At 43.4% G+C, this 144,179-nt stretch overlaps 1 protein-coding gene across 4 annotated transcripts; it reads right to left on the reverse strand.

The window, feature by feature from the left end:
- Positions 1–21,498: 21,498 nt before the first annotated feature.
- CYRIA (CYFIP related Rac1 interactor A) lies at positions 21,499–119,385 on the reverse strand. Of its 4 annotated transcripts, none has more exons than XM_074331711.1 (13): positions 119,264–119,385; positions 78,677–78,718; positions 76,890–77,044; positions 49,435–49,514; positions 36,455–36,576; positions 35,149–35,254; positions 33,185–33,321; positions 32,636–32,713; positions 32,344–32,460; positions 32,174–32,253; positions 30,601–30,727; positions 26,226–26,296; positions 21,499–24,184 (listed from the first exon to the last, which is right to left on the reverse strand). In XM_074331711.1, exons 4-13 carry the CDS (start codon positions 49,502–49,504, stop codon positions 24,121–24,123), a joined length of 972 nt encoding a protein of 323 aa, XP_074187812.1. In that variant the 5' UTR covers positions 49,505–49,514; positions 76,890–77,044; positions 78,677–78,718; positions 119,264–119,385; the 3' UTR covers positions 21,499–24,120. The 4 variants fall into 4 exon arrangements, with proteins under 4 accessions (XP_074187812.1, XP_074187811.1, XP_074187813.1 ...); XM_074331710.1 differs by having other exon boundaries at positions 76,890–77,047; XM_074331712.1 differs by lacking the exon at positions 78,677–78,718 and having other exon boundaries at positions 76,890–77,047; positions 119,264–119,339.
- Between the last annotated feature and the right edge of the window lie 24,794 nt (positions 119,386–144,179).

A 144,179-nucleotide genomic window follows, 5' to 3' on the forward strand; every position in this document is an offset into this window, starting at 1 on the left:
GGACATAGGCATTTCCATAAAACAAAATGATGGGAACACAAATTGGTACACACTTTCTGGAGGGCGATTTATCAATACGTATCAGGCTCTTTAAAATTAGTCTTACTTGTCAAGCAACTGATTCGAATTCAGTCAGCTAATTTTGTTCGTGGCGATTCATGCTACCTAAAGAATCCCAAATAGTGAAAAGACTGTTATATTTGTAGATGTCAAAATCACATTCTTTCCAATAGCTTACATATTAATGAATATATGCATAATTAAGGATTTCAGTTATCCTACCTCCTGTTCAGACAACGTGGTATGTAGATCCTAAGAGGCAATTTTCTAATGTTTCTTCACCACGTCGCCTCACTAGAATGCCCCAGACCAATTGCTAGGCTCAGGCATCTGTATTTTTTTCAAGTTACTAAGTGATTCTCATTGTGTCGCCAGGGTTAAGAGCTATTTTTCTAGAAGCTTATAGTCATCAAAATCGCTAGTTAAAATGGATCTAACTCATGTCTTTTAAGGGAGGCAGGCGATAAGCATGCCACCTGCTCCTACAGGCCTCTGTGCAAAGGAATAACTGTTTGGCACTGGTACCCCTGTGGCTGAGGGGTTCAGTGCTAGGATCTTCCCATTACGTCATTTTCACACTCAGCCACCCCGTGTTCCCTCATTAGCCCCTCAGTGAGATGTGTCTGCTGGCCCTGCTGGGATATCCAGAAGACTCTGAAGAGAGGAAGCTGGGGTGTGACTGGCAAGCTGGTCTCTCTAACTTGCTACAGCATCCTGTATACGTCACTTCCAAACCCTGGGCCTCCGTTTCTTTTGTAATAAAGAATTATTCTAAAGGTAATACTTCCTGCCTCACCAGGTGCTGCAAGGCTTGAAGTGGAGTATGTGGATGGAGCCACTCTGCGATCTGTACTGGATAAAATGCCCACACCCACTGGAAGTGAGCTGTGTGGGGGAGGAGCGAGAACATGTCACACCACACCACAGGACAGACTGAGGAGCCCAGGACGTGTCACGCTAACCTGGGTGGGCTGTACTGAGACCTGCCCCTAATCCCCTCTACCTGTGAGAGCCCAGTGCCTGCGCGTTTCCTCCAGATGGAGGCTGACCACATGGCAGCCTCCCTCTTGAGCTCTCTGTGCCAGTCAGCCAGACTTCCTGCTCCCTCAGCTGCCATCCGCATTTCTTTCAGGTATTAGCCTCTCTCTTACATTTCATTCAGGGGAATCAAAATTCCCACTTTTATGCTCTCTGGTGATTTCTCCTGCACAAATTAGAAAAAGCGCCAAAAAATGAAATCGACCAGTGCGCTCTCTCTCTCTCTCTCTCTCTCTCTCTCTCTCTCTCTTTCCTTTAAAAACCAGTTCTTGTCCCACACCACAACTAGGGACATAATTCAGTTTATTTTAGTTTCTATGTCCCTCACAGTGGCAGGTTACAGCCAAAGTGAGATATCTGGGAATGTGTTTCTGAGAACCAGCATCTAAATCCTCCAGATCTGGTGCCTCTGTTCATTCATTCACTCACTCATTCATTTATTCATTCATAATGGAAAGTATTGCTGACCTACTGTGCAGTTTCAGACATATAGCAGCATTCTTGGATGGGCCATTGCTTGGAGTCAGACAATTGGGATGAAGGCAAAATCCATCCAGGATCCCAACTGTTTCTCAGAGCTCCCACCGTGCCCACCTGGGTCCAAGCCACCCCTCTCCTCTGGATGACTGTGGTGGTCTCCTAACTCCTCCCTTCATTTCCCTTTTTTTCTCCTGGGCAGCTCACAGGCTACAGTCTCAACAAAGAAGTCATAGTGTTCTTTTAAAAATGCAATGTGTATTATGTCCCTCCTCTACTGAAAACTCTGCAGTGACTCACTGTGGGGACAGAGCCAGGAGTGCAGTTTCCAGGCTCTCGGCCTCACGTGGAAAGGTGCTGGCTCAGGTAGTAAATGGCCATCAACTGTGATTGGATGGCCATCAGCTGTGGCTAGTTGGCCGTCAGCTGTAACCAGTGAGCCATTGGCCACTAATATAACTGCCGTGGCTACACTAGCAGCAAATGGGGGCTAGCAAGAAGATGGTGGAGGAGCTAGCAAGAGCGGATTGCAGTTAGCATGGCGGATTGCAGCTAGCAAGTGGGGTTGGTTGGCAGAGAGAAGTGGACGGCAGGTTGCGGATCGTGTGGCTCCTGCTTCCTGTGTCTCCAACCCAGCTGCCAGCAAGACTATAGTGGTATGACTCCCCTATCTATGGCTCCGTGGGTGTTCCTTTTTGGCCTCACCATATCCTATGTGGGGAGCGCGACCAGAGACCGCGCATGACACCTGCATTACACTCACCATTTCACTCAGGGTGGAAGCCCAAATCCTTACTATGACCTAGAAGGCCACTGACATTCCTCTGCCCCGGATCTGGCTCTCAGCTCTCTGATCACCTCATTTTCACCCACTGCAGCCACATGGCTCCCAGTCACCCTCCAACAGGCCGGCACAATCCTTCCGGGGTGGGGATGAGGGTGGGGTGGGGCTGTGTACTGCCTCTGCTCTCCCTCCGGCACTCTTTCCTTGCATTCCCAATCCAGGGCGCTTGTTTGTGTAGCCCATTTAAGAATGCTGAATTCCCTGCAGCCTCGCACAGGAGACAGTGGGGCGGTCTGGAGGTTGGACATGTTAAGAAACACTAGTCTGTTCATTAAGGATTTCCTAGTCTGCTTCTACCTGAAGCCAAACATCTGGATGGAATATGCAAAAGCCAGACCACATAGTTGGGTGTTCTTCACATGTGAGTGTTTGCCAGCAGAACGCAGACCATCTGGTGACTGTTGTTGTTTCGCTCTTTATCCTTGGGTTCAGGTTCAGTTACTTTAAATTCAACAAACATTTGTTTACACCAACTTTTTGCTAGACCCCCTCGTGGCAGGGGCTGTAGAGATGAATGGAAGAACTGACAGGTTGGAGGAATGGGTGACAAGGTCACAGTTAACTTGACCCGAAGCAAAAAGGACCACAGGAAGGTTCCAGATTCGGATCCACCCGCTGCTTTATGCAGGGGTTCCTGACAGCCAAATTACAGACAATCAGTGAACTGGGACTTTGGAAGTTATAGTCTGTCAATGCCATGAGATACAGCCTGAAGCTCAGTTGTTTAATCTGTAGAATGGGCAGAACATTCAGGGCTGTCCAAGGTTAGGGTGGAGAGTGAGGAAATGAATTTGAGGTCTATAGTGTAGGGGCACTGCTATCCTTATCAGCAAATGGGGGTGTGTGCATGTAATTTAAAAAAAAATAAACTTCTCTGTGTTTGAAAATTGATGCACAGGCTAATCAAATATAGGAGTTTTGTCTCTTTGAAAATAAATCCTTCCACTGCTCTCTTTACTGGGTAAACATTTCCTCAGCACTTGAGACACAGCGTAACTGCCCCCACCCTCTTGGAGAAGTCTTTTCTGACTGTGAGTCCACTAGCAACTTCTGTCTGTCTGCATCCACCTCTCACCGGGCTAAGCTCTGCTATAGTTTCTATCTCACCATGTTCTCATTGTCTGTATCCAGGACCTGACAAGCAAGGACCTGAAGTGTCCTCCTCCCTGGACACTTCAGAGCTCATCATCCTTCACACACTAGTGTGGTGTCTTCTGCAGACACTCTAGAGAGCAAGTCCTGAAGGGACCATGGGGAAGGGACATAAGGACCCTGGATGGCTGGGATGGGGAATGGGGGAGAAAAGAAGCACTGCCTAGAGACACATAGTGTCACATCCCTTAGCTTTCTTTCAGCAAGGGACACAGAGGACATTATGTGACATACACCATTCTGCCATGAGTAGATGTGTCTTGAAGCCAAGTCTCAGGGTGCAAAGGAGACCCGTCTACTTGCCCCCTTCTATTTCCTCCACGTTGCCTTTTGTTTTTCTTCTCCCTTATTCCTCATTTACGGTCACCCTGCCTTTCTTTTCCTTTTCCTTTCTACCTACCCATTGCATGCCTACGTCTTAGGAAGGCCTGGGCTCCTACAGCTGAGGGCCTGAGTAGGCAGAGGGAGCGGCACTTGTGAGCTTCCTGTGGGCTCAGCGTACACTGTCTGATTGAATGCCCAGTACCACAGCGTCAGGTAGATTTTCTAGTTCCCACTTTGCATATGAGAAACATAAGGCTGGAGAGAGCAAAGGATGTTTCCAAAATCACATGTCTCGTAAGAGATCATCAGGCCATTCTTTGAGTGCCAACTGCATACTAGGTCCTGTGCAAGCCTGGAGTGCAAGATAAATATGACCTCTACTGTCAGGGGCTATAGTCCGGCGGCAGCAGCAGCGGACCTGTGATGCCGCTGAGATTCTGTTGTTGCACGCTGCTCGGCACAATCAAATCACGATGTGGGGAGAGACATGCCAAGCCAAAGTGTATGGAGAGTTACAAAAATGTCAGTAATTGTTAGACTTGAGTGGAGGGAACCTGGAGATTTACTGTACTGCTTCTCCTACCTGGTTAATATTTGAAAAACCCATGTCAAGTGGCTTCTAACTGTGTCTTCTCAGAAACAGAGACTCCCAAGTTCAAAATGGAACATTCCTCCTTAGCAATGAACACTCCTAGAAACACAGACCCCTCCAAGAGTGTTTTGTTCTTATAAGCCCTGTTTTTTTCTCTCTGGTTTACAGAGGGTCCTATGGGTAAACGGGGCCCTGAGAAAGGGGACAAAGCATGACGAGCAACATATCCCCTCTGTCTGTAGTCACAGACAGGAGAGCCACACGGAATGTGAAGGCTCGTATCCAACTGGGACACTGGGGGTATTCCATCCTCTGTTTTCCAAGTCTTCCATGATATATGCATTATTTGTGATGACTGTTTTAGAAGACACTAGATAAAATTGTGATACTACCAAACGCATAAACTGTTGTTCTTTGGTCTTGCGGGAAAGCATTCTAACATGGGAGTCTCCATTTCTGAGAAAGCAACAGAGTAATCCATTTCCTACAAGGATGCTTTGTACAGGAAAGAGTTTGACTGAAAACCAAAGCAGCTGACTCTACCCCTTATCTGTTCCTTCCTGGCCCTTTGAACTCTTTGGACATGAAGGCTTGTCGACAACATGGACCCATCTCTAAACTGTGAATGGCAAAAGGCAGAGTCCTGTGCTAATGCCAGATCTCTTCCCACCCAAGATACAGCCATGTAACAATCTCAGTAAGCTGTCCCTCTGGTTCTGTTTGGATTTAGAAACTGGTTTCCGCTGCTGGCGTGGTGCTTGCACTGCCTGTGTAATCAAGACGCTGAGTACAGTCAAGCCCAGCTCTGTTGGTAGGTCAAGTCTGTTAGGCCACAGGGAATGGGGTGATTGTACCAATCTGTCATTCCAGTGCTTTTCCATGAGTACATTCTACATGCTGAGGCTTGTGTTAGGAACCTGGGGAAACAGAGAAACATGATGGAGTCCATCCAAGCAGGCCCGAGGCTACAGAAATAACGTAACTCAGGCTGAATATGTTCAAAAGCGAGTCACTATTTTGCTCACAAACTCACTTCTATTTCTGTGAATGATCCCCACCCCACCTCCCGACCCCCTCTACACCCACCTCCAGCTCCAATCACTTGTACCAGAGACATGGGATTCATCCTGATTGTTCCCCCCCATCACGCACCCCAAACCCCTAACACCACATCACAATCTATCACCAAGTCTTCTAGATTATTTTCCTGCTTCTCCTTCCCCATCCCGGGAGCTCTGTCCCCATCCAGCCATCTCTCCCGATCTCCCTCCCTGAGTTTCCAATGATAGCCCTTCTCAGATGATAGCTCATAACACTTGACTTTTTAAACTTGACAATGACTCTCCATCTCCTTCCAGATCAAGCCTGCCAATCATCTGAAGATCAGGTACTCTCCACGGTGCAGGTTCTTGAGACATTTCTCATCTCATTTCCCGCTCTTCTCCTTGGGGAGTCAACACAGGTTCTTCGCTTCTTCCAGGATTCAGTTCATATTTCCTTGATGCCTCCCCTGTCTTCCTTTGTTCTGTCTGGAGTACATCTCCCTTTGTCCACATGCTACCTGTCCTTCATACTTAGCTCAAATGCCACCTCCTATGTGAAGCCTTCCCTGATCTTCCAGTCTGAAGTCATCTTTCTTTTCTCAAAATCCCCTGAAGATTTCTGTTTGTAGAATCACTGTTGTCATGCAGGGCGTCATGTGGGGTCTCTGCTCCCGCTCCCCACATAAGAACACAGGACATGATGAGGCCAAAAAGGAACACCCACGGAGCCATAGATAGGGGAGTCATACCACTATAGTCTCGCTGGCGGCTGGTTGGAGACACAGGAAGCAGGAGCCACATGATCCACAATCCACACTCCGCTTCTCTGCCAACCAACTAACCCCATTTGCTAGCTGCAATCCGCCGTGTTAACTGCAATCTGCTCTTGCTAGCCCAGCCACCATCTTCTTGCTAGCCCCCATTTTCTGCTAGCGTAGCCACAGCAGTTACATTAGTGGCCAATGGCTCACTGGTTACAGCTGACGGCCAACTAGCCACAGCTGAGGGCCATCCAATCACAGTTGATGGCCATTTACTACTTGAGTCAGCACCTTTCTATGTGAGGCCGAGAGCCTGGAAACTGCCCTCCTGGCTCTGTCCCCACAATTGTGGTTAGAGAACAAGCTTAAGACAGAACAAGCTTAAGATAAAACAGGCTTGGCCTTGAAATTTGATGAAGCCACTGAATAACCAGGTGCTCTTAGGGAGTGAGCCTCTCTAAGCCTCAGTTTTTCCATCCATGAAATGGAGAATAATCATACTTCATACATTTGTCTTGAAGATGAGAAATAACATACAAAAGCAAAGCGCTTAGCACAATGCCCACTGTATGTGTTTGATAAAGGGTATGTATCATTATTATTCATGCACGTTATTATGCATTATCTTTAAGTTACGGGTATTGTCAAAGTCTCCTGCCTGTAAGACTTGAGTTTACCTACCTCACAGGGTGGTTGCCCCAGGGCCTGGCCCTGGTGGGTGATGGCTGATGGCTGCATTTACTACAGGGGGGTGGGGGCAGCCGAGGGCACAGCGAGGTCACAGAGCAGGAGCCCCGGGGCCCATACTATCAAAGGCTTGTGGCCCCGCAAGGACCAGCTTATTTCATGAAAACAAAGGGAAAGGTTTCCTTGAAAATCCCACTTTTTCCCAGATTTCCCTGTTGGCTGCTTCTGTGGCCACACATGTTTCAGATGAATCCACATTCAAATGAATTTCGGCCGACAAATAACTCGATACAGCTCTTTGGTGGGAGAGAATTCCTTCGGGATGAGGTCATGGTTTGGCTACAGTAAAATTAAAAATAACCCAGAACCCCCTGCCGCCCAGCCTGGCATCCACCCAGGACAGTGCATTTGGGAACCATTATCGGGTTTATCGGGGTAACGTATCGCAGAAAACCTGCTTCTGTTTATAGACCATTTTATTATTCCGTTTTGACATTTCCCTTTTTTCTTCAACCTTTTTTCCCCCTTAAGCAAATATCTATTAGACTGAGTTGAAATGTGATCCAACCAAATATACTCTTTTTCAACTTCAGGCTAAAGCAGGTCTGACTAGAAGCAGAAATGCTTAAGTGAGAAGTTATGATTTACTTTCTTTCTAAAGGGAAACAGTGTCAGAAGGAGAGTTTTATGTGACAAGGGAACTTTTGGAGCACAGAGCAGGGGCTGGCAGCTAACACAGACCTTGCCTGGTACTTAGAAGCCTGGGCATGGCGTTGCCCAGCACCCCCCATCCCCCACCCCCACCTCTACACACAAGGCAAACCCTACACAGTTCACAGGTAGAATCAGAGTCAGTTGCAAAACAGCCAAGTCCCAGATTGGACTGTAGGCATATGGATGGTGAGATCAGGAAAAGAATTTAGAGACAATGTACTCCCTTCCATTCCCATTTTCTTACTATTGGGTAAACTGAGGCTCACAAGGCTACAGTGACTTGCTCAAGCTAACTATCCAAGGATATGGTGTTAGACGGGGTGGGCCTTAGACTGGAGCTCAGAAGGTATGCATTTGAGAGCCAACTGTGCCGTGTGATCTTAAGCAACAGACTTGGCTTTATTGTATCTAGTCCATCTATAAAATGGGATAATAATTTGTGCCTTGCCTATTCATACAGTTACAAGAGGATTCGATGAAAAAAACAGCTAATATAGCAAATATTTACTGATTGCTCTCTATGTGTTACGTACTGTTCTGAGCCTTCACGTGACCCATCTGATACAGAAACCCTACCAATTAGATGCCAAAATGACCCCATCCTGAAGATGGGGAGCTAAGTGAGGCTCAAAGAGGTTCAGCAACACAACCAGTTACATAGATGGAGGATGGTAAAGGCTTGAACTGAACCTCGACTGCCGGATGCCAGAACCTGTGCTCTTAACGAGGACATGATTGGGTCTCTGTGACCAACTAAATCCGAACCCAAATGCGAAGGTGAAAGGTGAGATCTGGGCTGAGCCAGAATGGAGACCGAGCTCTCCCGACTCCTGTTCCTGGAGCTTTTTCCAGAACCTCAAACTACCCCAACTGCTGGAGGGGAGACGGTCAGGCTGCTTTTGTGCCCTTTGTGTCAGGCCTGGAGCAACAGATTCAATTATGAAATGGAAAGATGGTTTGAATTCTCTTTAAATGCATCAAAGTACAGACCAGAAAGGAATGTGTGCTGGCGAGGGCTGGGGGTTTCAGAGGCCGGCGGCCTTCCCTGAAGATTGACACACCTAACAGCATTTCACAGGCATAGCTGTAAGGTTGTGAGGTCCCTGTGGTCGCTGAACGAGGCTCTACCCTTGTATTTGCTCCCCTTTTCTCCTGCTCCTTCCCTTCCACTTCTGATTGGTCCCAGGCATGGCTACCTCCTGGCTCACCTCTTCACAAGCCCCTGGATGATCTGACGACATGGCTCCTAACTTCCTCTAACTCCCATGTTCCCCTCCCGATTGTTCTCCATGCTCCAGCTCCAGTGCTCTGTGTGTGTGTGTGTGTGTGTGTGTGTGTGTGTGTGTGTGATGTGTGTTGTTGTTATTGTTGTTGTGTTTTGAGCACTTCTTGAATGCACCACATTCTTGTTCTCTTAGGGGCCGTTTCCTCCCTCTGCCCAGAATGCTCTGTCCTCCACTGTTTGCCCATCTAACAACTCGCCCTTCAGGTCCTGGTCCAAATGTCCTTCCACAGACATAATTGCCCTGACCCTGAGTCCTCATTCATCTCTTCCCTATATCTTCCTTCTTCCTCCATTGAGCTTTTCTTTGCGTCTTTGCCCTTCTTACACTTGCAGTGTATTCATTTTTCATCTATCTTTTTATCTAGACTAGAGATCTATTACTGTAATAAACTGTTTATTGCAACCTGCATAGCTTATGAGTTTAAATGATTTTTACCTTGTAAATGGCTATATAAGCATCTTCGTAATGCTCTTGACTTTGCTTCTTCACCCTACAAAATCTGAAATATTATTTTTATGTTTATATTTTAAGATAAAGTTTGCCAACCCTATTCTAGACTGTAAGCTCCGTGAGAGCAGAGACCACGTCCCTTTTATCTACTTGGCATACCCAGTACTTGATTCAGCGCCTGGCACATAGTCAGCGTTCCATAAATGGTAGCACACTGAAGTTGCAATGGATTCTCCCTTTCTTCTGGTCGTCCCAGAGGAAGGCAGTAAGTTCAGTGGAATTCACTTGCATCCAGAAATCTCATCAGAACTTCAATTCTGTTGTTTCCTAGCTCTGAGACTCTGATAAGTCAACATTTCTGAAATTCCAGTTCCTTATCCTTCAAGTGAAGTTAATAATTGGAGAGATAACATAAGTAAGGTAGTAAATATAAAGGTGATTTGATATAATGTAAAGACTACATAAAATGTTGATTATTATCATACTAATTGATGCCATTGTACCAAATGTCAACTTGCTGCCTCTCAGCTCCCAATCCACCTTTCATTGCTTGCTCTGTGATGATGGACATGGACCCTGTAAGTATTTTCCCTTTGCCAGCCTCTGGGTCAAGGGGTAAACATGCTCTGTTTGGCTCCAGTTTATATCCATTGCAGAGCTTAGAATGTAATGGAGAGTGAATAAATGTTTGAATAAATGAATGAAGAGTGGATCCAAAAATGTAGATCTAGAATCAAATGAATGTAACATTAAAAACAAGACATATTTTAGCTGAAGAGAAATAATATATTAAAAATCAGTGTTTAGTAGTTCACTGATCAGTGTTTCTTTAGAGGTAGGAGCTCCCTGCGACTGGCCTGTGCAGACATCAGCAGAATGACCTTCCCCTAAGAGCGTCATAGAAAGGCCATTCTGAATGGCATAGAACCCGGGGAACACTTGCCAAACTTTCACTGTCTGGATTTATGCTGATTAAGCTGATATATATATATATACACATATATATAGTGTGTGTGTGCTGGTCACTTGGGGTCACCTTTCCCAAATATCCTGGCAGGGAAATGAGGACTTCCTTTGCTCATGGGTGTATCTCATGGATTTTCATGGAGATTACAACTCTGACATATCAGTACTTCAAGCTTTTTTCTTAAGTAAAGCACAGACTTGTAAAAAGAAATAAGAGAAGACACAGAAATCCGGGTGACTGCCACAGGGCTAAATTGGATATGTCATGAATAATAAAATAAAGATGAACTAGGCCTTATTATTTGCAAATTTTAACTAAATCTATTAAAAATATTTAATTATAGCTATAAAAGTTGTCATCAAAATGGCCTACCCTAATATGAACATTAAAGGAGGAGACAATGAAATCTTCATTAGTTAATTAAAATTTCTTAATTTAATAAAGTGTCATTCTGATAGATGAAGCTAAATAAATGATATGCCCTGTAGTTTGCAAATGAAACCCTGAAATAAAAATGGTTGCAAAGAAAAACATTTTGTCTTTGTTTCATTCATTCATTCATTCATTCATTCATTCATTCATTCAATGCCCCCACTATAGTTTAATATAACTCGTATGTTATCCAAATCTCAGAGTTGGAAGGATCCAGGGCAATGCATGGCACTCAGTAAACATTTCTGCATGCACAGATGACCATCTACTCCAGCGCTCAACCAGGACACACTCAGAGGGAGAAACACTCGGTGCCAAAGCACTTGCATTTTACTAAGGATAACAGATGTCATTTCCAAGGTTACGGCTATAATGGAGGCATTAGAGACATTATCTAACATCTGTGAATGGACTGCTCGGTGTAGATGCCAATGATTGTGTTAGGCGAAGGCTGGGATAAAAGAATGAGGATGACGGGATGCTTGTCTACCCCTCTGCCGCATGGCAGTCGTCCTTTACAGATCGTAAAGTGAGTTTAGAAATTTCATTAACTGATAAAATTCCCAGCATGGGGCTTGCTCCAGGTGAATGCAGTGACACCGGCTCTTGTGGGAAAGTGGGCCAACCCCAGGAACCCAGCAGGAGGTGTTATTCTGCCCTGGGCTGTGGGTCACGTTAACCAGCTAGTGTGTCCAGATCCACTTGGTAACGGGTTCCCTTTCCCCTCTCACACACACCTGTGCTTTGACTGAATGATAGTTATACACACCACCTGAGCTGAAATCTACAATGGATCCATCTCCCAATAACCAGAGAATGACTGAAGTTACCGTTTTCCAAACCTTTATTTGTACCTCCTTACCACCTCATGAAGCCATCTCTTCTCTTGCTCTGTGACATATCAGTCCCTAGGCTATGGAAGCCCCAAACCCCAAGATCCATCCAACCCTGAGGTTACTTAGGGCTACAGCACCTGCCCAAAACTAGCTTGTTGAGAAGAACTCCAGGAGATGTGTGATGGGAACCATGCAGGCTAAGAGAGAAGTAGTATGACCCAATCCCTCACTTCCAATCAACACCAGGGTGATTTGTCACTGAGCCTGGCTTACTGATGGCCACTTCAATATTTAAACCTTCATGCATATTAGTTGTGCAAAAACCCATGTTCAAAATATTACCCATGTTCCCAGGCCCAGTTTATGGATCATACGCCCTAGGGAGATGGCCCCAATTACTCCATTTTCACGTCATCTACCTTCCCATTCTTTAGGGAGTTAGAACCTCGGAGATGCTGAGAAGATGCCATAACCTCTGGATCAGTTGTTTTCAAAAGGTGAAGTTCAATATCTTTGTTTTTCAGTGTTCCATGGAGAGCAGGCCGTGAGCAGGTAGGAATCCAGACCCCTCATGCCATGCTCCAATCAGCTCCACTTGTCTTTGTGTCACCTGCTGGGATTCTACATAAGCTTTTGTTTGACCAAAGGGTTTTTTTAAGGCAAAAATATTGAAAGCCGAAGGTCTAAACCAATGTTTCTTAAAAGAAACAATGTAGGCGCATATAAAGAGTGAAGATTCCTTGGCTCCCTGCAAAGAAATTCTAATTCAGCAAATGTGGACTAGGACTCAGAAAATTGCTTTGTTGAAAGCGGTCTGGGGGTGGGAAGGGTTCACAGACATTTCAAGGCCTGGGGAACATGCAAGCTTTCTCCTAGAGAACTTCCTGCCACGATTGAAGTGCTTGCTCTCTGTGTTGTCCACTAGAGTGGTCATTACAGGTGGTTACTGAGGATTTAAAATGCGGCTGGTAAGACTGAGAAATTGATTTTAAAATTTTACTTATTTTTACCAAATTGAAGTAGCCACATGTGGTTAGTGGATACCATCTTGGTGGTGTAATACTGATATTTTCCCCATGAAAGAATCTGCCCTGTATCATCCTTAACAGGCAGACAAACCTCCTTTGTGTGTTCAAAGACATTTTTGCCTATGCTGGAACATTCCCAAGTTGACTAGCATTAATTCATTTGCCTATGTCCCATTTATTATGTATCTGGGAATATATGGATAAACAAATTAGAGTATGTTTCTTCATAAAGCTCAGGATTGAGTAAGGAAGATTTCAGTCAAGGAAATGGACAAGTCCAGTCATATCAAAGGAGGCAAAGAGATCGCGATCTTGGCAGAGTTGGTTTAATTCATTCTGGATCTTTCAGTTTCTGACCTCCATGGTGCCTTTATGTCAGGTAAGGTTTTGCTTCAATAGTTAGAATCACTGTTGAATTATAGCAATCTCTTCCTGTGGGGAAACTGTCATGATGGAAGCACAAGCTCTGGAATGACACAGCCTGGGTCCTATTCCTCTGTCTGGCCTTTATTAGCTGTGTGCCCTTGGGAAACTTATCCAAACGTTCTGTGCCTCAGTTTCCTCATGTGTAAAGTAGGGATAAATACTCTTACCTACCTACAGCCATTGTTGTTTAGAGAAATGGGATAACATATTCTAAGTGCTTAACACACTACCTAAGTGCAGTTAGTGCCAATAAATATTCAAGTTTTACAAGTTTCTCTAGCACAGTGATTGAGCGCGTGAGGTCTGGAGCTCAGCTGTTTGGTCCAGAATCCTAGGCCTGCCACTTACAGCCCTGACAACTTGAAGCATTTCCTTAACATCTTTTGTGCCTCAGTTTTCTCCTCTGTAAAATGTTGTTGTTGTTTTTTTTAAACAGTAGGGATCACATAGAAAGTTTAATACACATAATTCACTTAATTGGCCTCGCTCCTGGTAAGTGCTTTATTAGCATTTATACTTACTGGTACCTACTACAAATTGCTGGGTTCCTCTCTTCAGCCTATTTTTTCCAAGTCATCCTCCTGCCCAGGGGTCAGAATAATCTCTGAAGACATAAATTTGACCATGCCACTTCTTAAAGTCTTTCCATATGTTCCTATCGCCCTCATATCCTTTCACCTTGTCGTCCAGCCTCACCGCTCACTGGGCTCTCATCTTTTATTTCCCCCCTCTGCCCCTCAAAAGCCCATGTGCTCCACGCATATAATGCCCTGATGGTGTCATGCCTTCTTGCCTTTGCACAGGCTGCTGCTTCTAACCGAAAGAGGCACCCTTTCATCCTTGCCCCTTTAAATGTCTCCCTCCAGTCTTCAAAGCTCAGCTGCATCATGAGGACAAACTCTTTGTCATGTTCCATCTCGACCAGGCTAGCTTAGATTTTCCATGTCCCTCACCACAGGCCGTTGTGTTTATCTCTATCTTAGTAATTATCGAATCGAATCAAATGTTATAACACCCCCCACCAGAATGAGAATTCTCTGACTTCCATAACTACATTCTTGGTAATTAGCACATGGTCTCATTCCCAGTATAAATAACTCAGTAACTGAGAAATGAAAAAAAAAAAAGACAAGTGATTGAGTTCCATAGAAGAAATAAAAGACGTTTTCACTGAGAACTTCCTCCCTTCGTCCTTAGGTCAGTGATCTTCACTTATCACTGGGGGAATTTAGAAAGGCTAATTTGACAACCCTTTGAAAAAATCATGCAAGGGAAACTATAATTCCATAGGTGCAGTCTAGTTATCTTGAGGCGACAAAACAAGTTAATAACAGGTAGTTTATGTCAACATGCCAAGCATGGCTGCTTCTCAAACAACCCAGCTCTGTCTAAGGCTAGAATGGGACATTTATTAAAAACACTAGCAAAGTCTGTCAAAGTGAGACTTTCATATCCATAATTCCTACCATCTGTAACATCTTATGTTACATAAGATCCCCAATTACCAGTAGCAGTGTTAATCCATCATCTGTCCTGAATATTTTTAGATGTTCCTTATGCATTTTTACTTAGCTCCCCTTTCTGTTTTTGTAAGTGTATGTTCTTCACTTGACATAATTAATTTTATGCTGACCTTATCATATCAAGGGACTATCCAAAATCCTTTGGGAATAATTTTTCAGAAGTAGTATAGGATATCATAACAAGTTATATTGAAACCAAAGAAAAAATTACAAGTCTCTCAATTAAGGAGAGGAAATCCAGTTTTACTCTCCCATCATATAATATTACAAATATAATTTCTTACAGGGTTATTAATTCTACTTAGATAAGAAGTCACTCTGTAAGTCTGTGGTATTATTTTTAATAATGGAAAGAAAACAGTATATTTTCAGGGAGTTGCTAATGCTCATGGTTTCAGAATGCATCTATTCTATCGATTCTTAATAAGTACTAGAGAGTTATTTATTCTTCAAGTTCCAGTTGGACATAAAACAAAAACCAAAAAACTCTGAGTCAAATAAATATGAGCAATTACTTACCATTGTTAAATAAGAAGGCATAGAACTATACCTGTTTCTTGTGAAATGGTAATAATATCACATGTCCCTAAAGAGAATTGTGTGCCTTGTGAGGTATGAGCTTTTCCTTGATACAAATTTAAAAGCAAAGACTAGATAGTGTACTGCAAAGAGCTTTAAAAGATGAAACTTATTGTTGGCACACTTTACAAATGGAGATGCTTTTATGTGTAACATACAGTACAAGTCCCCAAACCAGACCCCCCAGGCCTACCTGTAATGTCACCAGCGGTTGTGGTGCTCAGTCAGCATGTGCATTGTCAGGGGTCTACCCAGGGGCCAAATCTCTCCACTCTTCTGTTTCCTGGCATCCATGCTTCCAGGCACACATACCCAAACAGACAAATCATATATTTGTCTAATCAAGTATAAAAAGAAGAAATATAAATTCAAAACAATTAATTCAAAGTAAATGGATATATCCACAGGTAAAAAGAAAATACTGAAAATTAAAAGACAATAATTTGTAAAAGTTTTTGCTAAGTATTTCTAAATGTGGATAAAATGCATTATTTTCTATGAACACATACACTACTAAAAACCAAAAGAAATGTATAATGTACATGAACAAGGATCACAAGAAATCAAGAATATTGACAGGCAATGCCTCCCGAAACATGTGGATTGAAATAGTTTCTTAAGCAATTTGTTTTAGATCTTCAAACAACATATAGTTCTCTGCTTTTTTTTAAAGTTTGAGTCTCCTCTCACCACTTTTATTTAACATTGTGCTAAAGGCTTTAAGTAGTGTTATAGGGCAAGAAAAAGAAATAAAAGGGATTCAGAATGATAATGAAAAAGTAAAATTGCCTTTATTCTCAGATAGTCTCTGTTAAACATTTTATAAAATCAAAGAAGACCTAACTAAATGAGGACACTTACAATATTCATGGATCGTAAGACTCAATACTGTTACTATGTTCCTTCTTCTAAGTTAATGTGTAGATTCAAAGAAATCCCAAGGAAATCCCAGCACGATTTTTTTTCAGTAGAAATCAACAAGCTGATTCTAATATTCCAATGGAAATGAAAGGACTAGAATAGCCAAAATTAATTTGAAAGAGAACAAAATTGATTTGTTTTGTTTTGTTTTTCTGCTTTTTTGTTTATGGAACACCAATTAACACATCTGAGAATATATTTCAGGAAACTTGCTAAAAACAGTAGCATGGTACAGACATTGTCAGATATATGGCACAGAAAGCTGCGTGTGGGTTGTGCAGAGAGTTGATTAGAGGAGTGAGGGAATAAAGTCTGAGTGATCTAAGGAAGAGATAATGAAGCTTGGAGTAAATAAAGCAAAACGAGCTGGGAAGAAATTTATAGTTTTTGAGAGATACTTAGAATATTTGTTAGGTCTCAGTGAGCAGCTGGGGGTGGGGGGTAGGGATAAAGAAAAAGGAAGAGTTGTTCCTATGAGTTTGTCTTGATTCTAAAGACATTTTGAGAATGAAAATGCAAGACGATACCTGGGCCTTTCAAAACTGTTTTCTGCCCATGTTATGCGATCTTTAGAAATCTCGAGCCAAAAAAAAAAAAAAAAAAAAAAGCTTTTCCACCTACCTAGCAACTTTATTTTTGGAATGAACATATTACTTTTGATAAGCAGAGTTCTAGAGACAACATTGAACCAACTAACAGGGCGTATAGATTCCAGAACAAAGGATTGTGGACTGTTAGGGCAACACGCCTAGGTTGCTATCCAAGGTGCTGAATTGATGGCTAGTTATCGGAAACTCTGCTTTTGTTGCTCTTCTGCTTCTGATGGAGTAGCAGACTTGTCCCAGACTGAGCAAGACTTCATCTGACTGGCATGGCTGCCCTTGCTAGGATTGGCTGACTCAGGCTTTGATCAAGACAACAGTCTGCTTTCTCAGCTGGACTCCTGGCAGATCAGCTGCAAGCTGCAAGCTCTGCGTCCATGAGGGCTAAAAATATCCTGATAACCTCACTAATCATTAGAGAAATGCAAATAAAAACCACAATGAGATCCCACCTCACTCCGTTCAGAATGGCTATGATCAATAAATCAACAAACAAGTGCTGGTGAGGTTGTGGAGAAAAGGGAACCCTGCTGCACTCTTGGTGAGATTGCAGATGGGTGCAGCCACTATGGAAATCAGTATGGAGATATCTCAAAAAACTGGAAATGGAACTACCTTATGACCCAGCAATTCCACTCTTAGGTATCAATCCAGAGAAATCCAAGATGCTAATTCAAAAAACATATGCACCCCTATGTTTAATGCAGCATTATTTACAATAGCCAAAACTTGGAAACAACCGAAATGCCCATCTGCAGACGACTGGATTAAGAAACTGTGGTACATTTATACAATGGAGTATTACTCGGCTATAAAGAATAAAATCTTACCATTTGTAACGATATGGATGGACCTAGAGAACATTATGCTAAGTGAAATAAGTCAGTTGGAGAAAGACAAATACCATATGATCTCACTTATATGTGGAATTTAAAGAACTGAACAAATGAGCAAAGTAATCAGAAATAGTCTCAGAGATACAGAGAAAAAACTGATGATTGTTAGGAATGAGGGGGATAGGGAGGAGGGAGAAGGGGAAGGGATTAGACAGCATAAATTGGTAACTACAATATTGCCACGGGGATATGAAAGACAGTTTGGGGAATACAATCAATAATGTAAAGATTTTGTAAAGAGGTCTTATTAGGGAGACCTCTTCATGGACGGTGTAGATGCTTGACCACTGCACTGTACACCTGAAGCTGAAGATGAATAACATTGTATGCCAACTATAATTTAATACATGTGTACATATAGTCACGGGATATGGAGTATAACATGGGTAATAGAGTGAATGGAGTTGTAATAGATATGTACGATGCCAGAGGGGCAATAGATTGGAGGAGGGGGGTTATCACTTTATGAGGGGTAAAATGTCTGTTACATTGCTTTGTACACCTGAAATTAATAAAAAAAAATATCTTGACAGGTAGGTAACTATTTCCTCCAGGAATAAAACCGAGCAGCCAGAAGAGTAGAAAATTTGTTACTGTAGATGGTTGTGAGCTGTAAAAATTAATTCTCAGGGATTCATTTGAGCACCCTGAAATTTCCACTTTGCAGGCAGCTTCTATTGGCTACTAGCATATGTTGAACTGGGTCCTCTAAGGGACACGTTTTCTGCTCGCAGGAACTTAGTCTAGTGAAAAAAGCAAACACATGATTTAAAGTACTGCACAGTGGCTTATATTTAGCATCAAATAAATTAAGTGCAGTAGGGACCAAGAAGAGAGAGGATTAACATGGACGGCGATAGTTAGGGAAAGCTTCATAGAGGAAGTAGAGTAAGATCTGGGCATTGATGTATAGGTAGTTCAGATGGACAGTGAGGAAGAGTGTGCGTTAATGACAACATCGTGGGAGTGGAAATGCCCATGGTACCTAATGGAGGTAGTAAATACTTACCTGGTTCAACCTAGAGCTCTCTATTCTCTCATCCTCCCACCTACATGCACATGTAACATCACCACCTTCACACCCCGCCCACAGAGATTACATTATTTCTTTCATACAAAAGGAACAGACTTCTTTTAAATATTTCTTACAAACATTTGGAAGGAAATTCCATAGCTATCACCAAGTACTTTGGTATTTTCTAGAGGCATGCTTCTTCAAGGTGTAAGGAACCTTTGAAAACTAATGGTCCTCAAGTCACGATGTTGAAGACATCAGCTCTTTGGTGGCTTAGGAATGGTTAATAAAATACAACTCCTTACTTGAAACAAAACCTGTCATGGTGCAAACAAGGACAATTAAAAAATGAACAGAGAGTGCAGGCAGAGAAAAGGACGAATCTGGAAATGTGCTATTTGATAGGAAAAACTGGAAGACTTCATAGAGAACAGGCTTGAAGTGAGTTTACAAGAATTTTCAGCATAAAAGACTCTTTTTCCCTAAATTCTGGGACTCAGCTATCATCTCACTTATCATAATTTCAGAGGTATTCTGATGGAGGCATTTTTCAGAAGGTAATTTCAGAACATCCATCTCTAACACTTCCAGGATTCCTAAACTTTGCATAAGAGAAAACAGGCAAGAGAAGAGCTACAGAATAAAAATACACTCTCATATATCTATTGGCCATTTGTATGTCCTCTTTGGAGAAATGTCTATTCAGGTCCTCTGCCCATTTTTTAATTAGATTGTTTGTTTTTTGTTGTTGAGCTGTATGAGTTCCTCATATATTTTGGATATTAGCCTCTTATCGGAGGCAGAGTTTGCAAAAATCTTCTCCCATTTGGTTGGTCGTCTCTTTATTTTGTCGATGGTTTCTTTTGCTGTGAAAAGTTTTTTAATTTCCAATAAACTTTAATTAAAAAAAAATACAGTCTCAGGAATTTGATGTGACCAGGACAGAAAAGCTCCTTCTTTGCAGTTTGACTTTTGAGCTGAAGCAGACAGAATGGCCAAGACGTCTCATTATTTACTAAGAGGTACCAAGTAGGTGTGATCAGCAGAAGTTTTCTACTAATAGAGATCAGGATTTTGGCATTGGATAGACTAATGTACTTAATGAATATGACTAGTTTAAGTAAATTGATCAATATTATTTAGTATTACCTAATCAGTCATTTAATTTATGATGAGTAAATATACTACAGACCTTTCAAACAGCAAACCCCTGAGAATTCTATCTACTCATTGATAACCCAAAGCAGGAAATCAGATGTGAATAGAAATTACAATATTCACCAGGTTTCACGAATGTGGCCAGCTGAACTCCTAATTCCCATCCTTCTAAGAGACCTCTGATTAACAATAAACTTTGTGGCTGGTATGAAGGCTATTCAATACTTCAGTAGCTGTATTCCAATTACATATATATTTCACTCATTTATTTCCTGTCTTTGACTTTCAACACTCCTCTCTCTCTCTCTCTCTCTCTCTCTCTCTCGCTCTCTCGCTCTCTCGCTCTCTCCCTTTCCTTCCCCTCTCCTTCCAGCTCTTGTCCACTTATAATTTGTCCATATGTCAATTTATAGAAACTTTTCTATTCCTATTCATTTCTCTTTATCTTTTGTCTAGGGCATCACTCTTGGGGACTTGGACCCATTGAGAATATACACAATTAGGCCTCAGATGATCAGCTTAAAAGGTGTAGGCATTAAAAGTCATGCTCTAGAACAGTTAGTTTCAATGTCCAATAGTTAAGAGATTTGTGTTAGACCTAAAGTTCCCTGGAAAATGTACTTATATGAAATAGGTTCTTTGCTGATTTTGTCAAATCCTTAAAGTACTACTGTACTCAAACGAATGGTTGAAAGAGCATTTATTAGGGTTTCTTAGCCTCTGTGGACAAGTAAGCCTCATGTATTTCTAGATATCAGTCATGTCTGTTTATTTTATGCTTTTTTTTTCCCTAATGAAGAGTCTTTGCTGAAGTAAATAAGATATAGCTGATACAAAGAGCAGTACATTTTGGGTATTTCACGTTGTGTATAAAGAAACTGAGGCATAGAAAAGTCCAGGAGAGACGGTATGATTTCCTGGTCCCCAGAACAGTTTAGCAAATATCGATGTTTGGCATGTTTCATGACCACGTGCTTATCACCCACTCGACCTTGAACGTCATATAAAATAGACGTGTATTTTTAAATATATGTACCAAACTTTAATTTTCATTTCACACCCAAAACTTCTGTACAAAAAGAGGCAAAGCAGGCAAAAAAAAAATTACAATGACTTTAGCAAAAAACATATGACAGCTTTAAAACAGTGTTGTGTATGCAACAGCCTTTATAAGTGTAGTGGGGCAATTGAGATCCAAAATGTTTGTTTCTTTAAGATAAAATTCCAATATTTATTATTAACATCTAGAAAAACTCACAGCTGTCTAGGATGCAAGATTGAATGAGAAGTCTCTGAATTCTATTGGACAAGAATCCAAAAATTGAGTAGGCTTCATTTTTCTTTTGAGGAAGCATGAAATTGTTTTTACTTAAATGTGATGATGTATCAAAAATTTCAGTTCCCCATTAATATCTTGATATCACGGTGATGACTAGGGGCAAACGTTGATGAAGCGTGATAGGAACTAAAGTTATAATCCAGTATCCAGGAATCTTTTTGGTTGTGAATGACTACCCCAGCCAGAATGAGTCACCCAATTCAAACCTTCATGGCTATTTGTTTTTTCACTTCTCATTCCTGGTGCCCCATGAAAGGTTTCTAAGAACAAAGTTATAATGCCAAAACAGCAGTGCATCAGAGAAATGTAATGTCCAGCTTGTTGCTTGCCCAACAATAAGTATCCGAGTAATGGAAAACACTGTTTATTTGAAAACTATGAGACATCGAATATGAAATATAATTAACATTGACATGGATGCTGCTGCTAGCACTTTCTCTTCTGAACCACTCACGGGTCTTGGATACATGTACATGCAGCACAAAGGACGTGATCGTTCACGACTCCAGGTGCCTAGAGGACAGTCTGTTGAAAGAATGTGTCTCCCACAACAGCTTTGGAGTGGACCCAAGGTCCCTCACCTGTTCTTGATCACAGACAGCCAGTTAACCTGTCCTGCTGATAATCAGAGGCAACAGTTCAGACCCTGGGCTTTTGAGAATCCATGTCCTGGTGAGGCGGCTTTGAGACAAGGTGACCTGGCTAAAATCGGGCAGGCCAGCAGCCCCGCCGTTATGTTTGGTCCCATTTGATAGAAAGTGTCATTAACAGTTATAAATGTGCTCAACTATTTACTCTGCAAGTCTATTCCTCTATGCAAGACTTAATCTCCTCACCTGATAAAGGAGGAGAATGGACCCAATGAGAACCATTCAGTGCCTCTGTATTTCTAGTCTTGACAGTTGTTGCCCAAGAATAACAAGTGGATGCCGAATAGAAGAATGTTTCTTACGATGAATAGTTAATGAATGTGTTCACCCAGTGTTAATCCTGTTTTCTGACTTCCTCTGGGATTTTAGAATCCCTAGGTTTGAAAAGGTCTTGACGGCCATCTAGTGCATTTCTGTTCTGATGAGAGAAACCCCATCCAAGCAGCTATACTGGTTCAGCTTGAAAAGCTTTAAGGAAAAGGGTCTTTCCTTTCTCCGTTGACTGACATTTAGACAGAGACCATGGAATCTGTTCTGCCACTTGACTGGATTTCTTTGTTAGAAACAAAACAAAACAAATGTATGTCTCCCCTTTTCTTGCAGGACTCAAGGGAATGCCAGCTGGACACTAAGGTCTGGAAAGCAATGGTGTGACAGCTCACGTCTTGGGACACTGTGAATGATGCCTAACTCTGATGTACCCAGACCCAACTTCTGGAATTATCATTCACTGGGTAACTCTTCCGGTCTATCAGAAATAGGAAAAAATTATATAGGCCAGACTGAGAATTTATTTTAAAGTATCCAGTCACATCCCATAATATGTATGCATAGGCCACATGGTGAAAAAGAAAGAGCTTGGCGTCAGGAGTGAGGTATCCTGGGTTCTAGTCCTGTATTGGGGTGGATGAAGTGTGAAGGGGCCTGTGTGACTTCATCCTCTGTCTCATTTTCCCATTGGAGATTAGATTTGCAAGATTCCATTTTGAGCTCTGATCTGCAGACAGAATGACTCTAGGCTTTGTCATATCATTATTCCTGATGATAAAGTGGGGGTGATGCTTACTGGACTCGCTAAGGAAGAATGTAGGAGTCAGTTATTCTAATGACTCATAGTCTTATAGGGCTCTTGGAGATTATCTGTTCTCACTGTCCAGTTTATGGATGAGAAAGGTGAGACACAGAGCGCTTAGGTGAAGGTACCAAGATCACGCTGTGCATCAGTGGGGCTAGGACTAAATTCGGGAACCTGGACTAGGCTTTACGCATTGCAACAAGCTAGCAATGCGGTCAGAGAGGAGCTGCCTTTTAAATACCAGATAACCAGAAAACACAGATGTTTTTCTCCCTCCAAACCTGTCCCCTGCCCCCACTTTTCTGGTCATCAATGAAGTGCCCTAGACCTCTGTTGTCACATGAATGGTCCACTGAAAACAAGGCTCCTATTGGGAGGGGCTGTGTGCCCAGCACTCTGCAAATAATTGCACTCTCAGCAAACTTACCCACCATTTCAAAGCCAGAGCCCCATCCCTTGCTCCTGTGGACAGAGAATGAAGCAGAGAGATGACTGTCCTGTTGCCTGTCCCCCCCAACTTGTCCCCCACTTCCAACACAACCACCTTCATCAGCCCACCTATGACAGCACACCTATTTTTGCTTCTCTCCCACTAACTAACTCAAACACAGGTGACTTTCCTCTTGCAAAACTGAAAGCAAACTTAAGAGGAATATACATCTAGACAGAAAGGGAATATGCTGATGAATAAAATACGTGCCAACAGAAAGGTTGCACGTGTGGCTTGCAATCTGAGGAAAGAGAGGGGGTGTGCTGAATTCAAAACACTTGGGTCGGAGTCTCCACATGCATTTGTCTTTTCTTAGATTCCTCTCTCTCCCTCTGTCAGGATAACAGTTGTGTTTCTTGTAGCTGAGCCGACACAGGAAGTCAAATACTTTGTGTTTCTATAACTATACTTCCCAGAGAGATTACACATCTAGAAGTAAAACAATACCACAAACTATTAGCAATTTCTGACTGTTACAGGTGTAGTTAAAGGACTCCAGTAGCGAATTTCAAAGTCTCCAAATTTTGCCTTTGGAGAAGGCAGTTTTGTTTTAGACATCAAAGGTAAGGCTCGCAAGTCAATTTATGCAGCGCTGGGTTGAGTCAGTCAAGATACAAATTAAGGTCCATATATTTCAGTGACAAGAAGGAAACGGTTATGTAAATACACAAGTATTAACATCAATCTGTATTAAATTATGTAAACATATACATCTTCTGAGGTCAGTACATAGATCCTCTTCTTTGAGCAGAGCTTTACTGAAGCATTGCTCGAATCTGTTTGGAAGTTGATTCATCATTCAAGTGCTTTGTAGTGAACCTGGATGGAGAGAAAATTATGGAGTTCGGTGTGTAAATAGTGCTCTGTGAAAGCTTCGATAATGATGTAGCAGCCCATCTTGGGAGACACAGTTAATATTTATAAATCAACCTTAGTCTTGGTTTTTTAGACAGAGAGCCACATTTCAATGCCTAGAGTATTCTCAGACAGATTGAATATTTGATTCTTCCTTCCAAAGGAATTTTGTATTATGGTTATTAAACAAGTGGATCAAATAATCAAATAATGACACAGAAGAAATACAAGCAATCTCATTTTCCAGGGCGGTAGACTTCACATGATGGAGCGCAGAATCTTCTCCATTTAAGCTACCCCTGCTAAGTCATGACTTTAAAAATATGGGTTTGCACAGCAATATTACCCAACATCTAAATATTTATGGTCTTCCGTTTTCCTGGAAGCGCTTATCCTTATTGCCACCACAAGGGGGCACAAATGCAGGTGAACAAACCAAAAAGAAGTGATGCAATCTGCATCCTCTTATTAACCTCGTGTAGAAATAGTTTACGAAAAGGAAGAAAGCAGAATCAACATGTAATACCATCTTGACTGTGTCCTAGGCTCTCTTTCACTTTACTCACACTACCTCTTTGCAGGAGAGGTTATTCGCCTCTATTTTACAGATGACAGAACAGATTCAGAGGGTAAATGACCCATTCCAGATCACAAAGATGGCAACGCACGATTTGTGAACAACCTGTGGTTTCTGACTTGGGTCCAGGTCTGGCTTCCCCAAAGCCTGTGCTCTCTCACTTTATCACAGAGCCTACAGAAACACAAATGCCAGCACTCACAGGGGACCCACAGCCTACCACAGTGCCCTGCTCTCGAAGTCTTGCTTCATGAAATAAAGCCGGAGAGTTCAAAAACTTCAGTAGCTAAAGTCTTCTTACTGAGTATGGAAAGCCAGCTGTCTGAGAAATGGCACCGTTGGAGAAAACCTTGGTTGACCCACAGATTCCGGAAGGCTCTAATACTAATGCTACATCTGTTCTGAAGAATGATGACTTAGAAGCACCACAAAACGGATCAATCTCAGTGTCTAGTTTATTTATCTCATGTGCAGCTCAGTTTCTTCACTTATTAAACGGGGATAATAGATCAGCCTTACTTCTTTGAGTTGTGATAATTAAATGAGACAATGTGACTGGGAGTGGAGTGTAAAACATAAGTGTTGTACATAGGTAGAAGATTATTGATCCATTCCACTTATTTTCATTGAACGCTTACTGCATGCACTACACTGAGGGGAACCAAAGATGAATGAGGCAGCAGGGAAGATAAAGCTTTCAAATTGCAATCCCGTATTGGAATGGCTTATGCACTGGTATGATTTGGCAGATTCCTATAGATGCATCACCGCTAAAAAATGAGGAGCCCTTGCCTGAAGTGGAGTAAGCACATGTATTCTTGGGAAGAGAGGCACACTTGGGGATTTACACAATGTGGAACAGGGTTCTCAGGTTGGCAGCTGCATAGGTGAGTGGCCAGGGAGCTTCTGAACCAACACACACACACATAATGGGTGCCTGAACCCCCAACCCAGAGATTCTAATTCATTTGGTCTGGGTTGGACCCTGAGCAGCAGTGTTTTCATAAACTACCCACATAATTCTCAAGTGCAGCCAGGTTTGGAAACCTCTGGTGAAGGGGGTAAGTGAGACCTGGGAAGCTGCTTCATCTGATGAGTCCCTGCTAACCACAAAGCAGTGTGGCCGGGCCTTAAGCCCATGACCTGCGGGGTCACCCAGGCCCAGGTTTAGGTCTGAGTTTGGCCACCTGCTGTGTGATTTTTGGCAAGTTATTTAAAATCTCTATATCTCAGTCTTCCATCTGTAAAAAGGTGATGGTAAAAGTGATGCTGACCTCAACAGGTTGTTGGGAAGACTAAATGTGTTAAAACGCACAAGGAGTTAAGCCTGGGGTTCCAGCCCTCAATCCCTGTCAGGACAGCATCTAAATTTGCAATGGATCTGAAGGGTTGACTCCCCTGGCAGGTTTACCATGGGGTGGGGCTCACCTGAGGGCATTCAGCAGCCCCTCCACACTGTCCGGGGCCTGTTCCTTCAAAACTTTTATGCAGCCTTTCATCTAGGAGGAGAAAGCACAACATTTTATTAATATCCTAGTAATTCTGTCCGATGACATCTATCCATTGTAACATCTGTCCATAATAATATCACATTATTTTTTCCCACAGAAAGCCAACGTAGAAATGACCAATAGACCTTCCTACCCCATCGGGCCAGTGAGTTGCTCCTCTGGGCTTCTAGAAGCTTCTATGTCAGTTTGTATAGTATACTACAGTTGAATATGTTCCAATTCAATAATTGCAATTAAATATGCAATTGAATATGTTCCATATCTTGAGCCTTTGATCTTCTTGTTTTATACTCTAGAGCCAAGTGCAGGGTTTTCCCTCCAGTTTTATTTAAACTAATTATCATTATTCAGTTCATTGTAACCCTTTTTGAGACCCCACACACACACCATAGTGATATGGTGAGTATAGTTTCCAGGTTGTTGGTTGTGCTCAGTGGAAACTGACGGAATGAATTACAAACCTGATCATTTTCTGCCATCCCACTGCCCAGAATGCTTTTCCTCGTTTAGCTGTTTGATTGGCAAACTCTAAACAAGTTTTTTCAGGCTGAGCTGAAAATCTCCAGTACCAAAAAGCCTTTTCTGACTGCATTACCTTCACAAAGTAGAAAAAAACAAAACTTCTCTGTATTCCTAATAGTACACTGGCATTTATCAGAGAACCTTGGAGATTGCAGTACCCAGATAATTTGTCTTTCTCACTAGACCAGCAGAGGATTGGTAAAGAACAGTGGTGATGAATGTGAAACATGTGGAGGCAGGAGTGGGTTTCATCCATGCTTGTTTGTTTAATGTCCTCATGAACTTAGGCAAGTTTCTTAGCTTTTTGTGCCCCTGGACTATAATTTATTCATAATTTGGGAACAGCATGAAAGCTAAATTTATACAGATCACAATATATTCATAATATGCCCATTTAGACTTGTGTGTGTGTGTGTGTGTGTGTGTGTGTGTGTGTGTGTAAAGGAAGAACCTTTCTGTAAAGAATAAAATCACTCATTTGAAACTCAGATGTTCATACACTATATTAGATTTGGGAACACTAAGGGCCTCTTTTATAGTGGTCACTTATAAACATTTCTGTGGGTATACTTCTGGTATATCAAAAGTTTTTCTTAAAGACCTGACAAACTCTGACTGATGAAGGCAGCCAAAGCACAGAGTTGAGAATCATTTGGGGGTCATGTATAGGCTCATCATGAAAGAATGTCATGGTCAAACAGAGATGTCTATCATGAGTACAGGATGGGATCAAGCTCAGGGATGCAGAGATTTGGACCCTGTCCCAATGGAGCTCATAGTCTAGGGGGAGAAGAGAGACAAATAGCTCATTATTATAGTTCGATATCTATTCTTGTAAAAAAAACATATCAAAGGAGCAATGGGAACATGGATTAGAAAAGGGGTACCCTTTGGGAATTTTTAGTTCTATTTCAGGTTGATTAAAGTCTTGGGTGTGAATAATAAAATGTGGTCAGGGATGTAGTCAGGGATGTATATTTAATGTCGGTTTAACAACATGTTAGGGAGTTAGGGGCCTTTAGCTACAGACAACACACTGGATAGGTGTTAAACACCTAGCAACGTTACTATATGGAAATGGCTCAGAGGAAGCAAAATTGGAGATAGGAGGACCAGTGCGGGCCCTGGAGGGTGTGGAGTGTGAGAGCAGCAGTGGGCATGGAGAATCAGGGAGATGTGCGTCGATTAATCTGAGGCCCCATCCATAAGACTTGGTGACGTGAGAAGATATGGGGGTGAAAAAGAGAGAAAAAGACAATTTCTCAGTCCTGAGAGACAATTCCAGGTGTCTGCCTTTGACACTGGGTTGGAAGAAGGTGAAATACCGGAGACAAGAACCCAAGATGAGGAACAGCTTTGTGGGCAAAAGATTACCTTTGATTTGAGGATGGCCATGTTTCAGGTGGCCAGAGGAGGTGAGGTCTGGAATTCTGGGGATAGTTGGGGCTAGAGACCGGGGTTATGGAGTGACTCCTTATTGGATCGTTCCATAGGATTCTAAGGAAATTAGATGAAAGTGCCATCTAACTCCAGCCTGTTTTTCCTGGCACCCAAGAATAGAATCTATTCTCTCAGTGACACACACCCAGCCTGGGCTTTGGTGATGTTGCTCTGCTTATTCCTTCTGCCTGAGAATTTTCCTTCTTTCTGTCCATTTGGTAAAATCCTATCCCTTCTTCAAAGTCCACCATCACTGTCTGTCTCTGCCTCTAAGCAGCGTGAGTGTCTCCCTCACCTGGATTTCTAGAGCTCACTGTATATCCGTTTTATACTCCAGTGTATGCTCTTCCTCCAAGTGCATGTAACAGTACCCATTTCAGGGCCTTACAGATAAATATTTGTCTTTTCACAGTGGATGCCGATACCCTAAAGATTTATAAACCCAGTGTGTGTCACTGCTGGCTTAGAAGCAGACTGGAAGGAGACACTTATGTCATCAAAGAAGATGGCCCATCAAATGCATGTTGTGTTTGGTAAACCCCAAACTTTCTTAGAGATACGTGCAAACTTCAATATGAATAAGGCTTCCTTAGAGGCCTGCATGAACAAATGAACTTCATCAAGAAGATGTATCATTAGATTTAACATTATGTAATGTTTACGACCTCAACAGAAAGACTCAGTAAATGATAAGCAAGGACAAACTTTTTAAAGGTAACAGCTATAAGAAACAATGGTACCTAGTGCATTTTTAAGTATTGACTCTGTGACAAGTTAACAAATGCTCATGGTAAATGAGAATGACCTATGAGTACCAGGTAATAAACTCAATCCATATTCAAACGATATTCATGGAGTTGTTAATAGAGTTATTTATACTCAGTCTATAATATTAAAGCTAAATACTACAGTTAAAGCCTCACAAAGAGCACAGTAAAAGTATTTATTGGTATGCAAAATTTCCATAATATACTGCTATAAAAATTAAATATCTTTTAAAAATAAAATTTAGAGCAAGGTGTTAATTTGTTAAATATATACACATATAGACACTAACATGAATATAAATAGAAAGGACACATATATGCTAATATATTGACAGTGGTCATCTGTCTATGGTGAGGTGACTTTATTTTGTATCCTATACTTTGTAAAATTTTTCATATTAATATGTATTTTCTTGATAAACAGAAATAATTATATTAAAAATAACAAAGAGTCTGTGAAGAACCATGGCTAGATGTGCTAGGAAGCCAGAACCTCAAAATGAGTAATCCAGGTTGCATTTTTAATTGACAAAATTTCTTACATTCTGCAGACTCGTGGCCCCTCTGGGCATGTAGGCTTTCTGTCTACACAGGACTAAAGCATCAAAGATGCTGTTCTGTACAGACAAATGAGCATAGAGTGGGCAGCACAAACTTATTCATCTCAGATAAGTTAGTGCCAAGAGGTCCTATTCTGTACTTCAGAGGCTTTCAATTACTACATGGGATACGCTACTGGAATGCTACAGGCAAGTGCTGGGCTGACAGGAAGCCTCCCACTATCAACCGGAAATCACTGGCACACCAAAATCATTTGTTTGCGAATCATATTCATTCACGCATTCAGCAAATACTCTATGGAACATTTATTTATTTATAATAGTACCATGCTGTATGTCCCAAGGACACTGCTAGGCACTAAATTAGATGTTAGGTATATAGATAATGGTCTCTGCTCTTGCCGCCACACTAAGTCTGTGAGAGACCTGGAAAATCCAATATGGCAGGTGCTCTGAGGGCCAGAGGAGAAGGAAGGCCCTGATCTGTGCAGGGAACAGGATGAAGGGACACTTGAGGAGTGTCTTAAAGGAATCCACCAATCAGAGAAGAGCAAGGGATCTCTGGGCAGGGAAAAAGGGCTCAAGAGAAGGCATGGGAATCAGGTGAAGCAACTAGTAAGGGTGGTAGCAGAGGAAGTTGGAACGTTGACCATGGTGCCTTGTAATCCAGTGTTTCTCAATGCTTTTCACATTAAGACTCACACAACATTAAAATATATTTATATGGCACTAAGTAAACTGAAGGGGTAGACCGTTCATGTGTTCAGCTCCTCGACAGGCTGAGGGGATCAGCACCTCATGTTCCTGCTAAGCTTTTGAGGTTGGACGTTCTTTTATAAGTGCATGAAAACACTTGACTTCTTGCTATAAGGAGAGCTGCCATCTTGGAGAGATCTCCCAGTGCATGAAAGTGGGAGATGGAGGAGAGGGAAGGAAAAGCAAGGTCTGTTTGGCAACGTTGGTGAACTCTTACTTGGAAAGCACATTTTATGAGTATTCTTACATCAATTTTGGACGTCTTGCAGAAAGCTCCCACAGGGTGGACGTGGTCGTAGAGGATGATGACCCCAACCATCACCCTCATGCAAAACATCAATGTTTCTTCACTCGTGAACCTGCTCCTGTATTCCCTGGAAGAGATGAAATGGCAGCACTGTTACTTCCTGGCCCGAGCACATTCGTTTCTGGCTCCACAGCTGGCTACTTTAGACTCCTCCAATCCTCTCTTGAGAACAATCCCAGACCTGCAACCACTGGGTTAATATGCTCTTATTGAAACCCATGATGATAATTCTCCTTGAATCTATCCAACTAGCAATTCAGTGTGAAAATAAGGTAAATTAGAGGGCAGTAAATTCTCGTCTCTTCTGCCCTTCAGTGAGCCAGCTCATCATGTACATCACACCCCCACCCATCAATCTTGAATATTTTATAGCAGGTCCCTCTGGCTGTCCAAGATTATCGAGAATAATGGCTTCATTATGGAGAAAAAGAATCAAGCTCATTTCCACAGAGCAGCTATCGTGTCTCCAGTCAGGGTAACTTCCTTTGTTAAGATACAGGCTGCAGATTGAATTAAACTGGCAAAGATACCTAAAAGAAATGATGTACCATTTATTGGGCTGAGAGTATTTGTGAAGTCTGAATTTTGTTCACGTACCTTGACAGGGTCTCTGATGATTCAGATAATTCAGGCCAGTACTAGAGGCTTTCCTAATCTTTATTTCATCATGAATTGGCCCCACAATGAAGATGATTACTGTTTTTGTCATGGAATAAATCTTAACTTTGGTATAAGTGAAATGTTTGAAATTAATGCCATCTTATACTCGAACGGGACATCAAATTTTACAAGGCATTCTTGATGCCTTTGGGCCTCCCAACACTACAACTTGGATGGCATTATGGGAACATCATCATATAAGGAAAGCAAGGTCCAGGCTGTTCGGACTTGTCTATGGGCCCAGAAGGGGCTACAGCATAAGCGGAACCCTGACTTTTGAATGTGGACTTCCTCATTACCATGCTGCCTCACCCTCAACAACATCAACCATTTTTAAAATCTAGCAATTAGTTTAAATACAAAGAAACTGTGCGTGTGTGTGTGTGTGTGTGTGTGTGTGTGAGAGAGAGAGAGAGAGAGAGAGAGAGAGAGAGAGAGAGAGAAATTCATCATCATTCTTGCAACAATCTTACCACTTGTACTCTTGGTTCTAAACCTTCTCTCAAATCCTTTCTCCAATATATTTATAATAACACCCAGTCGTTTTACTCAATCCTCCATTTGGTTCTTATATAATTTGTATAGCATCTTTGATTCAAGTTTTGGTCCTGCCATCTAACAAGCTGTTCAATCTTTGGGAAGTCAGTTCACCAGTTTGGACCTCAGCTTCTTCAGCTCTAAAATGGGGCTAACTACACACTCATCACCCAGCGTTCTTTATGAAATTAACTTAGTTAATATATGTGCAAATATTAACGTGCTGACCAATGGTTAGATGTCTTCATCATCATTATATTGACAGGCCCTGCCTAGGTAAACTCTCAACCACAAATACATGTCTGATGTAACTTACGGCGTCTCCAGCATGACTTTACAGACACTTGTCATCGTACTGAGGCAGTCTGTGGTGTTCTCTATTGGCAGGGTTTTGTTCTAAATGACAGACAGAAATGGGTGTTAGCCCTGCTAGCAGCTTTTACGTGCAATCAAGTAAAAAGCACCTTGGTGTTCAACCTCACTTACTTCGGAGACAAAGTGCATTGTGGCATTGCTCAGGGTTTTCAGCATGGGCGTGGCTTCTGCATAGAAGAGGGACATACGGTTGGCCATCTCATTGTTGACTTCGTTCTCAATGTCTAGCTGATGAAAATAAGAAGAGAAGATGCAATTGTTCAAAAGATGGTCAAAATCCCCAGACAATGTCCTCTGGAAATGGAATTACAGACAAGGATTGTCTCGTCCCTGTGCCTTGCCCGACACAAAATTCAAAGGCATGGAGATGGGGTGCCTAGACCCAGGAGCCCCAGGGACTCACATGCATGTTGTTGATGCGATTGCGACTTATTGTCCTTCTGTAGTAGCTGAAATCATTCTGAATAGCCGGGTTCCTCATCTGAAATCCAGAAGGGGAGAAAGAAAGTCAGCTCTCAGCATCAGATGGGGAACACCCATTAGGAGCCCAGACACTAGATTTTGTAAATACACCAGGACTTCCCGTTGTTACACGAGTCAAAGCAATTCCTGCTTAAACATGACCACTCAGAGCTTCATTATTTAAAAATATGCTGTTTTTTTACTGTAGGGTTGACTTCGGGAAAGAGTATATTTGTTCTCAGTGAGGAATGACACTCGAAAAGGTTTTCTCTAATTGCATTAGGCAGATTTTGAATTTCCACATAAAAACTACCATCTTAAGTCACTTCTACCACAATGAGTACAAACTGTCACCGCCTTATAGGTCTCTCTAGGGAGTGAGCTATGTCTCACTCATCTCTATTCCCCCACCCCACAGCACTGGGGAGAATCTGTATGAGTGGGCACACAGTACAAGTTTCTTAAACTGTCAAAGCATATGTGGCCTAACCTTCAGCTCATCGAATCGAAGAGTGAAATGCAGAATTTCCGCGAACTCCTTAGCCAGGGCTTGCTCCCGCTCCAGGTGTTGGGTTGGCGTGTAGGGTGGACAGGTCAGAGATTCTAATAAACTCTGAAGAGCTTTTTCTGAAAGTCAGAGGGATAAGTACATATTTGAGGGGGCCCACAGAGATCCTTCAAAAAGCACAACTTGGCAGCCCCAGTTGATATTCTCAGAGGTAACCTGCACGGGTCTTTCCCCTTAACTGTGTGAAATGTGATGTGTGTGGCTGAAAAAGAGAAGGCGCCTCACATATGAGCTACTGCCCCCACTGCAGAGTCCCCCATGGCCACACAGTTTTATAAATGTTCCTCAAAGCTCAGGGAGACCCTCTCCTGTTCGGTAGTCCCAATTCCTAACACTGTTGGAAACCACACATACTTGTTTTTGGATCATGTGTATGCGACAGACACTCATGATCCAGGATGAGATGAGGTGGCCCTGAGCACAGGGGTTAGAAACCTGCTTTGCAGGGAGAAACATCAGGTCTCGTTCCAGCTCTTCTCTTCATATACACTCTAACCTAAACCCAGGAATATTTTTCCTACAAAACCCATTACCATATCTACCTCCATTATTGTCCTTGAAATAGTATCATTATTCCTACTTGACATTCCTTTGCAGTTTTTTCTTCAATATATTTCTAACAGCATCAAGTCATTTAACCAACCCTATATCACAGGGTTTGGCAAAATATGGCCACAGGCCAAATGTGGGCCACTGTCAATTTTTGCAAATAAAGCTTTATTGAAACATAGCTGCACTCACCCCTTTATGCATTGACTATGGCTACGTTTGTGCTACAATGGCAGTTCCAACAAACAGAGAATGGCCCATGAGCCTAAAATATTTACTGTCTGTCTCTTTATAGAAAAGTTTGCCAGCACCTGCTTGATAGTCTTTAAATGTCTTTCATAGTCTCTTTACAAGGGCATTTCTAGCCTCTCCCATCTAGGGGAATGCACTGTCTTCTAAGGCAGCTAGCTCTAACTTGGCCTGCTCGGAAAGGGGGATCTTTTCCCTCCTGTTCAGCTGAAACATGGTTCCTTGGGGTTTCAGTTCATTGAGTCTAGACATGGACTTTAAGAAAACAGAGAAGTCAATCCCTCATCAACCTGAGAGTCTTCAGAAGCTCTCGTTTCCTGAAAAACCGGTTCAGTTTCATTCAATTACTCCCTTTGGGTCTCAGCTTCAAGTTCTCTTGACATCATGGCTGTCATTCTCCCCAAACATTTCAATCTCTCTGTTTTCCTCCTAAAATGTAGTATTTGTTTATGGCAAAAGTAGAGTAGAATGTGACTACCCTATTCCTCATTCTAGATATATTATATTAACTAATGAAACCTCAGATAGTTTTACTGTTGGGGAAAGTGGTTATATCACATCGGTGGTCAAACTGTGTGTGTTGTCAAGCAGACTTGACTTTACTCTTGCTTCTATAAAGCCATCCTGTACGAGTACAGAATTTTTTTTGTTTTGTTTTGCTTGTTTTTGTTCTAAAGCTTAAGGGCAAAACATTATGTTTGTTTTTCTTGTATTTTACTATATTAAATTCATCACATGACTCCAGCTAACCAAGTTCTTCTTAGATTAGTAGACATCCTGTATCTTCCAACTTCTCTACCATCCAGAAATGTATGACAACATTGTTAAGAGCTGGATTTAGCTGAGAACAAGACCAAAGAGACACCCACCAATAGAGACACTCTAAATATGCCAAGGACTTCAGGAGATGTGATGTCGAGGTGAATTGAAAGAAATGAAAATGACAGGAGTTGGCGTCTACGGCTTCTGATGGGACATAGTAAATGATGGGAGACATTTCCTAAGGCCCTGAGATCTTCATGCTACTTTCTCAAATACCATAACAGAACTTCACACGTGGGACACAAAAACTATGAACACACACTCACCTAGCCTTATGGAAAACTCATAAAATCTCTTTAGCCTCACGACCAGAGGACACACTGCGTTCCAAGCTGTCTCTTGAAGCTGAATGTCATTGGGATTTTGAATTGCCTATAAAAAAAAATCATAGAATTGTTTAAAAAGAAGCAATAAGCTCCACATCAAAATGACTTAAGACTGAGAAAGGATTTTGGTTCTAAAATATACAATTCCTAGTGTACTTTGCTAATGTGTGTTTCTTAAATTGACAGCAGTTCGTCGGACTGTCCTCCAAGATGCTCCATTAGAATGGCGATTTCAGCACTTGAACATAATGCAAATGACTCTACAATTAGATCCTCTGTCAACTTACTTTTTTCCCATTATCTTTAATGTAAAAAAAATGCACATCTAATTGGAAGCAATTCAGCCCTCCTCCATCACCATTTATTCTTTTAAAGTAGAAGTGCAGGCTCCGTAGATATTTTCCTTTCCTGACAGTCTATGATGTTACCTAAATTACCTACATTAATGGTGACCCCCAAAGTAGGAAAAACAACCTTTTAACAGGCTGTTAGTTTCTGAGAAATGCTGTTTTGCCTGGGTTTCAGCAGCTTGAGAACTGTGATGTTAGCGGTATTTTTTTCCAGAATGATGATGGCAGCGGCAGTAAGGTGTGTGTGTGTGCGTGTGGGCACGCGTGTGTGTATGACACTTCCACAAAACAAATATATCAAATAATAGGAGTGTGAAGTTTCTTGCCTTTAAGGCATTAAGAAGTCTCAAAAGTCACATTGAAATTTTCCTTTTTTGTTTTGGTGGTTGTTTTGTTTTTCACGGATTTATTTTTTTAATCTCGCAAGTCAGTTCAAAATGACAGACCTGCAGGCTACTTAAAGTGAGCTAGTTTATGACTGTTGTTTGCAATGCTGGTGGAACCTGCCAAACTTATTACAAAATGTTGGAAAGTTCATGTAAACCCAGACTCACATTTCAACTGTTGTTCACAGACTTTATGTATACGTTTCCCTCAAATGAAGTAATAGACTGACAAATTATTATTTAAATGTGAGTTCTGCAATATCACATGTATGTCTAAGAAGAGAATGGCTAATATTTTACATGGTCTACAGCACCGTGTGCTCAGATTAATGTACTAGAATAAAAGGGGCCATTCATACATTTTTTTTTTTAAAGACACATTACCCTTCTTGTTATTCCTACTACGCTAGGAAATACTAGGTCTATTACTTAATCTTGCTGTGTGTGTGCGTGTGTGGGTTTCCCTTCTCCTCCAAGGGTGTTGTCAGCTCAGTATTATCATTGGCATACGTCTCGGATCTCTGGCCCCGCGCCCTTGTAAGCCTGCAGGTCTGCGAGGATGCTCTCGGAATCCTGGAGGACGGCACTGATCTGGTTCCAGATTTCCCTCTCTCCTTCTGTGGGCTGGGCATCTAGGCAGAAGGGGAACCAAAAGACAGAGGGCTTGTGTTTACAAACAGCTGGGGAAGAAGGTCAGTGTTCCGTTCCACCTGCTACACAATCCTAGTTTATTCCTGCAGGTTTGCTATTTACTCTTTGATAAGCTGCTGGGAAGGGAAAACTAACACAATTTCTGCCCGTTACTCAGTTCAAAATAGTCATCAGTCTTTCTGCACACATCACATCGAGCATGACAGAATCGTTGTAGGCATTCTGTTACTTATTTGTGTAGAACACATTATTTTGCACACCTACTATGTGCCAAGCAGTGCACTGGGTGATAGAAGGTATAAACATTGTCTTGTTGAGCCTACTTTTAATAGGAGAAGCTACTGAATATTTTCAGTTAGGATTGAAAATCTATGACTTTTAGTGTAGATGGGACCCCCCCCCCTTATTTCCATATAAAAACATAAGCTTAAAAGATTAGATAATTATCCTTTAGAATCATGACAAAGATGTATCTTTCCAGAGCACAGTGCAGTGTAGAAAGCATTATTTCTCACTGAACATGAGCTCAAGAAGTGCAGGGAGTTCATTATAAACATCCATATTGTTCATCTTTGGTCTTGACCGTGAACACTACTCACAAAAATAAGCGACAGGCAAGCTTACATAACCAAAAGACATATCCTAACAATCACAGAAGCACCCCCGTAGTTACTCAGTGAATTCCCACTTGACTACATCCTTGTGGACAATATGTATTTTTGTCCCAGGAGTATTTTATAGGGGCTGGTGGGTGGCAGTTGAGTGTGGTAATGATTGGGTTTTATTTATCTCACAACACCTATAGACTAGATTATTTGTCTGGCCTAATAAGAAAATTAATCTCCCTCTAAAACAAAGGCACTGCTAATGGAGAAAGGGGATAGATGTCATCTACAATTCTGGTTTCAAAAATCCAAGTCGCAAGGGACTACATTCTCTCAGCGGACCTCACCAGTAAAAGGGAAAGATAGAGGTATGCCTAGTCTAACACTCCCCAGCTCAAATCCCAGTTTTGACCAATCTCGCTGGGAGCACAAAAGGTGGAGCCTGCAACATATAATAATTCCCAATGTTAGCCTGGGGTTGTAAAGACAGAATTCACAAGACAGGGGACACCTAAGGGAGGTGCGGCCCAAGCTGACCAGGCCTTCAAAAGGCTGAGTATAGCAGCACCCCTACTAGAAGGCCAGATACGGTTGCCCAAGTTCTGTACTCATGGGCCAGACCTACACTAATCCAAGGCCTTGAGAAGTGATGCCCACTGGGATTTTTAGAACATTTTCCTTACCAGGTTCCGCTACAACCTAAGAATTGGTAGAGTTACCTGGTGTATTTTTTTTTTTTTAGAAAAACAACAACATAGATCCTATAGATTATCCAGAAAAATTGCAAACTATCCGTGCTGGGAATGAGATAAAAATTCAGCTAGGAATGAGAAGGGACCAAAGTATGTGCACACCAGGGTTCCGAGAAGAAAGAAATGAGTGGGCTGGGAGGGGTGGAATCCGCTTAATGTAAGGGATGCGACTTGAGCTGGGCAGACAGGTGATGGGAGTGCATCCATGAAGAGCATGAAGACAGTTCGGCAGTGGGCAGAAGCAAAGCTGGGCCTAGAGGAGGAGAGAGACCTGCCAGTTTAGAGGACAGGACCCAGCCTGAGAAACAGAAGTGGAAGAGAAACACATTGCTCTGTTATGTTTGCGACCTTCCAGCGTTTCCCATAAGCACTTGGCAAGTTGTCTCAGGTACAGTAGCATTCACAATATTAACCACTTTATATTTTATCTTTTCCTGCTCTTCCAAACTTTTCGCAAAGTGATATGTGTGTCTTCAGCAGAAAGCTAAAAACCCACAAGCTACAATACAGAAAGCCTGCAACTGAGGAAAGCATTTGAGTGGAACAGAATTCCAGGGTAGCACTGGCAATTTTCAAGGAAGAAGAAAGTCGGGGAACAGAACATATGACAAAAAAATGCAAAGCAAAGGTCCTAGAAAACAAATGAAAATCAAACACTGATTAACTCAAATCCTTTCCCCTTTTGATGAATGTTATCAAAAAAAATCACAAGCTAAACAAAGACAATTTCCCAAAGAGATATATATTTGAAGCACAGAAAAAGGAAAATAGAACCAGTGACCAAGATTCGGAGGTGTAAGTCTGAATGTAATTATAAAGTAGCGTGTAAAAGCAGAAGGCACTTGGAGACCAGAAAAGGAAGCCTTCTAATCTTAGCTGTCACTTGGCTCTACCTTAGCAAGGCACCACTCCATACATTTTAAACAAAAACGGAATGAAAGCTGAAATCTAGAGGACTGCTGGAAAAACAACAATGAAAAACCCCATCCTTTTGATGATGACTTACACACAAAAGGAGAAAGATTTCAGTCAGTTTTTAAAAATAGAAGTTTTTCTTACGTACTTCAAAAATATGACAGTTTCTGATAGAGAAGCCTAAAAGTGGTACTGGGTATAGAGAAAGGAGCCTCTCTCTCCATCCCAGGTGAAGTGACACTTTGTGATACAAATCGACACTGACATTTATGAGACCACAAAGGATTGGACAAGGAACACGAGGGGTGGTGTCACTTCTCTCCCAGGGGTGGCAGAGTTGGCGGTGGGGCGGTGGGGGGGGGGGAGGCTGTGGTGAACACCTTCCGTCATACAGTAACTCTCTCCTGGCAACTGGCATGATCTGTGAAACAGGACCCTACGTCCCCAGCCTCCCTCTCTGGGAAAATGTTTCTTTTGGCAGATATCCTAGTGTCTTATTTGAAATGTTTCTCATGTGGCCCTGTTTAGCAGGGGTGAGGTGGGAGAAATCCAATCCATCATTCCTTCTTTCATCCCGACTTAGAAAGGAGTTGGCTCATTTTCTTCCATAATTTGTTAGTTTTATTACATGTCCTATTTTTTTTCCTCTTTCCCCTGCCATGGAACTGAAATCACCTCTTCTTCCAGCTAATAAGTAGGCCCTTGACGCCAGCAGCATGGTCCCTGCCTTCTGGGCCAGGGAGCTATAAGATTCTCAGGGGACTAAAATCCCAAGTGGCCTCAATTTTCAAGGTAGAGTGCTGACTGGAAGAAGCTTGATTCTGTCTGTCTGTTTCTCCTTTCAAATGGGAAATGGACTGTGTAACCCTAAGGGACGCTTGGCAGTGGCCCATATCCCTGTGGAAGTCCATAATTCATCCTATTTTTATCCTCCAGCTAAATGATCAGTCAGGACTAATTAATGAGAATCGGATGCATTAGAATGTAGGACTCTGGCCTTATTTGTTTCATCTGACGTTGTATCTCCAGGACCTAGCAAGTGCCTGACACATAGTAGATGCTCAAGAAAAACTTGCTGAATGAATAGTTGAATGAATGTATAGTTGAACATCACTCTGTTTTGTGATGACTTTCCTACCAGTCTTTGACTTCTGAGGTTTTTGGAGACAGAATCTCTATGCCTGCCCTCAGTGCCCCATGCGCTGGACTGATTGGAGACACTCAGTAAACATGTCATGAATCAATGAATAAAGAGGAAAATGACCAGGTGGCAGAGATTGCAGGTGTAGGAAGCCGTGAATAAAATGAAGATCCGATTACTTCTAGATGCTCTGCTCTGTGTCTTCTCCAATGACTATTATGCCTCTCACTCTAGCATGAAGACAACAGTTTAGTGGTTACCAGAGGGTAAGAGGGGGAGGGGGTGGTAGTTGAGGGTAAAGGGGATCCAACATACGGTGATGGAAAGAGAACTGACTCTGGGTGGTGAACACACAATGACATATAGATGATGTATTACAGACTTGTACATCTGAAATCTATGTAACTTTACTAACAATTGTCACCCCAATAAACTATAATTAAAAAAAAAAGATATGTATTTGCCTACAATCAAATTGGCTATTCACACTTTCATTAATATGTGTGTTTTTAAATCATCCGTCCTTTATCTATGGCCACAATGTCTCCTCAGTGTGGTTAACACACTAATAGGTTATTTGATGGGTGAAAAATTGCACTTATGTTTACTCTCGCAATCCTAAGGCTGCTATCATTTTGCTTTGGGGAATATTTCAAGAGACTTTGGGGTCTATACTTTCGGGGTTCTCCATATTCAGATTCAATTTATTGTGTCTCCAGAGGTCAAGGGGAGACATCTTGAAAAAGACCTGGACGAATTAGTGATCGAAAAAGGTTACTATGTTTAACCTACCAGCGATCTCCTAAAACATTTGCTGAGTCAACAGAAACTCTGAATTATGGGTTTTGTTTTTCTGTTTTAACACAAAGATTGACCTTTAGTCAAAGGTGCACACACACACACACACACACACACACACACACACACTAATATTATTGATAGAAATGGGTCCTTATTTCCTGTTGTAGCCAGTGAATTCTTTGGTGATGTTTCTTCTAAGAATCACATTCTAAACCTCTAATCGTCACCAATGATTCCATTGAAATTGAGGAGAATGGTTACATAAAGCTGGGTCGCTCCTATCTAACAATGAAGCTGTTAAAAATCCCTTTGATTTATACAGGTAATTTCAGAAACCAATACTTCTAGGAGCCCTGGAACAAGCCCATCCAGGCTATTCCCCAGGCGATGATTTAAACCCCTGTTCTGTACTTGCCATTGTGGAAAATGCGAAAATGTATCATGTGCACTGTGATCTTGAATAGATACATTCATTGTCAAGACCTCAATGAATTCCCAGTGCCTTGAATTTTTAATGGAAACAAATTCCTTCATCAATGAAGAGAGTGTAACGCTGCTGTTCGTTCTGTTTGCAGGGGATCTATTTATCCTCCTTTGGCTCAATCTGCTATGACAGTGGATAGTAACTGTCAGCATTTTGGTGTCACCGGGGTCAGGTGGAGGGTTCACTGTGGAGGACTACGATATTTACTGAAAGCAGAATGCTTGGCATTCCACTGTGGGGATGGAGAGGAAGGTGGCTATGTGTTTTGTTTGTCAGGAATGAACATCTTCTGGTGAACATACCCCAGGGCGTGACAGCAGGGCTCAAACCAGAGCAGGGCTGTCACATCAAAGGGCTCTTATCTTTGTACATCAGCCAAGGATGTACTGTGTCTTCACAAGCAGCAGGAACACACACACCTTCTCCTAACAACCTGTGTGGGACTGTATGGAAAATCTGACAGAGAATCAAACAAATGAACCTAAGATAACACGAGGAGAAGGCACAATTTATTTGGAGATGTCTTTGGCTTTGAAGGAAGCTCTGGCATTTCATCAATAGGATATATCGCTATCTCTTCCCCCCACCAGCTGTTGTATAAACACTAAGAAAGGTACAGCAAAAGGGATTTGCCAAAGCCATAAATTAAATCTATAGCTCTTCTTCCCAACCCACTTCCTCACTCCACCCCTCTCCCTTTCAGGATAAACTAAGAAACATAAGTAACTATCTATTATTAACATTGGGGGAAACAAAATGGCAATGATTTATATAGCACAATACTAACTGCTTACAGAAACAACATAAAATTGCAAAGGTCCATTGGAAAATATAAGTGTGACTGAGATGACATATTTATTGGTACAGAAACATTAGTCAGCCCACACCAGCGGCAAGAGCCCTTTCCCATGGAACAACCAATGAGGGATTGCAAAGAGCAGCGAGGGTTGAAGTGCTTGAAGGCTTGTTTATTTCATTCACATGCAGTGTGATGTCATGGGGGGGAGGGGAACTCCAAGGATAGAGTTTTTGAGACTCAGCTCCTACGGCCACTTTTGCCACTCACTGATGTTTAGACACCAGCGCAAACCAATTCATCTCTCTGAGCCTTCGATTAATTCTTGGTAGAGAGAGGGAAGCTAACAGGAGCCCAGTCTCCTCGGTGTATGGTCCTGCAGGGACGATGACCTGTAGGGTCATAATAAAGATACTGACATAGATGAAAAGCACCTAAAGAGCAAAAGCACTAGAAGTTTAAGGAGTCACGGTGAGTAAATCCCTGTGTTGGCATTCATAAATTGCTTCCGAGGACTGTTCTCTTCTGCGGTTTATTTGTTTTTGCTTGTAAAGTGACCAAAATATCTCTTATTTCCCCCCTTTCCTCTCCCAAGATTATCTGGTGTCCTCTGCACAACCTTAGCAGATGTGAGGGTACCAGAGAGGGACAGATGAAAGAAGAAATGAGGAGTGGCAAGAAGCGGACTGGGTCAGCAACAACAAAATCCCAGATGATCAGCTCAGCTGACACCCTCTTTGGTTTAAAGAGTAGGAGCCTGTAGTCCTAACAGGGCACAATATTCAGAGCCTTTCTCAGAGCACAATGGCCTGGAGGTTTTAGAATTTCCTTCTTAACACTCCCTCCACCCACACACCAGGATTGTTCTTGGAACTCCTATTATGCTCATAAAGGTTTGTTTGGCTTCTGAGAAAATCATTTCTCAGTGACTGTCTTCTAAGGAACATGTCTTCAGCCCAGCCTAGAATCTGTACTTCTGGCTAGTCCATCTCTACTCTGTTCTATTACAGACTTCTCTACTGCCTGCACTATTATCTCTTCAATGTACTTGCATCTTAACTCTGCAATAAAATTATATATTCCTGGAAGAAGAGATCATGTTCTTCTAATGTTCCTATATTCATGTGTCCATGTCATCCCTCCATGCTTCCCTGCCCCACCCCCACCCCGCTGCTCCTACTGCAATGCAGGAGATGCTCTGCATACAGGTACTGAATTAGCATCAATCAAAAAATTAAAGTTTCTAAACCTATGCTTCATACACAGTCCTATGCTGGACACTAGACAAGGAATTTAATGACAAAAGCATACGGCGCCATCCAAATCCTCTCCTCAGGGAGGTTCTTTAAACTGCAATGAAATGATACCAAGGAAACCTAGTTAGATAAGAGGGAATGAAGAACAGAACAAGTAAATATAAAAGATCTATTAGAAGTACAGACACACACACACACACACACACACACACACACACACTTAAAAGATTATTGACAGTTCTAAGTAAAGAGAAAAAAACATTGCAAGGAGGAATTTGTAGCATATGACAAAACATATGACAAGCACACAAAAGGTGGAAGGATGGTGATTGGAAGTAGACTGTGATAAGGGTCTTAGCTTTTTCATGAAGTAAAGAATACATTTTGAAGATAGATTGCAATAAATTAAAGACACATATTATAATACCTAAAAGAAGCACTAAGAGGCATATGTAAAAGGTCAACAGAAGAGACAGAATACCAAACATTATTTGATTTAATCAAAAGACAGAAAAACATTAAGAAACAAAGAGCAACTATAACAAATGGAAATTAACACCAAGATAGAATACAAACAGCAGTTAAATGTACATACACTAATTAAATGCAAATTGACTAAACACTGCAATTAAACAGTAGATATTACCAGTTAGGATGAAAATCTAGGGCTATGTGTTGATTCCAAGAACACTATAAAGATAAAAGGGACAGATAGGACGGGGAAACATATACTACGCAAACACTAAGCAAAAAAACCTGTATGATCAAATTATTAACTGCTTACAGGTATATTTAACAAAAGCTGTCCAAGACCTCTAAAAACTATAAAACTTTGCTGAGTGAAATTAAAGAATATCTAAACAAATGGAAAGATATACCATATCCACAGGTAGGAAGAGTCAATATAGTTTAGATGCCAATTCTCCATAAATCAATCTATAGATTAAATGTAATTATAATCAATATCCCAGCATGACTTTTTTTGTAGAGATTGAAAGCTAATTATAAAATTTATTTAGAAAAATAAAGGAGCTAGCATAGTCAAACCAATCTTGAAAAAGAAAAACACCAAAGTTGAAGGATTTATTCTTCCTGACTTTAAAACTTATCATTTGTTATATTTTGGTATTAATTGGTGAAAGGATCAATAAAGCAATGGGAGAGAATAGAAGAACCAGAGGTAGCCCCCACACGTTGTAGTTAACTAATTTCTGATAAGAGTATTAAAGCAATCTACCAAATAATGTTTTATCACATAAAAAATAAACAAACCCAACACTTCTCTCACAACATATACAAAAATTAGCTCAGGATTTGTCACTGACCTAAATATAAAGCTTAAAATTCTATAACTTCCAGAAGGAGAAATAATAGAATATCTTTATGACCTTGGGGTAGGCCATGATTTCTTAAAGAGAATATAGCATGTACTCAATATAAAAGAAAAAAAGTGATAAATTACATTTCAGCAAAATTTAAAACTTCTGTTCATGAAAAGACATTATTAAGAAAATAAACAGGCAAACTACTGACTAAGTGAAAATATTCGCAAGCTATCTCTCACAAGACAGCTATCAGAACACAGTAAGGAACTACAACTTAGCAATACAAAGAAAAATAACATAAACAAAAATGGGTAAAAGACTTGAGTAGACAACATTTCTTAAAAATGATAAGCAAATAACAAACAAGCACATGAAAAAGTGTCCAACATTATCAGTTGCAAATTAAAACCACAATAAGATACCATCCCATAATGTACTACCATAGATTAAAAAAAAAAAAAAGACCGACAATAGTAAATACTGGAAAAGATGTGGAATAAGCACCCAAGTTCCCTATCTTGCTGGTAGGAATGGAAAATAGTACATCCGATTTGGGAAACTATTTAACAGCTTCTTGCAAAGTTGCAAAAAACCGACCCAGCAATTCCACTCCTAAGCATTTATCCAAGAGAAACGATGCCCACAAAGATTCTACACGAATGTTCATAGCAGGTTTACACATAACAGCCAAAAAACTGGAAACAGCCTAGGTGTTCATCAACAGGAGAATGAATACACACACTGTCATACAACGGAAGAGTACTCGGCCAAATAAAAAGGAACAAGCTACTGATACACGTAATAACATGCAGATTGTAATCTACTTGAACTTCTTCCTACCTTCCACTCCAAGACAGACACTGTGTGAAGGACTGAGGATGTATGTCACTCTAGAGCCATACCTCTGATTGACAGCTAGCTCTATACTTCCTGCTTGGCAAGCGGAAATGGGGAAACAAGAACTAAAAAGGGCTCTCTGCGACCAGTTCTGGAGAGCTCAGCTCCGGATCTTGGAACGCCCAAGGAAAGGTTGCTTGGCTAGCTCCCCTGTCTCAAACGCTATGGTGGGCTCATGCCTCTTTTGGATACATTAGTTAAATGTGGTTTCCAAACTGGATGGTGTTCAGAAGTACCTGGGGAACGTGCACAAAAGTGGATTCTTGGGAGTAGACCATTGAATCAGAATTGGGGGACGAGGCTCACACAACTGCACAAAAATGAGGTATACCAGATGTTGCTAATGATCATTTCAGTCTGGGAGTCGCTGGAAGGCTAATGCCTGCTGCCCACTCTGGGTGCTATAAGGGTAGATTAGATTGAACAATTATCAGCAGACCTCCAGGCACAGATCTTCCCCTACACTGTCCCCAAAACCATCACTCATGGAAGATTAGGTTGCATTTTATTCCCCTCTGTCTCCCAGCCTTCAAAGAGGAAAAGTAGACATGACAAGGAAGTAGAGAGAGAAAAACAAAAAAAGTAGTGGGATGAAAAAAAAACCAACAATGAAAAAGATAATTAAGTGGCTGTGCAGAAATGTGAGCATAAAGTGTAGAACTTACAGCAAAGGTCAAACAAGAATTTAAATTCAGACCTACACAACTGGAAAACCGAAGGACAGATGTGTCTAATTTTGTATTATATTTTGACCCAGCTTAATTATATCTATTTGACCCAGTTCAATTATATTCCATCACTGACTTCAAAAAGAATATTCAACACTCAAAGCAGAGGTGCCAAAACCATTTAAGCTGTTGTTATATGCTGTTCAGGCTTCCTTCCTCCCGCCACTGCTTACCCCTTAACTCTTTGCAATCCAGCCTCTGCTCTCAAAGTAATCAGTCTGAAATCTGTTCTCTCCGTGGCTACCAGTAGTTGGGGAGCTCACTTACCAACGTTCATTCCCTTTTCAAGCCTATCTTTCTTGACCACTCTGCAGCATGTGAATCCATTTACACTCCCTTCTTGAACGTCTGTGCTCTCCAGACTCCTGGATCCAGCCTGTTCTGTTCTGTTCTTGCACATCGCCCGTATCTGGTACAAAGTCTCTGTGATCAATGCTCAACATGAGCTAAGTTCTGGGTCACAAAACTGAGTGGAGACCAGGCTCCACCATCAAGAATCTCAATTTAGTAAGATATTCTCCTTCCTTTACAATCTAGCCCCTTTCTTGGATCCTCTAATCAACCTCTCTTTAAGCATAAACACACCCAAAGTTCCCTTTTGTTCTGCTCTCTAGTTTTCCCACAGTGATTTGATCTATTCTTTTCAGAGATGAACCCCAGTTATGGACCTCCAGTCCTGATCTTCTCTACCTTTCATGGTCTATCCCAAGCCAGCCTTTCCTTTTGGTCCCCATTTTCTTTCAACAAGCATTTGGGGCTCGGTCTAAATTGGGCCTCTTGCTATTCTTCAAACATGCCCTTTCTATTCCTACTTCCATCTGTTGGAAAACTCTCCCCATCTATACGTATAGAAAAACCACTCATTCTTAAAGCCCATTCCAAATGCCACCTCTTGCTAGAAGACTTCTCTGATTCCTTCACTGGTCTTCCATTTCCTGAAACGAGACATGCGTTCTTTCTCCCTCTTTCTTCCCAGGCCACCCTGTGCATCTCTAAGGCCCTTTACTTTATCTTATGTTGAACCGTTTGCCTATAAATCTTCTACACTAGCCTGAGACTTCATTAGGCAATGAATGTCCTTGTGTAGCTCTGTCTCCCTAATGTTGCCTCGCTCACACGGATGCTCCGAACCATACTCAACATACTGTTATTGTATTGAACTGAAATCTATACACTCAGGGAAAGACCATGACCACAGCCTTCCTTCCCTACCTGTCCATCCCTCATCACTCTCTCTTGAAAACCACTCTTAGGAAATAAGATTTGCAGAATCAAAAAAAACATTCTTTTTCCCGTAAGACATCTTACTTTGTAGATGGCTAAAACTTCCCTCTAGTCAGGAATAGAATAATGGTTATAGGCATAACTTCAGAACTCTGATGTTCCAAAGAACACTACTGAAAACCACCACTGCTTCAAATCCCTGAAGATTTTACTTTTATCACTTTAAAGGCTCTTAAAATTAGACTTGACAAAGAACTCAACACTACTCTTTGTGGAAGCATGGAAAGCCAAGAATCCAAGAACAGCTAAATAGGCATATGGGGGCCACCAAATCTGGTAGGCATTTGCAAGTGCATGCACAGGTGCATGTGAAATTTAAAGCTTCCAAAAAAGAACAGGCATGTACTCCCATAGGTGTTTATATACTCCAGTTTTGAGTGAATGGGGTATTTGGCCTTTGTACGTACCAGATGCAACAGTGTAAAATGCATATAGCAAGAAGGGGAAAGAACCAATTAAAAATGCAAGTAGTAAAATTACGGTGGTGGCATAATAGATAATTTGCTTTGTAAAAAATTCTTAAAGTTATTCATAAATCTTCGTTTTGAGAACATCCAAGATACGCATATTCTAGAGTAGCACAAGTTACACCAGTAAAAAGCTCATTCATTTTGAAGTACAAGTCAATCTGATCTTGAGCTTCTAGATGCACCCTTACCAAACCCAACCAAACATAACCAAACCCAGCCAAAACCAACCAAACCCATTCAAACCCAATCCAATCCAAGCCAACACAGCCAAACACAGCCAAACAAGAACAACAACAACATAGCAGCAAAATGAGTTAAATCAGAAGTGAGATATAATCTAGATCAATAGTTTTTTTCAGAACACATACATGAGCTTTGGGGTCACTTTTCCTTTTCAAGTAGCTATTTTAGACCTACCAAAGATTCTGAAAAGATACATCTAGGGAACTTTCACCTTTTGGTTTACTGCACCTTGAAAGGGTCTTCTAGCATTTACTTAGAAAATCTGTTAGGAACTTTAATCTATATGTAAGAAGGTTCCAACTTATTTTTAATATAGATAAAATACTTGAAAAATTAAAGTTTTAAAGCAGATTATAGCCTGCAACAGATGGTGAATACCAGGAAAAATGTCATTTACCTGTGCCCACTATTGTAGAATTGTAATTAAAAAAGGGGGGGGGGGTGGAACACTGCAGTGAAGATGAAATGAAACATGAGCTTAGTCAATTTAAAATGAATGTCACTCATCTGTAAATATATTTAATCAGGAAAATAAATAAGATAAGAAAGAATCTCTGTGTTTATTTAGTCATGATTGATAAGCTATTTTATCTTAGAAAAGTATTTAAAATTTTTGATAAAAGAAATATAACCTTTTAGATAAAAGGAGTATGTCTCAAAATCCTGAAATAGTTTTATATTATCAAATAATATATAAAGAACAGATAGCGGTGCCTCAAAAATAAGTTACCCATAAGTCTTATTTCTGGTATTGATCATTTTTTTCTTTCATGTCTAGTGATAATTTGTTTTATATTAATCTGTGGAAATTACTATGTATACTATTTTTATTTGTAATGACATAGAAATTCATGAAAATTATTAGGAAAAATACATGACAATGATGATTTATGCTAGGTTTACAAAAGCTGATCACTTCTAAAATCAAAGAAAACAATAGACATATTAAAACAGATGTTCGATTGAGATTTTTAAAAAATAGTAAAAGAAAGAAGGAAAATGGTCTTCGAAGACTCAGAAAGAAATTCATAGTGACATTTGAATGTTTAAGTATCATATAAAATTTTCATAACTTTCCTATCAGCAAGCTATAAAAAAAAATAAAACGTTTTCATCATTACATTTTAATTTTTGGAACTTACTTTCAAAATCCAGGAAAAAATGTGGATAGTTTTCAATTTCCCTGGTAAGGACTTTGAGCAAGTTTCCCATGCCAGCAAACCTAGAAGAGACAACACAAAACCATAATATTGTTAGCAGTATACAAAATCAATAAAAGGGTTAAACACATCTGACTAACTTGCATAAATACCACTGGATCCCCATAGCTATGTCTGAAGTCCCAGTATCTTCATACCGGGAGATGAGTAAAAACTCAGCAAGAATTTCCATGAAAAGAATCAGGCATTTTAGTTACAGGAGGTACAGTTTAGGTATATTCTGCAAAATGATCCCTTTCCCTGAATCTTACAGTTAATATTTCAGTTTTGCTTTGTTTCCGTTCCACTGATGTGAAACATACTATGTCAATGGACAAGCACAAGAGAGAGGGTATTATTAAAACATCTGTCAAGAAAGGTAAGTTTCTTTAAGTTCCCAAGGAAGAGAGTTTTTTAAAAACGCCAATTTACAGCCTCAGGGACCCCTCTTGGCCTGTATAGGAGTCCACATTCCCCAGAGGTGAAACCCCTAGGCAAGCAGAGGCATCCATAACTTGACATTTCACTGGTAAAGGGATTGGGTACATCATGAAGTGTCAAAATAAAAAGGTATAATGTCCAAAAGGTTATTCTCAATGAAGCCGCAGCCTAAGGCATTTGCAAGAGTGAATCAAATCTACAGAGAAATAACAAATTGGTTACATTTTCTGCAATCTCAACCTAATAAAAAAGAATAGAGAACACGTATTTATTATTTAAGTAAACAGCAAAACTCTACTGCTCTCAGCTCTAGGTTAAATTATCTTCCTCAGGAGGCCACAGGTCCATTCATTCATCAGGACACACTGTGGAGTTGCAATTCGATGCTGGGTGCTGTGTGCTCTCTGGAAGGAATTCCTCTCACTCGTGACTTAGATAGCTCAGCTTGTGAAGGATCAACTTGAAACACCACTGGACCAGTAAAAGGGAACTGCAGGGCTGCTATTTTTGATGCACGCGGCTTCCTACAGTGTTTATGTTGCTACAGAAATTTATATATATGTGTATATATATATATATATATATATATATATATATATATATATATATATATGCCACTGGAAGAAAGATGTGATGAGAGAAGAACCCACTAAAAGGATCACTTTGTGCCTGAAAACACATAACAAGCAGTTCCCATGGGTGCAGAAGGTGGTATAATCTAGTCTCCATAACCTTCCTCAGAGAAAAACACTGGAGCACTCACAGATGCCATCTGTGCGGTAAGTCAGCTAGAAAAGGGACCCTTCAGGAGGCCTGCGTGCAGTTCTAGTTGTGTTTCCTGCTAGCTCTTACCCAGGGCAAGCTAGTTCACTCTCTGAGCCTCAGTTTTCTCATCTGTAAAATGAATTTGTGAAATGTATGTGTTTCATCAAGTTGTGAGGATTAATGAGAAAAACATAAAATGCTTAGCACAGTCCTTATGGAAAGTGCTCAAGAAATGTTAGGTGCTATTATATTATTATATTACTATTGATGAAGACGATGATAGATACCACTACCACCACCATTATCACAACAGCCTTGGAATACTTAGGATTCTCCTGTGAAAGATGCATTAGATAGGTTGTATGCAGCTCTAGGGAAGAGAACTAGGACCAATGAGAAAATAATGAGGAAGATCTTCATTCATTGCTATGTAAACAATTTCTAACCATTAGAATTGTCTGAACATTGTATAATTTGCCTTGTGAAAAAGTGACCTTCCTGTCCCTGGTGGTGTTTTAGTACAAATATGCTATATCAGCCCTTACAAATTTTGTAAAAATGGATCATGTGTTGGGCAGAAGATTGGATTGGATACTTCTTAGACCTGTCTCATCTTGAATTATATAACTATTTGGGCATGTATGCACATGTTCACACACACACACACACACACACACGCACAGTGAGAGGCAAACACCATGCTTCTGTCTTCCAAAAGAATCTTCCCTATTCTTTCTGTCATTCTTCTTTTCCTCCTTTGCTTTTTATGTACACCTCCTTTGAAGATACTTTTGAGCAAAGCCTTGTATGGGGTAGGTTCTACCAAATTAAAATTTGGAACTGAGATAGTCCATCCCTGCCACGGAGCAACTTTCGTAAACCCTCCCGTGTCTCTAAGAATCTGTTTTCAAGTTAATGAACAATTTCAATTCAGACCTGGAGGCACTTCTTGTAGGAAGACGACTCTACTGTTTAGTAACGACCCTGAATTTCAGATAAAATGCCTTAATGGAAGTTAAATATTCTTAATTTCCCTAGTTTTGTGCTATTAATGTGTCACAAGAAACCCGAGTAGATTTAGCTTCCTCCTAAAACTCTGTCTTGTGCATGATTTTACTGTCAGAAGACGTAGGTGGGAAATATGTCAACCCTTTAAAATTAGTAACAGAGTGGAAGCAACACATGTGGAAGTACCTTCAAATATTAGTTGGCTGAAGAATTCTATCTGCTCAGAGGTTATTTAAGCTGGTTGGCTGATATGGTCAAATATTTCGAACCATGATTCTAACATCGACCGAAGTCAATTAAGGAACTCCCAGTATGCAAGACATTTTATATCCCAAATAAGAACTGTCTGGAACAATGACTGTGGGACATTATGCAGTATTAGGGGTCAAGTCCAGCCCTATGGAACCTAGAAAACATGCATTTCAACACAAGCTCCTTGAATCACTACAGCAATATTTCATCTCCTTCATGGCAAATGATTTGATGCATCCTGCTTCCCCCCAAAGTCGCCAAGAATTCACGCACATATATACTGGTTTAAACTCTGCAAAGTCAGTTAACATCACACAGATGGTCACTGAGTAGAGACCATGGTTGTTTTTAATTGGACCCAGGGCTCCACTTGGAAAGCCCCCTCACCCATGGGGCTTCCATCACAGCCCCAGCCATAGTCCTCACGACACAGCCTCTAATCTTGCCAACAGCTCAGTGCTTGTAGAATCCATTGCTATGTACCGTGTTACTACTGAGATGGCTTCGTTAATTCACATCAAGATGATTTTTAATATTTCATCTTATTCAATAAAAGAATTTACGAGAAGTTAATATGTACTAGTAGGATATGTGAACACTTACATAATGAAAATGGGAGAAAGAGAAGAACAAAAGCAGAACAAGAAGATGAAGGTAGAGAGGCAAGTGGTACATGAATCATGTCATCCAGACCATAAGGTCATCACATTTGCTGGAGATGGCTTATCAGTTTGGACCTGAGCTTCTTCTGACAGCCAAAACAAAGGAGAAAAAGGGATCTCTTTCCAGATTTGGAGTTTGGAAAATAAAACAAATGGGTTACACTGAGCAAGTACAGCTTTTAGTGATTAAAAAGAAAAGGAAAAAGTGATCACGGCTCAGATAGTGGAGAAAAGATAAATCTCCAGGTAAGAGGAGACTTTCACAGAGGAGGTGGAGTAATACCGTGTTTCCCTGAAAATAAGACCTAGCCGGACAATCAGTTCTAATGCATCTTTTGCAGCAAAAATTAATATAAGACCGGGTATTATATTATATTACATATTATATTTATTATATATTATATTATACTATATAATATTATATATTATTATGTTATTATATTATACCTGGTTTTATAGTAAAATAAGACCAAGTCTTGTATTAATTTTTTGCTCCAAAGGATGCATTAGAGCTGATTGTCCGGCAAGTCTTATTTTCGGGGAAACACGTTAGTATGTAGAGCATGCTTATTCTTTAAAACTAGTATGTTGTCTATATCGTAAAGTTTAGGTTTACTTTAAACACACACACACACACACACACACACACACACACGCACATGCGCACATACATGCACACGCCTCCCGTGGCATCTCCAGACAGCAGTAAATTGACGCATCCCTGGGACGTGACAGAGCTACAGTGTTGCAGGTGAGAGTTGCGACATCTGAATTCATTCCTGTGGGGAAGGTCTGGCAGGGGCACAGCGAGGGCGAGTACAAGGTCATGGCTACCAGATGAAGAGCCAGGAAAGGAGTTAGCAGCTGGGTCAGTGCTCATGAAGGCATGGGCCCCGCAGATGCCCCGTTCAGGCAGCTATAATCATCTTCACGTTTCCCAGAAGAAAAAGAGGTTCGGGTGGTTAAGGGGCCTGCTCCACACTAGTACTGCACCTTAGGGAGGGCAGTACTCGCAGTTACAGGGAGGGACATATTTCTTTAGGGATTCAAAGAAGAGAGAAAAGCATGTGGACCGAGTCTTTCAGCAAAGTTTGCTTATGGAAGAAGTGAGCTGCCACCCAGGCATGGCGGACGCTGGGAATCTGGATCGGCCGAGAGAAGCCCTCCAGCTGGGGGGCTGAGGGAATTAAGAGTGAGAAGGGAACAAAAGGCACAAGTTGAGTGACTCGACAAGTCTTCCAAAAACAGAAGCCTTATTCCTCAAGGTTTCTTTATGGCAATCTAATTTTGAAAAGGGTCCTTTCACATTTTTTCCCAAGTAGTCTAGAAGGAGGGCAATTCTCTGGTCCTTGTAGGAGGGCTGACGGAGCCTGTAAAGATTGCCCGAATGTCCCTGCCAAAGGAGGCACTTCATCCCCCAGGGGTGACAATTTGGGATGTACACATGGTATTTTCTATGACTACTTTCTTGGCTCTGTACTCAAAACCACTTCCAGGGGAGTTGGCTCTAAAGCTGCTCAGTGGAAAACAATTCTCTTAAAGAAATAGTTCTCTGCTAACATTTCCAGTTCCAAAAAAAGAGGAGAGAATTAAAGTGCAAGAGGGCACACACATACATTGTTTTTTTGGAGTTTTTTGTTGTTGTAGTTATTGTTGTTTTTTTCCCCATTTGGAACTCTGTTTTTGTTTGGGAGAAAAAAAATTAAATAATAGCATTAGCTGCATCCCCGTAATGTAAAACCAAATAAGATCAGCCAGAGCTTGTGTTAAACGGATGTGGCCATAGTGTGTGAGGAAATTTGTGTGTTTTCTATAAATAGGACTTAACAAAGGACTCACGCGTAGGGGGTAGGCACTGGGGGTGGTGGCCTTGCCTGTGTACCCCAGAATTTCAATGCCCAATTTTCATGACTAGAGAACAAGCACTAAAAAGACTTTTTCTATAGCTATGGCTATTTGAAGGGACAATTCCTAAGCCAACACCACCTTTTGCCAATACAGAACAGAAGGTGAGAAAAAAATAAATAAAACAGCAGCTCCACGGTTTTATTTTGTAATATTTTCCTTACGGTCTAAGATGATAAGTATTAAATGCCTCTATCCGAAGGGATAGACTTTGTTAGCACTTTGAATGAGCCAATGCCTCCGGAAATCTACAGTATTTAGCATCTCTGGTGCAAAGGCTCTAAGGAATTAAGGTTTAGATGCTAGATCCATAAATCAGCATTTTGGGGATTGAGAACTCCTGGCACATCCAAATATTTTTGGCAACATAGTTAGTAAAGAAACTACAGACCAATCAGGTATTTATCAGCAATAATGTATTTATATGACATCCCATCTTTGTCAAAGGTGTGTCTGGCTGCATTTATCCTCAACATGAGCATGTATCAAAGGCAGGCAAGGTCTTATTGAACCCATTTTACAGATCAGAACTGGTGGGTCAGGCATAGTAAGTGTCCTTCCCAAAGTCTTCCAGATGGATTCTGGACTTCCTGATCTGAAGTCCCACTGTATCCTCCCCCACCACAATGCCATCAGAATACCTGCTGTATTAGAACTGGGATCATCTTTTAAAAATTCTTATGTTACAAAAAAAGCACTTGCCCAGAGGCCCACAATGCATGAGGCCACAGAAAGAACCAGAATGGGGATGTCCTGACTCTTAATCTTATGCTCTGTCTACTAACACAAAATATAAGTGGGACATCAAACCCATCTTGTAAGACCTGAAAATCTAAGGTACAGTGTGTTGCTGTTTCTTGAGACTTTCTGCTCCACGTTGGTAGCGTGTCATCAGAACATGCGAAACAGCTACATAACATCCGCACTGGTGGTTCATAAAATTGTGTGCACGTGGGTGTGTGCACGTCTCTCCATCCGTACCTGGATTATCCCAATTCAGACCCTCAGCAGAGCTTGCCTGTGTCCTGAAAACAGCCTCCAAACAGCTCTTCCTGACTCCAGCCTTGTCTCCTTCCCATTCATTTCCATATTGCTGGCAGAGTCATCTTTCTAAACACCCATCTGATTATGTTACTTCCTTGCTTAATACACTTCTGTGGCTCCCCAGTGCCTGCAGGATATAATGTATCCAAATGCATGCACTGTGCACGGAAAACCTGGCCTCTGCTCGCCTCCTCCGTTCCCTCTCTTCCTCCACACCCCTGCCCCCTACCTTCCTTACGTGCTGCACTTCTCTAAAGGAGCCCTGCTCCTCACTGACCCAGAGCCTTTGCATATGTTGCTCCTTCTGTTTACAATTATAAGGACAGCTAACATTTTTTAATGATCAGCAGGTCATAGTGATGAGAGCTTTTCCTATATCGCATTTTAATTTTTACAACTGGATGAGGTTGGAACTCTTATTATCCCAATTTGAGAGCTAAAGAAATAATCTTAGAGATTTAGAAACCTGCTCAAGCCCACAATGGCTGAGCAGGGACCATCTGGAATCCGGTTCCATCTGACCTCAAAGGAAACTGCTTCCCCAGAATTCCCTTTCAAGTGTGAGTTTGGAAGTCAGGGCCTTCAGAAGGAACCCTGAGTCTTCCTTAGTCTTTGGCTCCACCTCAAATAAAACAAAACCCATTCCCTTGAGTGAGCTCTGCTTCTCTCTGCCCACCTAACATGCTTTGTGCACCTCGTCACAGCGCTTATCAGTGTGGACCCTAATTACACGCTTTCTCTCATAGCTCTCTGAATACGGTCTTCTTGGCAGGGCTGCCCTTATGCCCCAATGTATCCCCAGCAGTTAGCACAGGGCCTACCATTCAGTTACCATTGGAAAAGAAATCCTTAAGATTCCTCTGTCCAGTGGTTCCAAAACATTGATCAGTCCATGGCAAAATGAGAAAGAAAAAAAAAAAAGGCTATGCTGTGACATGTCTCGCTGAAAGCTAAAGTTATTCAAACATTTTTAATGCTGCAGTGATTTTATTTATTTTTCAAAATGATAGCAGATAGGTGCATCCTAAATCACTCAAGTTTATTTTGAAACTGTACTGGTTTATGAAATTCAAATTTCTAGGAGCTGCCAACCCGGTCAGTGACTTGCCGGGCTTGAGAACAGAGCTACAAGAGGGGCCTGGTGTCCGGTCTCAGACCAGGGCCCCCAGCTGCACCCTGCTACCCGCCTTTCTTAGTTTCACCATAAGTCTGATCTCCTAACTGCAACAGTGACCCGAGACTTCCCCAGCACAATGGAGGAAAGGAGTCCAGTTCTGGCTTTAGGAATGTTTCTGGGGACTGGATGTGATTTTAGAAGGGCTATTAAGACAATCTACCTTTCAACCTGATCCACAGCGTTGGAGAAATCATGATGGCAGCCAGGATGGCAGCTGCTCCCAATGACACCAGAGGCTTGCAGACTCCCCACACCACCCTGCAAAGCAAGCACCTCCTCTGGCTTGCCTCCCATAAACCATCGGTGGCATCCAGGAAGCGGTCCCAGGAGGAAAGGGGACAGCCCTGATCCCTGTTATGCTGGTTTTCACAGGGCTCAGAGCCACTTTTCTCCTGGTAACCGCTAAATCCCCTTATACAATACTTACATTACTTAATTGTTTGGAATTATTAAAAAAAAACAACAACAGTTAGCCATGAGCCTATAATACATCAGCTACCAAATAGGAGGCTTAAAAAAACAACAACAACTTTTCAACCCAAGTATAGGCACATTTCTCAAACGATATAAGCAAGCACCTGTTTTTCTAGGGGGAAAATGCACCAATGCAATGAAGTGCCTCAGCTTATAAATTCGGGTGCCTGGATCTGCTAAACCAAGCTATGGATTTGAGAGAGCTGGGCTGGGCTGGAAGTCCCTTCCTCATCTGCCACTTCTGCAATGAAGTCATAAGGTTTTCTGTTCCGTTGCCGAATGTGTTGCCAAGAATCCAACAGATGATTTCATTCCAAGATGAAGGAGGAAAACTGAACGAGAGTGAGTCTATTAAGCACTTTCATCTGACAATAAAAATGAGTTAATGGCTAAAATGTGTTTTCAAAACGTTTTAACACTACAAGTAATGGCGCTCAAATGGGAAAATGCCTTGAATATTCTCATCGATCATTAATGCCATGGTGTCCCTCAAAAGGGATTGGCGTTCCCCGTGGAATTCAAGCTGCTGGAGTCCAGTTGTAAGGCGGTCCACGGGTATTCTCAAAAAAAATTACTGAGGGACCACTATGGAGCTGAACAATTAACTTCAGGTTGAAAATAGCCCTGTCAATATCTGAGTTCAGTTTTCTAAAATAGACTATTACCTCATCATGGTTAATTTCTCCATAAACATCAATATTACAGCAGCAAAAAGTCTCCAAGAAATGAGGGCAAAATTAGATTCTTTTTTTTTTTAGGGAATGAAAGTCAATGGGACTCCCAATCTGAAATGCTAGTCAACATGGAAACAATCAAACTGGGGCCAGGTTCGGGACCAGCCCACCGCTGGGAAGTCATTAGTGAATTTGTTCACTTTCACTTGTGAAATCAAGAACATAGTTATGAGGAAACTGCTTGATAAGGCTGTCCCTTACCTAGTGGGGGCGCTGACAGTCGTAGCCCACCCAGGCCAGCGAATTTCAAAGGGAATGAATGAGAACCTTTGCAGAGCCACAGCCCCAGGGACCTAATTGCTAGTCTTGGAAATACATTTTGCTTACTGAGTGATGTTAGGCAACTTGTTTATTCCATCTCTCTCATAGGGCCTCACTTCAGTCTAGAAAATGAAAGGAAACACCGAGAAGTTACCTAAAGTTTGGGCTGTTCTGACCATCAGTGATTTAGATTCATCAGACTGGCAGGTCTCTTGGATTAGAAACTTCCTTCCTCCAGAATTCCTTCTCAGGTATTGGAATGAACAACAGCCAGGCCCCTCTTCCTCGGAGCACAAAGGAGCAAGGGAGGAGGGCCCATACACAGGATGGTCAAACCTGGAGGGCCTCTGTCTCCCTGCTCCTCTCTCATCTCTCTAAATGTCCCCTTCCTCCATCTGACCCTTAAATGTCGGTCTCTAATGGTCTTTCTTATACCTTGTCTTACCATCCCAGGTAGGACCCTCTGGACTCCAATTTTCACCCATATGCCGAGCACACTACTTTTAGCCCCAAATTTGACCTCCCTCAACTCCAGGCCTATACATTTAAGTGAATTTCCTGCATAGAAATTTTTTGGGCAGTGAGGATTAATAGCCTTTCATTCTGCCCTCCCCACATGGCCTTCTCCTCCCTCCTTCAATGCAAAGGATCGTCATCCATCTAAGTATAGGAGCCAGAAAGCATAGGAGTGCCATCTGACAGCTCTGCATCGCCTGCACCCCTCAGACCCATTCTCTCACCAAACTCCATCCACTTAATTTCCCACATTGCCCTCAGATCCACCTCTTGTCTGGGCCCTTCCCCTTGTTGTATCTCTTCTCAGCGCCTCCAGTCACTATCTTCACCTTCTCGCCTCCCACCAATCTGACACCTGATACCCTAAGCATCTCAGATCCAGCATCAGTCTCTGAGCGTGTTACAGGAAATGTCATGTGTAAAATCAATGCTGGTGAATTAAATCTCTTGCATTGCTGTTATCTTACCATATAACCTTAAAAAAAAGGCTTTCCCCTTGTTTTTGCCTGCCTTTCGCTTCCTGGGCAGCTGCCTCACACATTTGTGCTTGAAGTTTCTCTGCCCCCATAGTTTGCTGTCAGGTGGTGAAATATGACCCTAGCAGATCAAGGCACAGGGGGGCACGGCGCTATTGGAAGCAGTCCTTCTGGGAGGTGAGAGCCCTCGAGGAATCTCACCGGCCCCAGAGCCCTGGATTGACTTCATTCGTAGGTCTAGGTTTCCAGAGGCTGAGTTTTCTTTCTTTCTTTCTTTCCTTCCTTCCTTCCTTCCTTCCTTCCTTCCTTCCTTCCTTTTTAATTTTTATTGGGGAACAGCATGTTTTTCCAGGACCCATCAGCTCCAAATCAAGTTGTTGTGTCCAATCTAGTTGTGGAGGGTGCAGCTCCCTGGCCCATGTGGGAATCGAACCGGCGACCTTGGTGTTATGAACACTGCACTCTAACCAACCAAGTCAACTGGCCGCCCTGAGGCTGAGTTTTCTTAACCTGGGGCCTACCTGTGTACCAAAGGCAGCTTTGGAATTGACAGGTCAAAGCAAGTATTACTTCCTTCCCAGGCCAAATTTATTTGGAGGAGAGTGCCCCGTCAAAAAATTATATAAGCATGAAAAACATCCACAGACACCATGTGGGACGCTAAACTCCTCAAGGATCAGAGTCCAGGGAGCTTGGTGGGCTCCACCACATCTCAAGCATTAACGACGTTCAAAGTGCCAAAAACCTCCCTTGAAATCTTCCTCAGAGGCAGGGCTGGCTCTGCTTCCATTTCCAGTTTCTGAAAGGAAACTTGATTTCAAAGTACTCTTCAGTGCAAGCCAAACTAACATTTTAAAATAAAATACCTGGGTCGAACCCCAAGGAAGCGGTGAAGACCATCAAGAGAAGTTGGGTCAGGAAAGATGGGCGAGGTAAGGGTTTGCTCAGGGCGGGGCGGTGGGGCCCTCGTGCTGGGGGACAGCTGCTTCCCCAGACAGACTCCACAGCCCAGTGGGGTGTGTAGTTTGGTGGGTGGAAGGAAGGCGTGTTTAGCCTAAACACTTCCCAAGTTGGCTGTAAGATGGAGCTAGTACAGTTTTTTACAAGGCATTCAGGGCCATAAAACCTGCCCGACATTCACCTGAGTTTCAACTCCTCTGAACATTCTGTACTCTGATCACATCAGAATATGGACAGTGCCAGGGGCTCTGGCCTCCCTTGTTCTTGCTTCTGTATTTTTGCTCATGCTGTTCCCTTTGCCTAGAAAGCCCTTACCTGCTCCTCTCACTATGGATGTCCTGTCTATCTTTCAAGGTCCAAATCAAATAGTATTTCCTCCCAGAAACCTCCCACCCACCCCACCCCCCAGGGTGAATTAACAACCTTCCTTGCTGCGAATTCTTTCAACGAGTATGTCTTCTTCATTTTCGGAATGTCACCCATGTCAACCACTCCTCCCCACCCAAGTACCAAGTGCATGTCCAGCATACAGCCCTCTTCATTTATGTCCCTTGAAATAGCTTGGGAGTGTTAGATAAATAGTCATTGCATAGCAACGACAACAAGATGTCAACTGCAAGCAAACCAAGCAGAGAAAGCAGTTATTGGTAAGAGACATGGGTGGGGGAGAACAAGCGTTTTCCTAAAGAGAAACATTTTGGAGTGTGTGACTCTGTTGTTTTCTGATCCTAGATGACTTTGAGAATCACATGAAATCAGCCTTCTCAGAAAAATGCACACATGCGCATGTTCACATATATATAATTCCAGGAGGTACAATGAACACACTGACACCCAGGAATAGAAATTCCTCATCTATTTTAAAATCGCCAACACCAGTCAGGATGAGGAAGACATTTCTAAGTGTGTGGACCACGAACCACACTGAAAGGGAAGCGGAGTCATTTAGAGGAAATGGCCTGGGCTTGGACACCTTGGGCAAGTCGTTCTACTCTTTTGAATCTGTTTTCCTCCTGTGTAAAATGCAAATCATAGTACTCCCTTTGCTGTATTTTTATTGAGTAAATAAGATAACGCAGGTAAAGCACCTAGTATCTGGCATACAGTCAGCAAGCTTTCTGCACCTCCTATCTTGCATATAAAACATTGCAACCACAATGCAAACAAGTGATTTCCCTTTTAGCGATAAATTCTGCACTGCTGCTTTGGAGCAAGGGAAGAAAGCCGGCCCGGACCACCGCCTCAGTGAAGAGGTGAAGCAGAGTGCCTTACGGCTGCTGCGGGCTCATTCACATGGCTATTAATCATACAAGAGCCCATTTATGACAAATACAGGTCACTCCCTTTGCATGACAAGGCATATGGGTCCACAGAGCCCCATTATCCAAAAAAAACAGAGCATTGTGGGCGACGCGGGCGAAGCCGAGTGCACACACACAAGCGGACATTGTAAGGCTGTTTGCACAACCCTGCAGTGCTCCTCGCGGATTTCCTGCCAAGGAGACATTTAGATCTCATGGAGTCTGCTGCAGACATTTGCTCATTCAACATGGCTTCAGGCAGGGGGCTGGAGAAACCCGGCTGCGAGGTCCCCTCTGCTGGCTATCCACGGCACTGCATGCTGGGCTACTTGGATGATAAAGCAATGTGCTCTCAGGATCCCAGCCTCTTCTCTCTGTTCCCTTTTTAAGGAGTACAGTGCAATAGGCATGATCTTTGGGGTCTGCAAAGCCTAGTTCAAATCTCAACTGTAGCTATATGTATTAGCTATAGGTCTTTGGATCCGTCATCTCTTCCCTCAGATCTTACTTGCTTAGATGGAGTCCACTGTACACATTTGACTGTGGCCGCTGAAAGGGAATGAGACACATGGCAGAGTGCCTGCCACTAGATCAGTGTGGATTGAAAGCCTGCATTCCACCTTCTCCTCCTGACTTCATAGGGTAGGTATTGTCATCTGGCCTCTGGAACTAGCAAAGGCAATCAACAAGCATCTGTTGTCTTTACTAAAACTGCAGCCAGCCTTTAGAGCAGAAATGTGACGTGATCTTCCTGAGGTCTTATCTCTGTAAACTTGTTTCCCAATTGTTCTCCCTTCCTTGCTTTACATTGTGTGTGGTGTGTTGGCACAGGTAGTCTATATGCACAATTTCACCTGGCATCTCAAATGCCCGACCTCCAGGACAGGCTCAGCTTGAAGGTGGAGGATGGGTTGGCAGAAAATATCAGCTAAGTTGTACCTTTTAAAGATGAAAAAAGGCCATGCTATTGAACTTCTTAAACTGGGTGGTGGTCTGGTGTTCAGTGTAGCACCAAGAACATGAACTTGGGTTTGAATCCCAGCTCAGACACTACATAGCAGGGTGGTTTTAATCAGTGTATTTAACATTTACCTAAACTCTCTGAGTCTGAGCTTCCGGATGAGTAAAACAGGGATTAGTTCAATCTGTTCAAGGGTGGTTTTTAGGAATAATGAGCCAACATATATAAATAGCATAAATGATAGTTGCCATAATTACTATTATTACTATTGCAATTTTTATTGTTCCACCCACTGGTCTTAATTCTGTCCCCCTGGCCAAGGAGAGGAGTTGTTCTTTCCTCATAACTATTAATATCTCCAAGGGCTTTAAATACCATCCTAGAGTATATATGCTGATGACTTCCAAATGTATAACTATTACCTTGACCCCTTGCTTGAACTCCAGATTCATATATCCAACTGACTACTTGACTTCTTATAGACACCTCAAACTTAACACATTCAAAATTAAAGAGTTGGTTTCTCCCCTCAAAATCTGTACCTTTTAAAGTTTTTTCCATCTGAATTGTTGGCAATTATGGCAATTCCATGTTTTCAGAAGCTCACTCCAAAAATATTGGTGTTTTCCTTGACTTCTCTCTCTCATATACCATATTCAAGCTCACAAATTCCCTCAGCTCTATTTTTGGAATATACTTTAATTCCGTCATTTTCACACCCTCCATCATCAGTGCCCTAGATAAAGCTAAAAGCCATCAACGTCTCTTGCCCAGAGTATCACACTCACTTCCTAAACAGATCTCCCAGCTCTCCACTCCTAATCACTTAGTCAGCTGCTACAACCGTGATGCTTTAAAAGTTGCATCATGTTACTCCTCTACTTAAATTCCTTCAATGACTTCCGGTTTCACTTAGAGTATAATGCAAGGTCCTTATCGTAGTCAACAAGGCCCAATGTGATGTTATCCCAAGGTAGTTCATTTCCTACGTCTCTCACTCCTTCACTATGCTGCTCACTTTTTCTTCCTTTCTTTATTACATATGTTTCTGCCATAGGACCTCTACATTTGCTAGTCCTTCTGCCTGAAATGTTTTCCCCCAATATATCTGCATGATTTTTCTTTAGGTCTTGTTCGGGGTTTACGTTTAAGCAAAGCCCAACCTAACCAACCTGTCCAAAAGAGTACTTTACCCCACCCCCATGCACTGTCTTTATTTTTTTAACCTCTATTACCATTGACATATATACCCCCAACTCGAAGACTAGGGCTTGATACATAGTAGAAACTCCATACATACATATGGAATGAATGAAGTCATTTGTCCATGAACAAAATTCCTATGGCCCCTGGAACTTCTCTTTCAATAAACATAAGCTTCTCCCTCCACATTCCATGGCGGTAGAGGCTCTCAGGTCAGCTGATATTTTGGTCACACACTTTCACTTGGATAAGAATGGAGAAGCAGCCACTCAGGGCATGGGGAAATGTATGGTTGGGGAGTACGGTCTTAGTAAGGGATAGAATGAAACTGTAACGTACAAAGTGAGTTTTGGGGGGTGGGGCAGTAGAGGGACAGAAGGCCAGGACAATCAGCTGGGGACTGATTAGATAGGAACTCGGAAACTAGAAAGCAGGAGCAGGGACCCTCCTGAGCAGGACTGCAGCTTGGCCCCTTAGCGGGTCAGTTGGTTAATGTGTAACCCTGAGCCTGAAGGGCATGGAAGACAGCGATCACTGCAACGCCTCTAATGCCACCGAGTGTACAGGGAGTCACGGGCTCTGTGTCCTAATCTCATTGGAGCCACTTATTTGCTATCAGTCTTTAGGGAAGGTCATTCTCCTGCTCTGAGTCTCATCCTTATCATCTGCAACCCACCAGCACTGGCTAGGTCATCTGGAAAACTCTTCCTATTCCAACAGCTTAGAGTTTTATGCAATGAGAATGTTCAACAGTTACCAAATATACATTTAGACGACCTAAGGACAAACCATGAGCTAAGTTAATTAGATGTGGGACTCCACTTCCATTTAAGGAAAAGAGCTGCCCGCTAACAGCAGTCCGCAGAGCATCCCTGGGCTTGTTCCTCGAAGCCCTTTGGATTCAAGTTCTCCGGGAAGAATGATGACGACAGCGTCCCAGCACTGTCGCATGTCCCATGCTGTATCAAAATTGGCCACTGCTGCAATCAGGGATGCTGTCGAGTTTATCTCTGTGGAAAAGCAGTGATTCAAAACTCAAGTGGAATGCTTAAACTACTAAAGAGAAATTGTTCTCAAGTCCTTGAATACTTTTGAAGCATCAAATGTCATGAAATGTACAAATACGCGAACCGCAAATAATTTTCACATATTTATAAAGTGGGCCCCGAAGTACCTACATTAGGCAATGCTTAGACAGCCTGGTTTAATCTATCACATGTACTCAGAGGTCTCACGTGATGTTCTCTAATTCAGACTCTTTTCCTTTGGAACTCAAGAAGCAATCAAGGACCTGCCTCAGTCCCAGCCCTAGAAGCCGAAATAAGGTCTCACTGCAATTATAACAGTAGTAAAATTGTAACATTAAGGTACTAGGTTGGGGATAATTTGCAAATACCAAAGCTATGTCCATTAGCTTTCAAAAAGTTCCTTGAGATGATGAAACAATACTGTTAATACAGGTCCCAAGGCTTTGGAAGTCTACTTACATTGCCCAGGAGATGGCTGTATATAGTAGGAATAAGTAATAAGCTTCTTCAGACTTCCTACAGTTTTTGTCTAGTTGGCTGTGTCGGGTTATCTGTCTACCCACATTTCACATCATATTTGATTTGATTCAGCTGATCTCCTGCCAACACCCAAATCTAAATGCTCCCTAACCCTTGAATTCGCTCCCAAGTTAGAGCTGACCTCTTCCTGCCTATGGCCCTAAGATATGTACCCTGAATATATTTTTATCAAAATATACAATATTCATGTGTGTGCTGAGCTCCTTGAGGGCAGGTCTTAATCATCATTCCACCCTCCATACCTAGCACAGTCCGTGATAGAGTATAGAAAATAAGTGAATCGTCCAATATGTGAACATTTGCTCTTTGTAGAGACCAGAGGTAAATAAGACGTGGTCCCTGCAGCGGCCTGGGAGCACACCCAGGGCAAGACGCCATGTTCAAGGACAGCTGGACAGAATGGCAGGCTCTATCTGGGTAAAGAGAAAGTATTCCAGGAAGGGAACGCAGGAGAGGAAGGAGACGACTCATTCGGGGCTATCCCGGAGGATGGAGAGCGGGAGAAACTGCCAGTGGCTCTCCAGCGAACAGTGAGGCCTGGGGTCTGGAAGGAAGGGGACCCCAGGACCCTCACTACTGAGATCACACTCTCAGTGGGGTGGGTGGAGATGAGGGGCCTTTGAAGTGACAGCTGTCATAGGCTCAGCCCGGAGATCTGTTGGTAGATCCCAGTCTTCTGGTTATGACGAAGTGGAGTTTTCCTATGTGACTTTTAAACCTCCCCTGACGGTAGCTCCGTGACAGGCAAACTGACACCCATCACCGTCCTGGGCGGACTCCCAATACTGCCTCTCTCACTGCAGTACCAGGAGTCCTCTCAATTCCTGTCGTGCCTGCTTACCTGGTGGCCTCTCCTCCTCAAAGGTGAATACCCCAGGATCGAACTGGGCTTACTGATGCTTGAACCCAAAATAGCCTGCTCAGGAAATACATATTTCTGAATAAATGAGAAAATGACTGGACAACCGATGGCGTGAAGGCCAAAATCTGTATTCAAGGACCTCTTATCTGAGTTCCAGCCAATTAGTTAGAAAGAGAGAAAGAGGGAAGGAAGAAGGATGGGTGGGCAGGAAAGGGGAAAAGAGAGGCAGAGAAGGAGGAATGAAAGAAAAGAGAGAAGGAAGAACTAAAGAAGAAAGGAAGCAGGGAGGGAGGGAGGGAGGGGAAAAAAGAGGAGGGAGGGAGGAGAGAAGGAAAGTTGTTTTCCTACTTTCCCACTAGTTTAGTAAAGATGTAACTAGTTTCAGGCATATGAAGGGACAGAATCATAGGGATTCCACGCTATGTTTGAAAATTAAAAGAAAGAAAACTTGAGTCATCACAAAAGCAAAATATGGCACAAGTGGTGCCAAAATTCCCCTCTGAAAGAGCAGGATTTAAGCACAGCCTGTCTCCTGCCACTCAGAGGAGATGGCCAGTGACTCATCTTCCCCAAGAGAAGCTTGTGACACTTTCTCAGTGTGGGCTCTGACCCTGCCAATCAGCTTCTGGAGGCCCAGCTGGGAGAAGTCCAATGTCAGGGACAGGTGTGGCAAAATAGCAGCGTCTCCTCACCAGCTGGGTGGTGGAATCACGTTTTCTGGACGATCCTTAAATCAAAATTCCCGCACACGTCTGGGAGACCCCAGTGGTCTTTCAGAAGTGGTCCTCCCTGCCTTCTGACCCTGGGCCGGTGGGCCGGTGGTGAGAGTCCTGTCCTAGGTAAGGACATGCTACTCTTTAGCCACCTCTCCTAATACCTATCAGAGCTGACACAGAGGGCCCTGGCACTGAAATTCTGAAGACTCGAAAAATTACTTCACTCAGCCCCTCCGCTTCCAAAAATCCTCCTTATCAGAAAACCACAGTAAGAGCAGCTATTGACTGAGTGTCAGTCCCGCATGTTAAGTGCAGCCCACAGACTATATCTCATTTCATCCTCATAAGAATCCTCAAAAGTGGACGAGTAGCTTAGTTTCAAAAGTTACTAAAGTGGTATTTCTGCTAAAACAGAGAACTTTTCTTTGGGCAAATGTAAGAGCTTGCAGTTACGCATTTTCCCCACTAAGGGGCGGTATCAACTCACATTGAAAATGCCAGGCCAGGTCTGGGTAAGTACTTAATACAAAAACAGAAGTTTGTTAAAAAGGACAAAACGGGTCAATTTCAACATGCTGAATATTTTCTAAATGTTATTCCTCCTAGTAGTAAAAATTGTCCAAACCCACAGCCGCAGCAGCCAATGCAGTAACTCAATTCCTGTTCAAGGTCATTTCAAAAGTATTGATCATGACCAGTTTGCCAGAAAAGGAACCATGACATTTGGGGGAAAAAAAAAAAATTAATAGAGTCAGCCATTTGGTTTAGTAATTGTCCTTCCTGGCCCCTTCTGCTAATTTCTTAAATCATGTTTTCCACCCAGGGGAACATCTGTCTTGTGGCTGAATCAACTGGACTCCAGCTGCAAAGAAAAAAGATGACGGGAAAAAAAAAAGACTAAACTCCTACTCTAAACTTACCCAAATGAGTTTCTATCACTCACTTTGATGAAACTTTCATTAGCAATTGGCACCGCCACCCCAGGGCTTATGCACAGAGAGGGGACAGAAGGAAGGTTTTTCGTTTCCCAGAGGATGCTACTGCAGGAAACTCACAATCCACACAGAAGACAGCAAAGTCACCGTGCAACTTCCCGTTTGGATTTATCAACCAAGACCACAATTGGACCAAACAAACAAACTCACCAAGTTTATCTCCAAATTTATGTTCAAGCCCAGCCCTGCTCTTGATGACTAAACCTTGTGTTGTCCTGATTTGAACTTCACCCTGCAGCCGGGGTTCCCAGGCTGGTGTCTGTGACCACAAGGGACTCTAAATTTGAAAGCTTTGCCCTTCGACCACTGCCGCGGGGCTCTCAGGCCTCCCAGGCAGATCAAGTACTGTTTAGGCTATGTCTTAATTCCACTTGAAGATAACAAATTGTTATTCTAACGTGAGGTCCAGGGTCGCTCCTCAGTTCATAGCATCTGAGAACCCAGCTAAACAAAATCATCTCAGGTTATCTGACGCCCAGTGGAATGTGAGAAACACACTGAAGAGACAGTGGAGACGCCGGCTCCCCTTCCACTTGCTCGCCTGTGGCCTGGAGCGTAAGATGGAGAGACACTGCATTCTAGACTAAGCACTTGAAGTTCCAGAGTCAAATCCCTTTTGTTATCCTGTATCTGCAAGTCAGTGGTTGCTTCAGGACTGGTTGTTTTAGCGGGAGTTCCCCTTGTACTAGCTTAATATGCATTTTGTTTTAGGAGTCAGTTCATTTACTGATCCCACTTGGCACAAATGAGAGACCAAAAAGTAACCAGATGGCATTTATTGGGTGCCCACTCTGGGCCCGGCCTGTGCTAAGCGCTTATAGTGTCCCAATCCTGGAGCCTGGGACTGTGTGGCTTTCCATTTTCAACACTGCCTCCCACACTCTCTCAGCCTCAGTATACTCACCTGACGAAAGAATCAGACAGAACTTCAACCCGACAATCTCGCAGATCCCCCTGAACTGTAAGCTCTTAGGAAATTTCCAAGGCAAGACTTCCATATAAATCTTTGTAAAATAGAAAATCCAGGTGTTTAAAGGCAATCCTCGCTTACTTAAGAAAAACAAATTTGAAAAACAGCAAACAATCAACCCATTGTATGCAGCAATTCATTAGTTTGACCCTCTAACAGACTGTCCATGACTGACCAGACAGCTAGCGTCTCTCGGGACGGTTACCAGCAGCTCCCACTTCGCTCCGACCAGGCGCTCAGCAACTCAGGACTATCCCGCGGTCTGACCTGGAAGGTGTGCACGGTGCACAGGGCAGGTGCCATCTTCCTCCCCTCCGCCCTAGAAGCGGGTTGGCATGGTAACGCCAAGCCAGTCTTCACTGGATTCCACCCTTCCCTTTCATTCTATTATCACTGTGTGAAATCTTGCCCCAGAAGGACAGAGAAATCCTGAGGGTGAGGTCGGATGTCAGAGGAGAACAAGCAAGTCTTTGTCGGGCCTTCAAGGAGGCTAGGCCGGGCCAGGGCTCTCAGGCCGCACACAGAGGGGCCTGTGCTTGCTCAGCCGGGAGCAGCGGGGCCTGCTCTGTCCTACGTGGTGGGGCCTCCACGTCCATATCCTGAGCCCTCTTCCTCTCTGGACACCAGAGCTGGGCAACGTGGCGGGATCTCCACCAAGTGCCCCGAAGCATTTCACATTGAAAGGCTTAGAGCAGAGCGTACCCTCAGCACCAAAGCCACAGAATCACTATGAAGCAATTCCTTGCCTTGACTATCCTCCCCGTCTCCAATTCAGAATGGCTCCCCTGTCCCTCAGCAATCCTTAGTCATCTCCTCCATCTTCTCTCCACCCACCGTCTGCCCCCATTCCTGCCTCCATCCCCGTCTTGCTCCCGTCCCCACCCTGGGCCTCCCAGCTCCTCTGAGAGGACTCTGGTCTCCTAAAATGCTTTCTTTAGTTGTTTGAATGGTGTCACACACTAGTGGCATCTGACTATTTATCACTGCTGCTGACTTCAGCTTTGAACCTTTGTCATCTAAGACTCGTTCCGCACACAGGAGATACTTAATAAATAGCCATTAGGTGACTGAACCCGCAACACATCCCAGCAACTTATTTTTAATAGAAAATTCAGCTGAGGCTTTAGATGAAAATACAAACAGCTAACACTTACAGAGTCCTTTCTATAGGCCAGGCACCACTCCATGTGCTTACACATATTAGCTCGTTTCATGACCACAGCAGTTACTGGCTTTCTCATTTTGCAGATGAGGAACTTGGGGACCAGGAGAGGTGGCAGCCTGTCCCAGCTCAGAGGAGGGTACAGCCCAGGCAGCGTGGCTCAGGCTGGGCCCTAACTACAGCGTGCCACAGCATTTCACGATGAGCACAATTAAGCAAACCTCACCGGGGGTCCACTCCAATGCACAATACTTGTTATGTGCCATTCCTTATAACTAGGGACATGGGCCATTGCAAATGTCACCACGTTTCCTCTGCATGTGATGGCCACTGAAGACGATCGAAACTGCCATCGCCTCTCTTCCTTGACCAGCAGCAGTTAGGAGCAGAGAAAGAAGGGGATCCTGTGGGGGCACTGACAGCCAAGGGGAGGTCCTCAGAGGAAACGCTTTCCAAACCTGCTTCCAGCATTAAGAATTCTGCACAACTCCTCTGCCACTTTGCAGCCGGGTCCTGACCCCTGGATTTCTTCTTACTTTCTATCGAGATCAGGTGACATTTCCATCCTGGGGCCCTGAGCTTACAAGGCTCAAACAGGGAAAAGCAGGCTCACCATTAGGGCCAAGCCAAAGTCCCCACACTGATTTTCCTCCTATTCTCCAACCCAGAGAAAAAGCAAAGACAGAGCTGAAGGGAGCTAGAGACCTAGAACAAAGGAATGAGACAAGGGCAGTGGCTACACCAGGACTCACGGCACAGGCTGGGTGGGGTGGGTGCAGGCAGAGCCTCCTCTGACTCTGTGAACTGGATCAGCTGTTCTGTGTTGATGGAGGCCTGGTCTTCCATGAAGAGGCAAGGGGTCTAGTTTGTCACCTTCCAGAGAGGCTTCCTGGCGGTGGTGACGCAAATATGAGCCCCACACAGGGGTCCTGCTGGACCACATGGGAATTCAGTAGGATTCAAAGACTGTCCTTGGGGATGAGTTCGGAAATGGAAGCACCTGGAAATCAAGTCCAACTCTCTCATAGTGATGATGGAGAGGGAAAGGGGTGTCCAAGGTCAAATGGTGAGTCAGTGCCGGAGCATGGGCTAGAACCCAACTTAACCAGACACCACAGCCATCTGTCCTTTCTTTTTTTTCTTTTCTTTCCTTCTCTCCCCTCCCTCCCTTTTCTTTCTCTTGTTTTCTCTTCTCTTCTTTCTTTTTCTTTTTAAACTTTACCTAATATCTGCAAAGGAAAGGCTTACTCCCCTGCGTACAGCCAGGGTTCTAGACAGAAGGAGGTAAGAGAAAGTTCATGTTGAGATCTTTCCTTAGATGGAGACAAGATGAAATCAGGTACTGTGACTTCTACTCAGCCAAATCCATCAAGAGGAACCACTAGATCCTCCAACGCAAGAGACAAGAGCGCCCTGGCTCTGGTGGGGGCGACTGGTTCTCCCAGAGAAACGGAAAGGAGGCCGTGTCATGAGCTTCCTGTGTCTCTCAGAGACTCCAGCCAGAGCAAAGCCCCTGCACCTTAGCTGGCTGTTGCTGAGATGTTTAAGCCGAGCAGAATGACACATGGTTAGGTTCAGAGAGCTCTGTGAGGAGGGAAAGTGCCCAGTGCCTGGAACTGGAACCAGCTGCCTTGTTAGGTAGTGAACTCCCCGTCCCCGGAAGCATGGGAGGAGACATGTGCAGGGCAAGATGTTGCACCTGAGGAGTCTGGAGAAGCCATCTAGACACACGCATCCCTGACCCCACCACAGAACGTCACTACTCTGCGCAGCTCTGCGGCGTGGAGCTCTAAGTGAGGACCACGACCAAGAGAGCGTCTTCGTTGCTCCTCAGTGGTTTACCAGAAGCTTCACCTATTTATAGATACGGTGACACGGCATGTACAGTGGAGGAGAAGGCAATTAGAAGAGAGCTTGAATCCTGACCACCTAGTAGATGTGGGCCTTAGACAAGCTGCTCCGTCTCGCTGAGCTTCAGTTTTCACTTCTGTAGTTGGCACCAGTTCTCCCTCCTGGAGCACCTGTGACCTTCCAGTATCATGAGTGCATAGACCTGGGCTCATCCGGGGAAGTGTGCAGGATGGCAAGGGCAATTCTAACCCACCCATTCATCTTCCATACGGCACGTGTGACTGGAGGTTGTCGGCCCCAGGCTGTGTGCTGGGTTAAGATGTAATCTTAACATATATATACATATATATATATATGTATATATATATGTATAACATATATATGTATGTGTGTAGACATATATCTACACACGCATATATAGCATACACATATGTACATGTGCATATGTATATATATATGCTTTATATATATATGCACACATATACTATGTATATATATACTATGTATATATATATATAAAATATATTATTTTGTTTCCAAGACATATTTTTCCCAAGAGGAAGGCAGGACAGACAGAGTTTTAACAATCTCTTCCAAGTTCTCACGGTGAAGAAGCAGACCCAGTTCTCTGCAAAGTTGAGTCTTGCCACTAGAGAGCTAACTACAAGCTAGGCTGTTGAATCAGTGTTTGCGGATGATGGACATGGATTCCCCCTCCTCTTCTTTCTGCTTCTTTTCTTAGTCCTCCTTATCCTATTCTGCTCATTGACACCTCCACGGGGTCGGAGAAGGGATCAACTCAAATTAGTCACTTTAATTATTTTTAGTCACTGTTGGGAACAAGGTGGGACGATGAGGGGGTGGCTACTAATGGATTTTTAAAAAGCAGAGTTCAGGTATTATCTGTGCCTGACGATCACTCTGGCAATTTCCTCCCCACCCATCACAGAGGATTGCGTGTGGGCCCTTATTTATAGAGTGCTATTCTGCTCTCTCTCTCTCTGAGATCCCAACTCCTACTTATCCTTCAATGCCCAGCTCATATGTCCCTCTTGGAACCCTTCCCCGACTCCCCTGGGCAGAGAACATGCCCCTCTCTATACCCACCTCGTTTTGCTCATGTTGGAGCTCTTACCCTCTATCTGCCCCTGGGACTGTTGGCTCCTGTCCCTTTGTCACAAGCTTATGAACTTTGAGGGGCTGACCGTGTTTGATTTGTCTTGACGTTCCCAGGCTTAGCACAGTGTCTGACGCATGGTAGGTACTCAGGTATCTGCTTAATGAATGCGTACATTTCTAAAGAGAACACTGTTATTTTAGTATTCAACAGAGAGACGGTTAAAAGATGGATATTACCCATTCATTTTCTGACTAACAAAAAATGTATCATGACCTACATTCCATGATTTCTACTAGAATTGCTTGGGCTTTTGCCAGCTACTCTCTCCCATCAGGAACAAGACTCATATTCTAACCATTTCCCAGAAATCTGTGTACCAAGACTACACGTGAAATGCTGTCAACATTTAACTTTCACAAGGACACTCGGTGGTGGAAATGGCTGGGGATTCATCCACTCTCGGCAGGCATCACCTTCAGTCCATCTGCATTAACCTGCTTTATAGCAGAGGAAACTGGTCTTATAATATTAACAAGGAAACGGGTATGAATAAGCACTTTAAAGAACCAGGTGTCACACACATTTAGGCCCTCTGCTTCCTCATAAAACTCCAATCTTATCAGGCCACCAACCTTTGCTTAAAGAACTCTTACCTGCTCTGAGTTGTCTTCAAGCTACACTCAACCCTCTTGGCCTGACATTCACCTTTCCAGCTTCTCTCTCTGAAAGAGTCCCTCATCTCTCAGACTTGCCTCACCTCACTTTCCACAGCCACAGTGGATGGCAGTGCACACAGTTCCTCCAAAGGCCAGCCCTTGCTTATGCTTCTCCTCTGCCTAGAAACTCCCTCCCCTACTCTCCATCTGCCAGATGACACCTCATCTCCAGGACTGAGTGGAGACAGCATGTCCCCTGGGAGCTTCCCCGGTTCTGCTCCTCAGTGTGGGTTGGGGCCCCTCCTCTGGGCTGCTCACACTCACTCTTACACAACAACGATACGTGTGTGTTGGCAGGTCACTAGCAGGTCTCCCAGGAAAACCGCAGATAGCTTGAGGGCAGGGCTGAATCCAGCTCTCATTGATCACCCAAATCTAGCACTGGCGTTGACACACAACAAGCACTCAGATGTTTGCTGAGTGAACGGATCCTCCCTCTACACTGAAGGCAAGTCTTGGCAAAGGCCTAGGTGAGTGAATTCCAGGAGAACTGGTAGAAGTGACCCATGGGAGGTTCCAGTGGAAAAATCCCACGCTAGCAAATTGGCTCCACAATGACAAAATTAGAACACTTTGACCTAATTTACCGATACATCTTCCCCAAGCAGCCTTGAGCCAGCGCCAGACCCTGGGACCCTAGGATGGGGCCAAGTCTCATTCATCCCCAGAGTTTCAGTACCTCATGCCCAGTGCAGGTTTTTGAGTGGATGGCTGATACTCTACTAGGCAGGAACACCCATCCTTATTTCTGCTTAGGATGCTTTAGGGGTGGGGCCTTTGAGATGCTCGGGGAAGAGGGTAGAAGAATCTCTAGAAAAGCCAGCCAGAACATATAAACCCATGTTCTTACAGGGGCTAATGAGGCCCTACAGGATCTGGCCACTATTCTCTGCCCTCGTGTCCTTCCACTGTCCCCTCATTCCTTCTGCTCCAGTCCTCCTGGCCACTTGCAGTTCCTGAACGCCAAGCACATCCCCACCTCAGAGCCTTTACTCCTTCTGGCCTCGCGCCCTCACTTTGTTCAGGTCCTGCTGAAATAATACCAGACCTCATACCCTATAGAAGAGCATTGCTTGTTCCCCCAGCGTCCTAGCTCTCTGATATATATATATATATATATATATATATATATATATATATATATATATATATACTTTTTTTTTTTGCTTTATTATTATTATTTTTTTACATAACATTCAGGACTGCCTGGTATGATGCATGCATGTATCTTTAGCACCTGTTGACAACTCTCCGATCTTACCAGAATGCAAGCTCCACGAGAGTGGGAACTTAGTTTTGGTCCACGCTGTATCCCTAACACCAAGAAGAACACCTGCCACATGGCACATGCCCCACAGACATTTGTCGAATGCGTGGCTGGCTGGATGAATGAATGCCCCACAAGAGCAAACCGACGAGGAAGAAAGCCGTGCCATGATCCTGAATGCACACATACTTGAAGCTAACTGTCTTGCTGAGCACCAGACCACAACACCTGTCCCCAAATCAACTGATCCCAGTTGCCGGGACATTCCTCTGGGTCTTGGGACTATGCTGGTCTGAAGTGGAAAAGCCGCGGGAGGGAGTCAGTTTTCAGTGAACACCTCATGGGACAAAGGACGGTGTCAAGGTGCTGGGAGAGGGGCACGTCCTGAAGTTGGACATGTGAGCGACGGCTTCCCCTGAAGACAAGCTCTGAAATCAAAAGCCTGTTAACTGCTCCTCTCCTCTGTAACTAGTCGGGACACGCAGTGTGTGTACCCAAGGCTGGTCCCTGGATTTTAGGGTTAAGGCTCAAATGGAAGCCAATGGGGGAATAAGAGGTATATTTAAATAGCTATAAATAAGGTTGGGCAAGGAAAAACGCAAACAATTTTTAAGGTCTAATATAAGCAAGAAACTATGCTAATGCATCACCTCCTTTGAGTCTCACCACAAGCCTACAACATAGTCTCCTCCTTATAGATGGAAAACAGAAGATCAGGAATTTAAAACCACCCAGGTAAAAATAACTCAACCAATAAATAGAGAACCAAGATTTGAAGTCAGGTCTGCCTAATTTCAAACCTCATCTCCTTCTTCTGAAGTAGGCTATTGCTCAGGGACCATGCCGGGGGAAGAAACAGTAAGAGGAAGAAAGAAAGGGAGCACAAGGTAAAGCCCTTTCCCCGGAGAATGAGAATCTGGTATGAGGAACAAGGCTGGGAACTCAGAATTGGGAAACACCTTAAATATCACCTGTACTGTGCTCCGCTTTATAAAAGGCTTTGGTTTTAGTTTCAAGGAAACTCAAGATATCTAGATGAAAAAGGAGAGCTTCAGGAGGGGGGCAGCAGGTGACATCAGCAAGGGAAGGTCACAAGCGTGTGGCCGTCCCATAATACTGGTACCTCTTTGTGATTCCGGATCTTGAATGCGTGGGTCTGTGGGCTAGCTTAGAGGAGATGCGTCGATATAATAGAGCCCAGGGAGCTGAACCCTCAGTAGGTCTTTAGTCATCAGGAAGGGATATCAGCTCATGTCACATCTAAGTCAAATAAAGATGTTCAAACAGATGTGGACCCCCCTTTAGAGATGATAAGCGAAGTGTCTATAATGGCTTGGGAGGAGGTGAGAAAAGAAGGAGGTAACAAGAGAGAAGCAACGCGTTGGCAGTGAGGGAAGAGGGCGAGGGGAACGGTGACCTGCAGCTCGTGTTCCCCAAGTCCTCCTGGGTGACAACTTCATGAACTGAATTCGTCTCCAAAAATGTTCTAGCGAGTGAGATGCCAGCTAGACTGCTGCACAAGACCTAAATTCCATCCCAGGTTGGCTACTTAAGACCTCCCTTTGCTCATCTAAATCGCGACGGCCAGTATGAGCAGAAAGGAACCCCGATTGTGCCTAATCCAACATCAATTCTGGAAGCAAAAAGCAACCTACAACTAGAGCTGTAATATGCTCTCCTCCTGCACATAGTTCTAAGCTACTCTATTTCATGGCAAAACAGTCAAAAGTCTCAAGATAGCAACACTTCCACTAGGAATGCACGTATGGGTCCCAGAGACTGTTAACCATTTCAAAATCACAGTGACCTTGACATGCATGTCAATTATTAATTATGTCCTTGTTTTTTTCTTCCTTTTACATGTATGTGGTGTTAGGAGGCATGGCTTCCAATCAAAGATGACAAATCCAGTGAAATGACCCTCCTTAATCCTTTCAAGTGTTTTATAAGCATGCGTATAACATACTCCGCCCCCTAAAAATGGTGGGTATCACTGTGTTTCTGCTATCGCCTAAGTCACTTGTTTCTTACCTGGAGATGCCGCTTCTGATTCAGATTCACCAATCCAGGCTACGATGGAACGAACCCGCTGAGCCGCTGTCACGCCAAGACACGTCTGGCTCCCCAAATCAGGGCCGTGGCCCCCTTGAGTCCTGTGGTGTCTCTGTCCTTAAGTGAGTGGCAATCTGCTAAAAGGGAAAGCAAGTCATATTACTGTGAGAGGCCATTTCCTGTTCTCCTTTAGTAATGATACATTTTTGTAAGGAAAGTAAAGAGAGTTCCAGAATCACAGATAACCAGGGCTGGAAGAAATCAATGAGATAACCTTGTCTAATGCTTTCATTTTGTAGTTGAGAAAAATTGAGGCTCATGTAAGGATCCGACAAGTTGGGCGGAGAATCCAGATTAGAACGGGTCTCTGACTCTCTGGCCTTTGGAATTTTTTTAAAAAGCAGCCACATGGTCAGACTGACTCCTCAAACAACTGGTTATTGACCCTAAACGGGAAGTTTTGCTTTGTTTTTTAACAGATTTTTCAAAAAGGGAGGTGGCCCTTTTTCCAGATTGCTGTTTTTGTCGTTTTTGCAGTTTTAAACGCTGGGAGCTAAATCAGTAAAACAGTCCACCTCATGGAGTGTGGTTGGGGTGGTTCTCCCTGTTTCCCCTTAGAAAAATATTGTTATGGAACAAACAGCGTGACCCAGGAGCACAGTGGTGGGTGGGCTTTGTTTTTCCGTAATAGGCACGTGCGCACCCAGCCAGTAGCTCTGTCGGTCCTCCCTGTCTCTTCCTTTCTGTCTCCATGTTTCAGGAAAATACAGTAACAGACATGGACTCTCCTCCCATGGGTATCATTTATTATGTGATTCTTCTGGCTATCATACGTTTGAACAGCCATTCCTCTGCACAGACAACAAAAACCAAAGAAGGGATCTCGCATTTATTAAGCAAAAAGTATCTGCCAGCCATACCATGTGACTCTTATAGATATATGTTCTTAATTTGTCCTCAAAAACTCCCTGTGAGGTACCACTAACTTCATTTTTCCAAAGGGCTAGGGAACCGAGCTTCAGAGCTAGAATGATCTGCAGAGTCATAAAGAGGATACAGAGCAGAACCATTAACAAACTCACACATACGACTCCCAAATCTGTTTGTCCATCCACACTGGACTATAGTTATTAAGCCAACACACTAGGAGTTTTGCATTGTTTTAGCTTGAATGCAGGAGAAAGTTCTTTGGAAGCTGCAAATTGTTGTAAGGATATGAAGGGTTATTCTTATTAGATTCTCTTTCAGACGGGGGCGGGGTGTAAAGGCCAGGCTTCCTGCCGCGCTCCCAGCTGGGGCTCACATGCCCCAGAAAGCCAGGCTAGCTCTGGCTCCAGTTCTCAGCAGCCATGAGGGCCAGTCAGTCAGGAAATCATGATTATCAATGCTCCACGCTTTGTTCCTGTTGTCAGACAACAAGGGCCATGGCTGGAGAGATGTGGTGGGGGTGGAGAAAGAGGAAGAAAAAACAGGAAGTGAAGGGGGGAGGGAAGGAAATGATAGAGAAAACACAGCAACTTTGAAAAGTCCTTGGCGTGACTGAGAAAGTGATTTCTGAGCCGACAGTTGTGGGGCTGGCCTTGGATTTGGGGAAAGCATGTCATGGTGGCAGCTGGGAGAGACTCAGGATTGGTGCCCCGACATTCCCACCCCAGAGCACAACCCGAAGCCCCGACACAGGGGCTGCTTCCCACGGCCACTGGGTGTGGACGCTGAGCAAGGAGAATTTCCAAAGCAGAACCCTGTGGGAAGACCACATCTCTCACCTCGTGGCTGTGGCTGGGAGGCCAGGTGCGCCGCAAAAGAACCTGCAAAGAAGAGAATCTGTTGAAGTGATCGAGCATCAGAGGGTGCCATCCCATCCCCTGTTTTCCTTTTCAAACACTCTCAAAATTATAACCCATTTTCATATATATGATTGGGACTTGATTCACCCAACTGAGCTCAGCTTTCTTCTACCACGAAACTAAGAAAGTCTGGCAAGTAGAATGGTGAGTCTCCTTCAACCATGTCTCTGAGAGACTTCCAGAATCCTTTCCTATCCATCTCGTCCAATCTACTTGTTTATAGACAAGTTCCCTAACTCCCATCAGCCATCATTAAGGATGGCCATCACCTGGTAAGTTGAACAACCACACAGATAATCCTAATAAGAACCTAGTCATACTTTAATACTAATACCAATCACACTTTACAGCCTCCTGACGGGTACCAGGAGAGTGTAGGGAATACACAGCCCCCTAACAGGCAAGCCCTCAGATACTGGTCCCACCCACCCAGGGGTTCCCTAAACTGCTTGTGTATTTGGAGAAGCTAACAAAAAAGTGCAATCCCCATCTGGAGCAGGGGCCAAAGCTTCTGCTGAGTTTTGATGTCACCAGCCTGGCAAGGGTCCCTGGACTTGTATTTGTATAACTTGGATCCTAACTCAGCCCTCAGGATATCCCACTTCCTCCCATCCTATAGATTCCATCACAGAGGACCTACCAGGCAGGACCTGGCCCTGATTTTGTAAATTATTTCCCCACCATCTAAACAAACACAGAGTGACAAAAAGTAAGCACGTCTTTGAGAGGAGTTCAAGCTTTCTGACCGATGGCTAGTGGTTTCCTGTTTGAGTCACCCACAGGCCAGATGTCCATCCGAGAGAACTGAGATCAAGCAGGGAAAGACACTTACAACTCCCTTCTCGGGCCCCCACATGCAGCACAACCTCACAGCACATCAATATTAATTTGCTTCCATCGCCAGCAGCTGTGGACGGCCAGAGATGTCGTCACGGTCCCTCTGCTGCACGGAGGGGACTGACACCACCTGAGACCATCAGAACTCCACACTTCTATAGCACCTGGCAGCCAGCAAAATGTTTTTCAATATCTTGTCTTCTTCAGTCATTTTAAATGGGGCACAAAGCAGAGGGGTAATTATCCCATTATGTAAAGGGAGGAGGGCTGAAATCCAGAGACATGAAATGACTTATCCAGGGTCACACAAGAGAACTGGGATGAGACTAGGCATCTCCTCATATCTAGTCTACTGACCTGTGACCTTTTCACTACATTGTGGGCCCCCACCCCCACCCCATTTAGTGGAGGGGCTAAGGAATAGCTTAGAACCGAGCTGCGTGTCTTCCACTTTTGAAGGTTCTGGAAGTCGGAGGGCAGAGCAGGGGCAAACTGAAAAGAAGGCAAGATAGATGGTGAGAGAACTAAAGGGCTTGGAAGAGCACATTCCCAACCTCCAGCTGAGCAGGTAAGAAACCTGCAGCCCACGGTGGACCATGCTTGTTCCAAGTCTCAGGAAAGCAACAGCACAGCCAGACTCTGAGGCTGGAAACCTCCGTGTGGCCGCTTTCCCTCAGCACCAAGCGTACGGGCCGACATGAAGAAACACAAATGGGCAGGTCTTTAGATAACAAGATAGCTACCATGTATCATGTACCTACAGTGTGTCAGGCGTTGTTCTCACCCCCTTTTACAGAGAAGGAAACTGAGGCACTCATCCAGGAGATTCAGTTTTTGAGTGGCAGAGTCAAGATTAGAATGCAGACCAATATGCAACTCTCCCTCCCCAAGCAGTTACATTAAAATGAAAAAGAAAGGCTGAGGCACGCAGAAAGGCACATTAGTGGAAAGAAACAGGGAATCAAATATGAACACTAGGAACGGACAACACCTTCGTTCAGACGACCGAGGAAGAGAGGCACCTCTCCAGGGGGGAATACTGAGAGGTGCTGTGCAGGCAGGACCAGGAATTTGGTCCCCAGTCCTCTTTGGGTGGTGGCCCCCCAGGGGCAGTCAGCACCCGTCAATGACGTCCTGGCCTTGGTGTTTACACAGCAGCACTCTTGGGAGGAGGAAGTAGGTTAGGCCAGGGAGGGGCCAGAGGGAGGGCCACAGATGGCAGTCATCAGGGCGAAGGGAAGGGATGGTGTCTTAGGAATTCAGTTCCCATGTCAGTGGGGGAGGGACTCACTGGGCAGGTGGGCAAGCGAGATGTTGCCTGCAGTGCCCACCGTGAACACTGCACACACTCCCAGGGACAGTAGGCTCTGGTTTCCGCCTCCCAAAGACCTGGGAGCAGGGATCACCCCTCACCACTTTAGAGATGGAGAGATTAAACCCCCAGTACCACTGAATAGTAATAGGAATAATAATAATAATAATAATAATGACAGCCGCCATTTGTTGGCAGCCTGTTAGGTGTCAGGAAATAAGCTACATGCTTTCCCTGGGCTATTTAGTAATTACACTGACTCTGTGAGGGTTCTATGGTTATTTCTAATTTATAGTTGAGATTCACTAAGTAATTTCCTAAAAGTCAAAAAGCTAGTTGGCCCAGAGAAAGGATCTGAAGCATGGCCTGTGTGACATTTTGTCTCATGATTTCACCCACCGTAAGCCACACGTGCTGTGAAATGGTGACTTGTGATGGTGCAATGCTGTTAACCCACAACCAACTTCTGAGCTGCAAAGCACACAGGTACAGGTTTGTACTTAACTATATGACCCACATTATATCTATACTAAGTGCATATACACGGTCACATACAATTCGGGTGACCATGTGATTTATCATCCCAACCTGGATGCTTCTGAGAGTAGAAAGGGGACCATTCACGTCACTGGAACAACAGGCATAAACTAGGACTGTCCAAGACACACAGGATAGATGGTCATCCTAATATAATCCATAGTCCTGTGGGGCCAGTTATTTTTCTGTCCAGTTGTCTCCTAGACAATCCTCTGCTTTCTAATCCACATAAATATCCTTGGCAATGATTCACTCTTCCTTTGCTCATCAGAATGTCTTCTAAATCTACTGGGCTTGTAAGCTTTATATATAAAACAGACCGATACAACCTGGTTATAAAGCAGTCATGCTATGATCTGAGAAGCAAGGGTGTGACTACCTTTAGCAATGTATTTTTAAAGAACTGCTGGGTTCCCTGTGCCCTGGCACCCAGAACCTGAATGCACATCTGTTCCGATAACCAGCCAGCCCCCCACCTGTGAGGGCTCCGTGGCTCTCCTAAGGCCACCTAAGGCAGCCGGATGGGCAACCAGTGTGGGAAGCAGCTACTGCCCAGACCCCCTGGAGACTCAGCAGGCCACTGACAAGACACAGACCCTGTTTCCTCAGAGGGCAGCGTTTTGCCGGAACAGGCCTGGCCTTTCTTCACTGCCAGCAGGCACTGACCCTGCCCAGAGATGCAGAGCTGGGCTTGTTTGGCCAAAGATCTCCTCTTTCACCCCACTTGCCTGGGGAGGACGCACACAGCACTTAAAGCCTTTTGTTTCACCCTTTCCCAAAGAATCTGCTGTTCTTTTGAAACCAGGAAATCAGTCTTGAATCAAACTCACACAGGTAAAGTAAAATGCTAATGAGAAAGAAACAGGCCTTAGTCCATCCGCTTTCGCATTTATTCAGTCACGGAGAATCACAGGGCTTCTAGTTCAGTGACTAACTGACAGCTCTAGAGAAGCTCACTGGTCTGAGGAGCCCCAGAGATGCTGAAGGGGCTCGGTGGCAGGCCCTGGGGGCCCCTCCTGCAGTAACACAGCCAGGCTTTCCATCTGTTCTGTGAAGGGGCTTCTGCAAGTGATGTCATTTGGTAAATGGGCAAAATCCTTTGATCAAATTAGGTCACATTCAGAGGTTGTGGGGGGTTAGGGCATAGACTCATCTTTTGGGGGGGCACCATTCAACCCACTACTGCCATTATTATCACTAATGTTCTTCAGGGACATCTACCTGAGCTCTGCAGAAAGTGGGGACTTGTTTAATGGCACTCAGCCAGTGGGGAAGGTGGAGAAGCCGGACTAGAACACAGTTCTCCAGGTTTCTTCCATCTCAGCATGTGGCTCTCATGCTGGGGACCCATGGTGGGAAGCCAGACGTGAGCACAGCCTAGAGACCTGATGGTGACCGACCAGAGTGGCCTGGGCTCAGGCAATCGGAGACTGTCAGAGGGCAGGGACTGGATGACCATGAGGGCACAGACTCTCACTCTTCCTCACTTGCAGTACGCTGCACGTCACGTGACTATTTCCCTCAGCCCTCATAGCAATCCTGCGAAATGGTGGTACTCCTGGTAGCACCCCTTACAGATGAGGAACTGTACAGTGATGCAGAGGCCGAGTGCCCAGCCCACGCTTAACAGCAAGTTCGTAGGGAAGCACACATTTGAACACAAGCTCAATCTCCACTGAACTCCAAGTTCAATGGAGAAGCCAGCCCCTCACACACAGATGGGGGATCTGTCACGGGCTGCAAGGGCAGTGGCAAGTGGTAGCAGAACCAGAAGAGCCCAGATCTCTACCCCTGAGCTCATATTTGCTCAATTTCCCAGGGCTGTGGTTTAACATCTGTCCTGATGTTTTTCCCACCTAAACAGCCATTAAGGTAAGTGCCCCCATGTCAATGGCAGGAGGACACCAGTCAAACTGGCTGATGACTTCAGAAAACTCCACCTAGGTTTTTTTTCAACTGAACAAAAGTGCCAGGTGGATCCCCTGTCTTTAAGACAGTATTTCATAGTGTTTGTTACACCAGGTCCTTCTCTGGGGTGGGGAGGAGGAGACAGTTTAGGAACCTCGTCTTTCTGACAACCCCAAGCATCAGTACAATGAAATCTCAGACAACCTGGGCGTTTTCATGTTCCCTCCTCACTTCTCAGGGCTGCAAGTTGCCTTAACAACTTAACAGGTTTGAGGCATCAGCAGCTGACACCGCCTGTCTCCATCAGGCAGGCAGCAATATGACAGAGATTAAGATGTACAAATTGCCAGTTATAATAATAGTCATGGGGATGTAAAGTACAGCATAGGGAATAGAGTCAATAATATTGTAATAAGTACATAGGGTATCAGGTGGGAACTAGACTTATGGGGGTGATCACTGCGTACGGTATGTAAATGTTTAACCATTATGCTGTAAACCCGAAACTAATATAATATTGTAATAAAAAAATTTTAAAAATGCTTTTTAACAAGATAGAAACAAACACAGTTCAGGCTGCAGTGGCCGTGCCTGACCATCACCGGTGATACAAGCTCGGGGTACACTTTGATGTAGCACGAATGCTTCATAGGGGGGCAAGGAAACCTGGGTCTACCTCCAACTTGGCCTTGGCGGGGCCGGGTGACCTGCAGTTCCTCATTCTCTCTGGTCTTCAGCTGCAAAGTCTGTCACATGCAGATCTTACAATGATGTGCACCAGCCGGCTTCTTTGCACTACACTGAAGATGCGGTGAGTTCTCTCTTCTAAAGCACCATAGCTATCGATGTTCACGTTTTATCTTTGCCTTTGAATGGAAAGTTCCTTAAGAGGTGGGGCATGTCTTACTTTTCTTTACGGGCTGATTGTAACCAGCCCCGAGCCTGACACAGATGACCAGTGTTGAGGGTTGAATTTGTACAGTTTGGCTTCCTTGAGGACAGTGAGCAGCTCAATGTGGCTGGTGGGGAGGAAAGAGGTGGCAGAAACACAGTAGTAAAAGAGGCCGGTGTCAGGCTGTGGATGACTTTCCGTGCCCTGACGCTGCCTGATGTCCAACAGTAAGCTCATGTAGCAAATGCCTTTGAAGTACTAGTGGGAAGACGGAGCTGCAGAAAGAGCCTGGGGTCTCAAGCCCCACAGCTGTGAGCTGTAACTTCTTTGAGCCTTGGCTGTCCCCTCTCTAGTATGGGAACAATGTCTCCATTTCAGGAATCCTTAGGGTTACCCAACATTAAAAGTGGCCAGTGCAGTAGTTGGCACCTATTTGAACTTCAGCAAATACGACTGCCCCTAAATAAGTGGGGCAGGACTGACCTGGAATGTCAGTTAAATAACTGTTCTGGAAATTCAACGCTAGTGCTGCCTAGGAGTCATAAACTAAGAAATGGTGCCGTGGACAGATCACATAGAGCGCAATCTGAGAGCCAATGGCTGGATTATTTGTTGCCCACGTTGCCTGTGATTCGGGGGTGCTCCAGCAGATCCGTGAAACCCTGCAGCACCCATCTCCCCAAAACGACATGGGTCTCCCATGGCGAACACCACCAGAGTGCCACAAACCACCTGTGGGCTCCCCAGCAGCCCCTGGCCACGATTGGCATCAACAAACATCCCCTCTTGGGTGGCTTATGTCGAGTGTTCTAGAGAAACCCCACTTACACCATGAGGCCAGATAGAAGGCAGAGCACTGTGGGTCGAGCAGCAGACAATCTGGACTCCCATTTCTACTTTGATGTTAAATTTCTCTAAGATCGGGCAAGTCACTCACTGCCATCTGGATAATGAAGCGGACTTTGAGACTTGGGACCCTCAATGTCTGGAAGAGTCCTTCAAGGAAGTGTTTTTGTATGAACTTCACCTGTGACATACACTGCCATTTGTGAAAGCAATTTTCTTATCGGGCAGCCTTCCTCTAAAAATCCCATGAAAATGGAGCATCTCTTGTAGAATACCCCAACCCAAATCCAACAGGAATACGCTGCAGTCCACGAATCCCTGGTTTCTAGCGCTCACCCCATCAATTCTTGGCTGTGCAACCTTGGGTGAGTTGCTGTACCTCTCTGAGCCTCAGTTTTCTCACATGAGCATCAGAGGTAATAGTATCTAGCTCATACCATTTCCCAGCAAGCATGCTTTGTAACACTTCACAGAAAGTGCAAATCCCGTATCACTCAGACAGTACAAGGTTAGCCATTCCTCCCCTCCGTGGATAGAGCCAGACACACTGCCACAAAGCAGGTGCAGGAGAAAACAGGGAATTGCTATTATTCTTAGTAAGGGACAGAGTCAGAATCGACAGGAGGAAGAATGATTGAGAAGGTACCTGCGACAGCTGGCAGCCGGCTTATCTATACTGCTGAGGACGTCACCCCAGCCTAGGCAGACAAACACTGGAGATTGCCTGGAGACAATAGCACAGCTGCTCCCATTCCTGGGTCCCTGCTGCGAGGCAAATCAGGAGTCATGGTCAACATTCAGGGCTGCACTCATCCTCAGGACTCCAGGGGATCCTGTCTTCCCCACCAGCACAGGGTTGCAGGGGGTGAATCACACACCCTCTCACCAGGGTCCCAGCACCCTACACCTCACCATGAGAAAAAGCAAGGTGGGAGCTGTGAACAGGGAAATGCCAGCGATAAGATTCCCACAGAAACCAACTCTAGGAAATGCACTTTTCCTGTGAGAACCAGCCCCTTCTAACAAAGTCCATGTTCCTAAGCCTGGCTTTCAAGTCCCTCCATGACGGGTCCGTACGCATTGAGAACCATCCTTTATATACATTCTCCATTTAATCCCAGTGTGATTTACTGTTGCTTCCTGTTTTCTTTCCCAGCTGTGCAGCCCAGCCTGACACCTCCATGCCATCTATCATCCATCAAGGCCAGCTGCAGCGTCATCTTCTCCATGAAGTCTTCTCTGATACTACTCTGATACCATTCTTATACTACTCTGATACTTCTCTGATACTTCTCTGATACTACCCTGATACCCCAGTCCACACTGACGTCTCCCGTCTCTGAACTCTCATAGCACTTTCTAGCTGAGCCACCCAGCATTTAGCACCCACAAGTCACCTCAGCACTTTTTGACTGGACTGTTGCACCAATCTCCTAACTGGGTTTCACCCTGCCTGGACTCTGCCCGGAGCTCTGCAGAAGGAACTTTCTATAGCACACATCCGATGATGTGTCTTTTCTGCTTAAAGCCCTTCAAGTACTTCCCACTGGCTCCAGGATCAAATCCAAATGCTCCCGCTCCTCCTCCAGGGTTACACACATTACAGTCACACCAACTACTCTCCCAGGTTATGTAATGAGTTGGTACAAGAAACCAAAGGTGGGACAAGAAACCCGGTCACGTGATAACCAGGGAAGGGTTCTTCCCACAGTCCCAGACCACCCCCACCTCGGGTCTAATGCTGGACTATAGAGAAGATGGCCAGGAGCATACGGCACAGAACCATGGCCAAGATATAAAACACAAGATCAGCTAAATCCTTAGGCTTGATAAGTCCCATCAATCTACCAAACAATCAACTGTGAGAGTAGGTTTCTGAAGACATCAGATAGTGCATTTGCTCTTTGCATCAACAGTGCGGTGGAGGGGGAGGTATTATTTCTCCTTGCACATGTGTGGAGGCTGAGGCTTACAGAAGTCACAGATCTTATCCGGACCAAAACTCCAGCCAAGCCCCTTCTCCTGTGCTCTAGCATGGTATATCCAACAACCTGCTGGTCCTCACTACCTTGTACCTACAAGCACTGCACACTCAACGTAACTGATGCAAGCAACAGCCCTTACTTCCTGCGCTGCCCAGAGGTTCACTCTATCCAGGATCTCCTACTGATGAGCTCCCTATGGATTTGGCCCTAAGACCACAGCTGCCCTTCTGCTCCTGCAACCCCTTAGATGGAAAGATTATGAAAAGAAATGTGCATTTAACAGAAGAGGGAGGGAGGAAATTCTACTCTAACAGTGCTATACTTCTCCCAGCAGATGAGCAAAACCCCTTACTAGGCTAATGCTTCCCCATCACACACCACAGTAATAAGTGTGTGTGTGTGTGTTTATGAGGGAAGGAGGATGGGTGGAGGAACAAGATCCAGGGGGAGCAAGACGAATATTTGAGCAAAGCACACGTGGATCCAGTGGCATCCTGAAACCACCTGACATTGGCTCACCAGAGCCACTTATACATAACTCTTCCCAACCCCACGTTCAGTAAGGTCTTGTAAGTAGAAACCAGCCATGGTGGGAGTATTTACACCATGAAATTGGCAAACATCTTAATCAGGTGTGTTTTGGTTTTGTTTTTCCCGGAGAATCAGTTATTAAACATTTACCAGCATACCACTAAATGGATCCATGAGGACGCTGGGTTGGGAAGGCAGGCGATTTGAATTGTAGCTATAGCTCTGCTCCCAACTCAGTGTGATGGGCAAGTTTCTGCCCTTCCTGGCCCTCAGTTGCCTTAATGGTAAAAGAGGAGCAAAAATCCTTGCTTTCCTCACACATAACTACATAAACTAAGACAGTGGCTAGAAGGACATTTTGGTAAATGTAATATTATGAGGACGTATTTGGCAATATCTACAAACATGTTTGGTTGTCACAGCTGAAGTGTGTGGTGCTACTGACATTCAGGGATACTGTAAACATCCTACAAGGTGGAAAAGAGTCCCCACAACAAAGACTTATTTTGCCCAAGATGTCAGTAGTGCTGAATTGTGAAACCCTGATCTAAAGACATTCAAACAGTGGCAGATTCAAGTTTCCTGAACACATGGGCATCCAGGATGAATATAAAGGAAACTGGGTCAGTTCACAGGAACCCTGGGGGCCAATGGTACAGAATATTGTGAGGTTTGCTACAGGGTGACAATGCAAGAATAAGTCAGGGCTCTTGCCCTAACATGGTGCCAGGCACACAGTAGGTGCTCAGTAATGGTTTATGAGAAGAGCAAACGGGTGCAGCTGAAACCATAATGCACTCTGTCTCGCAAGCCCATGTTTAGTGTGTCAGCCCCTCATGCACACAGAGTGACCCTAGGTAGAAGAATCTGACAAGTGTGATTTCACCTCCTCTGGGAGGGTAACAGGAAGAAACAGTGTGACATTCCAGCCCTGGAGACTTGGGTTAGACAAATAATCACCAGCCTGGCGATCACAGCAGTGGTGGTCAGAAGAGCAGTTTTATTTAAGTCACTTTCTAATATGAGTTGAAACATCTTGAAAGGTGAGGTTTTCAAACCCTCCTCCGGGGAGGCAATTGTTAAAAACACACAGCAGGCAGCCCTGCTTCCAACACATTCAGAAACCACTTTTTTTGTAGACAATCCTTTCATCCTTGTACCACTGGGGACTGAAAATACATTTAGCACAAACCACCCGAAGTGGAAACAGCATCGGGTGAGAAATAGTCTAGGCGTTGTTGACAACCAGGGGGAACCGTATCAAAATCAAATGTGTCTGGCACAACTCACAAGGGCAGATGCAGTGACATGCAGCACACTACTGGCCCAAGGACAGTCAGCGGGGCTGTGAGGGACATGTAACCACAGCCCTCCCGGAAGTCCCCTTGTGAGCCTCACAATTCCCCATCCTCACACGGGGAGCAGCAGCTGATTTCTCAAGGAGTGGCTTACAGGACAGAGGACTTCCCTCAGTGTCTCCCTGAAGATCTGAATCTTCCCAGAAACCACCTGACTTGCAAAGCCCTTTAATTAAAAGCCCCAGGGCTCAACGGTAATTCTACATGGGGCAGGACCCGGGGGCTTCTCAGGCACCAGAACTGCGAGCAGAATAATGAGGATCATTTTGCCCTTCCTGGTCTATGAATGACAACTCACTCAAGTACAAATTAGACTCACATTCTGCCAGAGCTAGGAGCCACCTGAGCCACTGGCTGCCTGCCCCCTTCACTTATGGATGAGAGCCGTGGCCCAGGGGAGGAGACGGACTGCCCCAGGCCTGCCCAGCGTTTCTTAGCGACTCTCGGTTCAATGCCGACGTTGAGTGCCCAGAGAATGTTTTTGTTCAGGTTTCTCACCTCTCACTACAGGGCTTACGTGGAGCTGAGGCACAAGCTGGTTCCTATCCAGGTAGGACCCGGAGCCACAGAATGAAGTCGACAGCTTCAGGGAAATGCATTTCAGCACAACCACTTTGTGAGAACCGGCTCTATCCTGGGCTGAGCTCGGCCCCTTCCTTCCCTCACCTCTCATTCTGTCCTCACATCCACGACCCCACAACCTGGGTCTTATTGTGCCCGTAATGGAGAGAAGGGAGCCCCTGCTAAGAGAAGTCAAGAAATGTGCTTAAGGCCAACCAGCTAATGAATTTCTTTGATTCTAACACTTGTGCCTTAAATAAATTCTTTTCTTTTTAAATTGAAACTTGTACAATCTAAAGCAACAATATGATAACTTCTTCATAATGGCAAAATGATTTCACTGTATTATCAATAATTTCCTGATTTATTGGACTGCAAGCTTGACCTTGTTCATACCAATAATGGCCAATATTCCTGACTATCCTTTATGTGCGAAATACTTTACAAAATAATTCCTCATTATTGAAAAATAGCTGCATATAACATCTCCCTCTCTCATTTTACTGATGCTAACACAAAGACGCAGTGTTTAGATGAATTTCCTGAGATTGCACAGCCTATCACTGGCAGAAGTGGGATTCTCACGTAGGTCTGTCTGACTCAGCTTTGTGTGCCTTCGACCCTAACGACCTGCTTCTTCCCCAGTGACTGAGTTGACTCAGTGCTAGATCAAATCCCACAGAGGTGGGGGGCCCACCTCCTTCTTAAATGTGTCAGCTGGGCACAGTACCGCAGAGGTGATGAATGGGGCCGTGGCTGAGAGCTCATCTTGGGTTCTGAATGCAGCCACACACCTGAACGGCACACAGGACAATCACCAAAGTCTACCTGGTGGGGTGAGTCTTTGCTTAGGGTGCGTCCAGAGGGAAAGCACAGGGAGGAAGAGTCCACCAAAGCCCAGCCTACAGCCTATCACCAGCTTCCTGCGTTCCTTCCACTCTGCGGATGAAGATTCTGAGAACCAAGGACGGCACCTCACTCGTGTTTGCCAGTAGCTCATGAGCGACCAGAACAAATGAATACATAAAACAACAATTAAAATACAGATGTTCCCTGACTTACGATGGGGTTGCATCCTGATAAACCCATCTCACTTGAAAATATAAGTAAAAAATGCGTTTAACACACCTAACCTACCAAATATCACAGCTTAGCCTAGCCTACCTTAAATATGTTCAGAACACTGACATTAGCCTATTGGTGGGCAAAATCATCTAACACAAAGCCTAGTTTATAATAAAGTGCTGAGTACCTGGTGTAACTTATTATGTGTACCGCTTTTGCACCACCTTAAAGTTGAAAACTGCTAAGTCGACCCATCGTAAGTCAGGGCTGCCACATGTAGTAGGTGGGCAGCTAACCTCACCTACCTGGAGGGAAGCTGGTCTTAAGGCTTCATGGGAAGGTCAATGCCTAAGCTGAGTGTGGAATCTGCACGGGACCCAGCTGAGCACACGGGGACTTGAGAATGAGAGTGGGAAGGAGGGTGCTGAGAAGACTACTTAGTGCAGCCATAGGTGTTGCATTTGGAAAGGCCCCTCCCTACCCAGTGCTCTGCCCGGGAACCGCCTTGTCCTGGGGGCCTGTGTTCTGGGTTAGCTTTCTGATCCAGTAAAGAGGCCAAAAAACCAATCACCAAAACCCCACCTAGTTAATGGTTCCAACTTCAGATAAAAGAACTATTTTCACAAAGCCTTTCTTGAATCCTAGTGAATACGTAGGTGGATAAAGCAGATCTGATATTCAGATGACACGACTAGGTCTTTGCCGTGGAGCTTGGGCACCAGAATGGCCGGCTAATCTGTTTCCTCTCTCAATCAGCCTGGCTCTGTGGATGTCCGACTCCTGCTGAAACCAGGCAAGACAAAGCTTCCCAAGCAGACTGCTGCCCTCCGAAGTACCTGGACTGCAGGCCAGTGTGGGGGATAAAAGCTTCCTTCAGAGGGACAGTTTCCAACCATTGCACAATTGCCTTTATTAGCATAATGCCTCCTGCATTTTGTAAAACACTTTCCTTTTCCATCTCAGGAAGAATGCAGACACAGAAATTGCTGCCACTGGGGGGGAAATTGTAAAATTTAAACCATGAGGCATTTGTTCAAGACTCCTGGGTAATGATGTCTCTTGATATATAATTCATGATAGCCTTAAAGCTTGGCCTATTTCTGACACAGAGATCATATATTTTGGACACATCGGGGAGGGGGAGGGAGAAAATCACTTTTAAATGGATCTTCTGTATTTGCCTTTTGAGTACAGCAGACAATATTCTGGACCACTTTTTTCTACCATAAGCGTTCCCTTAAAGAGCTTTTTAAAAATATTTTTCTCTCTTAAATTGAAGACGCAGCATATCACCCAGTTTCAGTTTTATCTTCTGTAACACTAGATAAAAGATGAGGCTGAATCCATCTGTTAGCACATATAGGCTGCAAACTGTGCGAAAGCAGGAGCACACAGACACACACACACACACACACACACACACACTCCTTGCAAAAAGGGGGGAAAAAGAAAATTTATCGTCAGCAACCCTACCCATTGCCGACCAGATAGCAGCACTTTTATCCTTTTATGGGCAAATTCAGGAGGAAGCCAGCCTCACCACAAAGGCTGTTCCCCTCCGCTGCCACATGAATTGGGATGCAGGGACTGGCTGCAGGCCAGGCCCTTCCCCCACAGCCGGGGGTTCCAATCTCACCGAAATCACTAATGAGCCCCCTGGGTGCCATTACCTGCCATGTCTCAGCCTACTGTGGCCGATGGTGAATCACAGAGCAGCTAGGACGTTTCCATCCTCTGGTACAAAAGCCACACTCCTGGGGCTGGATTTTCTGAAGGAAATGAGCAGGCAGGCTGCCTGGGCCCCATGTGGGTCACTTGGCATTTCCTGTGGCACTGCTGGTTGGGGTGGCACCATGAATCGCCTCCCTGGTCTTTGAGAACTGCTTTTGCTGAACAATTCCCAAAAACGCTATATGCAATCGATCAGATCAGATGCAATTTATTAAATCGGATGCGATAGCCGATCAGAGATTGGAGGTTGGAGGTGACCTGGCTGGGCTGTCACCAGAACTCGCATCGCTCGCGTCTCCACAACTGCCTCTTTGAAGTGGGCACAGGGCAGGTGGAGACGCCTGAAATGCACAGAGGTGCTTTGTTTCTTAAATGCAGAAACCATGTTCATCACAGAGTTCTAAAAATAAGCAAGTTTCATTTCATTAATGAGGTGAAGCTTAACACTCACAGTTTGGAAGAGGATGGGGGTGGAGGTGACAGGGGGAGTGACCACATAAGCCACTGCACTGAACAAGGCTCGCGCGGTTTTTAGGGAGGGCTCAGAGCCAGAGCTCCACTCCACACACCCTGCACGCTGGAGGGCTACGTCCTGCGGATTCGGCTTCTGCAGTGTCTCTCAGTGCCCCTCCCCCTGCCTCCCCCTGCCACTGCCCTAATTTAGGCCTTATTATCTTTCTCCAGGATGGTTTTGCACACGCAGCCAGATGACTCTTCCTGAAGGAGCACAGCTATTATTGCGCCACTTCATGGCTCAAAAGCCTTTAACGATTTCCCCACTGGCTAAGAAATAAAGCCCAGCCAATAATTTCTAAGGCGCTCTTCATCAGGGCCTGGCTGAAATTCTAGCCTCATACTTTTTCCTCCTGCCCATAGCCTCACTCCCAGCTCAGCGCCACCTTGCCAGCTCTCCCACGTGAGTACCCTTGCTCTTATATTTCTGCCCATCTAAAACAGTCTCCTCGCCATTCTAACGCCTTAACTGCAAATCCTATTCATCCTTCAAGACCAAATTCAAAGGTCACTTCAGCCATGAACTCAACCTTGACCCCAAGGAAAATGTCCCTGTCCTCTGAACTCCCATCACTTTACTATACCTCCACCGCTTTCTTTTGCTAGAACAGATTCTGTCTATACCTTGTTTTTCTCCTGACACGGTCAGATATAGTTGCTTTGTTTAGTTATCTTAGCCAGAGACATACATATTCATTCTACCTAGATAGGTCCTGATACGTAGTAGCAGCTCACTCACTTTACAGGAGTAAGTTAGTAAGGATGGCTCCAGGATGGCAGACATGAAGCGACTTTGTGGGAGGCCCAGCTACCTACACACGTCAGGTCATGGCATCTAGAAAAGCATCACTGAAGGAGCATACAGGACGGCGAGGAGGCCAGCTGGGTGGGCTGCGGTGCTAGGTGGATGACATAATGACCTCCACATTGCTAAATCCAACACTCAATTCTCAGTCTTCATCTTTCCTAGATTGTCAGCAATTTTGACACAACGGGGTCATCACCCCTTCTAGAGAGTCTTATTTACCTGACCTCTAGAAATTGCGGTCTCTTATTCTTCCTCCTAATGTCTGCTCCTTCTCAGTCTCCTTGACTAATTCCTTCTCTGTTTTCTCCCAAAAAACTCTTAGCACTGGCCTTCCCCAACACTCAGGTCTTTAGTCTCTCCCTTCTCTATCAAGACTCACCCTTTTGGTGGTCTCATCCAGTTCATGGCTTTAAGTATCATCTACATTTTGAGAAATCTCAGATTCCTATTTCCAGCTCTGACCTCTCCCTTGCTTGCAACAACCAACAGCTTACTCAAAAATCGACACTTGGGATGTCTAATGCAAACTTAACAGGGCCTCAAATTGAACTCATGTTTCTCCGCTTGGCTAACGCCCATTCCATCATTCCAATTTCTCAGGACAAAATTAGTTATCTTAGCCTCCTTTTTATTTCACGCCCCACATCTAATCTATCAGGGAAATCTTCTGGCTTTACCTTTGAAACCTTTCCACACAGATAGGAATACATGCCCTTTTCTCTGCTCCACTTCCCCCCATTGCTCTTTTGAGCTTCTAATATGTCAGAAGTCAATAAATATCACTTTACTACCTTTACCTGAGTTATTATCATTATTATTTATTATCTAATTCCTTTCCACTGATGCGTCATCTATGCAGTGCCTAGAACTGTGCATGGCACAAAGCAGGCACTCAATAAATATTTGTCCAATGCTTCAACCAACAACTTCAGCTGATAATCTTTGAATGGTAGCTTAAAAAAATAAATAGCATTCAGCCGCAGATGAAAGGCATGTGTAGGCAGGAGAAACGCAAGAAGCAAAGGCCTGTAGATATAAGCATTTCCGATGTCCTAAGATGCAACATTGTCCCAAAAGCCTGCCTGAAGTATACCAAGCCACTAAAGAAGTAAAGTTGAGCAGTTTCCAACTTGTCCAGACAAGTCAAGGAAAGTTTCAAAGTACTTCAACGGACACTACATTTCTTTTTCTTTTTTTATAAAAAAGACACACAATCAAAATGGAAATGAAGCACGCCAAAGTTGGTAACTAATTATGTATAAACTTTCCCTCTGTAATTTTATTCACATTACACATTTTCACACTTTTTTTTCTAAAGTATTACAAAGACAGTATCCGTAGTTCTATCTATATTCACCCACAATTCGACATCCTGTAAGTGTGTTTCCAGGACCAGGCTCTGTCAGTCCTGGTCCCTGTCATACCCTCGGGGCCCACCTCGACTTAGTGTTTTAAAATTACTTGTTCCATGAATAAAGAAGTGAATGAATGCCTTCTGAATGTCTGCTGCCAGAACTAGTTCCAGGATACAAGAATACATTCTGAGACACACTTCTCCACCAGAACTGTCCTTGAGGCAGAAAATGCATCAGCCCTCACTCTTCCCCGGTGCCCGGCTTCCAGCAGACATGCGATAAGGATGTGATGCCTGCCTATAAGTCAAGTTCGTCTACCTGCAGACCTGGGAGAGGTAAAGGGCACTGATGTACGCCTCTCTTGCTGACTCCCTGTGCCAGCATCTCAGCATTCTCTCCTCTGTTACTGTGATTTGATCTGAGGCAGAGAGCTGGTTTGGGGCACAGTAGAACACCCCACTTAGCTGTGGTGTTCACCCTGAAACACAGAGAGCTTATGACTGGAATCAGGAAGGCTCTACTTTAAGACCAGCCCAGTCAGTGGATGGGCTGTGTCATGGAACCCCCAATGTTCGCATCCCTAAAAACGAAACCATCACACAGCGTGTCACACAGGCTATGGTGAGGACTTGTAAGACCCTTTGAAGACTGACCTCACTGAGTTCTAGTCTCGAAAGACCATTTCTTCTAAGGGCACTGCCGACCATGTGCCCCAGGGAACTGGAGCCTACTGGGCTATTCAAGATGCATCTGTCAAGCGTCTGCTGTGCTTTAACTACTGTCGTCTAGCTAAAGCTTCCACTACGCGTGTTTTCTTGGCAGATGTTTGTGGAGAGACTGGCCCTTACCCAACTCAGAAGCAATACTAGGGGTTTATGGGCTCTGATTAGAGTCAGGAATTAACTGGGCTGGAGAAGTAACTTCCTTGGAGGCCACACTTAGATCATCGCACGGCAGATGAATTCAGCATCGCTGGGCATGCTGTCTTCTATCTTTGGGGGATCTTTTACATGGAAGAGGGTCAATTATTGCTGTGGGAAATAAGAAGAAAGTGGAGCAGAAAAATACAGCAGGATGTTCACAGCGCGCTTGCGTTCGTGCGCGTGCACACACACACACACACACACTCACACACTCACACACAGAGCCATAACCACCAAGCCTTCTATTGGTCAGCAGCTAATTGGATTTACCTGATAAATGCAAGACTTATCAAGGAAATTGATTAACATCAAATGAAAAAGTATAAATTCCTGTCTTTATTGTGGTAGAAATCGGCAGGGGAAGACTTGGGATAGTTAAAGTACTCTTTCATCTGCAAGTTATATTTCAATTGAACTTGCAGACATTCCAGGGGACAACTGGCAGAACAAAACACATCCATGAGAAGCAACACTTTTCTCATTTCTTTTCAATATCAGGGTACTTTTACAACCACTAACAAAAATCACACATGACTTATGTCTGGCATTTATTAGCCTCTAAATCAATGAACTCATCTCTTCTTGGTTTGTATAGTTATTCAGAAAACATTAGCTAAGGTGAACGAGGATGTATCCTGGGCTGGTGCAAAGGGTATAGGATTTAGAGCCAGAGGTAGGTCTTAGCGTCAACTAAAACAGTCTTGAAAAGGTACCTCCCCCTCTTTTAGCCTCAGTTTCCTCATATGAGAAAATGAAGCTAGTATGTCATGCCCGTGTCACATGGTTGCTGGCGATTAGATGAGCTCCTGTAATAACAGACCTAGTATAGTATCTGATATGTAATAGGCACTCAAAAATGCTGATCTGAATCGAATGACTGTTAAGTAGACGCCATCTGTGAAGTCAACCACACATAGTTCTGCTTTCCAAGTGGTCGAATTATTGGAAAAGGAGATGGACTATATTCACCTACAACGCTACTATAAGGTAGAAAGTGGTAAAAGATACCACAAAGAAAATGCTCTAGAGGGTCTGACAAAGCACAGGTTACTTACAGCCAGCGAGGCCTGGGAAGGCTTTCTGGAAGAAGGGACATGCTGTAGGAGGATGCCACAGTTTATTTTGAAGGACAAGGATGGATTATTCATGTATACTTTAATGTATAGAAAAGTCAAAGCCATTGTGCTTGGTAATTTGGAGGGTTTTCAAAAAGAGAGAACATGACCAATACCCTGATCCCACATACTTTATAATCTAGTTGGGAAGAGGTCATGTGTGTATATATGCATGCACACACACATACACAAGCCAGTTTTCCCTGACAACTTGTGACAAATGGCTGATGAATAATTCAGAAACTCAGAGTGACTAAAACGGTAAGGCAAGTCATGCAGTGCAACCAGAAGTATGCGAGACGGTCTCAGGCAGGGACCAGATAGCTCTGGTTTTTCCCTCGCTGGGCCTAAGTATTCCCGTCTGTAAAATAGGTGGCTGGGTCTAATTCCGGTTTCTCCAACCATGTGGTAAAGTTATGCTAACTTATGCCCACTGTCTATGGAGACAGCTGGTAGGGTCAGGGTGGCCAGAGACCCCCAGACCTCTCCCCTGTGACCACAAGCCACTTCACCTATTTCCCCTGTGTGCTGTACAAAAATGACCATTATCCATGTGGCCATGAACAGAACATTTGAAAAATATCTAGTCCAGATTAGCTCAAAGAGCCTGCCTGTTTGGTCAGCCTACCAAGCGGAGCTGGAGTGTTGCCATGAAATGGAGAGGGCTTGAGTGGGCCAAAAGCAGAGTCTTAGGAATCTAGTGAAGCTGTGCCACACATGGGGGTCCAGGGCTCCAGGCACTGTCCTGGCAAGTGAGCGCAGGCCTCCCTGCAAGACCACAGCAGGCACAGCTAGAGTTGACGCTTCCTCCCTGTAACTTCCTGTTTTCTTTCATTGCATTTATATTTAAAACTGGTTTCTGTGATGGTCAGTACTGTGTCAACTTGCTGGGCCATAGGGTGCTCAACATTTTGGTTATACATTGTTTCTGGATGTGTCTGAGAGGATGTTTGTGCATGAGATGAACATTTCAGTCAGAAGGCCCAGTAAAGCTACCCAATGTGGGTGGGCCTCCTCTAATCAGTTGAAGGCCTGCATAGAAAAAAAAGGCCTAGTAAGGGAGAATTCGCGCTCTCTGTCTGTCTTCAAGCTGGTACATTGGTCTTTTGTCTTTTAACTCAATCCAGTGGCTCTCCTGAGTCTCTAGCATGTGGACTGCCCACAGATCTTGGACTTCATATATATATTGCATTGTATTGGGTCTATTTCTCTGGCGAACTCACACTAATACGTACTAGGTAATGGGATGTATTAATTTGATCAAGCAATGAAACCACATCTGGTACAATCCTCCTATCAAAAAGCTGTTTTATAGCATTAATGCAAACTAGTGAGTGGAAACTGAGCTTTCTTGTATCATCACAATTGATATGACGCAAAAAAAAATAAACAAATAGGGGCCGGCCCGGTGGCTCAGGCGGTTAGAGTTCCATGCTCCTAACTCCTAAGGCTACTGGTTTGATTCCCACATGGGCCAGTGGGCTCTCAACCACAAGGTTGCCAGTTCAATTGCTCAAGTCCCACAAGGGATGGTGGGCTCGGCCCCCTGCAACTAAAATTGAACACGGCACCTTGAGCTGAGCTGCCGCTGGGCTCCTGGATGGCTTAGTTGGTTGGAATGCATCCTCTCAACCACAAGGTTGCCGGTTCGACTCCCGCAAGGGATGGTGGGCTGTGCCCCCTGCAACTAGAAAACGGCAATTGGACCTGGAGCTGAGCTGAGCCTTCTACAACTAAGACTGAAAGGAAAACAACTTGAAGCTGAACTGCACCCTCCACAACTAAGATTGAAAGGACAACAACTTGACTTGGAAAAAAGGCCTGGAAGTACACACTGTTCCCCAATAAAGTCCTGTTCCCCTTCCCCAATAAAATCTTTAAAAAAATACATAAACAAGTATATTCAAATACTAAATAGTTAACAATGTCTAAAATTGAAGCAGGTCTGAAATCCAAAAGACCTTGTCTAAATGCTCTAAATGCTGGTTTTGCCATCTGTAAGCTACCTGACTGCAGGTAAGCACCTCCGCTTTCCCACCAGCTCCATCTTACCAGCTACTCTGGCAGAGCTATTGCAAAGGTTAGTGTCAGGCGAGAACTTCATGCACATGGGGTGCCCGGCAATGTTAATTCCCCTTCTCCCTGTTACAAACCCATTCCACGAGGCTCTGCAGGTCTGCGGGGCCTTCACCTGGCCCCTTACTACTCTGGCCTCATTTGTTCTCCCAAACCACCAGCCCTCTTCCGTCTTTGAATCAGCAACGCACACTCTCACCTCGGGGTCCCCCACTTTCTTTTCCTTCTGCCTTGTACAATACACATTCTTCCTGCGGATGTCAACATCACTCATTCCCCACTTCTTTCAGTATCTGCTGATCAGGCTGCCTTCTCTGAATCACCCTATAAAAGTGAACCTCCTTTCCTGTCTATCCCCATAACCCAGCTTTACTTCTTCACCTAGTACGCACCACTGCCTGACGTTTTGTGTGTGTGTGTGAATGTGTGTGTGTGTGTACACACAAAAGAAAAAAATTAGGACTTTGCTTTGTTTAGTGCCAGAAACATAGTAAGTGCTCAATAAATGTTGACAGACTGAGCAAAGGAAGGAGTGCTCCAGTCATCACAGCCCCACTGCCACTGCGCATGCTCAGAAGGACAAAAGGTACAAAGGGTAGACATTCAGCCTTGAGTAGAAGCTGATGGCAGAGTATAGATGAGAAGCACTCCTCCACCAAGGAGCCCAGGCTGGGTGGAGGGCACCACGTACAGGGGACGACCTCTCCTGACCACTAGGACTACCCTCACTTAAACACTTTGAGACTCATTATAAAGGTGTCTATCAACACAAATCCTCATCCACTTTGGCCCAAGCAGCTGGGGAGCTAACGTGCCCTCGGGAAACTTGGTCCAATCATCACACAACTGACTGTTACTGTATGCAGCCAAGGACACACACTCTGGGTCAGACACACTTGAGGTTCAAGTCCTGGGCCCTCCATTCATCCGCTCTCATCACCTGGGCCAAGTGCTCATAACCTGAGCCTCAATTCCCTCTTCCATCAAATGGGTGTTAATAATGTGTGGTTTCCAGGACTGCTGTGGAGAGGAAGAAAGACCGTGTAGATGGGAATCCACCGGAAAACCAGTGTCCTGGAGCCCGTGAACACATGGTATCAGAGCTGTCCACAGAATGCTTTACCCACCAACGCTGACAGAAGGGGAACATGATTAATATTTGCCCTATTATTACTAAAACACAGCATTTTAAATGAGCCATTTTTTTCCCTTGGTAAAACCCCTTAATCCTGGTGACAAAAGGGTTAGATGTTGAAATGGATTTTGAAATATCTGGATGCTCAGGATGAAATTACTCAAGTTAAATATGTTAGAGAAAAGGAAAATCTCAATTAGAGAATAAAAAGCAGAATAGCGCTTTATCATTTCCAAGTTCATATTTTAGTTCACAATGGCCTCTTAGAATGTTGTCTACTCAAGGTCTTAGAGGGAAGTAGATGATGAGGGTCTGCCAGGACCCCAAAACACACTATACACGTGGAAGGTGCTTCCGACTGTGTGGGGGCCCTTGGCATTTTAAATATCCTCCTAGAACCCCCTAAGCCCTCTTCCTGAGACATGGCTCTGGGCAAGTTTCCTGAATTGCACTTCATACATAAGAGGCCCCACACCTTTGACAGACTGGCCTGGCACTATCTGACAAAGGCCGCTACGTGAAACATAATCAGAGGCCCAGGAGAATGATGGACAACGTCACTGTGAATGTCCCTTGTGCCTCAAATGAGCATTGTTTGAGGCCTATGGCTGGACCTGACCAGCAGTCCTGCCTAGCCCGAGAGCACACGGGGTCCCCCGACTGCCCAGGCTACATACAACAGTGATGAGAACCCTGAATCTGAAGATTTTTCCGGTCTCGGCACCTTGTCATGAGACCGTGGCCAGGTCAGCTGCAGAGGCCCTTCCTTCCTCACTATCCATCTCAGTCCCTCAGTGCATGGAGTCCCACATCCTGGCTCAACCCAGGACCTCATTTCTACTTTTGCTGTCTCTTCCCAAAAGACCAGCAACATGGAGGATGGTTCCTGAGAAGCTGACAGTTGTGCTGCTTTCTGGCTCCTGCTCTCCCTTCTGTGCCAAGACTGGTCAGAGCTAATAACTAAAACAGACCTCGAATGCACTGAGCACTCACTAGGTATCAAGCATGGCTCCAAACACTTCACGTGCATCACTCCATGAAATCCTCACAGCACCCCTAGGGGGAAGATGTTATTATGATTATCCATATTTTGCAGATGTGACTACTGAGGCTCAGAGAGGTTGAGTAACTAGCCCAAGGTCACACAGCAGGTGAGTGGCGCAGTGGCCGACACCCCTGCATGGCCTTTGGTCTTGCCCTCACATCTTGGGACTTTGGTTTTCATTTCTTTAAATTTAGGAGGCTACCATTGCTTCCAGCAAGATAGGGTAGGAACAAAAACAACAACAACAGATATGAAGAATAGTAAGTGTTTGGGAAAGCCAGAAAGAAAGACGCAACAATGGTCAAAAGCACTGTTATCACTGTCCCTGACAAGGATGGTGACTGTCAACAACATGGGACCTTGAATTATGTTTGCACCATGAGAGTTCTTTGATATAATGAGTTCCAACATGGGGGGGAGGGGAGACTTCAGAGATGTGATTATATTTGAATTTAAGAAATAAACTGATAAATCTGTTTATCTAGCGCAAGGTTAAAATACATGCTTTGCCACATTTTCTCATCTTCAATGCTAGGTTTCACCCCTAGCACATGGGGATAAATGACACGAGATTTCTGCAGCATGGAGCAGCTACATTCTAGTACAATTTGAATGTTGGCTGAAACGGTGTAGTCTAGTTGGCTAAAATACCAACATCGGATGCAAGCTCATTTTCTACTGTGCCACTGAATATTATTTTACTAAGAACATAATGTTCACATCAGTTTGATAGGTTTAGAGCGTATGGGTTAGGCGGCATGATTTTTTCAATTGTAAAAAGATTATATAGCTTTTCTGGTTGCCATGACACTTGCACACACCCTCCCCTAGGACACAACTGACACTGGACTTGGCCATTGCCCTGTTTAGCAAATGGAACATCAGTAGAATAAAGCAGAAGCTTCAAGAACCACTGCAAGTTTCTGCCACCTTGCTCACTCTCTTCCCTCTGTCATGAGCATGACACAATCCAAGAAGCAGCTGTCCCTTCAGCCCAGGTCCTAGAAGGAGAAGAAATACGAAGCAGGGCCACAAGGGCCAACCTGCAAGCCCTCACATAGGACATAAGCAAGATGCTTATTGCTTCCAACCATTGAAATTTGGGGATTATTTCTTACCGCAGCAACATTGACTAATATACCACATTTTCCTAGATCAAATTATTTCATATTCACAGGTGCTATGGTGAGGTCAGCAAAGAAGGTATCATGTCCATTTTATGATGAAGTCCCTAAGACCGAACAGTGGTTAAGTGATGGCCCAGAATCAAGCAGCAAAGAGATAAAAACAATGGGAACAAAATCAAGTACTTTATCAGAGCCAAGTGTGATTAAAAACAAGACTGACTCATCTTTAGTGTTAAAAAAAAAATCTCTTTTGCAAACGGAAGATTGGTTAAAACATTAACAAATCCTACAGGTTTTATTGGTCACTGTCTGGGCCAGTGCTTGATACCAGGGATGATGCAGCAAAAGAACGAGAGATCTACAACAAAGGGAAAGCAGCACCTACGGACAGAGTTTCCACCTCCACCGAACTGAGTGGACTGCTGCCTCAGGAAGTGTGTCCTGTGACTGAGGCTGCACATGGTCCGACTGAAACTTCTCCATGACAGAGGCTATTCTGTGGCCATCAGAAGGCTTCCTGAGCTGAACAGAGTACCGCTGCAGCAGCTACAGGGCAAACATCCCCAGAGTGCCCACCACAGGCCTCAGGCCTGCAACCAGCCCTGAGAATGGTGAGCTCTCTCTCCAGGAAATTCACATACAAAGAGATCCTGACCTTAAAACTGAGCTCGGGACAGCGGCTCACAGGACCTGAAGGAGTGACTCATTCAATTTTCTTGTTCCTATTGTTTCAATTCAAACCCTATTGTTCTTTTTCTTCATTTGAATCTCTTTTTTCCCTCTTACTTTCACTTTTTTGAAAAGCTCCTTTTGACAGGAGTGAGTCACCTGACTCATGTATTTAGACACAGTTCAGGCAGCTCTCTGCTCTCCGTCCCAGCTTGCTGACATAGATGGAGGACATTCTGCAGCAGCTGAGCTTTTCACCAGAAAGCTCAATTTTTAACAACTATTTTTTGTGGGGGAGGGAGGTGGTCTGAGAGAGTTGGCACCCTGTATGTTGCCTTTCACGACAATTCACACTGCAGGTTTCTTACCCTGACCCAAGCTAGGCTAACTTCTGACAACTCCCTCCCCCTCATACCCACAGAGGCCGTTTTCATATCACACCCAAGGCTTTTCACATCCTGAGCAACAATCCTGGTCTTTTTCTTTCATTAGTGTAATATCAACAATAAAATAAAAACAAACATTTGACCCCATAATGTTTAGGTAAACATATAATACATCTGTATGTTTCTGAAAGCTTTGCACTGAATTGCAGAAACCAGACACTTAATATAAAATCAGGAAAAGCACTTCTGAAAGCTGGAAGAAAGCCCCAGCAGGCAGTTGGCGACACACCAAGGGAAGCAAAGTTGATAAAAATTGAGCTGTGGACAAATGTTAGACTTCATCCAAACCTCTCACCAGGTACCACGTTGCTTACAGAAGTCCCTCATAGGCATGCTAGTGACACCTTGCAATTTGTACACAGCTTTTAACTGGCTTTCGAAGCTTGTTACCTTCATCATATCCCTGAGAGGGAGGGCAGCAGAACAGAAGATCAACTCCACTGGTGGGAGACAAAGGGCTGGAAAGGCTGGCGTGACTTGCTTTAAACAGATCACTGGCAGGTATAGAATGTCTCTCCATTCTTTGAATACCAGGTCTGTGAATTTTTATGTCCCCACCTCTACGCATTTGAAGTCAGGACATTCAAATGTGCTTATCCCAAGCACTTTGAAGTATTGTTCTGCTAGCAAGGACCTGGAGAACGCAGGCTCCAGGAGGACCCAGGGAGGGGACCCTGTGCATGGACACAAGCAGCTGGCCCAGTGCCTGCACACAGTCCAGTCTCAAAAAAATCATTGCTGAATGATTGCATCTTCTCTTTTTCTTTTCTTTTATTATTTTCAGATGAACCCATCCCCCGACAGAACAGCGAAAAAGGAATTACTTCCCACCCATACTCTCTTTTATCAACGCTCCACAATTTTATAACTATGTCATACACACTTACACACACACACACACACACACACACACACACAGTTGAAAATCCAATGTCATCACTGCCCCGCCTTGTTAAAATTCCCTAATGGCTTCCCACAGACTTCAGGATGGCCTCCAGCCCCCGTGTCCTCTAATTGCTATCCCCTCCCGCCATGCTCCAATCTTACTGAACTATTTGTACCAACTGCTATGAGTTGGGACAAGTTGCTCTAAGGGTCCTTTTGTCCTGAGCTGGCAGGATTCCAGTTGGGAGCAAACATGAAGGTGGGAGCTGACAGCCTGGAGAGGTCCCTGCCCTGGCATGGCATGTCACCAGTGGCCAAATGCTTCTGCTCAGCCATCTTCTCTGCCCCTCCTTTAGTGGACCTGAATCTCCTATGTTCTTTTCCTGCCTCAGAAGAAACCCTAGCCTCTCAGATACCAGCGTTCCTTTCTGAGAGGAGAAATCCCCGACGGGGGAGAATGCTCTTTTCTTTCCAGAAAGGTCTCCAGAGACGAAGCCTTCTAGGTCCCCGGTCCCCCTCAGCTCTCCTCTGAGTCAGCAAAGTGGGGAGTGGAAAGTCCGGGCTGCAGTTCTGACACGCTCTGTGGGTTTCTCGAGAGCCTCCTTGTTCCAGCCTGTGGTTTACTTTGTAAACACCAGTCCCCAGCAGGGATCCGGCAGCCCTGCCAATCCCTGGGATTTCTGGTGAAGCCCCTTCCTCCCGACTCCAGTTAGCACTCTCCCCTCCACACTGTTCACTTCCAGCTTTTTCCTGGCACCTTATTCTTTCCCTGGCAATGCACTTCGTGTGATGGTTGTCCAAAAAGGAACTGGCTAATTGGAGTTTAGAGACAGTATTCCTTCAAAATTCCCATTTTTTATCAAAAGAATAACAAATAATCTTTAATTCAAACTCTTGGCCTTAAAAAGAAGAAAAAAGGAGCAGAGTTATTGTAAAAGCTGGACTCTCCCTCTCCCCCAGGCCTAGAGCTTGATACTATGGATAATGAAAAATAATGGTAAGTGGGGCCTACTCTCCAGGGTGCCCAGGCCAGTAGGGGACAGACTAGTGAAAAAGAGGACCGTAAAAATACAGTATAGGTTCTTAGTTAGAGGCAGCACCGGATGGCACCGAAGTCACACGCAGGCCCATGTCCATCTCCCCGACCTCACCGCCTGCCATTGTCCACTGTCCACCCTGGGTTTAGCACTTGCTGACTGCCTGGAACATGTAGCGAGCACATGGTCCCTTCTCTCACTTCCTACAGGTCTTCACTCCCCATCACCTTCTAGTGAGGCCTTCCCTGACCACCCTTCTTAAAATAGCAACTCTTTCAGTCTTTCACCCAAACTCTCCCTACCCCTCTTTCTGTACACCCCTCTCTGCTTCGTTTTTCTTCATGAAACATATCACCATGTAATATAATATCCATTTTACTTGTTTATATGTGTATGATCCATCTATCCCCAATTGAATATAAGCTCCACAGGGAGTTTTTTTGCTTTTTTTTTTTTTGCTTTTTTGAGTTTGTCTTTTTGGTTCATTGCTGAATCTCCAGCAACTGACCCAAAGGCGAAGTGCCTGCCTCACTGTGGATGCTCAGTAAATATTTGTAAGTGGATGGATGGATGGATAGATGGATAAATTTGGGAAGAAGTTGGGGGAGTTTTCCAGGAAAATGTAACACCAGAAGTAAATCTCAAGGATGTGTTTGGGTCAAGAAAGAGCATCTTAGAAAGAGAATGTGTACCTCATATGTGATCTTAGGCAAGTCACGTGACCATTTTCTCTCCTGCAATATAAAGCTCATGCCTAATATTGGCAAGTCTGTGATGAGCCATGACAACTAAAATAGGAGTTTGGGGCAGCTAAAATGAGCCAAGGATGGTAAGGCTGATGCAAGACAGGAAAGACAAGAGGGACTGTGCCTTCCTCCACAAGCACCAGATGGAGTTCTGACTGTAGTGGACGGACAGCTCTCATTTATCAACGGCTCCCTGTAGGGAGCAGCATAATGAAGGCGAGAGCTGGGCAGGTCAGCAGGACCTGATTTCGCAGTTCGAAGAGGGGTGCTTCCGTCATGGGCTGAGGTAAAATCCCAGCACTCTACAGAACTGTCGTCCAATTGTTAACTCACAAAGCAAGCCACCAGCTCTCACACGCGACCTGCCTTTCAGTTAATAAGTGCATCTCTGTCAGTCTTGGTTTTGCTCTCTATAAAATGAAGTCCACAACATCTTCTCCCATTAAATGACACACGTGAAAGTTTCCGGAATAGTGTCTGGCACGTTAGAAGTACATGGTAAAAGTGTGTTAAATGGACATGTATTATGTGCATGAAGTTTACATCCAGGAAGGAAGAGCCACGGGACTCCATTCTGGAAAAAGGCAAAGAAAGCCAGTTACGATTGTATTTTCTGACGTTGAAGTAGAAAGTAGAAAGTAGACACAGCTTTTTATTTTCCTAAAAAAATAAAATTGTGGCCTGGAAGCAGTGTGAACTGTGTGGTGTGTGGGAAATTATACTAGGACTTCGTGAGCCAGGCTGACTTGAACCAAAATCCTGGGGCCCCATTTTCAATCCTCTGCCTCAAGGCAAATTTTTAAAACTTTCTTAGATTCAACGTCTTTATCCTCAAAAGAGAAATAAATTTACCTACCTTGCAAGTTTGTCTGTATGGTGAGAAATGCATACAAAAAAAAAAGACTAGCAAACTAGAATTAATAGGTGCTCGAGGCATGCTGAAGAGCATAATCCATTCTTACTAATATAATTAAAATTTGGGGTATACTGTGAAAAGTGAGGGTTCGTGTCCATACTGGGTAACCTGTAAGTCACTGGGTAGAAAAAATAACTCATGTGCACATACCACGAAATAGGAAGCAAGCACAGTGCTGCTATTTTCGTTTATATGAGCTACTCAAATTATTTCCTGAATTTGAGTTTAAACAAATAAATTTCCCCAACCCACAACCCCACTAGCACGTCACTGCATGACCAGAGTAAAAGGAGGAGGGGTGGGACGTTGACACACGGATGGTTCAATGGGGGAAGAAGGGGATTTTCACACAGTGCTTCATCCATGCCGACACCATCACGGCTCCTCTCCCGGAGAGCCTTGGGCCTGGAGTCTGGGGCCAGGCTTCCCTCGCCAACCCAGGAATTGCTTTAGACTTCATCTCGTCAAATCCACTCTTTAGAGATGGAAGAGCTGAGGCTCAGAGAGGGAAAGAGGCTGACAAAAGGTCAGATGAGTCAGTGCAGCCCTCAATTCCCAGGGAACTCCCTGCACAGTGCTCTCCCCACCACCCACAAAGTTTTCCTGACGCTTGGAAGGTTAGTAAGCAAAACTGTGCAAAGCTCCCTAGCCCCCTCCTCCCTCCTCTGTTCCTTCTCCCCCTCAGCTCCAGTCTCCCAACGATTTGGCCTGAAGGAGGAGATGACAGCACGCCAAGCACCACGTGCCCTGCGGCCAGGGCAGCTGCAGTCCACTTTCTCTTCAGTGTTACTCTCCTCTTTCCATTTGTCTCTTTCCTAATTTTTCCTACCTCCCCCCAACTGGCTATTAAATAAAACAGGATTTATTCCTAGTCCTTCACTTGTCATAAACCTGTACTTGGTTTTACTTTCATTTATTTCTAAGGCAGTATGCTCAAATGATTTGAGTCTTTACAAGTACATAGAATAAGATTTGACAGGGTTCTGTGTTTCAGAAGCAGAAGGATTAAATATTTTTCCCCTAAGAAAACGTTATGCAGTTACGTCCTGCCGGTTAACTTCAGAATTGCCTTTCTCGGTGGTCACTGGTCCGTGGGTAACAAGAGGTCCCTCAGCCCCGTGACAGCACCCTAGTGCTCAGCTCCATTCCTGAACACAAAGGCCAGAGTAGGGGCTGAGGCTCAGCCTTGTCTAGAGGGTGCCTGGCAGCACCTGGCAGGATGCGAAAGGGCCCCCAAAACAGGTGTGCACATGCTGTCTCTCTCACACACACACCTACACACATTCACATATTCACACCACGCATACACCCTCACTCACACACCTTGCACACACTCACACATTCACATACCACACACCCATGTACTGGCACATAATCTTATTCACAAATATCCACTCACAGCACGCGCGCGTGTGCGCGCACACGGTCCAGGCCTCGCTCATCTGCAAGCACCAGCCATCCTCAGAGGAACCTCATCTCAGTGTGCCCTGGTGTCAACCAATTTACAACTCCCGCGTGGCTCCAACAGTCTGTGCAATGTGATCCTACAATTCAAGGGCTCTTCTCCCTTGTGGAAACCCCCATCTGCAGTCAGGCCCCTGGTTCCCCTCATGAGTTACTGCCAAGTGAGAACCTCCTGAACGAGCAGGGTAGGGGCTCAGGGAGGCAGACACCGGCTTTCTAAACCTCCTTAGATTCTGGAGGACACGTTACACTTTCCACCTGGCAAAAGTCAGAATTATACACTGAACCTAAACTCAAAAGACAAGACATAAGGAAAGAGAGAATGAGATAGAGATAGCAGGAGGTCAGTCACCACTCCCCTCTACCCAAAGTTTCTACATTTCAATAGCTAATCCACAAAGACACAGGCCATATATAGCAAGGACCTGTTCCATTTCCTTGAGCAAAACTTGCACTGGTCCTATGCTCTCCAACAGGGAACTTTCACTCTCTTTCCTGACACCCCCTCCACAATGCCTGCGGCCTCAGCTGTGGCCCTGACAATGCAGCACAGCAGCTGGCGATGGCCTCACCAGCTGGGTAAACAGTCACCTGTAAGTCTTTGTGACATGTTCAGTGAGCCCTTGCTGGGCATCCGTGGAGGAGCTGGAGCCAAAACGAATCTAATACAAACCAGCTTAAGGCATCAGAGGATCAGTGTTATGAGAGAAGTAAAGGGGTGGCCAGGAGGAAGCCAAGCAGCGCAGAGCAGACAGACATCTTCCTCCTGTCGGCCCACAGGCTGGATGGAAGCTACGAGAATGCAACCAGGCAGGCTTCTGAGCACGTTTCACTTTCTCATGGGCCCCAGCCTCTACTCCAAGATTCTCAGAGACAGAGAGAAAAAGAAGTCATTCGTTTACTTAGAAATGAGTTCCTAGGGCCCAGAGAAGGGAAGCAACATGCCCAGTCTCACTCAGCAAGTCAAGTCCAGACCCAAGTTAAGAACCAAGACCTTCTCACGCTCCACACAGAGCGTTTCACTTCCCCATGCTCATGCTTCAGGCCTGGTTCCTCTTCACAAGGCTAAAATGATGAGTAGGATTTGAAAACTTCCCTCTACCTCCTCCCCAAAGGCCAATGATGAAACTTGGTTATAAACAACAATCGATCAAAATTTTCCAGCTTATTTTTAGTTCTAAGGAATTTTTTTTTAAAAATTACTTTGTCCCAATGAAACTTTGGAACCTGTGATTTCAAGTTTTTGTTATTGTTGTTGCTTTGTGCCAAGCATGGACATTTAATTCACTTCCTGTTATGTAAATTGATGAACTATAAAACCGATCATTAAGGCTTTTGATGAGCTCAAGATGAAGCATGTCACCACAGCATTAGCATTCATCTTATTGTACCTCTCCATTTAAAGCTCTTCGGTGACCAGAGGCACTGTCAATGAGAAAGTTCTAGTAGCCTGGATAGAAAATCAAACCAGTCACAATGTTCCCTTAAGCCAAAGCCGAATCCAGAGCAAGGTTCTAACTCTCTCGACTTCTTTCAAGGCTGAGAGAGGTAAGGAAGCTGCAGAAACAAAGTTTGAAGCTAGTAGAAGTTGGTTCATGAGGTTTAAGGAAAGAAGATGTCTCCGTTACACTCTCCAAGTGCAAAGTGAAGTAGCAAGTGCTGATGTGGAAGCTGCAGCAAGTTATCCAGAAAATCCAGGTAAGGTCATTAATGAAAGTGGCTATGCTAAACACAGATTTCCAATGTATGCAAAACAGTCTTGTATTGGAAGAAGATGCCTGCAAACACGACATCAATTCCGCAGCCCAAGGATGAAGGAGTAATTTCAACTTTCAAGTCATATTATTTAAGAAATTCATTTCATAAGGCTATCGCTGTCAAAGATAGTAATTCCTTTGATGGATCTGGGGAAAGTAAATCCAAAAACTTCTGTAAAGAATTCACCACCCTAGATGCCATTAAGAGTATCGGTCAAAATATTCATGGGATAAATATTTTCCATTAACAAGAGTTTGGAAGAAGTTGATTCCAACCCTCAGGAATGACTTTGAGGGGTTCACAACTTCAATAGAGGAAGAAACTGCAGATGTGGTGGCAACAGCAAGAGAACTAGAAATGGAGCCTGAAGATATTGACTGAATTACTGCAATTTCACGATAAAACTTAATGGATCCGGATAAGGATTTGCTTCTTATGGATAAGCAAAGAGAGTGGTTTCTTGAGATGGAAACTACTCTGGTGAAGATGCTGTGAAGACTGCTGAAATGACAACAAAGGATTTAGAATACGACATAAACTTAGTTGATAAAGTAGCAGCAAGGTTTGAACAGGCTGACTCTAATCTTGAAACAAGTTCTACTGTGGGTAAAATGCTATCAAACCGCATTGCATCCTACAGAGAAATTGTTCATGAAAGGAAGGCTCGATAGATATAGCAAACTTCATTGTTGTCTGATTTTAAGAAATTGTCAGTCACCTCAACCACCACCCATCAACACTGAGGCAAGACCCTCCACCAGCAAAACATTACTATTTGCTAAAGGCTCAGATGATGGTTACCATTTTTTTTAGAAATAAAGTATTTTTTAATTGAAGTATGTACATCATTTTTCAGACAAAATGCACCAAGAAACCAAAAAGGTTTGTGTGACTTGCTTTATTGCTATATTCACTTTATTAAGGTGGTCTGGAACTGACCCTGCAATATCTCTGAGGTTTGCCTATAAATAGTGTCCTGTACAATCAGGCCAGCTTTTGCCTCCAAATGAGCTACAAAGAAAAAGACCAATTTTTCAGAGCATTTTGGATTTTGGACTTGTAAATAAGGGAATGTCCCCATTTATTAGTTCTGAAGGTACTCAAGGGCCCAGGTTTGAAACCTCACCACTCCAGAAAAACACACACACACACACACACCCCACAGTTATACAATAAGAAAAAGACTTAGGGTGGGGAGATCAATCACACAGTAAGTGTAATGCTGGATGCTAACTGGAATCATTATCCTTGTTACACTCCAGTAAACATCACAGCCAAGTTCATTTCAAGTATGAAATGGAGGCTCATAAGCTAGAAATAAAAGTCCAGAAGAGTAGATGCGGGGAGCTTTGCCAGGGGCGATCCAGGAATGTATCTGTCAGAGAACGAAGTTCCCTGTTGTTTTCCACCCAAAACAACAAATAAAGAGGCGCCTAAAGGAACTGGCAAAAACTTTTCAACCACATTTTCTTCCAAGACCTGGTAAAGAAAGACTGACATACCCGTTTATTTACTGTTTGCGGTATTCCTCCAAAGCCACAAATCTCATTAACTTCAGGTTGTAAATGAGAAAAGGTAGCAAGCCTCAAGAATTTGCCCAAGGGCAAGCCAGGATTCAAACCTAGGTCTGTTTGTTTCCAGGGGCGCTGGGCTGCTGACCCTGTAGCCCTCGGAACTTATGTGAGACCTTGTATCTCACAGAACCTCTAGGTGCATTTCACCTCTGTGGATTTGAAAGAGCTGTAGTCTACTTGAAGCCTTTGCAATGCTGAATTCTTGTTCAGGCTTTGGAAAAGCCTTTGGTTTTGGTTTCTCCCAGTCAGTCTGTCTATCTTTAGCTATCTATCATCTATCTATCTATCTATCTATCTATCTATCTATCTATCTATCTATCTATCATCTGCCTATCCTTCTCTTGACCTCAGTTTCTATAAAAAAGAGGAATTAGACTAACCGTGTCCTTTCAGCTTTAATGACAAGTCTGTCATTCTGCAAGCAGAGACCAGAGTTCCCTTATGCTCCCTTGACCTCCAGCTGCCTCAGACAGGGGTCTGAAAAATAGGTTCTACACGACCTGCCTTGATGCGGCGGGCTCCCAGCTCAGCAAGGCCATATGCTGCACACGCCAGAGGCTCAGCTCATTACTACCGGATGGGATTCTCTAATGAAATGAACTGAGCAGAGGACGCCCTCGAAGGACATCAATCCAACACAGAGGTACGGGTCACAGGGAGGCAATTAAAACACGGCTCTATTTTATTTTATTTTTTTTCAATTTTAAGTTGTGGAGGCACATCTAGCTCTTTGAGATGAGGATTTTACATAAGATACGTGCTTAGTAATTCCACACGCCTCACATATGTACAGCCCTCATTTACCGGGTGGGCGGGAGAGAAAGGCCAGGCTTGGAAAGCACACAGACATGGTTTCAGATACCAGCTAAGCAATTTTCCTAATAGGGTGGCATTATGCAAGTTCCTCAACTCTTCTGGGCTTCAGTTTCCTCTTCCATAGAAGAGGGATATCTATTTCAAAAGCTCTTCAGAAGATTGTTTCAAGTGGACATTCTGTGCTTGATATTCCTGCTGATAATACCCTATGTCGCTCAGAAGGTGCTGTAGCCTGCATTTTACCAAGGGGAACGACACAAGACGCAGAGAGATGGCTAACTTAGCAGAGCTCAGGCTGCTTGGCAGTGTGGCTGTAAGACCCACAGTCCTCTCTGCCTGTCTGCCCTCCCCCAACCACAGCACGCTGCCTCTCTGTGCTGGACGCCGGGGACCAGGGCTGACATTGCTACTGGAAGGACCGGCATTTGTTTGCCAATGGGAATGAGAGCACTTGACGGTGTGTTGAGGCAGTTGTGTGTTTATCATTGTTCTTCATGATCCTCAAATAACTGTGCATTTTCATTTATTCTAAAACCTGGAAATCATCAAACCAAGTGATTTTTTTTTTTTAAAGGTCATTCACTTTAAACAAGAGCACATTCCAGTACCCAAGGCATCTGTGAGGTCCAGCCCTCCCTACCCAAGCCCATGGAGGCGCTGGAACATAGCAGTAAGCTGCTGACTTACCGCCTAGCCTCTGCTGAGCGACATCCTCCCTTTTATCTCCTTTTGTCAGGGGCCTTGACTTTCAATCATTTATCAGATGCTCAATCAGAATGCGGTTCCCTTTCTGGGAGGGAAAGCAAGGTTCCTCCGCTCTTTGAGAGGATCTTTCAAAGACACACTTGGCTCTCCCCATCCCCAGCTCTGTCTCAGCAACCCTGCTGCCCAAAGCTGCCAGCTTTTGCTTCTTCACCTTCTACTCGGGAAAAGAGCCCAAGGGCTTATTAGAATCAGGGCCCTTGTAAGTTATCATATCCAACCTTCCCATTTGATGGACATTGAAAAGGAAGCACAGAGATCTGCTCCGCTCCCACCCAGGCAGTGAGGAGCACAGCTGAGAGCGAGCCTCCGTTTTAGCCATGTGCTTTTCTGGTCCATGCTTCCTCTCCCTAGAAGATGTCAGCTGTGATTCTGGCGCTCCACAGAGAACACCCTCATGGAAGCAAATGGGCTGGGTTGCATGGAGTTGAAACAATTACAGGTCCCGCTTCCCCCAGCACACCGCACACTCAGGACACTGGCCAAGCTCCACTTAGATACCTGTTCCGGCCTCTGCCGCCCCATGGAGTGAAAGCTACCTGTGGGCAGACACAGTCCCTTCATGAGCACTGTGCCCCAGCCCGGGTAGCACAGGGTAAGAACCTACCCTGCACATATTTGGTAAATGAATGAATGATCTCATTTTTATGCTTGATCCATCTGAAAACTGCAGTTACTCTTTGGGGACACTGCATTCCCCAGTTTCATTTCAAAGATCTAATTATCCATGCCATACGGGATTTTTATTAGAAAGAGACGTCATTAAATAAGCAGACACCAGACGCAGGCCTGAGATAATTGCAAATAGAAACGCATCTGTCTGCAGTGCTGAGGCAGACCTGGTAAGCACGCTGCTGGCAAACATGGCGCCTGTGTCCAACACTTGAATGTGTTGGGACAATGAGGTACTTAACCCAGGCAAATCAGTCTTCTAAATTACCCTGAGAAAGGTTAGTGAGCAATTCTATAACTGCTTTTCAATACCCCCATCTTCCTAGATGTGAGTCATACTGCCTGAATCCAAATCACCGTTGCATTTGGGGAGCCATCCACCCACATTTTCTGGCCTTGTTGCTTCCACCTCTATATCTCCGGCATGTACCCGCCATGCTTTCCATTCATAGGTTCTGTTGTAAAACCTGTTCAGTTTATTTCAGTGACACACCAGCAATCCATTCTTGTGCAAAGGAAGCTACTTCTAGCGTCATCAAACATTTTCTTGTAACTCAGACATGTGAAACTCCTTTTTTATTCATCACGTCTAGCAAAGAAGCCTCAGCCAACTGCAGAAAGGCTCGTTAATGCCGTGCTGAGAGCAAAACCCTAATAAAGTCTCTAAATATTTACTATGAGTCTGAGTTACAACACTGACCAGTTCCACCCCATTAAAATCTGCTCGCATTCCTCAAACACAAGTATTTTAGGTCACTGACATGCCAGCCAAGGAAATGACAAGACTGGGTACTATGGCACAAAGAGCAAGCAGGACCTAGTTTTAAATTCTGGCCCTGCCACTTACTAACTGCTGGACTCGGTGCAAGTGACCTCACCTTTCCTGGTTTCCTAAATGGTAAAAAGGGGTGATAATACTAATGCTAAAGTTGTATCGATGGTTTGAGAAAATGTAAATATACACATATGGTAATTAAAAAAAAAATGACAGGGAGCTAAACATGCTCAGAATAAAAAATAATATATATGAAACATTAACTTTAAAGTGTTCTCTATGGAGGAGCCAAGAATACACAATGGGGAACGGACAGTCTCTTCAATGAATGGTGCTGGGTAAACTGGGCAGCCACACGCAAAAGAATGAAACTGGACCACCTTCTTACACCACACACAAAAATGAACTCAAATTGCATTAAAGACTTAAACGTAAGACCTGAGTCCACGGCACTCCGAGGAGAGAACACAGGCAGTAAGCTACTTGATATAGGTCTTGGCAATGAATTTTTCAGGTTTGACATCAAAAGCAAAGGCAAACAAAGGCACAGATGAACACGGGGACTACATCAAATTAAAGTGTTCTCACAGAGAGCAACATGGTTTTGGAACTCAGAGCGTGGCTTGCCATTTCCAATGTTTTCCTCTTTGAGAAAACCAAAGCGATGGTGATTTGCACAGCATCTTGGTGTTGCAGAACACAGCTTATCTCGTGCGAGATAACTCAAAGACTAACCAGTGGTGTGAGGAAGCTGAGCATAGGCCATTTTTAACCTTCCCAGATAATAAATGGATCTCTGAAGGCCGGAATGAGTCCAAGGAGCTCCTCACCGCAGCAATAAGAGGACCCAGAGGCCTAGTAACTGAGAACTTTTTCTAATCGATGTAACTAAATAACAGCACGTCAACTGCGAGGTGGGCACCATGCCAAACCCTATAAACACATAAGATCACTTACATCATAGAAGGCAAGTATCACTATTGCCATCTTACAGATACAAGAATTGAGGCTCAGAGAGGTTCCTCTTTCAGAGTCCCTCAGCTAGGATATAACAGCAGTAGAGTTTGAACTCAGGTCTGACTCCCAAATACACATTCTTTCCATTTGCACGGTGCCTTGTCAGGTAATGCGTGCAGCCCCTGAGAAAGGATTTGGACCAAGATGAAATAGGAACCAGACGCTACCATGAGGCGATGAGTCAAAATTCAGCAAGGAAGGCAGGCCTGGCTCCTTGCCACCTGCCTCTCTCCTGGGCCCGTTCACCAGAGCTGAGGGAGGGACTATGAAGCAGTCACCCCATCGCTGTAAGGGCTGGACCAGGGCTGGCCAAGTGGGCCGGGGCCGGACTGCTGTATTTCAGCCACAATATACACACTGCCAGGTTCAACCTTAATGGGCGACCAGGTCAAGTCACCATCCCTGGGCCCCATGCCACCCTGCCTTTCCCTTATCACACCACCTCTCTGACTATATTACAAGGATCGCTATCGATGCCTGTCTTTACCACCAGATGACATTCTTTGAAAACAGGAATAGTGGTTTTTATTTTTTGTGTTTTTTTAAAAAATCTCCAGTTCCCTAGGCTGTATTTGGTGCAAAGAAGATGCTCAATTAATCTAAGGTACATAAATAAAGAAACAAATTCAACATCAAGGCTGGACAAGGTGACTAGAGAATACCTCTAACCCTGAGATTTTATGGCTTTGTTATTTCTAATCAGTTCTCAATCTCTGGGTAGTGGTTTGGGGTCTTTTTAGCAGAGAGAGAGAGACCTTCTGATAAAATGAGGACACTGTGTACTCCCTATAAACTACTGCATTCCATCCTATAAGAACAAGCAAATGTGACCATTAGGACAGATGCTGTCAACCCCATTTTAAAGACTGAAACTGAGGCCCTATGAAGGAACTGACTTCCTCAGGGCCAACATCTGACCTGGTCTTTGCATGTCACCATAATGCGTTTTCAGCTTATTATTAACAAGACTAAAGCATGGGCAATGTGAAGGAAGAAAGGGGAGGGAGTGGGAAAGAAGAGAGTGTGCAATGAAAGGAATCATAAGGGAAGAAGGGGAAGCTTCTCTGGAGAATGTCACTGACAGCTGACAGTCAGTGACCCTATGGCCCTGGCCAGCTTTGGACCAGGACTGGCTTAGGAGGGATTGCTGGGCTCTCAGTGTCCCTGACTCATCCGGTTGCATTTAGGCCCTAAGAGTATAAAGCAAACTGAATGCTTCTTAGTGTTGAGTAAAAACAGGAAGTCACAAGTGGCTTCATTCCCCTCTCAACTTGGGTCCCAACACTTGGGGTCAAGGGTACACAAAGGATCTGACAGGCAGTTCCCTGGCAGCTCGCCTCTGTGGGACTCCAGCGGCACACCCTAGGAGCGGGAAACTGGGGCACACCTTCCCGTGAGCCTCCCAGAACATGGGTTTAGGGGCTCTGCTTTCCCTCTGGGCGCAGGGCCAGGAAGCCCACCCACAGGGTGGAGAGTCAGGGAGATGCCAGCTCCATCACTGTTCCTTCATTCAACAAAAACTGGGCACTGACTATGTGCTAAAAATCAGTGTGACCTCAGGGAAACAGCTCCCTCTGAGCTTAGTTTCATCATCTGCAAAGTGGGGACAGCCCCTACCCCACAGTGTCCACAGTCACGAAGATGAAAGGAAATAACATCCGTGAGCTCCCGCACCACACTGGAAATCTATTATTAGCACTGAGGCAGGATGCTACCCACTGTGTGCCTGAGACTGTGATGCTCCCTTCCCAGAGCTGGGGACAGGAGAGAGTGTGGGCTGGTCGGTCCCCACCTCTTTCCCCTAGTCTACCCTCACAGGAGCCCAGGGCCAGGAAGAGGTGAAGTTCTGCCAGCCCCCAGGCTGGGCCCAGTGCCCATGTTTATGACTGTTTATTTCAGAGCAAGTAGAAAGGAGAAATTAAAGCCATAAAAGACAGGACAACAGACCAATAAAAACCAGCTCCCAGAAGAGTCAGAAGGAGGAAGAGAGGCAAAACTGTCACCATAGCAACACAAGACAGTCAGAAGCATGCAGGAAAAACAGCCCTGCTCTGCCTCCTCTCTTCACAGCAAAGCAAGCCCTCGGACCCCATTCGGAGCTCAGTGAAAGCCAATGACCCACCCTAAGGCCCTGGCCCCCAGGCCCCGATGCCCAGCCTGACCTTGTTAGCAGCCACCCTCCTTATTGCGGCCTAGCACAGGTCCCAGCCCTTCAGGGACCCAGCCCAGCTTTCTGTGTCCTGGGGACTCAATGCTGTGGAGATGGCCCAGGCTCAACCAGAGTGACGGCGACTAGTGAAAGAGGGGAAAAGTTTCAAACAGGGAAAAGAAGGAGGGCCACAGAGCTCTGGGGGAGACCAAGGGCCTGAACACCAGCCTCCTTACTCTGCCTTGGGTTCCCCAGGGAGCAGGTGGGGAAACAGGGTATGGGAGAGGAGACCGGGCACAAAACAGCGGTCCCCCTGGGCTAGACTCTGCACTCCCAAAACAATAGCTTGGGAAATTCTGGGGATCTGAGGTGGGGTCGGCAAATACTGTGGAGGTCTCAAATGATGACCTGTCTCTGAGGATCAGTGCAGTTTGGAGGATTACCCAGGGACCAGCTGGCCCCTTTGACACAGGCTTCTGGGTCCTTCAGCTGGCACGCAAGACATGTGTTTCCACCAAACAGCATGGTTGGCCCAGGACCAGCTTTTTGGGAAGTGGGTCAAATTGTTCCCAAAGCTCAGGATCCATAGTCAGTCTCTTTCTAGATAGGGAGGGGGAGGGCACAGGGGGTGGCACTGAGGCCTGGGTCCTAGGCACAGCAGCGAACAATCTATGAGGTGCCAGAAGAATCTGCCTGGCAAAGAATCTATGAGGCAGGTGGCAGCAGAGGGAAGAGTCCAGGTGTAGGTGCTGGGGAGGGCTCAGCCCTGCCTCTGGGGCTATAGGAAGCCGTGGGGAACCCCGGCCTCTGCTGGTGGGAATGGGGAAGCAGAGGGCTGGGGTCTCCAGGAAGAATAGCTTTGGAGCTGAAGATACCTGGGGGTGGGGGTGGAGGGTAAGTGGTTGAAGGGCGAGGGGAGCGATCTAGAACACAGTCAAGAGGGCGTCCTGGGGGAGAAAAGGCAATGGGGCACAGAGGCGCCGTCTGCACGGCGATCGCAGGGCTAAAGGACTGGGTCCTCGGCTCTCCCTCCCTTCCTCTCCCCAGGCTGCAGGGGCGTCGGGAGCGGGGAAAGGATGGCGGGGTTCACCCGGCGCCTCCCGAGCCCGCTTCCCTGCAGCCCCCGAGCCGCGTCCCCGCCGCGTCCGCGCTGTGCTCACCGGAGCCGCCGCCGCCCTGCTTGGTCGCCCGTCCGCTGCTGCCCCAGCCGCCGCCGCTGTGGACGCCTCTCCCGCGGCCGCCGCAGCCAGCGAGACGGCCCCGGAGCCCCGCCCCGCCCCGCCCCGCCCCGCCCCCAGCCCGGCCCGCTGAGGCCGCCCCGCCCCGGCCCCCGGGGATCCCCACCCCCGCTGTCACCGGGCCTGGTCCCCTTCTGCGCCCAAGAGCGGATGCTGACCATGTCCACACGCGGTAATCCCTGCCCTTCTCTTGGCCTTGGCCGCTGGGCTTCGCTCTCCCAGAGGAAGCCCGGATCTACTCTTGCTGTTTCTGCACATCGAATTCCTCCATGCCCACTAATAACCCCCGAAAAAAGGGAAAAAGAAAAAACCCAAAACCAAAACCAAAAAAACAGGTTGAAAGGCCCTGCAATACATCCTAGACTCATACCCACTCTCTAATTAGCGCCCATGAGCCCAACCAGACCATCCCAAGCCCTACCCCTCTCCCAAATGACTGTGGCTTCTGAACCCAGCCTTCCGGTTCACACTATTAACAGGTTCCCAGTCCTGGCAGCCGCAGGTACCTGATGAGACCACCAAACACGTCTACACAACGCTTAGTCCAAATATAATTACCCCAAAGAGTAAGCCTGCAAAAACACTTAAAAAAATTCTGTGATGCAAGGGGAAAGTAGGGGATTAGTGTCATTGTCGTGATCATTGTTTTACAACATCTGCCATGGAGGCTTTTTGCATTAGAGAGAGATTCAGGAAACCAGAGAGGCCTGCACAGAGCCAAACAGGTTGTGAGTCAGAGCTCCTGGGGGGTGGGGTGGGGGGGGGTGTCTTGCAGGCCCAGGCTTCTCCTGCTTCCTTTCCCAGTCAATCAACTGGAGCATCGTGGAATATTTATTAAACCCCTGCCATGGGCCAAGCCATGTGTTGGTACTGGAGTGTGAGGGTTGGAAGCATAAGGTGCCCAGGTCTCCGAGTGCAGGAAACAAACTTCAGGAGACCTTGGTCAAGTAGCCTCCTTTTTTATTTCTTTTTTTTTCTGAGCTCCAGTGGGAGCCATGCCTGGCCCAGCCTCTGTTGTTATTCCCTGCCAAAAAGATCTGTTTCATCTTTGGGTGGGTCTATTAGAAAGTTCATCTTGCTCCACCCCCACATATACACACATACATACGCATCAGAATGTCTGACTTATTCTGTCCACCTTGAACCTAGTCAGGCTCTGGGAAGGGCAGGGACAAATCAGCCACAGACGCCATTCACCCCGTAAAATATTATCATTTCAGACAATGAGAGGACTCCTTACTTTACACCCATCTGTCTATAATAATACAGCTTAAGTTGGTGAGAAGAGACTATTTGATGTATGAAATTTCACTTCCACACATATAAAGACGGCTTCTATTTCAGTAATTGAGGGATACCTGCATGGTATTGCCCAGCCCATTGGGAAATAATAGGGTTTCTAATTATCAGTGTGGAATTTAATAATTAAGTGTTTCCTAAGACACAATAATCAGATGAAATAGTCTTTCAACTTCATTAGTAATTCTAATAACAAGTTTAGAGGTAGCATAATAAAGATTTCAGTGAAATTAAACTATCATTGGGGGACAGGTAGGTTGAGATCAAATTTTAGATAATTTTTATTCACAATATAAATTTGCTAAAATGAACCTTAATATCTTAGTTAAATTAAATTTAAACTGAACTGTTCTAGTTTCAAGGACATCCTCATCGTTAATTTATTTTTTAAAAGAACTTCGGCAAAGTGCCAGCCACTGTGCTAAATGATATGGACACATGTCCCTAGCCATAAGGAGTACACAGACAGCTTGCCCCCAGTTTATGACAAGGCAGAACAGGACACAGATTAAAATAGAGGTATTGTCTATATGGTCCCAGGACAAGGAAGAATTCATTGTGATTGGGAATAACTGAAAGCAGATTATTTTAGGCTGAACCCTAAGGGATCAGCTAGACTACGCTAGGTGGGAAATGAGGTCAAGGACACTCCAAGTAGAGGAACAAAAGGGATGCCCTGTGCGAGGGGGTTCAGTGTGGCCGCAGTGCCAGAGGGACAGGGCAAAGTGAGGCTGAGAGTGGAGAATCGGAACACCAAGCTGAGAAGGCTGCACTTGGTCCTGGGGGCGCCACAGGACGGAGGGAGCGGCCTCAACTGGAGCCTCCAATAAAGAGACTGATGACAGCCTAAGGGTGTGTGGGGACCAGAGGTGGAGAAAGAAAAGGTGGCAGCAGGGATAATAATCAGGAGAACACTACCATCGTTGCCCAGGGGCTGTGGGCTGCCCTCCCTGGACCAGGTTGTGCGCCCTCATTTTTGGAAACGCATTCTCTGAAGCATCCCCAGTGCTGACAGCAATACTTGGTACAAACTGGTCACTGATAATATTGATTGAATGAATGATAGGGTCACGAAGATGGGCATCCACTCTGCAAACAAAGCAGAAGAGCTGATGGCACCCAGAGCGCCTCTCCATCTACTGAGGTCCACCTGGGGGCAGGTGGAACATTGCCGTTTCCCTGCCTAAGTCCCCTTGCTCCTTTGAAAGGCCATTTCTGCTTTTAAACCTTTGTTCCTACAGGGGCACCTGGATGACTTCCTCCCCATCTCCTGCTATCAAAGATCACTGTTGCATTACTAACCATGCCCTCAGGACAGCAGTGGCATTGTGGGCTCACACTTCTTTCCACCAAATGCCCATAAAACTGACAGTCTGAGCCACTTACTCTGACTCATTGCATATATGCAAGTTGCTTGAGGACGAGGATCTTATCTGAAACAAATAAAGCTACCACTCAATTTGGAATCAAAAGCTGAGCATACGCCCTGATTCTGACCCTCACGAGCTGTGTGAACTGAAGTGACTTAAACCCTTGGAGTCTCAGTTTTCTATTCTACAAAATGGGAGTAATAAAACTTAACCTCAGAAGATCGATGTCAGTCAGGGCTGATGTAAAGTGCTTTGTAGGTAAAAAAAAGAATAGTGCGTGTGTGTGTGTGTGTGTGTGTGTGTGTGTGTGTGTGTTGCTTCCTAGTGTGTTGAATAATGCTGGGCATACAGTAAGTGCTTATTTCAGACTTGTTCCTTAGTGGATTGATTCACAGATGAGGACTTGGAGTGGGCGGAAGGATTCAGTGTCATGAAGCCCTGCAGTGCTCTCGGCTCGCCCCTCTGCAGGAAGGCATGTGTATTTTGTCCTAGTTCACTTATTTCCCCAGGAATCATATAGTGCCTTCCCTCTGGCATTACCATAATGGCTTTCAAGGGTGGTGGATTTTCTTGCCAATTTACAGGCCAGGGTTCCTTTATAGTAACTAGGGGTTTCTACGGAAACATGGCCAGGCTTCAGAGGGAGCATAATAGATTTGATTATGAATATTGAGCCAGTTTTCACAGCTGACATGCTGCATTCTTCCCTGTTGCAAATATCACAGCCCAAACTATGTAGAGAAACTTGGTAATGGTTGAAAATCCTTGCCTGTGGCTGAATTAGCGCCTATGACTTAACAGGATCTGACTTCAGAGGTTTCTCCAGTCACTCACTGCGAGTGACTAAAGCTTTTTCAGACTTCCCTTCCTTTACACTTGGTTACCCTATGCCTGAAATGACCTTTCATCCTGGTTTATTCATTGAATTTCTACTCGTTTTTGAAAAATCCCTGCTCCAAACCAACCCCTCTCTAATGCCTCCTTCAACTCTCCAAGGCCACGTCAATTGTTTCCGCTTGTATATTTCCATAGTGCTGCCTTCACACCTTTACTGTGGCACTAATACCGAGCTATGTTGACCCGATCAGATTATATACAGTCAATTTTTGTTAGTCCCAGTTTTACGAAGTTATCACAAACACTCACCTGGTAAATCCTGAGCCACTGCTCCTAAGAGAAATACTATAACGTTAGGTTACTATGATCCCCTGGTCACAATATTTTCATCAGCTGATCAGCGCATAACCTTGTTTTATGCGTGTTGTGGTTTGAAGACACTTTATTTAATATACTGTGTTACTTCATGAACATTGAATTCACAGCCGGTAGCCCTTTAACTCATATAACTTGGGAACAAAGCTAGTCTGGCATTTTCTCCATAAGGCCCCTCACAGCCTTCTCGCACAACGCATTGCACCCTAAACTGCACGTTGGCACTATGCTTGGGGGCCGTTTTAAACCAGTGGTATCACCAACATAAAGCACAGAAATGTGAAAAACGTGGCTCCAAATAGATCACGAAAAGGACAATTGTTCACAGTCCGAGAGCAGAAACAAGAAGGCAGGACTTTGCCTAAATCGACCTCAGCCTGGAAGATGCACGTCGGTGACTCAAGTGTTTTGCTGTTTGGTGCCCGTTGGCAAGTGATACAAAGAGTCACCAGAGTATTCATTTTGAGATCACAGACGAAATTTAGTGAGTAGACAAACTGACAAATACAGAATCCACAAACAATGAACCTGACTGTATGAGTCTCCAGACTAGACTCTGAAGTCTTTAGGGCCAGAATCTGCGTTTTATTGGTCTTGGTATCTTTCTGGCCCTTCTAAGGGCACCTGATGCATAAAGAACTGATGCTCAATAAATGTCTATCAAATGACTGAACCATTCAGTCCACTCTTGCATTTCTCTGGGCATTTCCCCAACAATGTATTAACTTATATTAATGAAGTACCAAAATGTGTCTTGTTCTTCTCCCATATGAATGTGAAAGACTTGATTTGGTCCCTTTCAATATTTGAGATGAGTCCTGCCCTTAAATGTAAGGACCATTCTGCGTGGAGTAGATCCCTCCTATGGGGCACATCTGGATGATGATGGGTAAACAATTATGAACACCACCATCCACCCATCTTCACCAAAAGAGAAGAGGGGGCACTAAATTTGAAGGATCTGGAAAAACAGAGTCAAATGGCCAACAATGAGAAAAATCACATAGCTCAGGAACTGAAAGGGGACATGAGTGATGAAGTACAGAGCGGTAAGAGGGAAGAAAAGTGGACAACTGGGGACAGGGAAGTCACAGGGACCATGCAGGAGCTTTGCAGTGAGGTCAAGATTTATATCTGGGCCCCTCTCCCTCACTTACAGCGTATGACTTGGGGCAGGTTTCTCAACTTCTCTCTCCTTGTTTCTCACATACACACATATGTAATGGGGGTAATGGGACTTCCCACAAAGGGTTGTTTATGCAACTGACGTTTCTTATGTGCCTACTGTGTGCCAGATACAAATATGAATGTGATCATGACTGCGCACATAATGAATAAGTACCTAGCACTGTGCCTGATATAACCTAGCTACCAAATTGAAAAAGGGATTTTAATTATTTGCACCATAAATTTAAATCTGCTTTCTTTCTCTCTCTACTTTGCAAGATTTCAATGTATGGCTTCTAGTCTCTTCTAAGTCTAAACGCTTTGATACTTTTTCATAGGTCAGTTGATCTCAATCTTCATCTGGCCAGGTAAATCCAGAAACTGCTGATTATATCAATTTTGGCACCTTTAACAAAATGAGTCAGCCCCTCCAGGGGACTCAACCTCGCCACCCACAAAGCTTACACCGCCTCCAAAATCACCATTAACAAAGTAATGACATAGATGAGGGCCCCTGAGCAAAGACTGACAGCGTTTATAGGCTCAGCCTAGTCATCTATGCAGCAACACAAACATGTACATAGAAGTCACTTCTGACTATACCCATGTTATAGCTAGGGGAAATGAGGTTTGGTGTAACTTATTCAAGTCATCGACTGAGTCCCAGCCACAACCACGAAAATAAAACGCAGGTGTCATGGCTCCTTGAATTTAAAACCAAGCCTTGAATTTCTCGAACAACCAGATCGTCTACCTTTTCTTTGCAAATAGTCCCTTTGCTTTACAAGACATTTGTCAGTGAGGGAAAAGGCAGGTTGATTTAGGCACAGGCCAGTTTCTCTTTCTTGCTTTCAGAGATTTTGCCCAGTTTAGGGAACTGAAAATGCAACTGGGTACTAAGACAATGTTAAAATTCCCACCAAACAGAATGGTTGATTCTATAGAGCTTCTATACAAGTCCTGCTAGTAATATATGAATGTTTCCTGTTTAAATGCACATAGCTACTATATGTGACAATCACATAAATCACCATTTTAATGGTTTTCAACCATTGTGTTTGCCTTTTGACTCTTTAGTTACTTGATGCATGCCTTAGCATAGTGACACTAGCAGGAACTTTAGTATATTTAGAAGTCACACTTATCTTCTTTTTGTGATTCTCCTTTGAGCCACTGTCCAGATAAACCCCTATCAGCTCTCGCCCGAGTCATTTTGAGTTATTTCTGATTGGTCCCCTTGCCTTCAAATTCAGCCCATTCAATCCACTGTCCAACCTAAAGCCCCAGTGACCCTTCTAAGAGACATACATGGTCATGGCACGGATTCAAACCCTTTAGTGTCTCCCCACCACCCCAGAACAATATCTTACATTCTTCGCAGAACTCATATGGCCATTTGTAATCCGTCCTTCCTTGTTCTTTCTTTCATTTCTTTTCACTCTTAACTCAAAATATTAGTTATTAGTATCACTCCTCTCTTCCTTTGGACCTGCTATTTCCTCTTCCTGGAATGCCCCACTCTCCATTATCAAATGGATAAACTCTAAGTTTTCCTCCCAGGTAGGAGAAATATCGCCTTGTAATGAAGTCATTTCTGAACTCTGAGCCTCCGCATTCCCAGGCCCAGCAACTTGCATACTTCATCTCACAGTGTTTTAATTCTGCCTGTCACTTCCTGTGCTCCTGGAATACGTATGTGTATATGTATGGATATATACGTGTGTGTGTGTATATATATATATATATATATATATATGTGTGTGTGTATACACATACATGTGTACATATATACATCTATTTATATAAAACATTTGTATTCCCAGTGCTTGACAAACTAATATACACTTAGCAAATATCCATTGAGTTGATCTGGCTAAACTGAATCCCTCAAGATCCAGATATTAGAAAAATATGAACTTTCAAGTTATTTCTAGAAAAGTAAAGTATAATCAAGCCTGGAAGAGCACCATAGCAACTTTTTAATAGAAAGGCGATTCCAGGATTCTTTTTTATTTTTAATGGTGAATAAAACAAAACTCCCTCAATGTGCTTTTCTAGTTGTGTGATCTTAAAATAAAATCCATGTTAAGTGATTATTAATCAAATACAACAAATAGTTCTCGGCTTTTGATGTCAAAACCTTTCCTCATATATGCGCACCTCTACATTTTCTTTGTGTTAATTATACTAAGCCTCTTTTGGTTCTTCCCTGGACATGTGCCTGGGAGGGTGGGGCAAACTATAAATAATGGTCATCATCATTATAAGAAATATTATTTACAGTCTATTGTTAGAACTGCAGACTAACTCACAGGCCTGCCCTCGTGCACCTACAGTGATTTCTTGGGGACAGTCTTGGGTTCTTGAATATTTCACCTGTCTCATTAGTGTCACTCACGTGGCATGACTGCTCAGATGGCAGCTGCTTCATCCAATAAACTCCATCAAACTGCTTCCATCTGTTAATAGGAGAGGAAATGGAAGGTTTTAGAAAATACACTGATTTTTATGTTGTTATACATAAATGCAATTGGTTTTCTGAGTTCCACCATTCATCTATACCCAGGCTCCCATGAATCTCTTTAATGTGATTTTTAAAGAAATACCTTTTATTACACATATTTAGACATTTCAAGATCTTAAAAGAAGCTCAGAGCAGAAGAGGCCTTAGAGATAACCTAATCCAATGTATTCATTTGACAAATGGAGAAACCGAGGCCCAGAGAGGCAAGGCGATTTCCCAAGGTCATATGACAAGTAAGTGGCAGCCCTGGAATTAAAAACATGGTGTCTTGGTTTCAGGCTAATGCTTTTTTCTTTCCCTGATGCTGAGCAAATCTTCATCCACCTTCTGATTTGAGCACTAAGCCTTTCGGTCTGCTGTGTATTTAGGATGCTAGTTCTTTGTACATAAATAGTCCAGTTTCCTCCACAATTTTTCATAAATCCCCAGACTATTCAGTTGATCTGCATTGGGTCTTGTCCCCAAGTGCGATGAGCCTGTTTAGTGAAAGGTCCATGCCAAGTCTGGACACAAGAACTGAATCTGCCATTCTCGACAGGCAGAGTGGTCTGGTGGGAAGAGCTTGTCCTAAATCCTGGGTTCTAGGAACTGCTTTTTTATTTGTTGTATGATTTGGGGCAGGTCAGTAAACTTCTCTTGTTTCAATGTTTTCATTTGTTCACCATGGATAGTAAACGTCTGCCCTGCCTACCTTAGAGGAATTTTGCGAGACTCAAATGAAATGACAGATGTGGAAAGACGGTGAAAAGCTAAATGAAAAAATCATTATTTTGTGTAGCAGCAGAAACACAGCAGAAGAATTTGCTTTTGTTCCTTGCCACGGTGTCCTGCGTGGTCATTTGATGTAATTTCTTGCAGGTGGTCAGGTTTTCTTTGGCCCTTATTTTTCTCCTATCAACTAAAGCTGGAACAAATTTTATACTTTCATATATTTAAGAATTTATTTAGCACTTACTAGAGGTCAGTCATTCTGATAGGTGCTAGGGAATACGAGGAAGGCTGTTCTTGTGGATTTACTGCCCAGGTGGGAAACACACGTGAAAACACATAAGGAATTGCCTTATCGTATGAGAAGCCTGTTAAGGAACTCAGGGACAGACATTCAACCTAGTATGTGACAAAGGGCTTTCAAGAAAAAATGTGAAAAGTTGAGCAGGACTGATGGAGGGGATTTCTCTTTAATATTTGCTCTGATAACCTGGTGGGGGTCCTGAAGGTAAAGCTCCTGTAAGTGAGAGGGGCTTGCTAAGACTAGGCTCCCAGTTCTTACCTCCCAAGCTTGTCCTCGTTTACTCTCCAGCAGCAGTAAGTCAATTACCCATCAAGTGTTTCTACCAGGCTCCCTACCAGGCTTCACACATGGCTTCTGCTTCTGGTCGGCTGTGACTGTCTGTGTTTATCTGGCTCTCCAAGTTTCTGGCCCTGTGACCTCAGTTCCCTGATGGATCTATGAAAAGTTGTTAGTTTTCAGTTTGCTCAGCTTTTTTCTTGGGAGAATGGCTGTGAAGACTTCCAAGTGCTTTACATATTGAACTAGAAATCTCCAGCTTTGAATTTTAAAACAAAAATATTCATTTAGTGTATTTTAGTTTGACCTGCATTTGGGTCAATGACCACATTTTCATTTGTGTCCTAACACATTGTTAAGTTTTAGAAATGGTTCCTGTGTATTTGTAAAGAATGTATGTCTCTGTGCTTCGCGTGTCATGAGTTTTTCAATGACTTATATTGCTAGAATGTATTTTTTTCTTTTCATATTGACCTTTTCTTAACATTGTGACCTCTACTTACTCCTCTATTTCTGCCAACATTCCAAACTACTTCTTTTATACTCTTTGAAAAATTGTTCTATGTCTCCATGATTATATGTTGTTCTTCTTGCCTCTTCTTTCTTGTCATTCATTTTCTCCTATGGTTTATAATTTTGGCCATGATCTTGTTGTGAGTATATTATCCATGGGAAACCCATGTGACATGCTTTGGGTGACAGTTTCTTATTTACATCTACTGGGACTTTATGAATTTAAGTGTACTGGACTAATGTTTAGGTTAATTTATTTCTCTGGAGTCTTGAACCACAGTGGTGGCTTAAATTTGGACCCTTTCCTGTGTTCTGATTGCTTACAGGTGTGTCCATGTCCATCCAGTGGCCGAGGTGGATAGGAAGCTTCATTACAGCTTTCCTGGATTAGAGAGGCAGTGCTTTTCTTACACACCGCAGTGCTACGCAGTAGCTACAGAATCAGTCAGGCCACTCAGCTCCAGCTGCCCACCCACATGGGGCTGCTCGCTGACCTTCCCTCTCTGTGAGGGTTGGTCCCAGCTGTTAAAGCCTATAACAGGTTTCAATTCCCCCGTAACACTTTTCAATTTTAACTTCACTTACCAATTTTGAGATTCCGCCTCATGCTTTTATCACTTTGGAATTTTCCTTTCCCGGTCTCAAGTTAGGCTATGAATTTACAATCACTAGCTTTTTTTGTTTTCAGTCCAGCATTTTTATCACATTTTGAGCAAGGGGAGTGGCTTCCACTTCAGCTTAACTTGCCTTACTTTCCAGAGGATGGGGGACATATATAATCTGAAAGGTACTCACCAAGCCTGAGCAGAAAGGAAGGCTCTCCTGTGGGCAGCCAGACAGAGACTCTGGAGGGGCACAGGAAACACTCGTCTGAGCTGGCTTATTCTTGACTCTCACACCATGCCACCAATGTGGCAGAGTCAGCGTTGCCTGGTGACACAACTAACCTTTCCACCACACCTTCCTTTTGGCTTCTGAGGTCAGTGAAGCCTGTGCCTGACTCTCCAAGGCCAGTCCAGCTAATGTCTGCTCTGGTGGGTACCCACTTGGATTCCCAGGAGACGCTTCAGCTGGTAGTGTGTGCTTAGCCTCCATGAGAAGTCCTCTGTCCACCTCTGCAGGAAGGTATGCCTCTGCTTTGAACTGTGGCCACAGGGTGTTGCTACCAATGTTCAAGCCTTTGGAACATGTGTCTCCTTTTTCTCAATCTGGGTCAGTCCCCAGGCGTTAGATAGAATATGCGATGACAGTTAAAGATACCCCAAAATGTAAAAGGCTGTTGTTCTGTCTCAAAATTTATAAACTTGAAAAAAAAAAGTTATCACTATACTGTGATCACTTCAGGCTTTTATGGAAATCTGTCCTTTAGTCCACCCTTTAAAAATTTGTTTGAAGAAAAGTATCCATATCCCGAGGTTACTAAATACTGGAAATAACACTATATGAGTGTGTTCATCTCTAATATGATTTTCTCCTTTTATTTCCCAATAAGGAAAACTTTTTCAAATGATGTATTTCAGTGGCGGAAGAGGAGTTATGGCTGGTTTTTTTCATGACTATTATCAACCATAAGAGAAAAATGCAGCTAGTTTGCAATTTTCAAAGAAGTGGAGAGATTACTTTGTTAATGTCTATTGAGTTCATTTTCTATTTGGGGAATTGAAAATTTGAGGGTGGTTGCAGGGAAATGACGGGAGAAAGCTTAAATTGCAATATAGTGGCATTCTCCATCTGCAGGGCTTCTTTGAAGTTGCTTATAGTGAACGTGGGAATATGAGTAAGGACGATAGCCTTGTTCCCTAGAATTGTACCCTTATCCCAAATGAAGGCTTTTGGTAAAAATCACTATTGTCATCAAAGAAGCACTTATTAAATGACCATCTGTATATAATTCTTTAAAAAAGGCTGAAAACATACAAAGGCTCAATTTGAGATAGTATATGAACTTGACATTATTCAAGGGGGATTATCATGTTACTCAGAGGACCTATAGACACCTGAACAGGTGAATCATTTACATAAAGAACTGCTATACTGTAATTTTTTATAGACCAAGGGGGTGTGTTGGAAAATCACACTGGAATGGGGGTCAAGAGACCTGGGTGTTAGTCCCGGCTTTCCCAGCACTTAGCTGAGGGAACTTGGAAATCACCCAACCTCGCTGGGCTTCACTTTCCTATGTAAAGTTGGACAAAATGAGGAAGTCAGAAACCAGTTGTTAATAAAAAAAAGTCTCACATGGTTTCTCTACATATGAGCAATGATACATGAGTCTGTGCCTCCGAGAAGCTCAGAGTGTTCAAGGGAAGCAGAGCCACAGAGGAATGCAGGTTGGGTGAAGGCCTGAGCAAAAGCCTGGGTGTGGCTCTTGTCAGCTTATGGATACACCTTGGGGTACTGAGCCTGAGGAGGAGAAAGCTCCAGGAACCCATGACAAGAATTTACGTAAAGGCCAGTGGGCAGGGTCTGCCAGGGAGAGAAGGAAACTGGTTCCCCTGTGGCCCCAGAGGACAATGGTATGGCTAGGGGTGACATTACCAGGAGGCAGAGCTCAGCTAGACCTGAGAGAGCCTGTGTGGCACGGCGCACTCAGAGATTGGAAGGCCACGCAGCTGTTCTAGGCCTGAAATTGCACTGATTTGCTGAGTGACAGGGCATTTCATTGTAGCTGTCCGGCCCAGGTTCATTCATGTACCACAATAGATGTGAGTACCAAGGCCCTTTTTCTTCTCATTGATTTTGAGGAAGAACTTCCCATTAGAGCAGCACAGATTGGAGAGGAATGGGTGGCAGGGATTCCATTGTCATCGGACACAGTGAGGCAGGGCTGCTTGGCCGCCTGGCAAGGCTGCAGAAGGGGGTTATTTATATACTGGGTCAGCTCCTTTTGTTTGCGAGATTCTCTGGGTTTTACTAAGTGTCAGAGAGAGTGGTCAGTTTGAGGAGAGCTGGCAGGCAGAGGAATTGGGCCATTTTGAACACGCATCTGTAAATGCACCATCAGTAGCAACATGAGGACACAAGGGGGCCAAAGGTATTTAGGAGAAGGCTGCAGAGGCCTGAGCCAGCAAGGATGAGGGATGGAAGAAGGCGGATTCTGGTGAGACCATGACAGAAGGGCAGAGCCAACTGGCCGAGAACTCACATAGAGAGCAAAGGGGGAGGATGACGAGGCCTTTCCGGGAACGAGAGGAGAGACTCTATGTGGGCGATCACAACCCAGGGAAGAAGAACGAACACTTCTGTCTGCCAAGCTCACTGGGCCGTGGGATGGAATCTCTGGTTTATAATTCAGTTTCATGCATCTTCGCAGAGGCTGTAAAAGCTGTTCAGGGTGTCACTGTGAGGGCACAGACACAGCCCACCCAGGAGTGGCACATGGAGCTCAGCCCTCTAAGGACAGCTGTTGGCCTGTGTACTCAGAGCCAGAACGCAGCCAGCCACGGACAGGCCCAGACTGAAGACTGATGCAGCGAGGGCGGTTTGTCCCTTAGACCTGGAGCCCTCAAAATGTGCACCTTGATCCTGATATCAACCCTCCGACTGTGCCTGGAGGCGCAGGGATGGGTAGTCGTTAAGAAGAGATGACACTGAAGGATGAAACGAGCATGTTAAATGTGAGTGTTCTGCCATCACTTGGTAAGGAAAACAACTTACACTTTGATCGTTTTCAATAAAGCTGCTTTCAAACAACCACATTCATATTCTTAAACATCTCAAGAACTGCCCTGTGAGCCTCATGACCAAATACCACAAACCCAGTGGAGGAACGAGCATGGTTCCAAGAGGGTACAGAGGAAAGAGACAGCGTTGGGAGGAGAAGGGGGCGGTTTGGGCAGAGTACTAGCCCAGGTAAGCTTTTTTCATAATCACTTATGGAAACTCATTGCTGACGTAGGGATTTTCTGTACCCACCGTGGCAGCCATTCCATTGCCAGGTTACTCTGAACTGTCCCACCCCACACAGTCCCATTGGCACAGGTACCTTCTGATAAGACCTCCTTGCAGCCAAATCTCCTAGCACAGTGCCAGGCACACAGCCGCCAATCCTTGATGGAAGTTTCTCGAGTTTTTTCCTAACAAAACTTGTTTTATAACCAGAGTTCCTCTCTTCAGACCCATGTTGCTGACACCCCAGTCGGTGCTAGCCTGGAGCCTGACGCCTGCAGGTAGAGAAAGCTGACAAGCAAACAAGTAGAGGCCACTGACAGCGTGCTTTGGAATTCCTGAAAACAGCCCAGCCGGGACCATCTACTCATCTCCCAGCAATGACGGTTCTACACAAAGGCCATTTTTGTGCCACTTGTATAGGGTCCCTTCTTTTTGTTCCTGCCCACTGGTTCTTATCTGATTCCACGTCTCTGCCAGGCTGATGCTCCATTTTCTCCTCATCTCCACTTTCAGTTCCCATTCTTTGTGCCCACTGAGGCTCAGCCTTTGATACTCAGAGTCTAAGAAGTCAGAACAAAGAGGGGAAGAAAAATGGACTAGGGAGAGGCAGTCGGACAGGTGGCAGGATGGGGACGCCCCTGCTTCAAATAAAAGAGCAATTTTCTAATTATGAAGCTGCATTACATGTTTCAAGAAACTCGAATTTAGAAAGGGGTTGGGTAAATTAAAGGAAGAAATGAGAAATGATACCTGAAGGGAGGTTGGGACAGATCATGGAGTCAGTTAAATGTCAGTCAGGTTAAGTAATTTCCTGGGATTTTATTCCAGTTTCCTCTTCTTCCTACTCATCTTTCTTCTCATTATAATTCATTGAAAGGCTCCTATAGGAGGAAGTCACAGATGAACTCTCACAACAACTTGGATTTGCGGAGAAAATAGTAATTAAAAAAAAAATGTGTGTAGGATTAAATGGCCTTGCTCCCAAATCTCTACTTGCTCTTTAGCCAGAATAAAACAAAACACACTCATGACACACGGCATATATACACATATAAATATACACACCTTATAGACAAAGCAAACTATCCAGACCTAAATTTCAATCTGGTGTAAAGCTTAGTCTGATCTTAAAATTGAAACGGTCTCTCAAGGCACTATTCAATCTCTTATTGCATGAAAACCGCTCCCTCATTTGGGGAGACAGCCTCCCTTCTCCTCTGCCTGGGACAGATCCTTGGTCTGTGGGGGGAAGTCATGACACCTCTGGCACTGAGAGGGCAGAGGCCCCTGGCATTAGTCTAGTCCTCAGAGTGGTTGTGGATCCTACCCAAGAGCTGCCCCTCTCCAGGGACAACAGGAATGTGACAGAGACAGGTCACATTTTATTCTCCAGAAGCTAAGGAAGAGACAGAATCTTTAGATCTAAACACCCAAGAGTGCTGCATGGGTTTATTTAAGCAAGCAAGCAAACAAACAAACAAACAAATGATGACGGACACCCAGATCCATGCTGGTAAAAGCTCACAATAAAAGAACACAGAAATTCTTCAAAGTGTCTAGGGATAGAAAAAAGTAATCAGGATACTTGCAGAGGCTTGAGGATCAGATCACCTAACTTCTCTTCGGCAATGTCAGTCGCTAAAAACACTGAAACATGTTTATTTAAAATTCTCAGATAAAATTAATTTAAAACTAGAATCCTAGAACTGATTCAAACTGAAATTCAAAGGAGAGGACAAAGGAAAGATGTTTCGTGCAATGCAAAGACTCATGAAACTTACGACTCAGAGAACCATCCAGTAAATAGACTTGTTAGAGCTTTGATTGTGGCAAAATAAGTAATACATTCAAGAAAGAGGAAGACACAGGTTAAAAAAATAATGAGCCTTGCCAAAAAAAAAACACACAAAAAACCTATGACAAGCAAAACCACACAAACACCAGAGACCAATAAAACTTATGGCTGAAGTGATTCTTTTTGCATAATTTTAAAATATTTTAGTACCAATCTGGATCTTGATATAGAAGGAGGCTAGGATTAGAGAGAGGAAGAGAGTGACATTTTACTAAGGTTTTTATCCTGAGAGGTAAAGGATACAGATACTATCTGGCTCATAGGCTAACAGATGTGAGGATTTAAGGGTTTTCAGCATCAAAAGTTAAATAGGATGTACAAACATTAAAATACTAGAGGAACAAAATGAACAAAGAAAACTCAATTAGTTAAAACAAATGCCGGGCAGAGAAATAAAAGAGAAACCCTAAGAAAGTGTACAAAATAGAAAATACGAATGTCAAAATAAGTCCAACAGACATAATGACAATGAATATGAAATCCTTAGATAGGGTGCGGTTCAGGGGTAGCACACCTGAAACAGAAGGAAACATAAAAGGCACAAGTTAAAGTGATTCTTTTATCTTCCCAGACATGTTGTTGCAGTAGAAACGCCAAAACAGCATTAGTTTCAGGCAAGAGAGAACTTAAAGTGAGGGTTTCTAAGCAAAACAACAGAGAGTTAAAGTATTTAATTAAATTATAATCTTTTAGAAGATATGAACTATGGATTTTAAGACCTCTAACAATCTTGCTTTAAAATATTCAAAGAGAAACTGACAAATTCTAAAAAAAGCAACAATAAAAACACGACAAATCCACATTCAGGTAGAATACTTTAACACCCATGTTTCTGAAATCAGTAGATTAAAAAAACAATAAAAAAGGATCGAGAGCTGAGCTTCCCAACCTTCCCACAGCGGTGGGCCACAGATGGGTCACTGAAGTGGTGAGATATTGATCCATGTGGCCAGGGAGTGGCCTGGTGGGACCTGAGGCAGCCACAGCCTCCAATCAATTACCTCACACTTGAAGCAGCTTTGTTCATTTTCCAAAGGTGCCATTCAAATCAATTGCTATATGAGCTGTACACTGACCTAAACACATTTGGGAAGGACTGAGGATAATTAAATAGGATCCCATACGTGATATGAGACATGTATGTAGATATCTCATGTATGATCTTATATATGTTTGTATTATGTATTTACATATATTTTCCATGAAACTTCGTACCTATAAAGAGAAAGAACACATTTTTTTCAAAAATATAAATATTCCAAAAAGATTGATAATGTGTTCTATCTCAAAGAAAATCTTAATAAAATTTAAATAATGAAAACTTTCATATAAATCTTATTCTCTGGCTATAATGTAATAAAATTAGAAGATACATCAAAAGGATGACTTACACTAAAAATATATTAATTTCAAATTTTAAAATATTTTATACACTATATTGGTAATTTTGTGAACTTTTCTGTATGTGTGTTATACTTCAATATAAAGACAACATAAAATATTTTAAATAAGTTTTGAATTAAAGAGAAAATCAACATGCCAATTTGCAAATAAATTACAGTGAGTGTACTACATTTTATAAGCTGTATAATTTCAGTTTAGTAGGAAAATAATCTTACTTTCATATAAGAGAAAAAAATTAAGAATAAAAGAAGAAAGTATATAATTTAAAAAGGTAGGGAAACCATTAAAATAAATCAAAATTAAATAACATTTGACAGAAAAATGCAAAATTACAGAAATTAGAAAAAAGTGACAAAGAAATTTGAAGAAGAAAATGAAATGATGGTTCTTTGAAAACATCAATAAAATAGAAAATCTCTGACAAACGAATTTACTCATAAAAAACAAAAAATAGTAAAAATAAAAACAATGCAAAAGAACAAATATGGAGATTAGAAAACAATATAATAATGGTTTTTAAATTAATTTTGATGAAAGTTGGAAAACTGGAAATCATGGGGGATTTTTCTAGTAACACACAATTTAGCTAAATTGAATCAATAAAAGTTAACACCCTGTCTATTAACATGGAGAAATAGAAAAAAGTAGCCAAGATATAGCCCAATGAAAGAGTCCTACCCAGGTTGCTTTTAAAAATAAGGTAATCTTGTGTTATATGAACTGTTCTAGAACACAGAAAAAAATGAGCACGTTACAGCCAATTTAACGATACGCTGATACTAAAACCTGAACAACACTAAGACACACATACAAGCACTCCACAGTAAGCTAACAATAGAAGGAAACAACTTCACGCCCATAAAGTGAATCTATGAAGTTACACAACTCATTAAATAAAAGCAAAAAATAAGAGGCATAAATATTTAAAAAAAATATTTGCAGACCATTTAATTATTTAGATGATAAAATTAACATAAGAAAAAACTTTTGTTAGGTGGCTGGACTGAAAACCAACACGAAATCTCAATCAATTCCAATATGTGATAACTATTACTTGGAAATTAAAGGAAAAACATGAAATTCCTATGGCTACAAAAATGAGTTAAAAATGCCTGGGAAAATCCTAACAAAAATATGCATAGCCTATGTGAAGTAAATTAGAAAACTACTCAATGGTATATATATATATATATATATATATATATATATATATATATATATATATATATATATATATTCACCTGAATAGAAAAGACTGAATATAAAAATATCACTTCACCACAGGTCAGTTTATAAATTAAATGCAGCTCTACTTGGAATTTCAAGATTGAAAAAAAATGCTTGACAAGAAGATTCAAATGTTTATGTGGACTTGAAAATAAATGTAAACAATACAATTGACTGAGCACAACTGATGATATAATTAAAACCCAAATCCCTTTAGAATGCATTCAGAGGAGATAATTTTTCCCTACCCTTCAATGAAAACTTCAGTAGACACATGATTTTCCTCCTCATTCTTTGCTAACAGATAGTCCAACCGTCACTTTAAGTTCCAGACAATCTCAATCCAGAAATTAGAATTTAAAGTCCAACATATAAATGAAACTCCAGACTTGTTCTAGAGTTAAATCGCCACCCTCAACATGAGTCTGTTTGAGGAAGGTTTCCATCCCATTCTGCTTCTCCACCTTACATTACAATGCCCTGTCACCTCTTCACTTCTCTGCCTCCACACTGGCTTGTAAGGCAGTTTCTGACCCACCGAGTTGGGAGATTGGGACTGAGCCCCAGTTAAGGGATTATGTTCTTTCTTAAACGGGTGCCTTGGTAGGCTGGCTTGGCACTGGAGGTCTGGGAGATGTTCACTGTGGACTGTCCCTTGGATGCAATTTTGTGCTTGTTGGGTTCCCCGATGCTAAAGATTTGTCACTTCTGGTCCCCAAAGTCGATGGCATTTACAAGTATCATTCTCACTCCAATTTAAAAATTACTTTGTTTAAATCAGGAAAGGATATTAATTTTGTCAGAAGCCCACTTGCTCTCTAGAAATTATCATAGGGCTTTTCCTTCTTTATCTCCTTAATGTACTAACTTGCTTTAAGACATTTCCTAGAGCCGACTACATTTGCATAACTAAAATGAAGCTTACCTGTTGCATTTGATAAAATTGTTCGCTACACGACAACCTTTCTGCCCTATGTAACCTTAGAGAGCAGCCTTGTTTTCAAGTGGTGAAATATAGGGTTTGATTTGCAAATATGTAATTTATTTATTTATATACATTTTTTTTTTCAAATGTGTTAGTTCTGTGGTTTTATTTTTGAGTGCCTTTATAATATTTTGACACTAGCGTTCAGCTATAGAATTAATTAGGAAATGTTCCATTTCTTTCTGTGCTCTAAAAACCTAGTGGTATAAGAATGATTCAATCCTTGAAGGTTTACTTCTTAAAATATTTTGCACTAGTGTCATTTTTATGTACCAGTTTTAAGTGTTTGTTCAAGTTATTGGTTTATTCAGATTTTGTTTTTCTACATAAGCCAATTTGGGCAATTTGTATTTCTGTTAAAAGAGATTTTTAAGTTCATTAGCATTCTATTACACACAGAATTTTCTTATAATTTAAAAACTTATTTTAAAGGTCTGACTTTTGATGTTTTTAAATTCTGTTTTATCTCTTCCCTGATATAATTTACTAGGGAATTATCATTTTATTGGTGCCTTCCATTGATTCTGCTTTCCAAAAACAATTTTTAAATGTAATTTTTGTTTTCTAACAACAATATGTTATGGCTTTATCTGTATAAATTTATTACCAGTTTTTGTTTTCATTTATTTAACTTTTTGAGCTTGATACTTATTTCAATTATTCTCAGTCTTTCTTATTTAGTAATGAAAAACCTTTAAGATTATGGATTTCCTTTAGATATGTACATTTTTAGGTTTTGCTATGGTGTTTTTATTGCAGTGTATTAATTTACTAACAATCTAGGGTGTCAAATTTGATTTTCTATTTGAAACAAAGTTATTTCTAAGAGTGATGTATTAATGTTAATTCAAATTAAGTTTGTTCTTTTTTTGCTTGTAATTTCCTGTTTTATTGCAGTCTGGTTCGTGACTAAGGTCTGTCAATCTCTATTTTGGGGACTTTTGTTTCTTTGTCGAGTTTTACATGATCAATGTTCTGTATACATTAGAAAATTAATTATAGACTTAAGCCTGTTCAATGCAAACTTTATTCTATCATATTATTATTTATTATGTACTTGTTATAGTAAATTCTCAGGTATCTTTGCTAAAAATCTTTCTAGGGTTCATAAGAATTCTATATTTATTATGAAGTATACATTTTCAGTAATCTGTAATGCCCCATTTACTGCTTTTTACTTTGAATTCCATATCATAATTATAACGGAGTCACTACAACTTGTATTTTGTTTGCATTTGGGGGAATATTTTCATTGGTTGCTTTTTGTTTGTTTCTTTTCTTACCTCTGATACATTTTGTTTTCATAATCTAGTCACATTTATCATGGACAGTGGATACACCTACCTCATTTTTGCCATGCTCTTTTATGCTTTCTGTCGATTGTGCTTTCTTATTTCCTTTCTGAGTTTTACTATATTGATTTGGAAGTTATTTCTATTTGGAATTCGATTTCGTCTTCCCATGATTGCTTTACCTTTAAAAATTGACTTGTATTTCTCTGTCAAGGTCCAGAGTGAAGCAGAATGTACAGATTTACGACCTTCAACCTCAGCAAGATGCAACCTTGAGCCTTCAGAGCACAAAGAGACGACTTGTTGGTTTTTCCTGTGTTCTTTTTTCCCCAGAGCCTTGCTATGTCCCATTTGATCTGAATGCTGAACTTAGTTACCTTTAATAACTTTCTGAAAATGTTCATATATCCAGTAATACTTCTCTCCTTAATCATCTTCATAGATGTCATAGCTAAGCTGGGTGCCCACAGAGGTTCTGGGGGGAATCTTGCAATTCCTCCTGTGAACACATTTTTCTTCGCGTCCATCCTGTCAATCCAAAGTCATGACATGTGCCTGGCTGTCTGTTTAAAGCAGTGTGAGAGGACCTTGTCCTCCTGAGTTCTGACAAACGACTTTATTCCTCTTCCGTTCTTGTTCCCCATCCTGGAAAAATATCTGTTATTGTGATATTGGCAAGAAGCTAGGAGGAATGGGCCGTATTTATTTCCTGCCTAAAAGGGCTTCACCTTGCCTGTGGGAAATGACTGCCCTCTCTCTCTACTGTCGTCTGTAGCTTCAGGCATGTAGTATGAATGTCCCTCTTTTCCAGTGTTCATATGTATTTTTTATTTTGTTCCCTGGGTGATTCATTTTAGTGGGACATTGGAAAGGGAAATGGGATGTGGAAGGAGTCAAATATGTGGACCGTTGCGACTCTAGCGTCCTACGTGGTGCTTTCTGGTATGGCTTGTGCTCCTGTCTTGTGTGGTCACTGGCCTCTGCATTCCCTGTGGGCATGAGTCAGCCTTACATCTCCACAACATATTTCACAGGGCTTTCACTTAATTGGTTGACTGAATGCTGCATTAACACTATTGTATTCATATCCATTTTCACACAATTGTAAGCTTCTTTGGGGGTTAGAAACTTTCTTAGGCTGTTCCCCAGAGGCAGACAGAGAGGAAAATTTATGTGCAAATGATTTATGTAGAATGTGCTGCCAGGATAAACTAGTGATGGAGTGGCAGGATCGGAAAAGAGAAGAGGAAGGAGGAAGGAGCCAAGCAAGGATGAAATTATAAGCAAAGCTCCAGCCTCCGCCGATGCCACAGGGGAGCTCTGGGGTGTAATTAGGCATCGGAATTGGTCTCCCCTTAAGTTTCATGAGTCTCACACTCCCACACCAGTCACAGGGAGTTGGGGGTGGTAGGGTGATGAGGGAGGGGATAAACCCCCAGGCCTTCTGGCTCTGTGTGCTTTCCGACAAAGCAGCTCCAGAAGACCAAGGAAGAGTTTTAGGTGAAGCCTTGCAAAGCAAAGAGAGAAGAACAAATAGGCACCCCAAAACACTGCAAGAACCTGAGGGGATTTAGAGGGAAAATCAATAGAGTCTGCCATAGAAATCTTGTTTCCATTTTACTTTTTTAAGTCATAACTTCTTTGAGTGTCATTTTGACCACTATGAGGCATCTCCCTTTTCTGTAAGCAATGTCAAAAGCGGTCATTTCAGCAAAGGGGCGGGACTAATGTTTCTGCTACTGGTGGATGCTGGACCAAGCACAGAAAATGCTTACACTGGGTGTTTCTTTTTGGAAGACTCTTTGGGGTCTCCTGATGACTACTTTCTAATAGAGATTCCTGGTCATTGCAAAAAGCAGACGTTTTACAAAGGGAAGGAGCACTGCATAGACATCCGCAGTTTCCTTTTGGCCTAGGCTTTGCCTGGACTTGCACCTGACAAACTCACTTTGAAAATGCCTATTCGTTCTATTTTTATTTTTTTGAGAAACTTCATACTGTTATCCATAGTAGCCAGACCAATTTACATTCCCATCAACAGTGCACAAGAGTTCCTTTTTCTCCACATGTTCATTAATTCTTATTTCTTGTCTTTTTGATGACAGCCACTCTAACAGATGTGTGGTCATATCTCACGGGGGTTTTGATTTGCATTTCCCTGATGATTAGTGTGGCTGAGCACCTTTTCATGTACATGTTGGCCAGTTGTATGTCTTCTTTGGAAAAATGTCTATTCAGGTCCTTTGCTTATTTTTTAATCAGGTTATTATGTACTGAGTTGTCTGTATTCCTTATATATTTTGGATATTTACCCCTTCTAAGGTGGTTTTCTTGATGAGTTTTTCATATTTTATTAGGCTTTTGAAAAGAAAGTCTTTGGAAGAATAATCATTCCTGATATGTGTTTTCTTGTTTTCTATTACTGTTTTATTTGTTTATTTAAAGTACTTTATAGTTTGATTTTTTTACATTGTTATTTTGCTCTTCCTCATTGGTAACTCATTTGTTTTCATTTTTTATTGTTTTCTAATTGATGCATTTGCTTTATATTTCCAAGTATGCTTTAACTGCATCTTCCAATTTTAAGGTGTAGTGTATTCTACTCATTTATAGATATTAACTAAGTTCCATTTTGTCTCTTTAACATATGAATTCTTTGAAATGTTAATAGTATCTAATTTCATATACATTTAACATTTAGTTTAAGTTTTAACATTTACAATTAATAAAATTTAGACTTACAAAGGTATTTATCAATTTCTTAACTAACTGGCTTTGCCTTTTTGCTGAATTATATCCTTTGTTATAGGTATCACTTAATACGTGTTATCATTTAGAAAGTGTGTTGTTCTGCCTTTCACATTTAGATAAATAATCTGAAACTGGTGTTGTGTAAGAGGCATATAATACAATGGTCAAGATTTGTGATTTTCAATATGAAAATCTATTTGATCTAGAACAATTTATTAAAAAAGCTGTCCTTTTCCAATGGCTTTGCTGAACCACCTTGTTATAAATAAATTCTCCATATATATGTGGGTCTGTGTCTGACTCTTCTATTGTGCTCCACTAACTTCTTGGTCTTCGAGCCAATGTCATACACATTTTATTATTGTAACTTCCTAATAAGTCTTAATATGTGTTAAGTCTTAATATGTGATGCAAATTCTCTCAATTTTGTTTTCTTCTTCAAGACTATCATGGCTTTATTTGATCCTTTGAATTTTCATTTAATTTTGCAGTCAGTTTGTTAATTTTCTCAGAAAAATAATGCAAAGGAAAGAAACAAACAAACAAAAATCTACTGGTATTATGATTTTGTTTGCAATGAATCTTTAAATCAATTTGGGGAGAATTGAATCTTTATAATATTGGGTCTTCCAATTCATGATATGCTACATCCCTTTATTTATATCTTCTTTTGTTTCTTTCAATAATGTTTTGCAGCTTTCTCTACAGAATCCTTATGTATCTTACACATATCCTTAGATATTTGATATTTTTTTCATGCTCTTTTAATGGAATTAATTTTTCATTTTATTTGGAATTATTTCGTTGTTGGTATATGAAAATAACAATTTTTATTTCTTGATCTTCTATCCAGAGACCTACTTATTATTAACTATTAACTATTTCCATTAGTTTGTAGATTCTTTGACTTTTTTATCTACACAATAATGTCAGCTGCAAATAATAAAATTTTTATTTTATGCTTTTCAAACTTTTTTATTATTTATCTTTTATTCCCCCTAAATGTGTTGTCCAGGACCTCCAATATAATGTTAAATAAATTGGCATTAGTCAGCATCCTTGTCTCATTCCTACTCTCTAGGGAAATTGTTCTATATTTCCATATTAAATAGGATACTTCCTGACATATTTTAGTAGTAGAGTATCTTTATCAGATTAAGTCTGTCCATTTCAAATCTTCAACTACTCACATTTCAAAAATATCATTAATGGGTATTGGATTTTTGTCAAATGCACATTTAAAAGTGAATTAATTTTATGTCAATGACTAAAATATACACTTACAAAGTAAAACATAAATATGAAAATTGGCTCAAAAAGAAATAAATACCCTAAAAAATTACCATCAAATAACTTTAATTCATAGTTGAAATGACTAACCACCACCAATTCCACTCCACACATTCCCCATGCCCATATGGCTAAAAATAGACAGTTTACCAGATGTCAAGGAACCTCTAATTTATAGAAAATGTTCCAGAAAATAGAAACAGAAGGATAACTGACCAACACTTTTTATGAGGCTATTGCAACCTTTAAACCAAAATTGGTCACAGCTTTTTCAAAATAGCAAATATAGGCCAATTCTCTTAAATATCTACTCAATGCCTGTTGGAATTTCATGTTTTAGCTTCCATTTCTCTTAGATTCTATTACCTATTTTCTCTCTCTCTTCTGAATTCTGAATGATTCTCTTTCTTGGTTTTGGTAATCACTTATTAAACCAATTAATTGAGTTTCTACCTCCTCTGATTTTAATCCCTTATTGTCTTTTTCTAGAATTTATTACTTCCTTTTGAAGCTTTCCCATTATGCTTTCATTCCATGTTTTTCTTACTTAATATTTTTTCTTCTGTAATTTGTCTCTTTGGATATTTTAAGCATTCCTGATTCAAGTCTTCTTTGGGCATAAATTTCCTTCTTTGCCACAACTGCTGATTACATCATCAGGCAGTTTTTTCTTGTGGTTTCTCATAGTTCAGTAGAGTTGGCCTTTTTTCTTTTCTTTTTTTTTTTTTTGAAGTCCTGGTTGTGAACTGATTTGTTTTAGGAGACAGTCA

The sequence above is a fragment of the Rhinolophus sinicus genome, linkage group LG05 (assembly GCF_036562045.2).
Source record: "Rhinolophus sinicus isolate RSC01 linkage group LG05, ASM3656204v1, whole genome shotgun sequence".
NCBI classification, from domain to species: Eukaryota; Metazoa; Chordata; class Mammalia; order Chiroptera; family Rhinolophidae; genus Rhinolophus; species Rhinolophus sinicus.

Excerpts from the sequence above, each read along its gene's own strand:
- CYRIA (XM_074331711.1), bottom strand. The coding sequence starts at position 49,504 with ATGGGAAACTTGCTCAAAGTCCTTACCAGGGAAATTGAAAACTATCCA. Across the intron at positions 33,322-35,148 it reads TGAGTTTTCCATAAGGCTAG|AAAAAGCTCTTCAGAGTTTA; the intron begins GTGAGTGTGTGT and ends TCTGACTTTCAG. Across the intron at positions 24,185-26,225 it reads GGGCTGCTGAATGCCCTCAG|GTTCACTACAAAGCACTTGA; the intron begins GTGAGCCCCACC and ends CTCTCCATCCAG.